The 110518-nt window shown below is 37.6% G+C and overlaps 2 protein-coding genes across 3 annotated transcripts; both read right to left on the reverse strand.

Annotated features, from left to right (window-relative positions):
- Positions 1–1354: 1354 nt before the first annotated feature.
- npc1 (Niemann-Pick disease, type C1) lies at positions 1355–27950 on the reverse strand. The gene is made up of 25 exons (XM_079876015.1): positions 27785–27950; positions 22731–22859; positions 20403–20509; positions 20022–20185; positions 18477–18644; positions 18023–18272; positions 17123–17208; positions 16312–16679; positions 14287–14513; positions 13562–13662; positions 12757–12859; positions 12433–12622; positions 10630–10812; positions 10305–10419; positions 10069–10196; positions 8263–8397; positions 7979–8068; positions 7704–7894; positions 7018–7133; positions 5890–6019; positions 5229–5429; positions 3508–3739; positions 2990–3103; positions 2735–2897; positions 1355–1881 (listed from the first exon to the last, which is right to left on the reverse strand). The coding sequence occupies exons 1-25, from the start codon at positions 27890–27892 to the stop codon at positions 1802–1804; spliced, it is 3879 nt and encodes a 1292-aa protein (XP_079732141.1). The 5' UTR covers positions 27893–27950; the 3' UTR covers positions 1355–1801.
- Positions 27951–30434: 2484 nt separating this feature from the next.
- On the reverse strand, positions 30435–97182 carry egfra (epidermal growth factor receptor a (erythroblastic leukemia viral (v-erb-b) oncogene homolog, avian)). Of its 2 annotated transcripts, none has more exons than XM_079876017.1 (28): positions 96883–97182; positions 63402–63553; positions 63012–63198; positions 62620–62754; positions 62443–62511; positions 59861–59979; positions 58754–58895; positions 58261–58377; positions 57199–57325; positions 55909–55982; positions 55714–55804; positions 53493–53692; positions 51171–51303; positions 49762–49852; positions 49385–49542; positions 49200–49241; positions 46698–46839; positions 46216–46338; positions 45050–45148; positions 41908–42093; positions 40332–40487; positions 38459–38534; positions 37989–38135; positions 37795–37892; positions 37553–37717; positions 35507–35545; positions 34798–34891; positions 30435–31002 (listed from the first exon to the last, which is right to left on the reverse strand). In XM_079876017.1, the coding sequence occupies exons 1-28, from the start codon at positions 96959–96961 to the stop codon at positions 30647–30649; spliced, it is 3597 nt and encodes a 1198-aa protein (XP_079732143.1). In that variant the 5' UTR covers positions 96962–97182; the 3' UTR covers positions 30435–30646. The 2 variants fall into 2 exon arrangements, with proteins under 2 accessions (XP_079732143.1, XP_079732142.1); XM_079876016.1 differs by having other exon boundaries at positions 34789–34891.
- Positions 97183–110518: the final 13336 nt, after the last annotated feature.

Raw genomic sequence — 110518 nt, forward strand, 5'->3', positions numbered from 1 at the left:
TGATTGTGACATTGAAGTCGAGCCAACCTTTAGCTTTTTACTTCTGGCGACTGCATTATGCTTCAAAATTCATAGAAGTTGTGTTCATCTGTGAAAAATATATTGATGGACATAACGTGTAAGTATCAAAAACTTTTGTTGATCACAGAGCTTGTTTTTTGCGATAAAAAAAAATCCTATTGGGTTTTTCTCGACTCGGGACTGAACGGGTCACAGGAAGTTGGCCGTTGCTTAGTTAACTAAACGGAGGCAGATCCCCAAGACACACGTCATGATGAGATGTCATTCGGAGGGGGAGGTTAATGTTTTTGATTAAAGATTATGAGTACACATGTAAATAAATAAATAAATAAAAAAGCACAAATAAATCCTTGAAAATAAACTGCATCTTTCTGTAAAAAAATAAAATAAAAATGGTCCATTTTTATTTCATGGTGACTTTATTAGCATTTAATTTAATATAAATTTAAACTTTAAGTGCCATTTACAATTAAATGAAAAAAGTATTATTTGTGTCATTTTCATAAGCATGTCTTTTAAAAAGTATGCTAAAGCAAACTTTTTTCACAAGGGTGGACACGAGCACAAATGAAACGATCTCCATTTATTACAAATTAGTATACTTTATTTCAAAAATTCTTCATAATCAAGGACTGTTCCCCCATAAAACACACACTTTAGACTGTTACATTCACACATAATCTTTTTTTTTTCTTTTTTTTTTTTTTAACTATGAGACTAAGTTTTCATAAATGCTGTCAACTCCTGCCAGTGGAAATGTTTCTTGGAACATCACATCATACCCACAGTCCACATCAATCCCAACTTATCTTCATAAAAAAATAACCATTTATTAGTACGCCAACACATTTGTGCCTCAGATATACTTTGATTCAATAGTGTTCTCCCAACCACATGTATGAGGTACCAAACCTGTTTAGCAGCTTTTCTGAAGCTACATCGTGTTAGTAACAGAATTAAGCAGGCAAATCCTGAGGAACGTGAGTTTAAACCAAACTGCGATGCCAAAGTGTACACTTGTGCTTTGGTTAAATAAACCTCAGTTTAGCCTAATGGCTCATGTCACTACATTAATGCTAGCACTCCCTTTCTTAGCATGTCAATGCTAACAGTGCAGAACTTTGTAAGTAAACATTAAAAAAAAAACAAGTAATGTCTATTATGGTACCACTGCAACCCATTTTCCCAACTTAGTTAATTAGCTAAGACTTAAGTTGTTTTACTGCCTGAAAACCACAGTTCTGGTAGCGCTAGCAGAGAACTGCTAGCCGCTTGTGTAACATGTTCTTGTCATAGCATCACAATACATCAAGAGATTGTCCATCGTGGCTCATTGTCGACAGTTCTTTCATTATTTGTGAATTTGACAGTAATTAAATGAAATATGCTAACAAAAAATGAAAAAGAATTCACACAAATAAATAAAAATGATTAGTTATACACATTTATACAAACAAAAACGTTGCCCTCTTGATACTTTCGTCTCCTTTGTTGTCTAGGTTGGTTTACCACAATGACTGCAGCGTTACATGTGGTTACAGCTTGTTTTGGATGTTTACACACATTTAAGGAAATGACTGGTGTCTCTCCCACATGCCGACTCTCCTTACTGTATCATTTCAATACTGAAAGTCTGTCCTTCAGAGTTTAGGTTTCTTTGGTGGATGTTGAAAGGGAAAGCTTCTGAACACCCAGAGGAGAGTCCTGAGTTCAGTCTGCCGAAGTGTTTTGCTATGCGTGTAACATGGAAATGTAAAGCTGTGGTTCAGCGTCCCAGGCGTTAGTAGATGAGCCGCTCTCTCTCTGAACCCACTACCCTGTTGCGAGCAGCCATTGCTTTTGCTTTATTTACAGATGGGCCTGTGAGAAGAACGAACCTTTTTAGAACTTCTTGCGTCAAAACAAATATATTTTTCATCATGTTCATTCCTTTATTCACATAAGCTTATCATTTGGTTCAGAAGGCTTCAGAAATCTAGGGCCCTATGAAATTATTAAAATACATTTTTCTAACATTTTATTTGTTCTGGATTCAGCTATTTTTCATTTTAAGTTTTCTCCATTCAGATTAAATGGTTAAATTAAAAATTTTAATAAAAAAAAAAAAACTTAAAATCATGGAACTTCTACAATTTAACTAATTATTAAAAGACAGTTTTAAAATCCTTTTTCCCACCTAAATTTGTCACAAACACACACTTTAAAATGTAATACTTAAAGCATGTATAAATCAACTGAATTCATAAAACTAACACAATATTTTTACAATAATATAGCACTAAGAAATGTTTTATTTCAGAAATGAAATAGTTTGTTTTAATTGTTCTGCATTTATGATTTAATACCAATGTATTCTCAAAAACTGTGGTAATCAAATCAAGGCATAAAACATTACATTTTAAAAAACGAATCAAATTGCCACAAAATAAAAGGGATTGCAAAATTTTCATTTGATTAAACACACAAAGTGCTGCACAACGGAAGTTGTGTAAAACTCCTTAAAGCTTTAATAATTGTATTATCATAATTATTAATATTATTACTTGTAGAAGTACATTCCTCTGTACAATAGTAACAATATTAATAGTCACAATTTCTTCAAGTTAAACCGAACTTTTATTTTGACGGGTTGTCTTTGAGTTTCTGTAAGTTTCAATATTGGGTGAACGACTCCTTTGCGACAAATTGTGAATGTTAAAACGTCGTGATTTACCTGCATAACTGAGTAACACCGGCAGGAAGATGAGGCCGTGAGTGGCTCCTAGCAGGACTATTGCAAGGTACATGCGGAAGTAGAAAATCTGGAAGATCTGGGATTTGGACAGGGCGAGAATCAGGATCCCACCAAATTTAGTGAGGGTGATGCCGCTAAACACCTGCGGATCCAGATCAGCATGTTAGAAGGTGCTTCATTGCACTCATTATGTAGTTTGTGTATGTTTGTGTAGCAGTAGGTCACATGACTCACAGAGCTGCCCATGTGTGCCAGCGCCTCCTCCGCCCGCTCCACCCTCGAGCTCCTCGTACTGACAGAGAAAGCCCTCACTATATGACTGCAGAACTCCACGGATATGCCAACACTCTGCAAAAAACAACAATAGGCCACACATTTCTCCATAAATAATTACGTGTGCAGAGTTTTAATGGTATTTGTTGAAAATCAAAACAAGCATTCCTAAAGTGCTTTAAAAATTGGGTTACACTTTATTTTAAGGTGTTAGTACTTAAATGTGCAATTACATTGTAACTGAGTAATATTAATTAACTACATGTACTTACTATAGGGTTAGGGTAGGATTAGGTTGAGGGTTAGTTGCATGCAATTATGCATACTTTACTGTTATTACTATGGTAAGTACATGTAACATATGTAACAAGGACACTGTAAAATAAAGTGTTACCAAATATTGTATATCATAGTGGGTTCCAGTCACAAAACTTCAACAGATGTGTATCCCACAAAACACTCTTCCTTTGTTCACTCACCATGACAAGGTTGACCAATGAGACGGCGTTGAGGCTGATGCTCCACAGCCACATGACTCCGAACATGTTGACCAGGATCATGGCAATGGTGAAGGACACCAGCACTGCCGACCACAGCTCGAAGCCCAAGAGCACCGTCGACACCACAAAGATGGCCAACAGTGACATACCAAGGTTAAAGGCAGTGTCGTAGACGATAGTGAGGTACTGTTCATAGAAGACGTAGAATATACTGTCCATGGGGGAAAAAAAGGAATGTACAAATGAGGCAGGGGCTATGATGATCGAGTTAATTACTTATGCTAATTTGCCCTGTTTAGTAAATCTGGCCCTGAGAGCACAATCCCAAAAAGTGCTGATGGGCTGGCGACGCACAAACTGAAGAACACAGACGCAGCCGGATCATTTCCATAATGGCCAACACAATCTATTAAGAGCAGAGTAAATTAGCGTCTGGTTTAAGACATGCTTTTTTTGGCTGTTAAATAATGGCACAAATACCAGTAAATTGACTAGCGCAAACCTTTAAAGTTCATTTAAAGTCCCCCTGTAGTCAATTATTGTATCCCTTAAAACTCATCTTTGATCACCAAAATGACATTTAAAAAATGTTTCCTTTAAAAAAAAATATTCATGCCTTAAAACAGCTTGAATGTAACTCTACACCCTTGCCTCATTTAGTATACGCGGTTCTATGAATATGCAAACTAGCCCCGCCTCCACTCACTCACACCAGTTCAGAGATCCACTCGTTGATGATCACTCGTTGACCTGATTGGTTATAGGGTGTAACAATACATTGATATGGATCGATGAAACGTCTAACGATACGATGAATCGATGCCACACGACCATCTACGCATTTCAAAAGCACGCATTTTCGTTTACACACCATACTGTCTGCCGGTGTGTCTTTAGAACGTTAATCTCCTCATCTGAAATAGACGGCTGACAAGATTGACTGAACCCTAAACACGTTGTGTCACAAAAGCCGGTATTGTCCACTGTCAAGGCATCGCGAGTTCATGTTTTACAGCAGAAACCGACAAGACACCAACACCACACAGACATATAAACAACATTAAAAACTTGATTTTCAGCCCAGGGGGACTTTAAATGCTCTCCTCCCATACATTTAGCATCTGAAAGGGAAACTCCTATAAATGCATACGCACCACGTCCTGTCCACGCTTTTCAGCACTAATTTTTCACAGCGTGTCTTTAGTAAATCCTGACAGTAGTTTAACGCCAAAAGAGGGTTTGCGTTGGCGCAAGCTGTTAGTGAATCTGGCTCTAAATGTGATAGACAACTGACAATCCTAGTATTATTACATAACAAATGGTGAGGCCTAAAAAAAAGGGCAGCCCTACATAACTGACCCTCATGAGGAGGACACACCAGTTTGCATTCATAGAGTTTTAGATTTATGATACATTTGCACAATTTCACCACGCTTTATGGGTCACTAAGGATGATCTTTGCTTTCCTGAACGGTCCATGTGACTTTGACTCTGCTGCTCTTTTTAAGCATTTGTTTTGATACTTAAAGTGAATGGATCCTTATTTCAGAACAGCACGGATCTCTTTTCAAGTTTGTCTGAAGCCAGGGCTCAACAGTAAGGATGGTTTAGCCTAGTGACACACCTGCACAAATGCAATGCATCTTGGGTAGACTTAAATGACAGAGCAAGACATCATCTCATGCTCAAGGTGTGTTTACCTGTAAGGGAAGACACGGTAACTCTTGTCATGCGGTGTGATGGCCTGCGTGATGTTGTCCGTAAGCTCTCGCACCATCTTCAAGGCGTCGATGTAGTCAGCTGATGTTTTTAAGATGGTGTGATAGCTCATGAAGTATGTGGCGCCTACGTCAGTGTCGTTCTCTTTCAGATCCACAGCAGTGCTGTACGCAGCATGACCGCTGCGCAGGAAAGAAAAGGAGTTATTACTCACAACAGGGTTCCCAAAGCTTTTTTCTTCAAGAGAATCATTTAAAATAATGCAAGTCTTTCACAAAAAAAAGAATGAAAGACCATTTCGTTTTGGTAATTAAAAACTGAAATGTTTTCACAGTGAAGAATCAAATAATGCAGATGCAGAAGTCTCAGTGGACAAAAACACCTGAATGTTTAAAAAGTTTACCAGTTTCCTGCTATACAAAACACTTAAATTATTTGCTAATTGTGCAAAACGTTTTTACTCTGCTTACTGGTAAAACCCAATGCACCCAAAACCTGAAAATCGCATACAATCAGCCAATCACGGCTTGCGATTTCAGCAAAAATGTAAGTTGTTGTGTACAATATACATCAGATGGTCGCTAAACGGATGGTGGACATGTACTGGATGGCAAATCTGCTCATAGAAAAATGTAAACTTACCCTTTTCCACACTTGATATTCGGGTTGTCCGAGAGAAACATGGGGAGGAAGTGCATGAATTCGGTACCATTAGGCCTCTGTTTCCCACTAGAGGTCATAGGTCTGCAGTGAACGCAGCTCTTATCCACCACTGATGAAAAAAAAAACCCATCATGATCAAGATACAGTGAAAAAGCAAAAGTTTTAAAAAAAGAAAGAATAAAAATTCTGTCAACACCTTTTGTGCTCCACAGAAGTCATACAAGTTTGGAACAACATGAAGGCGAGTAAGGCTGAGTTCACATCTGATCAACTGACCTGGTGCCATCAAACAAGCGGATCGAGACCTCTGAAAAGATGAGTCTCTGGCCACTTACAAATTAACTCTGGTGCGGTTCGAATGAAATATGAACACAACACGGACCAAAGACATGTAAACCAACCAAAGTAGGACGTGATGTCACAAGATGTGACCCTAAAAAGGACAGAATGCTCAAGCAAACTATTTTTTTCTCGTCATAGACTCGATGTTGCCCATCACAGTTTGGTACAGGCATCTGAACCATGTCTCCATGATCCACTAGGGATTCGACTACTTTACACATTTGATAAACTCTTCACGAGTTCTCAGCTGGTCAAAATACCATCATAAAACGCACATAAAAGGAGTGAGTTAAACCCAGCAAAGCATTGTTTTAGATGTTCGGTACTTTCCTTCGCAAAATATACATCATAAAAGTCTTTTTTTTTTGTTTTGTATCATTAGGTTCGGTGTTAAAAAGGACAGTGAGAACGCTAAACGAATTAAGGACTAAATGTATCATTATCTTTTTTTGTTTTTTGATCCAGACCAAAAGAACCAAGAGAACCAAACAAGTGTGAACATACCCTAAATGACAAAATACATTTTTTTTGGGTGAACTATCCATTAAAAAAAAACCCACAATTTGATACTAAAAATGCTTTGATTGTAAGGATATATGCACATATATCATGACAAACAATTCCCATCGAAATCTATTTGCAAAGAGTGAGTTCAAAGACCCAAGAACAGTGTGATCTGTACAGTGGAATCTGATGTCAAAAGCATAAAGGTCCTCTGGTGCAGTGGAGGTCAAGGCTCTGTTGATTCGCTGGATAATGGTTTACCTGAAGCGTTGCAGAAAGCTCCTGTTGCGTTATAATATCTGCAGCAGGACGACTGCGGCTTCACCCAGTCAAAGTAGTCATCCAGCCAGGACGATGGGACGTTGCTGATCTTAGTGCTGAAATTGCGACACAGGATATTACCATATTGATCTGACAGAGGTGATTCATAAACTGAAAGCAGTTAGTAAATTCGGAAACTTTCTGGGAATTTCCTACACTAAAAGGGACTAAAAAAATAAAGTAAAAAACTGTTTATTGTAGTTAACTGAAACATCACAATTTTTGGTAACACTTTATTTTACAGTGTCCTTGTAACATATGTTACATGTACTTACCATAATATTAATGGTAAATTATGCATAATTACATGCAACTAACCCTCAACCAAACCCTAATCCTACCCTAGCCCTATAGTAAGTACATGTAGTTAATTAATATTACTCAGTTCTTAAATATATAATTACACTGTAACAATGACACCTTAAAATAAAGTGTAACCCAATTATTTTTTTAAACTTGAAATAAAATAAATATTAACTGAATATATGCATACATTTTATTTCAGCTTGTTGCCAAGGCATTTAGGTTAACTTGATGTACTAAAATATGAATAAAATGATAATAAATCAACACTGGTGTACTGAAACTTCTTCCTCACTGAAAAGGAGTCAAAAAGTGTCACTCACTAGTTATGCAAGAGAGAAGCGGCATAAATTTGCTGGACTAGAGAGTCGTTGTTGCAGCCGACTCCGCCACACACCGCGTTCTGGCCCTCCGATGTTTTGTAGTCATGTCCATCCTCTACCACAAAGTAAACGGGCGGCCCGGTGTGCAGGTACTCACTCAGATTCCTAAAGTAATCCAGCATATAGGAGTCCTGCGACAGGGAGATTTATGTTCAATCTGTCTCTTTAGAATGCAATTGTCTGTCAACAATGTGAAGAATGGTATATATACGTACATCAGGCATGGACAACGTCTGCTCAAGTCCAATCTCCACTTTATTGACAACGGCTATACTAAATGACAGCATTCCCACAAACACAGCAACCTGTAGATGAGAATCAGAAACCTGAACTGGAGGATGAACTCTATTTGTACATTATTGCCATGTTTAGCTAAACTGGTAGACCAATGTCATGGGTTCAATTCCCATAAAACGCATACAGATAAAATGTATACCTTGAACCAAAAGTATGATAATACATTATAATATATAACAATATCAAGTTGCTTTACACCTACCACCAGCGGGCGCACCCAATCCTTTAAGATGAAAGGAGCGTATATCTTCTTAAAGAAACGGAACAGACAACCTTCGGATTTCTCTTGCGGTCCATCAGGCAACTTTACACAGCACAATATATCCGTCCGATTCGCCTGGGGGAAAAACAAAAACATAAGCCGAATATCTTAAAGCATCTCAAATCATTATCAGACCATTCATACTCGCATATCAATACAAAAAAAAAATGCTGCTTAAAAATACAATGGTATAAAAGCTAATCATGCTACTTTCAAAAAAAGTTTGTTACTTGACAAATGAAATCGGTAGCTGTGAATAAGCATTTTATTTTCAAATCCACTTCATTATTTTACATTATGTTTCTAGTAACCAAGGATGATAATTACTAAAAACTGCTCTAAATATAAAAAAACTGCAGAGTTCACACCACAACTATAATGATAACAGCCAAGAGAAACAATATCAGCTCATGAGCGGTAAAAACATTGACAGCCAATCAGAATCTATCCCACTTTAAGAGCTCCAGCATTTAAAGAGACAGGCGCAAAACTGCAGTGCGCGAGTAGAATAAACAGAACGATATTGTCTGATGGCGTGGACGCTAATATAGTTATCTTTATCGTTATCTTCATAGTTATCATTCTTAAGGTGAACAGGCCTTAAAGGAGAACTCCGGTCAATTTTAACATTGAGCTAATTTTTTTGTACATTTGGAGTGCTGTCAGTACAGAGAACAACGACAAAAATCGGTGTTGCCTACACCGTGTTATCCTCTTTTTAAAATTTGCACCCTTTTGACTTCAATGGGGCAAGTTTTAAACCTGCTTTTAGCCTCTTAACATCCTTGATGGGTCATTACAAGTGCACCAGCCATGTGAGTGATTCCTTCAGAGTGAACACGGGTCAATCTGACTGCAGTAGATGTGAAAGATATTAATACAAATGATGTTATTTCAGCCAGCGCTCATACCTGTATTTACATCCTGTTTTCGGTCAAAGTCCATAGTAATCGATTGTCGAGTTCACGCGCATTGGTTTAGTACCTATGATCATGCGCGTGAACTCGACAATCGATTACTATGGACTTCAACCGAAAACAGGATGTAAATACAGGTATGTGCGCTGGCTGAAATAACATCACTTTTATTCATATCTTTCACATCTACTGCAGTCAGATTGACCCGCGTTCACTCCGAAGGAATCACTCACATGGCTGTGCACTTGTAATGACACATCAAGGATGTTAAGAGGCTAAAAGCAGGTTTAAAACTTGCCCCATTGAAGTCAACAGGGTGCAAATTTTAAAAAGAGGATAACACGGTGTAGGCAACACCGATTTTTGTCGTTGTTCTCTGTATTGACAGCACTCCAAATTTACAAAAAAATGAGCTCAATGTTAAAATTGACCGGAGTTCTCCTTTAAAGAAATAGTTCACACAAATATGTACATTTTCTAATTATTTAAATCCCCCCAAGGGCATCCAAGATGTATACGACGTGTGACGTATACACATTGGGAAAGTCACGCGTAATGTAGGCAAGTGTGGATAAGAAGCTCTGACCAAAACAAATGGTTGTTTCTGTATGTGTTTCAGTTTATTGTATAAAATTTTTTTTTAAAAAAAGCCTTTTATCTGGGATGTAAGCTCCTCTTGTAAACAATGGGGCAGTTTTTGCCGCCTATGTCACGTGTGACATTTCCAACGTCACTTGAGAGGTCATGAACTGAACCGTCTTGGGGTGAACTATTCCTTTAATTCTCTATTCTCCCACAGCTAGAAGTGGTGTGACCTTTGACCTCTCACCTCTTGTCTCTGGATGTCCAGGCCCAGCAGAGACACAAAGCAGCTGATCTGCAGGAGGAAGTCAATGAAGACGGCCAGACCAGCGAACAGAGAGAACGTCCTCACCGCAGGCATGGTGGACAGAGCACCTGTGGACATGGAAACAGAAACTATCGGCATCTGGAAAGGGAAATGAGAATCAAACGATCCAACGATCATTCGTAAGTAATAAAGGAGTCAATTGCAGGTCGACATACCTAAAAAGAAAGCAACTGTCTCGGAGAACGAAGAGAGGAACATGCTGGGAGCCACCTCTCCGAGGATACGGCCAATCTGCTGATGAAGCTCTTCCTCCGCCATCCGCTCATCTCTCTGAAGAAAACAAAAATCTATTACGAAGGCAAACAATCTCAACCTTCAACAACTTTACGAATGATGAAGTGGAACCAAACTTTTTAGGAACTAAAAATGCTCGCCCGAGTTATTTTAAGTGCAAGAAGTCAACTGACATCAACAAAACAACCACAGGACTTCTCAGAATGTCACGTTTGAGCTAACATCTGTAAAGACATCACCACACACCTGGTAGGTTTGCACAATGATGAAGATGTTGTCCACACCCACGGCCAGCACGAGGAAGGGAATGACTTCGATGACGATGAGCGTGAGGGGGATGCCGATGTAGCTGAAGATACCCAGAGAACACGCCACTGAACTCAACACGATCAGGATACCAGCGATACCCAGAGAGATCTTGGAGTCCACCTGTACACCACACATTCAAATGCAGTATTTCAAATAAAATGATGAGAACATGCAAGGTCTGTCTAATGACAGCACTCACATGAGCGAAAGAACAGCCAAAGAAAAGAGAAAATATAGATCTGTACTTCAATAAGGGTTTTCAAAATTGAAATGGTCAACCGTGGGTCATTTTAAACCCAGGGTAAAATTGCTTTACATTGCTCAGAATTAACCCAGGGTTAACAATTAATCCTGGGTATTTATAAACTGATGTTTCACACTGTAAATTCCTAAACCCTTCTTATTTTGTGGTGTCAGTGTCATTGAATGGATCACTTGACCGGTTTATAAAACCCCAAGTAAAAAACTGTGCTAACCCCGCTTTAAAAATTACAAAGTGTGAAACGTTTCTCTACCCGGGGTTAAAAGCAAAGTTGTGTTTACAAAGCGAATGTGCAAAGACCAAGTCAAACGCCCTTTACAATTTAAAAAAAAAATAATAATAAAAGGAATAACAACGTTGGACGATTTTGAAGTTTTTCGCCCTATCCTACGTTTTCCACCTACATCAGTTTACCACCTGACCTTTCCAACGTGATTACGTAATGCGTGAAGTCGTGGACGTGCAAGACGAGCATTTGTGGTGAAACAGTATAGATATTTGTATTTTTTTAGAAAATGGCCGATAAGATAAGTTCCTTGGCTGGGATCGTGTACAGCCCTTTGAGGCTGCACTGAAACTGCAATTTGGACCCTGGTTGTACCCCACTGAAGTCCACTATATGGAGAAAAATCCTGGAATGTTTTCCTCAAAAACGTGAAAGAAAGACATGAACATCTTGGATGAAGTGGGGGTGAGTAAATTATCAGGAAATTTTAATTCTGAATTGAACAGAATTCTGAACTGCAATATGAAAAACCTGTGTTAATATTAATAATACATATAAAAATGTGCTATGTGGCAAAGTATTAGCTAAGGGAAATTTATACATTTTCATATTAAAGTGTCACTGTCTGAAGATTAAACAGTAAAAGTTTTGTGGTATATTCAGAATTGTATGAAGAAATACAAAGTTTTAAAGCCCTGATATACTTCAAGAAAAGAACAAACTGGTGTGAGATCGCTTCGAAAGAAAAGTTAATTTAGAATTTGTTTAGGCAGTTCGAAACAGCTTGCCAATATGAACTTCCCGTTGAAACACACTGGAGAGCTGCTTTATAGGAGAAAATGAAGTTGTAATTCTAATTGAAAGCGACATTGATTTTAAGTTTAATACTGTAAAGCTGCTCGCGTTCAAGCAGAAGTCTGTTGTACAAAGTGCTGTATAAATCAAAATAGCGTGACCTGATTGAAGAGCTGAATTGCAGAGCTGGTGCAAACATTTCCACACCACTATGATCAGATTGTTTTTTTCACTAATGTCATTGTTATTGTACGTTTATTTTGTTATCGAGGGGAAAGTGTGCGGCACTTATTTCTATATTCATCTAAACGCCGTTATCGGCAGTGTGGGGGGTGTCGGGATGTTTGCTAACAGTTCATCTCTGCAAAATGATTTCAAATTCTTTATACCTCTAAGAGTATATCGGGGCCTTTAGACTTAAAGCCACACGCAGAATGGAGAGTCATGAGGGTCTTACCAGCAGGCTCCGGCAGCTATTAATGTGTCCCAGAGCCAGCGAGATGTAGACGAACATGATGACGTAGCTGATCACGATGGTGGTGACATCACTGTTGCTCTCGCGGTCGATCTCATCCTCGATGCTGCGCTCCGAGCTGAACGAGATGATCAGGTTGGGGTTGCTATAGTTCTTCACAAAGTCGATAAACCTGTGGAGGTATGAATAAAGTTACTCCTAAATGCTTGTTATATCTTTTGTAAGCAGTAGTTGTCATTCTAGATCAGATCATTTATTTCATAAATAATCACCTATTCATAAGATTTACTAACTTAACACACTTACACTCTCTCCCACGCCAAAGCTTTGCCTAATTTTTCAGTGTCGTTCAGGTAGTTGTTGACTGGAAAGGTGATCACTAGAGCTGTGGCATTGTTGTAGGCGTTGTCTTTATATGAAAAAGGACAAAACAGAAACAAAAATTATCGACTGTAGATGCAGGTGTCGTTGCGTCACTCGGCTGTACACGCTGCAAAGTTTCGTTAGTGACAACCGCATTAAAACGAGGGACTGAATCTGAAATTGCAATGTTTGATATAGTGATTACCACAGCAATGGACGGGACAAAGAAATCTGGTATGTCAAAATAGATCTGTGCATTATGTCTTGAAGAGTATGTGCAATGGACCTGCCAGACCTTTGTTTTTCATTTCATTACCAACTTATTTGATATTTTTAATGCAATTTTTACTTAATGTAACAATATTTGAAGGCTACATGCTTGGTTTAATGTTTTACTCAATTAAAAGCATTAATAATGAACTAATTTCATTTATTTAATATTGTTTTCAAACAGTAAAATAAAAACAATAGTTACAACAGCTGTTGCTATGGTACCGAAAACCATTCAATTTTACCAGTATTTTGAGACTGTCTTTGCAAAGTTCAATGCAGTTTTGAGGAGAAAATACTCAATGGTGTTGACTTGTGAATTTGCACATGGTTTGTCTTAAAAACACCACATAGACATATAATTTCCCACATAAATATATAACAACATTAAAAGCTGGATTTTCACCACATGGGGGACTTTAAGATCACAAATATGTCTTTGTTCTTTTGTCTTTGTGTTCAGTCCTGTCAAACTCACCCTCAAATCCACCAAGAACAAGCCAGGGGAAAACTGGACCTCCATATGTACCCATGCAGGGGTCATGAAAGTGGCCCGTGTCATCCAGGGCCGTGGGAGAACTAGGACCGAAAGCAAAAGGTAAGAAAGCCTGAGTAAAACTCTAAATTCTAAAGGTGGGAGTTTAGTGTATTGGGAGTTTATTCAAAGTTCAAAGTTTAATGGAAACAAATGCATTATAATTCATAATAGAGTGTTGCAGGGATGGTGTAATTTCGTAGGGCAAATCCCAGAAACAAGTTAGCATTATAGCACTTTATATAATGTGTTTATAATCGCACTCTTGCAAACTATTCCAACTCAACCTCTCTGGGAAAATGTTAAGGACTGAAAGAGTTGTCTGACGCTTAATAATGGCGACGCTGAAGTTGTGTGACCGCAGTGTATTTCGTTTATAGCCTACGTTTAGCTTTTTACTTCTTCCGATTGCATTTACGCTTCAAAATTCATTAAAGTTGTGTTCATTTGTGAAGATAATCATAATGAACAAAACATTAAGAATAATCAACTTTTGTTGGTCACAGAGCTTATTTTCTGCAATAATCCAAAAGCCTATCGTTTTCGTCGAGGGAAACAGGGTGATGCTATTCAGAGTTGACCTACAAAAGTACATCATCACTGCAGCGCTCCATCAATCAAACCCCCCCCCCCCCCCCAAAAAAAAAAAAACAAACAGAAAAGCTCACCTGACACAATACAGAAAATGAGTGTGGTAGTCAAAGTAGACTTGGAACTCGTCAGCAAGCAAATGATCCAGGACTTCATGGCTGTTCTGGTAGTAGTTTAACACACTCAGGATGGTACAGTTGTCATTGTACGGAGCCAGTGGAGAAACACAGATGTCTTGAAGAGTCACCGTCTCTCCTTTATATTCAGCTTTTAGATTTGTTATTTCTGTCTGGAGATCCAACACCTACATGGAAACAGAGGAGAGGAGAACACAGAAAAAACAGTGAGTATGGTAGATCGAAAACACTAAAAATATTAACAAAACATCAAATCGCTCAAATTTCACTCACGTAACTTAAAAAAAAAAACCCTACTGTTTTAAAACACTTAAGCCACACTTAAAAAGGCTTAAAAAGTCACTGTGAAAGGCTCCTACAATAGATTTTAACATCATCAAATCTACTTAAGTGGCTTTCAAGTTATACTTGATATATCAGATATTGTCAGATATTTTCCTAACATTCACCATCATCAATGGGACTGTATGGTTTACCTTACACACTAGAGCCGCACAATTCTGGATAAATTGAGAATCACAAATTTGTATTTAAAATAGAGATCACCGTTCTGAATAGACGACTAAAAATAACATGTAATTCAGTAGAGGTTCTGGCAAAATATGAATTGCTGCAATCCATTTAAAAATATTTAAATTATTTGAATTATTATTTAAAAAAAAATCTGTTTGATTGAACGATTCAATGACTCACTCAAAGTTTTCACTTGTTTCATTACTGGATTTTTTTTTAAAGAATCTCTTGAATGAATGATTCAATGGCAAATACATTTTTAACAGTCACTTGTCGCCACCTACTGGTGCAACGATGAAATTCACACAATCTTTATGTCAAGTTACTTTCAAAAGGTGATTTTCTCTATTCTGATCGCTTTCGTAGACATCAGTGTTTATATCTGAACTACACATTTTTCCCCCAGTACTTCTGTGATCATTTAAATTATTGTAAGACAGAAATTATGATACTGTATGATTTCCGCAAAGCCGTTTCATACCTAAACATGACAACTGCTCTCTCCGGCTCAGCGGAAGTGCAGACGCTAATCTGAATGTTCGCTGTGATCGTACTTGTCAAAGGTTTAATAGACAGAGTTGACGAATCGTCACTGAGGAATAAGATGGCGTGAGTGTTTGAATCGAGATCGCATTGCTATTGTTTGAGGGCGCACTCACACTTAAAATGCTCCCCTGTAGAAACGGGCCTGGCAGCTCGCGCAAGGTCTAGACACGGTGAAAGTTTCCTGATTGTGACGGATGGCCGAATTTACATGACACATTATAAATTAGCATTAGCCTAAGTTACCTATTCTGCTATATACAGTGTGAAAAAGAAGAGAAGAGGATAAAGGTGGATAAAGACAGAGGTAAAGTGATTGTAATGAATGAACAGTTTATCTAATTGCATAGTAGTAAGATACTGTAATTTAATGGCAGTTATTTTTACCTTAAACTTTATGCTAGCAGTTGTTCTGAGTTCTCCAGAGGCCCCAGACATTGTGATTTTGTAACAATCATGTCAATTTTTAGATGCATTTTTATCACTTTTTTTTTAAATTAATGTTTTACTCTACAGTTGTGCAGTTTTGGGGGGTTATATGGCTTTTTTTTTTTTTTTGCCAAAATTAGTAATGATATTTCTATACAGGTTTATTAAAAATAGTGCAATATGTATTATTTCTTCCTTTATTTTACAGTTAAATTATTATTTTTGTATACAGGGATATTTTTTTTTTTAAAATGTCACAGAAGCACTTTGTTCCTACATGAACCGCCTACCTATTTGCACGTCAATAAAAAAAGACTTTGTGGTATTTGGCATATTTGTTTTTGCAGTAGTTTTTGGGGGGTTATTTTTCCTGTAAAGATATCGAGATATATATCGTATATCGAGATATAGCAAAATATATCGAGATATATTTTTTGCTCCATATCGCCCAGCCCTACACAGTACTACTTGTTGACTTGCCTGATGGAGGAGTGATATGTTCAGCATGGGGGAAAAGTAGATGACTGGTCCAGACTGGGGTGAAAAGAAGCCCGGATTATCCCACGTGGTGGTGATGATGAGCTGCTCAGTGCGGAAAAATGGCCCAAAGTGCTGGTCGAAATAGTCCTTCTCCTGCCTGGCCCTGCTGCTGGGAGACGACCAGAGCTCCACCGGGTTGGTGGTGATGCGCATGTAGGACAGTCCTGCTGAGCAGATGGACACCAGCACCACGCTGGTCAGGATCACAGTTAAGGGCTGTCGGACACACAGTGAGCCCCACCTGCTGAAGATAACACGCAGCAGGTTCTCGAAACGCTCGCCCAACGTCTCGCTGCAAGTAGCTTCATCTGAGGAATAAGGACCACATTCAGTGAGGACTGAGGACTGGAGGAAACGTGCTAGTTTGTGGAGAAGTGATCATTTTGTTGGATGTTAAAGGTGATGTGTGCACCACTTGTACACACAAAATTCAATTGCAATAATAATAGGCTGTGACAAAACAATACAAAGCCGACTAATGGCTTAAATATATGGGCTCATGTACCTCTCTCATTCGACACGAATCCAAATATTTCCATGGTTGTGATGTAACATTTAATTGCTAACCTATTAATTCTTCTGCAAACAACGCTTTGTGCTTCACTAGTGTCGTATTATTCACGTAAAACAACATAACACCACGGTGGGGCAGTTGTCAAGTTGACTTTAATAATCAAGTTTAAAGAATAAATAAAATACTTTATAATTATTTAAATAATTTATTTAAATAATACAATAATAATTTGCATACCCACAAAATCTGTGCCATTAGAGTTCACGGAGTAGGGCTGGTTGCTGTCAAGAATAGGGCCATATTCAGATGTGACCATCCTCCGTCTGTAATTAGATAAACAAAAAATAAATACAAAATGAACCAATAAATAAATGAAACCAATGAACAAACAAATCTGGACTGATAGGTGTGCAGTTACTTTTTATGGAAAGTCATGCGTTTCATTACCGATAACATCACGTTTTTCTCAAGAGCGGAGATTTTAATAAATATACATACATATATATATATATATATATATATATATTAACATGCCTAAGACTTTTGCACAGACTTTTGTTAACATGCCTAAGACTTTTGCACAGTACTGTATGTATATATATATATATATATATATATATAAATTAACTAAATTAATAACTTTTTTTTTACAACAAAAATGAACCATCACTGAACTTACCCAAGCTTGACTATGACGCTATTTTCTTCTAGAAACAAACTTCTTTGTGTTTATACAATCTGCAAAATGCATTACTTTACTAGTTACTTGAAAAAGTAATCCGATTATGTAACTCGGGTTACTCATAATGCGTTACTGACACTGTTAGTGACTAATAATTACCAGGAATGGGAATCAGCAGACACCTGGCAACACTATATCATACTGATATGTCTGGGTTATGAATATATTGTGATTTTTTTATGTTCAGTTTGCAGCATCCAAAATATGCTGTGATATATTGACTTTTTACTCGCTGGTTTCCCTTTTGTCAGCATTGGACTTTGGTGCTTTAAGCAATTGAGTTTTGGTTAAAACAACATCACTGGGTGTGTTGTTTTGTGCTTTATCATGCAAATAAACCCTTCTGCAATGTCAGATTGTTTTGAGGAACTGTCCCTCACAAATCTTTAACTTGCCTGTAACACCATGCTCCCAGCACGGCTCCAAAGAAGATGAAGAGGAAGGCTATATAAGAGCACCACATGATGAGGGTCATGGCGTCCAGGCCGAGGATGGTCCAGGGGGGAAGGAGCGGAGGAGGCACGGGTGTGGGACCACACGCTTTACTGCAGTCCTGACAGGAGCAGGGCCCTGAGCCGTCATCCAGAGACTGTGTGCAGTTAAACGTCCTGTTGCTCATGGGAGTCATGCTCATGACGGGTGCATCTGGGGACACCAAACATTTTCAACACCGAAATCAATCTCGAGAATATAAGCGTCATGGATGCAAAACAGATTTTGAGTAACAATATATGAGTTTGAAAGCAATAAAATGAGTGGATTACTTCAAGTAACAATGTTGAAGCTTATAAAGACGTTTTATGAGTTGAAACTCGTTAGGAAATCTTGTGATTCTGAAAGTGCTTGTACCTGAGAAAACCGGGTCGATAGCAAAGGGGGCTTGGCCATTGTTGATGTCGAACATGTACTCTATCCAGTTTTGGGGAGTGCACTCGCTGGCGTCTCGCCCGCACAGCAGACTGAGGGCTTTGACGTTGGTGGAGGGAGCCTGGACGTCACTGCAGGCGTTATACATGGCTGTAGAGAGACGTCAAATAAATTACTATCATATTGGTTACCTACCAGATTTTATACAACAGTTAGTTACAGTACTCTAATTTGATTGGCCGAGTAATTTTATATATCAGTACTGGGACATTTGTTTCACTTCACTAGCGTTCATGGCGTCCCAGAACAGAGTACTGAGTGATGCAGAGTGCAAAGTCAGAGCGTTGGTGTTTTATCTCGCTCCAGGTCAGGATCGAGCGAGGCATCTTTCACCAGCGAGCAGAAATACACATCCAGAGTGACCACAGAATGCTTTGAAATGTAAATGAACTGGAATAAACAAGTCCTGATATGATCTGATTTTAAGACTGGACAAATCAGAACACCACATATACATGTGTGCCAATTTATTCTGGATGCCTATTTATTATATAAGAATAATAAGAAGAATCATCAGCTTATCCACAATTAAGTATTTTGTTATTATTAATTATTTTGCTATTATTAATATTAAATCAAATAATATTATAATAAATAGTATATATATATTATTAGTAGTAGTAGTATCAGTAGTATGGAAAAATACTAATTATAAACTAATATATAAATACTAATTTTATCCACAATTATTATTATTAATGTGTAATAATAATAATAATAATAATAATATCAACAATGATAAGTATTTGACATGATTAATATTAACATATAATTATAAATAATTATAATTATTATTAGTAGTAGTAGTAGTTGTATGTAAATACTACTACTTATAATAATTTTATCCACAGTTAATTATTATTATTATTATTATTAATAACAAATAATAATATTTTCCACAATAAGTATTATTGTTGAAATACTACTACCACAATTAATTATTATTATTATAACTATAAGTAGTAGTATTAGTAGTATGGAAATAATACTAATGATTCGAATACATAAATACAAATTGTATCCACAATTATTATTATATTTATTAATTTATAATAATAATTATCTGTTAATATTAATAACATCAAAAAATACTTATTCATTGTTGATAAGATTATCATTATTCTTAGTAGTATGTAAATAATACTAATACTAATGTATTAACAAATAATAATGCTAATCTTTTCCACAATAAGTATTATTGAGATACTACTACTAATAATACAAAAAATGCCCAAAATGAATTCTTATTATTATTATTAATAATAATAACCAATATATTGCACAACCTTAACACTAAGAAATACTTAGTAGATGGTTTTCTAATGTGTGTTTTAAAAGCAGTTTAGGACCCATTGTCAGAGATGAGGACTAAGTGTTGATCAGGACTGTTGACCATTTCTGAATCAAGGGCTTTACTGAAGTCAGTCCCGTTCTGATGTTATGAATCAAGCATCTTCTGTTCCTCACCATTGGCAAAGGTCTGGCTGATGTAATAGGACACCTTAACCACATTGGTTTTGTCTTGCTCCGGGTCTGGAGAGAACTCTGTGGCATTGACGAACTGGCTCTGTCTGGGACTGCAGGTGAGCTCGCAGAACAGGGTCATGAAGTTGAAGAAACATGCTGGACACCTGGCACACAAAAACAGGGACAAGTTCAAGCTGCACATTATATTACTGCCATAAACTGGGCAACTCTCCCAATGTAAACTGTGTCAAGCAAGTACATGTTTGGTTTCAACTGAAAAAGTGACTTGGATTAATCAATAACCTGCTGGTGACTCAATAATGGGCCGATTTACAAACTGCCTACTGTCTCTGTATCGTCATAGAGGCATTTCAGCCATACCTGGACAGGTACTGAAGGGGGATCTGGATGTTGCTCTTCAGAGTCGTGAGCTGTTGGGTGTCGCAGCAAACCCTGTTGTCCCCATAGACCAGCCCAGGACAGAGCTCCTGAAAAAATGATATAAAGATTAGTTCAAACAAATGTAGGACTTTAAACTAAACTTGCTGTATGCTTAAAAGACCCTTATTTTTATCTAATAAACTTTTCCAAAACATAAATAAAATATACTTTTTTATAAGATCTTTAACAGTAAAAGCAAAAAAACACAAACCATGAGAACAAAAATAATGAAATTTGTCTACTAAAATAAAAGCAATGCAAAAAAAAAAAAAAAGCACAGCAAAAGTAAAACATGCTGATGCATCACGAGAATGAGAATACCAGCAAAAAGTTATATACTAAATAGAATACTAAAATTATTTTTTTATTATTTTTCATTTTGGGGTCAAATGTGACCTGGACATATTTTTGTGATATTTACCATGAATCATTGCTTTTGATGACAATTCCATTCAATTTTTTATTTGATTCTTTGCTAACCGTTTGCCTGGGAAACGGAAGACAGAAGTGTTTACGATGGTCTAAAAAACAGTCAGTCACTCTCTTTAGCAATTTGCTTAATGCTGATGTTGTTGTAGAAATGAAACTTCTCATAGTTCATGCAAAAGGAAGCTAATAAGTCCAGTGAAGCGTTGCCTACTGTAGTCTACAGGGCTTTAGGGGTTCCTACGCTTTAAAGTACAGGAAATGCCAAGCGTGACTGTCTCCCATGTCTGAACAGTGACTGATCAAATAACATCGATTCAAACCTTGGTCTTCATTCACACACTGCCTACAGCATGTGTCACTGTGTGGTTTGACATGTGAGATAATAGGAAGAAGCCCTTTTGAAATGTCAAACTAAAGCCATGTTAAAAGAAAAAAAAAAAAAAAAAAAAAGAGTCTCTGTTAGATGTGTCACGATTGTGAATTTTGTTCTGACAATAAATCAAATAAATAATTGCAATGAAGTATTAAATTGTCTGTTTTGCTCCTGTCACTTACAGTGCAAGCATAATACATTGCATATATATATAAATAAAATTAAATAAGCTCATATGATTTTCTTTAATGCTGTGAAAATAATATTTTAAGTTAAAATGTATCTCTTTTGGTTCAACTTGTATGTAGCCTAGTATATATTATGAAGTCAGACAGAGGTGGGGGTTTTATATTTCTTCTTCCTGTCTCCACAGAAATAAAATAAGTGACTGTTCACCTTGTCCATGTCATTAACTGTGAGTGAAAGTCTAAGAACCAAGAATATTTGGCATGAAGCAAATGTTGGAGTAAAATTTGATGACAAACTTTGATGTTACTTTTTGAAAGTTTGAAATTACTTTGAAAAGCTTGAAGTTTGAAGGTCAGAGAAGTCAATAAAATGTTGCTAGCATGTTTTAACACATTGCTAGCATGTTTTAACATGATGCTAACATGTTGTACATGTTTCTAAAACATTTCTAGGATGTTTTCCCAAGCTGCTAACAGGTTTTAACCAGACTGTAAAAAAAGATGGACGACGCCCCTTCGCTCTCTTCCATTGATGAGAACTGAAGCCGCCAGTGTCCCGATATGGCGCTGACATATTGGAACTTGAGTCTGCGCAGTAGCGATCTCGGGACCAGACCTGCGCAGTCGTGAGCAGGAAGTAAAGCCGCGAAGTCAACGCTCCGCCCTCACTCTCGTCGGGAGAGTGCATTCTGCACACCTTTTTGAAAATTGATTGCAGTACGACAAGAGGCTTGTTAAAATAAAGTAAATTCAATCTCCTCAGTCCTCCGAAGATCCCGAAAAAAAATGTCCGTGGTGCTTCAGTGACTACTTCGCTCAGAGAACCTGTCAATCATGACGTTACACCACCGCATCATGTAACTAACGAAAAACCAACTTATTTTTGAAACAGACACTTGAACTTACATCAGCGTGATAAAAACGACAGCAAATGAAAGAATCCACCTTTGGAAAAAAGATATTTGAAGTGTAATTTAATTGTTTAGTTGGTATCACGTCCCGTTGACTAACACGGGGAGGCGGGGCTTATGACCTATACTAGGACCAGTCACCAGGGGGCGATCGAGACGTTTTGGCTTCACTTTTCAGGGCTTGTGCGGCACGCTTGGTTTTAACACACCGCTAACATGTTTTAGCATGTTGCTAATCCGTTTTAACATGTTGCTAGGATGTTTCTAATTAAGGTGAGTAAATGACGACAGCTTTGTCATTCCTTCTAAACACTACGACACATCATGAAGAGCAGACTACCGGTCGTGAAGGTGAAGGTCCTCTTACCTGTAGCAGTTCCAGTCCTTCATCAGGTAAAGGTTTAGGAGGGCCTGTGTAATTGCAGTTTAACTTCTTCTCCTCTACTACAGTGGAGTTTCCACATTCTCCATACCAGATACAGTGCTGGCCATGCACCTGGGCGGACATTGGGAACAATAGTTTAGGAATAACAATATATAAACACAGTATTTCTTAATCTTTCAGATCATCATCTGCTCTGAGCATCTGTTCGGCATGACACGCAACCACTGATGTTTAAAATGAAATGTTCCTCAAAATCAGGGTTCTTCCCCTTTTCAGTTTTATTTGTGGGGTTACTTTCAAGATAACAAGATATTTCACTTTATTTGGTGCAGGAAAAAAAATCCCTCCAATAAACCCGCCAAGACTGCAACCACGTCACTCATCGTGAACGAGTCTCACTGAAACCAGAGAGGGTGTGCATTCCTCAGCTATTTCGTCAGTTTTGCAGTCATGTGACTAGAATTCAGCAGAACCGCGTCTCCACCCAGTCTGAACTTCTGACTGATGCATAATCAAAATGACATACTGGCATTTAGACTGAGGAACTGTCGAGCTTTTGTTGTGCTGAGGCTGAATCTGGAAACAAAAGAGCGTGACTTGACCGTGCATGTGACTGAGGGCTGGACCATCCCTTACGCAGGAAACCTTGGGACAGCCGAGTCATCATATCTTTTTCCCCGTTTGCTCTGTTGTGCTGGACGATACAAGGACAACCTTATGACTCACTTATTGACATGAAACTATGAGTAGGCTGGGCCGAAGAAATTCAGATCATTCACATGTGAAATCCCCTACAAAACAAAGATCTCCCAAAAAGCCTAACCTAGTCTGTTTTTTCTTCAAAACTGGTCCAAAATTTTGAAAGCCAGTTAAATAAAAAAGATAGATCATTCTCTGATCACCTCTTGTCTAACTGTTAGTTGGTCGAACTAGTTCTTAAGACACGGTCTTAACATAGCGGCTAAGTTTATGCAGCTGATCACACTATCAGTGACTGATAAGAAACAGACTGAACTGAATCTTCCCTCGCTGTTCTTCTTAGTCATACGACTGAGATAAAAAGGCATCATATCAGCCAAGCCCAAGTATTCTATTGTTCACAAATCTAATCCAGGTCACTAATAAACTTAATTTAGAAGAGTGCATAAATAAACCCTTAGTTGACTAACAAGTGGTAATGGACCAATATATCTCAGGCTGATTAGTCACATGATAATTAGCCATTTTGAAATGAATGGTATTGGAAAAACAAAATAAGTTTGGCAAAATTTGAAGTGCTCTGAAATCTAACAAGTGCTTTTGTCAGTAACAATAGGTTCTATTTTCAAATATGTTAGTGAATACTGTTGATATAATGTGAAATAAATGCACATTTGTGCTATTATTACATTATATTTGTACTTTTAATGTGGCTGAAATTGATTAAAAATATAATAATGTCAACAAATGTCAATTCCAAAACACAAATAGTAGAGAAAAAAAAAAGTATATATATATACACAGGTGCTGGTCATATAATTAGAATATCATCAAAAAGTTGATTTATTTCAGTAATTCCTTTAAAAAAGTGAAACTTGTATATTATATAGACTCATTACATGCAAAGTGAGATATCTCAAGCCTTTATTTGTTATAATTTTGATGATTATGGCTTACAGCTTGTGAAAACCACAAAATCAAAATCTCAGAAAATTAGAATATTACATGAAATCACACAGTAATTACACAGTGATACCATGGTCATTGAACCAGGTTTTGGTTCTTTTGGCAGTGTGGGCAGGTGCAAATCCTGCTGGAAAATGAAGGAAGCATCTCCATAAAGCTTGTCTGCTGAAGGAATCATGAAGTGCTCTGGAAATGTCCTGGTAGACGGCTGTGTTGAGTGGACAGCACAGTGGACCAACACCAGCCGATGACATGGCTCCCCAAACCAACACAGACTGTGGAAACTTCACACTGGACTTCAAGCATCTTGGATTGGGTGCCTCTCCATTCTTCCTCCAGACTCTGGGACTTTGGTTTCCAAATGAGATGCAAAATTTGCTCTCATCAGAAAAGAGGACTTTGGTCCACTGTGCTTTATTAAATCCAGAGTCAACGCAGCCGTCTACCAGCACATGTTCAGAGCACTTCATGCTTCCTTCATTCTCCAGCAGGATTTGCACCTGCCCACACTGCCAAAAGAACCAAAACCTGCTTTAATGACCATGGTATCACTGTGTAATTACTGTGTGATTTCATGTAATATTCTAATTTTCTGAGATTTTGATTTTGTGGGTTTCATAAGCTGTAAGCCATAATCATCAAAATTATAACAAATAAAGGCTTGAGATATCTCACCTTGCATGTACCGAGTCTATATAATATACAAGTTTCACTTTTTTAACGGAATTACTGAAATAAATCAACTTTTTGATGATATTCTAATTTTATGACCAGCACCTGTATATATATATATATATATATATATATATATATATGCAAATATGGATATAATGGGAGGACAGCTCTAATTTTGAAAACATTTGTATTTAAAAAATTAGAGTATAATACAAATCTGCACTGCCATTATTCATCAAATAATGTGCCTGTAGTATTGTATGACAGAGCATCGGACTCTCTCTCTCTCTCTCTCTCACACACACACACATATTATTTTTGGTCATCTTGAACAGAACCAGCGCGGAAAATGACGAAAGCCTGCGGGCGCGTTACAATATTGAGGTCTGATTGGTTATTCACTGATATTTATAACTCATTAATTATCAGTAGATAATTTCAATATTTAATTTGCATAAGTTTTGCATATACACAGCACTGTTCATCTAACAGGGATGGTAAGGAGGATGCTGGATTTACAGGGGATGCTTCTTGTCTTTTTTTTTCCAACAAGGCGGATGCAGAGACAATATTTGTATGGTCTTGTCACGGACTCAGACTCGAGTAAGCTGGTCTCGACTGCAACACTGAAAATATGAGCGGAAAATCAATTTGAAACTATGCTGTACTATCCAATCTTTCATTAATTCAAACTAGATAATCTGTGCAACGTGTACTACTTACATTTTCAAAATGTCAAATACAATGTAATATTTATTAATACAAAATGATTCCTTGATAGCCTAACTTGCATTTTTTTGAATTCTCAGTGTTTTGTACAGTAAACGTGTTTCTGTCCAAGGTTGTGTGTGTGTGTGTGTGTGTGTGTGTGTGTGTGTGTGTGTGTGTGTGTGTGTGTTGGTCCAGTGCTTATTTTAGCGCAGGTCTTTCAGCATTATTTTGACAGACCACGGGTATTTTTAGATAAGAAGTGAAAGTGTCAGAATGAAGAAGTTACAAAGTAACTGTAGGCTTTGAAGCTTTACAAACTGAGAAACAACTAGAAAGTAGATGTTATTATTTGATATTTAGACAGAAGGAAACAAGGACGTCACTAGGCCCTTTTAAGGGGGGGGGGGGGGGGGGTTTGTTAACGCAAATACAGCGCTTCAGTTCACACACATGAAGGACATACTTTAGAAAATGTCATTTTAATTTAAAACGGATTATTGTGGATGATGTAGCATTAGATTAACCTGCAGTCGTGTAGAGAAATGATAAAAATATACTGTAAAAATGATTTGTTGGTTTTACATAAAAATGCAAGTAGCCTTAACCTGGTTGCCTTAAAAAAATATGCGTTCTTCAAAACTAAAAAATTTGAGTTAATACAAAGAAAGAGATTAGTTTAATCAACAGAAAAGGTATGCTAACAAATCATGAAAATTACAGCCTGGGTTTTAATTTCACTTTGAATTTTAGAAGAGGCATATTGATGGATTAATGTGCGGTTATTATTAACAATAGCAATATTGTTTAATACAGGGCAGATTGAACATATTGCCAATCTAGACAATTAAACTAAATATGAGATTTGTGTATTCTACATGAATATTAATGAATATGATCAGTTTAGTAAAAATTATTTGAAACAAAATCGATACTCAGAGCCCGCCTTGATATGTAGTGATGAAAGTGGTACCACTGAAATCCTAAAATTAGAATTAGGAAATGGGACAAATGAGCTCAACTAGGATCACTTGGTTACCAAACACTCGTGATGTTTGTCTCAGGTTGCTAAAGGAGAAATTATTTTCTGACTCACTGTCAAATGATCCGATATAAGAAAAAAAAACCGTCTTGAAAGTTGATTTGAATGTTTCATATTTGGTGTCAAACAAACAGTGGCTGCACATGCTAGAGTATGCCACCTTTGAACCAACATGAGATTAGACAGTTGATTTGGACTACATCCCAACAAACACACAAGCAGGGAGCTCGAAATGAAAATAAATGCCCATGTTTCTTTGAAGGAAATGCTAAATGAAAGCAAGAGCACTTGAACTTGGGACTTAGACAGGTAATCCCCTTCCTGCATCTATTTCTAGTCGACGTGAAAGAGTGGTTGTCTCTCAAAACCTAGTGAGCTACCCATCTAGACAGCATTTTCGTGCATCACAGGATATAGTAAATCCGAAGGCCAAAAAATGCTGCCTACACAGGTGGCTCTCTAGGCTTTGGGACACATCCATCATCATCCAGTGTGTCGTAACGCAAACTCAAGCCATCAATCAGCTTAACAGCTCTCTTCCCTTCCTTTAAAAACAGCATAACCGCGCTTCTAGTCAACTAAACGCTGATCTTGCAGGTTAGATCATCATGTGCTCTTGTGTAAATCTGAAAGGACTGACAGATGATTCTTATGATATAGACAAATCATATTTCCTCTGTCCATAAGCTTCGAGTGGAGTTTAACGAACAGATGAAAACAGCCCGTTTCGTTCTTCCAACGACAAAAAGACATCTCCTAGTAAAATCAGGGCTTTTGACTTCAACAATACGCATCATTTCTTTCTGGGATTTGACCAGTCCAGACGTGATCTGCCAACTCTTGGAAACTGTCTGGCTATTTGAAGTTTGTGCTAGCCTAGGCTACAAATTACGTACACAAGTTACAGCCACAATAACATAAACAAACTGCGCGTCGTCACACTTACCCACTGTGATAATAAAATGATGGCCCATAAAAGACAGAAAATCTGTTTTCCCCCCGGCAGAGGCATTGCTCCTCTGACTCCAGAGCTCTTCTCTAGAGTAACTCTCATCTGTTGGACTGAAGCTCAAGCTTTCTTATTTCCTTCCTGTTATCAAACGCCTTCCTCTGAGTGTGTGTGCGCGCGCGGGGTTTAGTGTTGCTGCCCCCTGCCGGACGAGAGTGTGTAACACAGCACAAAGGCTGGGCGTGTTCATGTTGTGACGACGACGTGGCTCATGAATATTCATTAGTTACGTGACGCTCGTTAAGTTGATTGGCTGAAAGGTAAACGTGACGACTGAACGCGTGAGCTTGACTATATTAATATTCATGAGCCGGCGACAAATAGAAGTTGAGTGTGTATCCACCATAGGGTATCCACCCTTAAAATTAAAATTTAATAACTGAAGTAAATTGCTAGCTGACTTTACATAATTTTTTCTTGTTCTTTTAGGTATCATAATAAATTGTGCTTTGCTTTCTGAGGTTACTTTTACTTTTTATTTCTTTCTTTCTCTTTTTCACAATGGCAGTCAAACGGTCACATGATGAACTTGCTTATTTCAACGATTTCAACTCAGCCACAAAAAAAATGTATTCTCTTAAAGGGACACTTCACCCAAAAATGAAAATTCTGTCATTGTGCTCATAACCTGTATGTATTTATTTCTTCTGTTGAACACAAAACAATATATTTTGAACAGTTGATGGGCCTTATTTAGCCTACTTCCATAGTATTTTTCCCCCATACTATGGAAATCAATTGCTACCGTCAACTGTTTGGTCACTGACATACTTCAAAATATCTTCTTTTGTGTTCAGCAGAAGAAAAAAATCATACATGTTTGGAACAACTTGAGGGTGAGTAAATGATGACAGAATTTCTTTTCTTTTTTTTGGTGAACTAAAACCATTTAACTTTAACATTGTGATCATAAAAGCAGGTGATTTGCATACTCTCTCTGTTTAGTTCAAGCATTACCTTATAAATGATTAGAATTAATGATTAAAACAGCTTTGATTGAATTAGCCCTGATTAGATGGCAAGTAAAACACACCTGATTGCATCATGTACACATCACCTATTATAAAAAGAAGTCTTTATTGAATTTACTTCTTATATAACAAAAGCCAAGAGGAAAAAGGAAAAAGGACCTTGTCACCATATTTTGAGAGCAAACGCGAATGTTTTCAAAAGAATGATCAAAAGCTAAAACAGTGACTTTAAGATATTCAACCACTTTTCTTTGATTTGTGCAACATCATAAAGCTCATGATATGTTCTGACTGTGAGATATGTGATTCAATTAGTTAATATTACTAAAGCCAAGCGGGGTACAGGAGGGGTGAAAACACATGGACGAACAAACAGAAATGGAATATATGAGTGACCGCATATGAGTGTGTTTTTTTATGACAATGGATAAAATACTCTATTAGATACAATAATGCAAATGTCAGCCTTATATTACAGTTCTGTACATGTACCAGTCATATTTTGGGCCTTCGGACGAGGCTAATTCTGTCCATACACAGATCATCGTCGTAGCCCTGTCCACACAGCCAACGTTTCCAGCAAAACATAACAGTTAAATGTAGAATTTAACTCTATTTTGACTTTCATTCACAGCAGAGAGGCATTAAACCGCCTCTGAGTTCAGCTTACACACAGTGTCCAACAGAAAGTATCTGCACACTTGAGTCACTATTAAAAAATGATGCATTAGCCTATACAGCATAATATCAAAACAAGGGACATTTAAATAAATATATCGCAAATACAGCTTTTTCAAATATAAAGGTGTAGGTTTGGAGCTGGTAAGATTTTTTAAATGTTTTTAACAGAAGTCTGCATTTATTTGATCAAAATACAGTAAAAACATCAATATTGTGAAATAGTCTTACAATTTAAAATTTACTGTTTTCTATTTGTAAATATTTTAGACTAGTTTATTCATGTGGTAAAAGCTGAATCTTCAGCATCAGTCTTCAGTGTCACATGATCCTTCAGAAATCATTCTAATATGATGATTTGCTGCACAAGAAACATTTCTTATTATATATATATATATATATATATATATATTCTGCATTCTTTTCCGGTTTCTGATGAGTAGAAAGTTCAAAAGAACAGCATTTATCTGAAACAAATGTTTAGTAACAATGTAAGATTATCATCATAGAAAAATGGATTTGTTTAATAAAAAATCTTACTGACCCCAAACCTTTGAACAATAGTGTGTGTATGTCACACACAAAAAGACACAGACAAAAAGTATTGGATACTTTCTGGTGGTCAAACTTAGCTCACGTTCAGTTTTTGTTTGCTTTGGTTTGGTATTTTCTATCTATAATGCAATGAAATTCAGACATGTGACTTCAGTGTCCAAACACTTTCTGGGGCCACTGCCAAGTTTTATGATTACAGACACTATTGAGCCCGGTAATTTGTTTGCTCATTAAAAACATTATCGACTAGCCTGAAACCAGATGACTTAAAAGCAGTCTTAGCATGTGTGTCGACAAGCTTGTTCCATGATATGCCATTTCAGCACACCAGCATGTTTCTACTGGCATCCACAGATTCAAGTCCTGTTGTCGTTCATAGTCTCTTGTGAGATTTGGAGAGAGCCACAGTCGATCAAGTCCAGCTCAGAACGAAACAAGCACATTTGAAAGGTAGCTTTTCAAGGTTATGAAAAGCTTGTTCTGTCCTTGACTCAGAGATATGTTTTGCCTGTGTATCCACTATAAATAGATGTCCTTCCATCTTTTACCTACTGAAAAGTGGCTCATTTTAACAGTTGCTCTTCTCCAGAATGTGCTAGTGCACTTCCAGCCCCATGTATTCTGCGTTTTCCGCAGCCGGCAAGTGGCCGTTGGTGTGTGTTTTGAGCTCCAGCGGGCAGAAGTCCTGCTGGTAGTCTGGGTTGTTAATGCTGTTCTGGGGGTTGAAGCCCCGCATGCTGAAGAAGGGCTGGCTTGAGAGGAGCTGCGTGTGGGACGTGTTCAGATACTCCGGTGGGGCGGCAGCAGCAGGGCTTTTAAAGCAGTTGAGGTACTCTTCCTCAGTTTCGTCCAGCGCCGATGAAGTGTGCGGAAGCGTGCGGGGGGGTCCTGGGTGTTGGTAAATTGGGTTGTTCATGTTGGACTTCAGTGAGTTGTTCTGGTTCATATATTCTGGGAAAGAGGACAACATGGGTTAAATAAACATTTTATTCTGTCAATTATTTAAATTTAAATTATTCTCTCAGTTTATTAAGATGTAAATCTGCATCTACATACAAAATACCTTAAGGGTATTAGCATCTATTAAAGCATGATGTTCCAAACCTATGGAGCCCATTTAGGGACATGGTGATGGGAAAGAATATGAGATGGGGGGAAAAATTGTTTTCCTAGGCTTTTGCATTTTCTCTTGCAAAATGTTTACGTAACTTTTGAGAATTTAACTCATAGTTTCTCAGGGGAACGCAAAACTTTTGAGAATTTGACTCAAAGTTTCTCAGGGGAAAGCAAAACTTTTGAGATTTTGACTCAAAGTTTCTCAGGGGAAAGCAAAACTTTTGAGATTTTGACTCAAAGTTTCTCAGGGGAACGCAAAACATTTGAGAATTTGACAAAGTTTCTCAGGGGAACGCAAAACATTTGAGAATTTGACTCAAAGTTTCTCAGGGGAACGCAAAACTTTTGAGATTTTGACTCAAAGTTTCTCAGGGGAACGCAAAACATTTGAGAATTTGACTAAGTTTCTCAGGGGAACGCAAAACATTTGATAATTTGACTCAAAGTTTCTCAGGGGAACGCAAAACATTTGAGAATTTGACTCAAAGTTTCTCAGGGGAACGCAAAACATTTGAGAATTTGATTCAAAGTTTCTCAGGGGAACGCAAAACTTTTGAGATTTTGACTCAAAGTTTCTCAGGGGAACGCAAAACATTTGAGAATTTGACTAAGTTTCTCAGGGGAACGCAAAACATTTGATAATTTGACTCAAAGTTTCTCAGGGGAACGCAAAACATTTGAGAATTTGACTCAAAGTTTCTCAGGGGAACGCAAAACATTTGAGAATTTGACAAAGTTTCTCAGGGGAACGCAAAACACTTGAGAATTTGACTCAAAGTTTCTCAGGGGAACGCAAAACATTTGAGAATTTGACTCAAAGTTTCTCAGGGGAACGCAAAACATTTGAGATTTTGACTCAAAGTTTCTCAGGGGAACGCAAAACTTTTGCAAATGAACGCAAAGTTTCTCGGGGAAACGCAAAACATTTGAGAATTTGACTCAAAGTTTCTCAGGGGAACGCAAAACATTTGAGAATTTGACTCAAAGTTTCTCAGGGGAACGCAAAACATTTGAGAATTTGACAAAGTTTCTCAGGGGAACGCAAAACATTTGAGAATTTGATTCAAAGTTTCTCAGGGGAACGCAAAACTTTTGAGATTTTGACTCAAAGTTTCTCAGGGGAACGCAAAACATTTGAGAATTTGACTAAGTTTCTCAGGGGAACGCAAAACATTTGATAATTTGACTCAAAGTTTCTCAGGGGAACGCAAAACATTTGAGAATTTGACTCAAAGTTTCTCAGGGGAACGCAAAACATTTGAGAATTTGACAAAGTTTCTCAGGGGAACGCAAAACACTTGAGAATTTGACTCAAAGTTTCTCAGGGGAACGCAAAACATTTGAGAATTTGACTCAAAGTTTCTCAGGGGAACGCAAAACATTTGAGATTTTGACTCAAAGTTTCTCAGGGGAACGCAAAACTTTTGCAAATGAACGCAAAGTTTCTCGGGGAAACGCAAAACATTTGAGAATTTGACTCAAAGTTTCTCAGGGGAACGCAAAACATTTGAGAATTTGACTCAAAGTTTCTCAGGGGAACGCAAAACATTTGAGAATTTGACAAAGTTTCTCAGGGGAACGCAAAACACTTGAGAATTTGACTCAGTTTCTCAGGGGAACGCAAAACATTTGAGATTTTGACTCAAAGTTTCTCAGGGGAACGCAAAACTTTTGCAAATGAACGCAAAGTTTCTCGGGGAAACGCAAAACATTTGAGAATTTGACTCAAAGTTTCTCAGGGAATGCAAAACTTTTGAGATTTTGACTCAAAGTTTCTCAGGTGAACGCAAAACATTTGAGAATTTGACTCAAAGTTTCTCAGGGGAACGCAAAACATTTGAGAATTTGATTAAGTTTCTCAGGGGAACGCAAAACATTTGAGATTTTGACTCAAAGTTTCTCAGGGGAACGCAAAACTTTTGCAAATTAATGCAAAGTTTCTCAGGGGAACGCAAAACACTTGAGAATTTGACTCAAAGTTTCTCAGGGAATGCAAAACATTTGAGATTTTGACTCAAAGTTTCTCAGGTGAACGCAAAACATTTGAGAATTTGACTCAAAGTTTCTCAGGGGAACGCAAAACATTTGAGAATTTGACAAAGTTTCTCAGGGGAACGCAAAACTTTTGCAAATTAATGCAAAGTTTCTCAGGTGAACGCAAAACATTTGAGAATTTGACTCAAAGTTTCTCAGGGGAACGCAAAACTTTTGCAAATTAATGCAAAGTTTCTCAGGGGAACGCAAAACATTTGAGAATTTGACTCAAAGTTTCTCAGGGGAACGCAAAACTTTTGAGATTTTGACTCAAAGTTTCTCGGGGGAACACAAAACATTTGAGAATTTGACTAAGTTTCTCAGGGGAACGCAAAACATTTGAGAATTTGACAAAGTTTCTCAGGGGAACGCAAAACATTTGAGAATTTGACTCAAAGTTTCTCAGGGGAACGCAAAACTTTTGAGATTTTGACTCAAAGTTTCTCAGGGGAACGCAAAACTTTTGAGATTTTGACTAAAAGTTTCTCAGGGGAATGCAAAACATTTGAGAATTTGACAAAGTTTCTCAGGGGAACGCAAAACTTTTGCAAATGAACGCAAAGTTTCTCGGGGGAAACGCAAAACATTTGAGAATTTGACTCAAAGTTTCTCAGGGGAATGCAAAACTTTTGCAAATGAATGCAAAGTTTCTCAGGGGAATGCAAAACTTTTGCAAATGAACGCAAAGTTTCTCGGGGGAACGCGAAACATTTGAGAATTTGACTCAGTTTCTCGAGGGAATGCAAAACTTTTGCAAATGAACGCAAAGTTTCTCGGGGGAACGCAAAACATTTGAGAATTTGACTCATAGTTTCTCAGGGGAATGCAAAACTTTTGCAAATGAACAAACTTTCTTGGGGGAACGCAAAACTTTTGAGAACGAACACAAAGTTTCTCCAGGAACACAAAACTTTTGAGAATGAACACAAAGTTTTTTGGGCAAGCGTAAAACTTTTACGAATGAATGCGGATTTTCTCGGGGGAACACAAAACTTTTAGGAACAAATGCAAAGTTTCCTAACGGATGAATTTAAAACAATAAAATCCCATCTCATATTTTTTCCATCACCATGTCACTGTAGAGGCTCCATATAAACCTGTATGACTTCCTTTCTTCCATGAAAAAAAGGAGATATTTTGAAAAATGTTTGCTACGTAACTGTTTACAATGGAGCAATTTGAATACGCTGAGATCTGAAAGCTATACTGGAGGCCATTTTATTGAAAAGAGACTTAAATTTCAGGCTGTTCCTAAAGCACAGACTTGGAATACAGCCCACAAGTGGTGTGACCTACTATGTGAATTTCATTCAATAGGAAAAAAGCAGTGTGAATATTCTTCAAAATATATCCTTTTGTGCTCCATTAAAAAAAAAAAAATACAGCCTTAGAACTACATGAGGGTGAATAAATTATAGAATTTTCATTTTTGGGTGAACTGTTCCTTTAAGAGTACAACATCATAGTATACCACAATAATGTAAGACCAAGACTGACCAACAGAGGTGCTCATTTCACCATAAACTAAAAAGTGTCTTTTTTATATCTTTTTGGTCCTCATTCAGCATTTAATTTTAAGAGACTGACCATTCCAACCTGGGGCGGGCTGGAAGTCTCCCTCGTGGAACCGTTCTGTCGGGTCTGGGATGTAACGCAGAACCATGCTGTTCTCCCTTGCCGGCAAACCATTCTGAGAGAAAGTAAACGTGTATTAGTGTCATTATGGTTAAATCGGTTTCATTTCCTGTAATTAACAATAGGTGACTGCTTGTAGAAGACTGCAAAAGCACAGCTGTGGACAGTTGTGTAATAAGTGGACCTTTTGTCCTGGATTTCATTTTTATTTTGCAGGTGTTTCTTGCAAACTTTTATGTTCCATGGGTTGATTTTTTATTAAAAATTCCATTGTTTTTCAATCCCAGATATGAAAATAAATCATAAACACACTAAGTTTTAAAACTATTATAATTTAAACATACCATGAAAATATTTATTTATAGACATTTTTGCACAAATTACTGCCCTCAGTGTTGGCATCATTTCTAAACAAATCTAATTTCCAGGACATCTCAAATGATCTATTGTGAACATTCTCTGGTTGAAATATATGTTCCAAAAGTCCAGATGGGCAAAAGTGTCAGGACGGTTTATTAAAATTCAAATTGAAATGCACATGTTATAATCACTGTGAACTGCTACTGCAATCTTGAAATCTATTAAATACATTCTCTATTTATATTTTTCTTTTGATGGTGCAAGCAAGCAATACGACACAGTGTCTTGATGTCTGACATGAGTAACTTACCCCATTTCTGTGACAGTTCCCAATACTGCTGTTGAGACTCTGAAACAAAATAAAAGCAGTCATGTGTTTAGTATCAACCCCTAAAAAGCAAGTATATATTTGTAACAAACCAAATAGTCTTATCAAACAAAATGTCTTAGCTAGTTTTTTAATAAAAAGTGAAATTGAGTATTGGAAACCTGATTGAATTGTACTGGTGATTCTAACAATTCAGTGTTTTTACTTTTTTTATTATTTCTATTTGATTGTTGTACAATGGTTAATCCATTCAACTGACATGTAAAGAAGATGACTGAGGACTGCATTAATCTTTGTATTCACCACCAATCACCGTGAACAAACCAGGCCTATGAATTAAGGCTCCATAACAAACCCCAGTCAGCAGTTCACGCAAGCATGTCGCATGTTTTCTTTTGCAAAACATGTTCATAAAACACAAGGAACGTCGAAAAGAAACATAAGCTAAATAAGCTACCATCTGCCAGAGAAACTACAGCCTTAAATGGCTATGCCTCAGCGCCTGCGTTATGTAAGACTCCGTCTGAGCTCAAGGCCTTCGTTCTGCCAAAAAAAATTTAACAAGTGTTGCCCGAGAAAGCAATCAGACTTGAAACGCTGAAGGAGCTTTGCACACACTTAGAGCGAGGTATAGGCGCGCGGCCAGGACACGCTCTGAACGCTGAGGCCTGGCGAGTCCTCACGCTGAGGAACGGTCATTAATCAGGAGGAAGCGAGGGAGAAGAGGAGGAGGACAGAGGAACGGGAAGTGGGTGAAGGAGGCCAGGCCAGAAGACCAGCAGAATCAGGCCAGGTACATACGCCTCTGCATCGTGAACTCTGTGTCCTTCTCAGCGCAAAGCACACAACACTGTCATCAGATCTGATACTGGGACCGCAGAGAGCGTTCAGCTGGCCTACATGTGCAATTAGTAGTTGAGTCAATTGTTTTATTTGTGATAACGCAGTGAAACAGTCCAAACATGGACATCATTTTTGGCCAGGCTGTCATAACACACATGAAAAAAAAAAAGAAGAGAGAACCAACTAAATATTAATAACTGATTTCGCTGTAGTCAATGTATGCTTTTTCCTGTGAGCTTCTTTTTTTTTTTTTTTGCAAATTAAAATAAAACATGTAGCTGTAGTTTACCTTTTTTTACCAAATAATTTTGCCAGATAAATACCTTAACCAAGTTTAGTGTTTTGTTCTTTCCTCATAATTAATCAAATATAAAATATTTTGATGGTTTAATCTAACTTATAGGGTCATTAAAAACAAATACCACTCCAATATATAAATAATATATAATATAAATAATATAGTAATTACTACTAGTAATTTAATTACAAAATACAATGTTGTATAATAGTGTATTATTGGCCAGTGTTGGATATTTAATTGTGCATGCTCTTAAATGTAAAATGTTATGTAAAAATGTTAAATGTAATTTTCAAACTGTATTTAATGAAGTTGTGATGCCTAAATGAACTAAATTTCTAACTTTGGACACACACACACGTTTTTATGTTTTATGGGGACTTTCCATAGACATAATGATTTTTATACTGTATAAATAAAAATATACACGGATATATATATATATATACCCGTGTATATTTTTTGTATATATATATATATACAAAAAATAATAATAAAAAAAAAAAAAAAAAAAAAAAAAATTATATATATATATATATATATATATATATATATTTTTTTTTTTTTTTGGAAACCATGATGCATTTTTACAGGATTCTTTGTTGACTAGAGAAAAAAAAAAAAACAAATAAATAAATAAATAAAATATATATATATTTGTAACAATGTAAAAATCTTTACGGTCACGTTTGATTATGTCATGTTTTTAAGTAGTTCTTTTTAATTGAGAAAATATATATTTTATATATATATTTTTATAATAAGATCGAACCTGTACATTATAAATGAGCTGGTGTCTGAAATGACCACCCGGATGTTAGGCAGGGGTCTCATGTGCTGTATATGCAGCCAGTGGCAGCAGTAATGTGAGTTTGTGTGTGCATTACCACAGAGTGCAGCAGCTGCGTACGGGACGTGCTGGGGCTGCTGAAGAAGCCCTGATTGGGCACTAAATACTCGTCGGCATCCACGGCTTCATCCAGCTCTCCGCTCATCAGACTGCGGTAGAACTTGGAGTCGGAAGGACTGGGTAAATGCATCCGATCATCACCCTGGAACACAGTGACAGTGATCAGATGTGAGCAATGCTCCAGTGAGCCTTCACAAATCAGAGTTGTGCTTCTCTCACCTGAATGACCAGATAGCGTGGCGGGTCACGTGCCATTTTGGTGAACTCAGCGATGAGCTCCCTGAAGCGAGGTCTGCTCTCCGAATCGATCATCCAACCTTAATATGAAAACGTAAGGATAAAAGGCGATGATGACAAAGACTTCAAGTTTCAGAACTTGTCCACTTCATAATACAGCAATGACTCAAACTTACATTTGACCATTATCATGTACACATCAATGGTGCAGATAGGAGGCTGAGGAAGTCTTTCTCCTTTCTCGAGAACTTCTGCGATTTCTCTAGCAGGAATACCATCGTATGGCTTTGTTCCAAATGTCATCAGCTCCCAGACTGTCACACCTAGAGAAGTGCATCATTCATTGAAAAACAGCCAATTTCATGAAATACTGAGAGATCCTCAGCTTTGAAAGAGATCTTATAAAGTCAACATAAACCCTATTCATTTTCTACATTCACATTCCTGGTCATGTTCATTGGGGCATGTTTTTCCAAAGAAAACTTTTCCAGATCCAAGCAATTCCCTATGGATAAATCCTGCTATAATTTTCTTGCTGAATTTTCGTTTTCACTCTGAAGTCCATGGAAGTAAAACTGACTTCAAAAGTTTAATTTCTGAAATAAGCAATACCGTTTACTTCTGTCATTAGTGAACTGTTACTGACCATAACTCCAGACGTCACTCTGGTGGGTGTATGTCCTGTGGAGGATGGATTCGAGCGCCATCCATTTTATGGGCACCTGTTGAAGGATATAGATGGACAAGGCAACATAAAATCTCTATTTTAAATGCCAAAATGGGAAGTGAACACATTTGACGCATTCTAAAGGTGAACTTCTGATTGCTAGTAATATTAGTCTTGTATAGTTAGGACACTTATAAGCAGTCTTGGGGAAAGTTACAACATTGAGTTACTCCTAAGAAGTAACCAATTGTGTTCCTTAGTTACTTTACATGGATGATAAAGCATTACATTACTTTTGTGTTACCTTTTCTCATCCTGCCTGGGCTTGCTTGTTTTTTGTTTTTTGTTTTTTTAAGTTCTATTTTTTTGTCAAATGTAAAGGCCCTTTTACACCAAAAGTTAAATGAATAAGCCTCAGGTTGAAGGAAATGCAAATTCAAGCCTGTACAGTAGAGGGGAAAAGTACATACTTTTGAGTGTGTAGCAGAACAGTAGGCAGGCTTTGGGACATAGGCCTACTACTCCATAATTCATGAAATCATAATTGCGTCTTTAACGGACAGCTCTGTCACTTATTTATGCATCCTGTCACTGTTTAAACTGCCCTGTCAATCATCTTTTCACAGTAGAAATCATCAACATTCAATTCCATTTAATTTCCTAGCGTTTCGGAGAGAAATGTAGTAGCATGTTGATCTGCCAGTCGTGGGTCTTTCATTCGGAGAACTCTCCTCGTGTGTTTGCAATTTGCATAATGATGCATTTAAAAGTTAATGACCAAACGTATTGCAAAAGTTCACAATGCTGTTGCAGATGAAATATAATGTGGATAAATTTGAATAAATATATTTTCATCAGGTTAGAAACTGATTATTAATCACTCAAACCCCTTTATCTAAACCTCTTTATCTAAACCTTTGCGTTCTGGAGCGACCATCAGAATGCATGAAATGTTTTCTGTTTTCGTGTAAGTGTTAATAACTTTATTCTAGAGCTGCTGTAAAGCCAAAACAATCTCTGTTCCATTAATTTCATATTATCACTGTAAAGCTGCTTTGAAACAATCTATATTGTTAAAAGTGCTATATAAATGAAGGTGACTTGACTTGATTCTGTACTTCACCGTAGGACTCGCACATCTGCCATGTTTGTAGTTTTTTAACAAATTGTATTTGCGTTTGTAGTTCTAATCAAATCCCCAGTGTGTGCACGGATCTGCACTTCAGATTCTAACCTGAAAAAGTAGACCATCCATCTGGGTATCTTTGGAATAAAAGATACTATGATTTGGGACAAAACAATTCTAATTTTGAACACTATTTAGGACAGAGTATGCAAATTCGGATACAGCAAATGTCTAAAGTCATTTTTGCATATTAGTATGGTTGAATTGGATCATCAAAGGTCAGTAGCAAAGACATTGGTTAATAAAGTGAGCTTAAATACATAAAGTATATTTGTGTAATTTAACATGTAATTATAACAGGTTTGTGTAATATTCTGAGTTTGCATTTCACTGTTTTTATTCATTTTGAGGAATACTGACAGGAGAGGTGTCAGTTAATAAATGGGAAAACAAATTATTTAGCGTTACTTATTTGAAAAAAGTAACTAAAATATTTAGCTGTAAAAGTAATGCGTTACTTTACTAGTTACTTAAAGTACTAGTTACTTAAAGTAATCTGATTACGTAACTCGCATTACTTATAATGCGTTACCTGCTAATAAGGCCACATTAATCACTTCACTCGTTTTTAGGGCAGTTTAGGAACAGTTATTCATCTAGTAAAATCAAAAACTGCTAAAACTCTGTCAACAACATCCACTTCCTCACAAAAAAGAAATAACAGACCTTTCCGCCATCTGCGTGATACTCCTTCTCGTCTGCGTTTAACAGCTTGGCCAGGCCAAAATCGGTGATCTTCACATGTTGAGGGGTTTTCACCAGCACATTACGAGCAGCCAAGTCTCTGTGCACAAGATGGCGCTCTTCCAGGTAATTCATTCCCTAATAAAGCCAGAGAGAGAGTGATGCAAAAGATTTTAGTCCACTTGATTGAATTAATATAATGTCCTCATTCAAGCTGGAACGAAAATTCTGTGTTGAAAGAAAATTCATTAATATGCCGTCCTCATTATACTGAGGTAATATGCCATCAAAACTTTTCTGAATAGTCTTTTTCAGAGACACATGTGGTCTGTCACTGTTCTTTTCATATGAGAACAAGAAGACGACAGAACTAGACTACAGTAAGGACGACAGAGAAAGACAACATAAATATACACATCAACATAATTTATTAAGTATTAAGTAGGTAATAACTGTAGACCAGGACAAAAGCACAAAGTCAACTTATTTTTGGCAAAAATGGAACCTCATAAATATTGGCTTCATGTCTATATCATCTGAAAAGCATCTGAAAATGTAATGATAGAGGATTTTTTTTACACATATTAAAGTTTTAGTAATGCGATCATAAAAAGACTAAGTGTAAAGTGTTTACGAGCCACCTACGGACACTTTAACATCCAAACAGAACTACGTCAGCATACAGAGTCATGGATGAGAGACACAGATGGAAAAAAGTGCACAGATAAGGGGAAAATACTGTGTAGATCATTAGGGAATAATAGGAAACACAACCGATATGGAAAGAATGACTGTGAGAACTGATGATATTCAAACAAAAAGAAAGTCAGGATTCAAGAAGATGAAAACATATTTGTTCAAGCTTTTCTCAGAATGTTCAGTCATCATATCACTACATTTTCAAGTCATATTCTGATCAAAGTTTCTCTCAAAAAAGAAATGTTCTTCCCTCAGCAGCGAGGATCAAAAAAAGTCCTGTCTGCTTAAAAAAAATCCTCACAGTAACTGATTTGCACTTCAGAAAAGAGACATGACTTCACATTTTGAATATTTTCGAGTGGTACAGATCTGTGAGTGGTATTACCTATTCTTGGTTTAATATCACCAGAGGGAAGCCTGAATGGGCATATCAATTTATTCCAGATCTAAAAATGTCTCCTTACACCTTCTAGTTCCGCTTTAAACACAATGTATTAAACAAATCCCATTTTCCTTTTATTATATAGGACAGTTGGGAAATGAAAATGAAATGAAGAGAGGTGGAACATGACTGGGACATGTTAATAATTAAACTAGGGTGCCCCATCACTTAATAATTAATCACAAATAAAATGAATTGCAAATAATTATACTGATTAATAATTGTATCTTAAATAAATAAATAAATTATTGCAATTAAAATAATAAAAATACATTTAAATCATTCTTTTGAATAGTTAATTGTACTGAACACAAAGAACTGACATCCCAAACCATCTGTTCATCATCAAATTAAATGACTCATTGCTTATCACAATGGAAGTGATTCCAAAAACAATGAAAGACACAATCCATTCACCTTAGCAATCTGCACACACCAGTTGAGCAGGTGTTGTGAGCCGATGTTGTCCTTGTTTTCCCTGACGTAGTCCAGCAAACAGCCGTAGGGCATCAACTGGGTGATCAATTGGACGGTGGAGGTCAGGCAGATGCCGAGCAGACGACACACGTGAGGATGCTCCACGCTGGCCATCACATAGGCCTCCTATAGATGCAAACAAATGAGCTCAGAACCCATGCAACACACTGTATATGGTATACAGCAACACTGACAAATCCTGCGGCTGTTTACAGTCCCTAAAGCCGTAGAACTAACAAATGAGGTGCCTTGGGCGCATTCGAAAATATTTGTAGGAACTGAGGCCTGGAGTTCAGAAGGAAAGTGCTTCAGGAAAATAAAAACCTAGGAACATAACAAATCAAACCCTGGGCAATACACAGGGCTTTCCCTAGGTGATTCAAAGCTGCCAATACCAACAACCTTTTCCTTTCAGATAATGAGGGAGTGACTGATATCAATTTCATTTTTTTTTTCTTTTTATTTCTAACATTAAAACTACTGCAGATCTGTTAGGATTCGGTTTCTGCAGACGTTCAAAAGGTTATACTGTGTGTTTCCATAGATGAGTTATCTTTAAAGTGTCCTTGAGAAGTGGTCTGTTCAGCCACATCCTCACAAACCAAAGAGAATCCTGGAGGAAATTACATTCTTTCGGTTCGCAACAGAAAAACAAGACCGTTTCTGAGTCTGGGTGCATGCAAAAAGCAGGAATTCCTCCATTGCTACACTCCTCCTGGTCGAAGTTTTCTGTTATGTATCAACCCTCAAGGTTATGTTATATACAGTAGATTTCAGCTGCGCTTGTCACTGGAGACTGAGGCCTTTTCTGCACAATCATTATCTTAACTGGAATGACAAAACAGATTTCACTGTCTGTGTTTACTGAGATAATTAACTGGATCGCACAGACACAGTGCAGATGCATGAATTATCACTGTATAAGCAGAGTGTGTAAAGAAAAGGGTTTGATTTTTGTGAAATACATAGCCAACTTTCAAATGTTAAAAAAGTAAAAAAAAAAAAAAAAAAAAAGTACAGAATGTTTTCATTCACTAACTAAAGCAGGCTTGAGTAGTTAGCACATACAACAATATACAATAAAACATTTCCCAACATTTTTTGCATGAAGTCAGTTCATTGCTGGTAGACTGTAACATTTGACAATCACAAAGTGATTAAAAATCATTCTAATATTTATATTGTTTTATTAAAAAATTAACAAACAACTTTTCTGAAAGGTTTTTTCATGAAAGTTTTTTTTTTAAATACTATTTGGTTATTAATTAGTATTTGATCTAATACTTTGACATTTAAAGAGGCAGAATTAAATTTCTGGTATCTATCCACTTTAAACTGTTCACTAGTTCACAAACAACAAATTCCTGCAGATGTTGTGTTTTGTTGGGTCAGTGTGACAAAGATTTGTTTCTGAACACTAAATCAAACAGTCAGCTTTTTCATTTGTTGCGCAATTTCAGCCAGCCTTAAAGTCACCATAAAAATCAAAACGAATAATTCTTGATTTAAATGGAATATTGCAATATTAAATTATTTATCTGCCCTAGTGAAAAACAAATATACCAAAATGTATTTGAAATGCATTTATTTTATGTTAAGTATACTACAAACACATTTACATATTTATGTACTTAATAAAACATACCCTGCAATTGTACTTTTAGTATACTAAATTAGTATACTTAGTCTGTTAAATTGTAAAAACTAAATTTGTACTTAATGTACTTTAGTTATCCAGAAATAGTGCGGAGGTCCAACTAAACATATACTTAAATATATTTGATGGCACTAAAGTGGAACTATCGCAATTATACTTTAGGTACACTTTAAATATCTTGTGTTTAAACACTGATTTTATACAGAGATCATAATAGAGATATTAAACACATGTTAGGCTTAATATTAAGAAATGTGCATCGTGCAATAAAGTAGTACTCCAAATAAAGTTTAATTATAAGATTTATTTCAGTAAGTCTCAAGTGTAAAAGTCAGTAAATATGTTAATGGTTTTGTAGTATACTTAGTATGAAATAAATGTATTTTAATTAAATACATTTTGGTAAAGGGTGTGCACATCATTATTTTTTTTTAATTCATGTTCTCTCGTAATCTTGAATCAAAATAACTCCCTCCCTCTTGCAGCTCATCTCTTCTCTTCTCTGATGACGTGTTTACTAGCGTGAGGGCGGGGCAACCTGTCAATCCCATGAGATTGACCAATAGCAAACCACGACCATCCAATCAATTCCCAATGGACAAAATCAAGTCCAGCCCTAAATGTTTTCTTATTCGAGAAGCCGTTTTACTCGGATAGGAAAGAAAAGACTATCGCAACTTCCGTTTCATGCTGACATTAAAGGGATAGTTCACTTTGAAATTAAATTTTGGTATGTTTTAGCTTACATCCAAGATGTAGGTGTCTTTTTTTCCACTGTAGTTTCAATTTTTATATTTTTAGGTCAAACCGTTCTTGTCTGTCAGTCCTATAATGCAGGTCTATGGTCACTGTCTCAAAGAGAATGCACAGAGCGACGTCTAGTGTATATATATATCTATGCAGCAGTCTGCGCACACGTCACACACCAGGATGCGCGCGCGCCCTCAGATCACTTGGACGTGGTTGTGTACAAGAGCTAAAAAACGATATAAATACTGTTCGTTTTCTCACACAAACCGCTCGTTTCGTGTCTTAGGCCATCAATGTGTACTTAGGATGAGGAATTGTTTAATTTGGACGATGGGGAATTGTTTTAATTTGGACGATGGGGAATTGTTTTAATTTGGACTCTGTGCATGCTCTTTGAGAAAGTGACCACAGACCTGCATTATATGACTGACAGACAAGAATGGTTTGACCTAAAAATATCAAAATTGAAACTACTGCGGAAAAAAAGACACCTACATCTTGGATGCCCTTGAGGTAAGCTAAAACATCCCAAAATTTTATTTCAAAGTGAACTATCCCTTTAAGATATTTGGCTTTAATTATCAATGCAGTATTGACAGCAGTAAACTGACAATGAGTCACAGTGAAAAAAAACAGATATGACATAAACACCTCAATTCACACTCTAATACTCACGTCCAAGATCTCCTTGTTTGCTTTGGGAGACGTGGCTTCTCGTAAGACCTTAATGGCGACGGGGATCTTCACACTCTCTCCCTCTGGAACCCACAAACCCTGCAGCAACATATATTTGTCTTAATATTTTATGAGTAACACCCAGTGTTTTGTAACCAAGTTTTCAAAGCTGAAATCATCCTGAGATAAAGTTATAATGTTTACGTCTACAAATCAACAACAAATAGACCTAGATGCCGGTTTCAGACTACATAATATTTTTGTCTTCTACGATAGTCAGTGTTTTAGGTTATGCGATTTTTCACTCCTAAATTGTTGTTGCGGACAAGAAAGTCAGACTACACATCGCATCTTTAACAACAAGCGTGATGTCATCGAGAAGGCGGAACAAGCGACACTAAGAGGCGGGATTAGCTGAGGTGACATGACGGCTAACAGACGGCAGACAAACGGCATCAGTAGTGACATCAGCGACAATCCACCTGTCACTCAAGTGGCCACGCCCTTAATTATGCAGAATTTTAAGGCATAATATAATTTAAACGGATGAGTTATAAAAAAAAATTCCCCCAAAATATTTCTGCAGTAAAGTTGGGCATTTTAGCTTGGGGGACTGACTCTCTTTTGGAGCCTGTCTCTAGCGGCCAGTCGATGAATTGCAGTTTAAGTCACTTCCGTGTTGGAATCAAGAGAGACCGGAAGGTTGCCGCTTGATCCCAACGCAAGAATTGACGTTTACGAATCACCACCACTACACCTTAAGTCAAACGGATTGTGCAAAAATCGTCTGATATCGTGCAGTCATGGACCCGGCTTTAGCCAGGTTAGACACCATATTGAATTTAACACATGAAAACGAGACTGTGAGGGATAGACTTACATGTAGATTCTTTACAATGGCAAGCACTGTATAAAAGTCCTAGATTATGTCATTTTCACAACTCACAACTTTCAAGTTTTTTCGAAAGACGTTTTATCAGCTGAACAATCGATATGTTAAACAACAGTGCTATACATTGAATGCACTGTACTTCTTTCACTCACAGCCTTGTTTTCATTCCTGTCAAGAATTAAATTTTGTACAGAAAATTGAGAAGGCATTAGAAGAGGAAACACAAAAAAAATATTTACATACACATATGCAACCCTAAAGAGAGGTCAGTCACCTTATACACAGTGCCGAAAGCTCCGGACCCAAGCACTTTGATCTTCTTGAACTCCGTCTCTTTGAGGATTCGCAGCAAGGCCTGGTTGGGGGCTTCGCCGCTGGGGGTCAGAGGCTCCACTAGCTGTAGAGACAAACAGAGTCAGGAAACCTCCCCTCCACACTCAAACACACATCCTGTCCTCCAACGAGCACGGGGTGACACGGATCTGCCTGTATTCACGAACACTATTGCCTCAATGACTGATTTCCCTCAGCTTTCGTACTAGACTGTTGACATTACAGCTGCAAACCGGCAGCTGTAATCTCACATTCTTTCAGCTTGTCTGAAGTTACTATATCTGACTCTATTCTGAAGCTATAAATCATTCAGCTCTTTCCCGCAGACATCAAACTCTGCCAACTCTCTTCTTTCTGTGAGTGTTTGGATGTTTAACAGTAGATATTCAGAATATTTATATCCTGGTTGTCTTGTGGTCTGACCTCTCTTTCTTGCAGGAGTCGTCGCAGGGTTCTCTTCCTTCTGATGTGGCGTCTGCGGAAAAGAACAGCCACTCCTAGAGCCAGGATTACAAACGCCAGCAGACCTCCAACCACACCAGCGGCAATCATGGGCAAACCCGAACTACAGACCAAAGGAACATTATTAAGTAACAAACCTTTTGCATGTAGTTGAAGATGGTCCCCTCATTCCCCATGGTCCCCAGTTTCTCTCTTGACCAAAGATACTAAATCTTAACACATTTCTTGAGTGGTTATGCTCTTATTAATGATGAACTTTCTTTAGAACATCAGCATTTGTGAGATTTATTCCATTTGAACAGTTTTGAGTTTAAAATATAATTTTTTTTTGTCATTGGATAAAAATTATTTACTTTATGTCAGACATTAAAACATTTATGTCTATTTTAAGAGTAAATTAATTCATTTAGATGTGAAGGGTAAAACAGTTTTTTTATTTGAAATAATGAATTATATGTTAGACCCTTAGCATAAAATTTGTTTTCAGTTTAACACGTTAATTTTTTTTAACGTAATTAATGCAGAATCCCTTTTTACTGTATCTTTAAAAAAAAAAAAATTTTCTAATTCACAGCCTCATTATTTTACAACAGAAACTATTTCGATGGTGCACATAAGACATTCTACTCACTATTAGTAACTTTGCAACTACATGTCAAATAACTCTCATTAGATTATTAGTAGACTGTAATAAACTGTTAGTAGATTGGGTTAAGGTTGGGTTTTAAATTTCGGGTTAGTAGAATAAGTTGACGTAGTTGCAAAGTTACGTATAGTCAGTAAAATGTCTAAAGTGGACTATTAAAATAAAGTGTTAGCAGATATTACTAATGCTTTATTAACTGGTAGTTGACATGGTAGTTGACATGTAGTTGCAAATTAATGAGAGTTAGTTGACAAGTAGTTACAAAGTTACTTATAGTAAGTAGAATGTCTGTTGGGGAAGATATTAAGCAGTCTACTCTACAAACTTTAAGTAACTTTGCAACTATACATGTCAATTAAAGCTGGTTACACACAGAACGATATTTGGAGTGATTTTGGGCCCAATTCTCCCTTTCCGACAATCCTAGGTAAAGTCCCGATAATCTTGACGGTTCTACAGATTATCTTATAGATTTTCCTGTGGTGTGAGATGTGTTAAGGGTGACTGAATCTGCTCGGAAGAACGCCGGAGCTGTACCAATCTCAAATCGTAAATATCCATCCAACGTGTTGAACATTAGCATTCAGAAACAAACAAACGCGCACGCAATCTGTAGATTGTCACGTGAAACGAAACGATACCCAATCAGAAAGCGAGCTCACCTCTAGCTCGCGCTGTAACATATAAAGTCCATGTTAACGCCATCTCCACGACTTCATCCAAACCTTTTTCTTTTTTTTCTTTCATTTTCTGTAAAAAACAGTCCAAACACTATTATCGCCATTTCTTCTTGCCCATTGTCTGCCATGTTTGCTTACTTTAAGTCACGTTTGGTCGCGAGAATTTTTGCCAGATTTCCTGTGTTCACAGTCGGGACTCTGGTTGTTTGTGAATGTAATCTGTTGAGGTGCGATATGATGTTTTAGTCACATCGTGGCACTCCACACACTAGGGGCCCTATTTTAACGATCTAAGAGCATGGTCTAAAGCGCAGGGCGCAAGTGCACTTAGGTTGTGTCCGAATCCACTTTTGCTAGTTTAACGACGCGGTGCATGGTCCAAAAGGGTTGTCCCTATTCTCTTAATGAGTAATGGGTGTGTTTTGGACGTAACGTGCAATAAACCAATCAGAGTTTCATCTCCCATTCCCTTTAAAAGCCAGTTGCGCTCGCGCCATGGCGGATTCGCTATTTGCATGGCGCAATTTGCAAGCGAAAAAACTGAACGCTTCTCCAGAGAGGAAACGGATCTGCTCTTGCGCGAGGTTAAAGAGCAGACTATCTACGGGACAAAGTGTACGTGCGTTGTGCACCCGCCTATAGTCGCACATTACTAACGCGCTCTTTAAATAACAAAAAAAAGTCTATTTCAGTTGTCTCAAAATAGCAACGCGCCAGCAATGCGCTTGAACACACCTCGTTTTCAGACCAGTACGCCCAAGGGCGCAAATGCATTTGCTATTTAAACAACGTGGCACAGGATGTGAAAATGAAAACTGCGTCGGGCTGAAACTAGCCAAAAACACTTGCGTCGCGCCTGGCGCTGCATTGCGACGAGTGTATAATAGAGTGCTACAGGAACAAAGCTGTTAAATCAGATTTTTTTATTGTCTTGCACATTTTGAAAATCTGGTAAGAGTTTAAACATCTTTTAGTGTGGGCCAGCCTTAAGTTAGTTGACATTTAGTTGCAAAGTTACTTATAGTTAGTAGAATGTCTAAAGTGGACCACCAAATAATGTGTTACCGGATGAACGCTGTTGTATACATCACATTTCTGGAAAATCCCAAAGCATTATAGGACGGATTTACATCTTACCTTTTGAAATCTTTGCAGTCTTTCAGATCAGGCCCAGTACATCTGCAATGCAAAACATAAAATCCAACAAATCACAACTAGTACATGCTGCAGTGCAGTCCCTAATGAACCTGGTTGAATCACACAAATGATCGTTTCATGTCATTACATTCAAATGAAAGCATCGTATATGAAGCCTCTCTCACCCCTGGGTGCAGTTCTCATGACAGGACTGGCACACGCGATTCTCGTCAGCATATTTCCAAATGAGTATGTCTTTCTCTCCAGGTACGCCTTGCGGGCAGCGTGGGACACAGTGCGGCCCATCTTTGTAGTTAGCACAGAATGTACATTTGTCGGGTCCCTGGACAAAAGTTGGAAATTAGATGGAAACAAGCAACTTTTCCACAGTCTTCTAGTGATGTGAATTTAATGATGTGTCTCCAGGACACTACTGGGACAGAAAACACTGGTTTGAGAGACTGGTGTGCTGCCATCAGCAATTTCAAATATAAGAATAAACACTGTTTACTGGCATCTAGCAGAACATCTAGCAGAGCTGTAGGTTTGGTTTGATACTTACAGGGCCGGTGCAGGTCAGAGTTTCATTCTTGACCAGACATTCAGGATCACAATCCACACACGTTTTGTTGACCTCATATTCACGAGGATCACTATATTGACAAAGTTTAAATCATCATATATCCAAATAATCACTTGACACCAAAAGTTCAAATACACAAAATAGTTTTTCAGATACTCTCCCAACATTTCCTGTCCTATTTCTACATTCCTCTCAATAAATATAATATCCTCTCAATAATAGACCAAAAAAAAGAAAGCTGGCCACAATCGATCTTCCATCCATCCATCCATCCATCCATCAATCCTGATTTGAGTTGAGTTGATAATTTTATAGAGATTTTTATATTATCTGTCCGTCCACACAAATCACAACACTTTTATGCTGCCTTAATGTTATTTTTGGACCTTCAAATTTTCAGTCACTCTTCACTTGCATTGTGACAGTGGAAATATTTCTCTCAAAATCTTTCTTTGTGTTCTGCAGAAGAAGGAAAGTAATACACATCTGGAATGTCAGATGATGAGAGAATTTTAATTAGGTGTTTGTATTAAAGTCCCCCTGTGGTGAAAATCACGTTTTTAATGTTGTTTATTTGTCTATGTCAGGGTTCACCAATCTCGGTCCTGGAGGGCCGCTGTCCTGCAGAGTTTAGCTCCAACCCCAATTAAACACACCTGAACCAGCTAATCAAGGTCTCACTAGGCATACTAGAAACTTTCAAACAGGGGTGTTGGAGCTGGTTGGAGCTAAACTCTGCAGGACAGCGGCCCTCCAGGACCGAGATTGGTGAACCCTGGTCTATGTGGTGTTTTTAATATGCTTTAAGACAAACCATGTGCAAATACATAAGTCAACACCATTGCTGAGTATTTTCTCCTTAAAACTGCAGTGAACCAAACAGTCTCAAAAACGCGGTTTGAAATCTCTGGTGTTTCTGACTTCACAAACTACCTTGTAACCAATCACGTCAACGTGTGATCGTCAACAAGTGGATCTCTGAGCTGGTGTGAGTGAGTGGAGGCGGGGCTAATTTGCATATTCACAGAACCGCATATACTAAATGAGGCAAGGGTGTAGAGTTACGGTCTTTGGTGTTTTATGCCCCCAACGTCGCCTTCCAGGCAGCGAGGGGATGGGTAGGTTTAAGGTTGAGGGTAGGGTTAGCTGCCTCTAAGGAGCCATTGGGGGCATAAAACACCATCGAGCTAGAGTTACAGTCAAGCTATTTTAAGGCCTGAATAAAAAATAAAAAACTCAAGGAACAAGCATTTAAATATGTAATTTTGTTGATCAAAGATGAGTTTTAAGGGATAAATTATTGACTACAGGGGGACTTTAAGAGACTTGGTCACTTGTTGTTTCGAGTTTGAACGTATCAACTGAGAAGGCATAATAGTCTCACTCACCCAGCCAGGAGGTTACAGGAAGCCACACAGTGTTTTCTACGGCTGTAATGCTTACAGATGAAGCACATAGTGGGACCAGGACCCCAGCAGCCATCAGTCGTGCACATCTCATCACATGTGCTGCTCTGACTCGCTGTAACACACACATTCAAATAAGATATAAAATGTACCTTAATTTGACATTATTACAAAGTGCACTTTTTAAAATTGTATTTAAGTGTGTTAAGAACCAGTAATGAAATTGTACTCAATTAGGTGACCTTTTATTTAATTACTATTGTATTATTTGCAAGTACTTTTTAATATATATGTTTATCTGTAACATAGATTTTTAAGGCCAGACAAGTAATTTGTTGAGGTCAAGTTGTAAAGAAAGACTACACGCCAGCGCACATATATATTTAAACGCACATACCTATAGACTGAATGCGTAATATGTATGTGCACGCCGTCAGCGTTTTCACAGGTTTGCGTTTTTAAATCTTGACCAGAGATATATACAGACCCTTTCCAAAAAATTAGAATATCATGGAAAAGTTTATTTATTTCCATAATTCCATTCAAAACGTTAAACTTCCTTAGATTATAGATTCAGGGCCCACAACTTAAACGATTTCAAGTATTTAGTTGTTTATTTGTACATAATTTGGGCTTCCAGCTCATAAAACCCACGAAAACAGGATTTCAAAAAATTAGAATATTACATGAAATCACACAGTAATTACACAGTGATACCATGGTCATTGAACCAATTTTTGGTTCTTTTGGCAGTGTGGGCAGGTGCAAATCCTGCTGGAAAATGAAGTCAGCATCTCCATAAAGCTTGTCTGCTGAAGGAAGCATGAAGTGCTCTGGAAATGTCCTGGTAGACGGCTGCGTTGAGTGGACAGCACAGTGGACCAACACCAGCCGATGACATGGCTCCCCAAACCAACACAGACTGTGGAAACTTCACACTGGACTTCAAGCATCTTGGATTGTGTGCCTCTCCATTCTTCCTCCAGACTCTGGGACCTTGGTTTCCAAATGAGATGCAAAATTTGCTCTCATCAGAAAAGAGGACTTTGGTCCACTGTGCTTTATTAAATCCAGAGTCAACGCAGCCGTCTTCCAGGACATTTTCAGAGCACTTCATGCTTCCTTCATTTTCCAGCTGGATTTGCACCTGCCCACACTGCCAAAAGAACCAAAACCTGGTTCAGTGACCATGGTATCACTGTGTAATTACTGTGTGATTTCATGTAATATTCTAATTTTTTGAAATCCTGTTTTCGTGGGTTTTATGAGCTGGAAGCCCAAATTATGTACAAATAAACAACTAAATACTTGAAATCGTTTAAGTTGTGGGCCCTGAATCTATAATCTATGGAAGTTTAACGTTTTGAATGGAATTATGGAAATAAATAAACTTTTCCATGATATTCTAATTTTTTGGAAAGGGTCTGTATATTTTTTTTTTCAGGGCTTGCACCTTGGAACCTATTTCAAGGTTTGCGTTCTCGAGCCGCCAGGCACTGTTGTTGTGCGGATGGGCGGCTGGAGCGCATTAAGGGTTTTCTGTTAGAACGGTGTCGTGTTAGCGGCCCCTAAGTTAATAACTTATGATCTTTGCAACGGAAGTGAATCAATCAAAGCTAACTTTAGCTGGACAATAACTTTATTCTAGAGCTGCTGTAAAGACAAAACAATCTCTGTTACTTTAATGTCCTAGTATCACTGTAAAGCAGCTTTGAAACAATCTATATTGTTAAAAGCACTATATAAATGAAGGTGTTGACTTGACTATTATGGATTCTAGCAAATACCAACAGATAAAAAAAACAAAACCTGACGGCCTCTGCTAGAAATCTTATAATGGGCCGTGGTTGGATCTTCCATCAGGACAATGGTCCAAAACAAACATCAAAATCAACACAAAAATGGGTAACTGAGCACAAAATGAAGCTTCTGCCATGACCGTCCCAGTCCCCTAAACTGAACCCTATAGAAAATGAGTGGGGTGAACTGAAGAGAAGAAGCGCCATGAACTTGTGAATCTGAAGGATCTGGAGAGATTCTGTATGGAGGAATGGTCTCTGATCTCCTGTCAGATGTTCTCCAAACTCATCAGGCATTATAGAAGAAAACTCAGAGCTGTTATCTTGGCAAAAGGAGGTTGCAAAAGGAGCCAATAATTATGGCCAGCATGTTTTGGAGAAAAGCATAATGTGATTTACCCCCCACTTTCAATTAAGGGTGAGTAAACTTTCAACAGAATTGTAATTTTTTGGGGTGAGCTAAACTGAAATTCTTTGACAGGTGTTATTGTGATAATTAATTTACCGCAGATGTCAGCATCAGCATTTCCTGATATTTTGGCAGTCTGTTCTTCAGATTTGAAGAGGCGTTTCCACTGGTCAGGGTTGGTGTAGCAGAGATTCTTATTCGTAGAAAAATACACGTCACCATCACTGATCTCCCTCAGAGACCGCAGGCCGATATGTGTGATTTTAGTCTGGGTGACAGCCAAGCTGAATGTACCTCTGTGGGAGCAGGAGAGAAAGATGGAGGTTCTGTATATGCAAAACAGACTAAAAAAAGTGATTAATTTAGGAGCAGCTGGCTAATATGTAAGTTGTCGTAATCCGTCAAAATTATCTGAGACTGCCAACATATTTAAGCTTTCGGCTTTCGCACCGGAGGAACCTTTTCGTAGTTCTTAGAACTAATGGCGGAAGTAACTGCTTTTTGGCATGTTCGCACCACAGGAACTGGGAATGATTTTAGTTCTAGGAACGCCTTATTAGGGGGAACAAAATTAGCTCCTACTAGTGGGTCAAACCCAGCACTATAGGAACTACCAGTGACGTTAGTGTACGTTGTTTTCAACCATATATCTTCCTTTCTTACACAGAACAACCTCCTGGACAACAACCAGTCTGGTTTCAAAAGCAGACACTCAACTGAGACTGCCCTGCTCTCGGTAACTGAAGCTCTGAGACTGGGAAGAGCAGCTTCCAAATCCTCAGTTCTCATCCTGCTGGATCTGTCTGCTGCCTTTGACACACAGTTAACCACCAGATCCTCCTGTCAATCCTAAAGACAAAGGGCATCTCGGGAACCGCACTCCAGTGGTTCAAGTCTTACCTCTCAGGTAGGTCCTTTAGGGTGTGGTGGAGGGTTGAGGTGTCTAAGACCCAACATCTAGCTACTGGAGTGCCTCAGGGCTCAGTGCTTGGACCACTTCTCTTCTCCATCTACATGTAAACACTAGGATCTGTGATTCAGAAACATGGCTTTTCCTATCACTGCTACTCTGATGACACTCTACCTCTCATTCCAGCCTGATGATCCGACGGTTGCTGCTCGCATCTCAGCCTGCCTGACAGACATTTCTGGCTGGATGAAGGACCACCACCTTCAACTAAACCTTGCGAAGACAGAACTGCTTGTGGTCCTGGCCAACCCAACACTACACCACAACTTCTCCATTCAGCTGGGTTCGTTAACCATAACTCCATCAAGGTCAGCCAGGAATCTTGGAGTTGTGATTGTTGATCATTTGAACTTTACAGACCACACTGCTAGAACTGCCCGGTCCTGCAGATTTGCCTTATACAACATTAGGAGGATCTATCAGAGCATGCTACACAACTCCTTGTCCAAGCGCTTGTTCTATCCAGACTGGACTATTGTAATGCTCTCCTGGCTGGTCTTCCAGCTTGCACTGTCAAACCCCTGCAACTGATCCAGAATGCTGCAGCTAGAATGGTCTTTAACGAGCCGAAGAGAGCACACGTCACTCCTCTCCGCACAAAACTGCACTGGTTGCCAGTTGCTGCTCGTATCAAATTCAAGTCACTGATGTTTGCCTACAGAACAACCACTGGCTCTGCTCCCTTTTACCTAAACTCATTACTCCAGACTTACGTGCCATCCAGAAACATACGCTCTGCAAGTGCGTGAACGCCCTGTCCCAAATGGCGCACTTCATGCAGACTTTCGGTCTCGTGGACTTGAATTGCGCGTGCTCGCTGAGTCTACGAGTCCGTAGGCCGTCCCATTCAGCATTTTACCGCTCTGAAGTGTGCTCAGCAGCGCCCCCTTTGTACCCTTGAAGCGGTCTTCCATGAAGCCCGCATAGAAGCAGGCTCCATGCACTTTAACTACCCAGGAATCCTTGCGAAAGGCCAATCAGACAACAGATGGGAGGTGATTTCACTCACGGATAATTGTTGACATGGCTGAGAAGAAAATATTACGTTTTTTATGACCTAAATGTACATTTTACCAGTTGTTACCTACAGTTTATACAAACATTATGGTCATCGACCAGTGGTTAATGTCTCAAACATAATAATAGCGCGTTTAATAATACGATCGCGTTATGATTCATTAAATATGGGCGTTCCTACTGGCGTTGCGAATGCAACCAGGAAAATGGCCCTAGCGGAACCATTAGTTCTCGGGGAACCACCCTGGTGGCTAGTTCATATAACTAAGTACCTGGAACTACCTGGTGCGAAAGCCCCTTTTGAGACCACAGTATTTCTTATTGACTTACTGCTGCTTTGTCCGTCCACGGATGACCTCAAGGTTTTCAAAGGCGCTGAGGGATGACATGTTTTCCGGCCACTGCTGAATCACCAGGTAGCCTTTAAGTTGGGTGAAGAGGAAGTTTATGAACACTCAAGGTCCCCTACATGATACACCATTTTAACCATCATAAATGTCCAATATTAAACCACTGCATTCTCACCAGTGATTTCTTTTACAGTTCTGAACACGCTGAGCTTGGCTGGGTCCAGTCCTGGAGTTTTAGTATGCTGGTCACTGCAATAATAAAAAAATTAAAAAATCATAAAATTACTTTATTTCTGGTAATCAAAACCAAAATGATTGTCAAATCCTAACGTCACCATAAGCAGATTGATATCAAAGAGTTTGTGGAAAATTTGCCTCAATCACACAATCGAAATGCTAAGCAAATGGCAAAAAAATATGGTAACATTATTTCGATTTCCACTTTAGACGTTCTACTAAATAAAACTTTGCAACTACATGTCAACTAACTCTCATTAGAATATTAGTAGACTGTCTGATGGTCCTCAACAAACATTTTACTGACTATAAGTAGGGTTGGATATCGAGAACCGATACCAAGTTTCCAAGAACCGGGGATTCAATAAGACACGCATTTCGATTCCGCTTATCGATTCCTGTGTGCAAATTTTAATGTGATTTCAAACCATTCAAGCACTAGAAGACGCATAAGAAACTCAATTCAGCACTTGTGCGCTGTTACACATCCAAAGCGCAAGCACCCGCCTCTCATACAGTGCGCGAATACTGAATTGAGTTCTATTTCCCATCTTCTTTCGCTTGAACAGACAAATACACTCAAAATGATGTTAAAATATCTTGGTCGGTTTTGTCTTTTGTGAACATAAACAGTTGAGAAAGAAAACAGTATATTGTATAATATCAGCATTCGTGCAGCTCTTAAAGTGACAGCAGCCTAATATTCCTGCCGCTGTCTGTGCCATTAATTTTAATCAAAGAACAAAAGAAAAAGAAAATCATAAACTGATCTTGACTGAGTAATTTTGTAATTTCAATCGAAATGAGAATCAATAAGAATCGGAATCAGTGGCCAGAATCGCTAATATTCAAATGATACCCAACTCTAAATATAATAACTTTGCAACTACCTGTCAAATATCTGTCATTAGTATTAGTAGACTGTCTGCTTAATATCTGCTGACACTAGATGCTCCCTTACAGATATTCTACTGACTATAAATAACTTTGCAACTGCATGTCAACTTATTCTACTAGCTCAATCCCCAAACTAACAGTCTAATACTCTAATGAGATTTAGTTGACATGCAGTTGCAAAGTTACTAATAGTTAGAGGAATGTCTAAAGTGGACTATCGAAATAAATGTAACCAAAAATATTTGTAGGATGTCTTTAAGCAACATACAATGGCACTCAGCATTGTGCAGTCCATTCTTTGTTATCAGAGAGTTTAAAATATCATTCTCACCCTTTGAATGTTGTGGTGAGGATTGCAACACCTCCGCTGATTTTTGTGCAGTTCTCAAAGGAGTCGATGTTGCTGGCATTGATTGACAGGACATGGGACAAAGGCCCCATTCCAAGCCCATTGCAAACTAAAGGGTTGTTAGCACACACATTAAAAATTAACTGCAACTCCTTTCTTAGGTGAATAACTAACCCTAAAGGCAAAACTAAATTCAGTACTTATGCTACCAGTAAAAACTTGACTGAATTTATGCTTTGAATTATCTTAAAAATCTAATTATGACGAGTTTAAATAGTTTGGGGTAACATTTTATTTAAAGAAATTAAATCATTAAATATGTTGAGCTCAAGGCCATATTAAATTGATTAAAATTGACATTTATAAAATTACAAAATATTACTATTTTAAATAAATGCTGTTCTCATAAACTTTCATGAACTTTCTATTCATCAAATAATCCTGAACAAAATGCACCGTTTCCACAAAAACATTACGCAGTGCAACTGATAAATGATAAAACTGATAAATGTTTCGTGCGACATCATGTGACACTGAAGACTGGAATAGTGCTGCAAATTTAACTTTGACATCATAGGAATAAATTATTTACAAGTTAAATAAGTTTTACCTTGTAATAATATTTTTGATTAAAACAAAATGCAGCCTTCATTAAAAGAACCCCAAACCTTTGAACAATAGTGTACACACACACACACACACACACACACGTGTGTGTTTTTTATTTTATTTTATTGAAATACAACATATCATGACTATATGTTGACTGTATTGTTGGAAAAGCTTAGTTACAATAGTTGACGTGCAATACTATGGAAGGACAGATCACTAACAGACACTGCAATGGATTGTCGTTTTTATGCCTTCTACATAGTTTTAATTATATCTTTTAAATTATATTAGAATACAGTTGTAAATGCAACTAAAACAAGACTAATGTGTTCAAACTAGAAAAAAAAGAGAGAAAACAAACAGACAAACAATCTTTCCACTTAAAAAAAAACCCATCTTGTTGCCAAACCTGACCGGCAGTCTCAACTGTACCTTTTGGACACAGGCCATCACACTTCTTGCATTTCCGAACTCCACCCTCATCCACCTCATAGGTGCCAGGGCTGCATGTTCTCACACATGCCCCATGGTCTGTCACGACATAGTTATCTGAGAAAAACATCAAACCATCAGTCATTCCAGAGTCGTTAACCACAACCAACCAGCAACACAATCCTAATGCGTCAAATCATTCTGTCATAGTTATCCTGCTTTCTGAGATGTTATTCAGAAACCAGAGTTTGAGTTGCAGGCTCACGATCCACACCAGAGTGATTCTCTTTACCTGGATTGTGTTGTTTATATTTTAACCCTGAACACCTAAAACATTAATCTCCAGAATGCAAGAATTCAAGACCTAACAGCTTTGAATTTGCATGAAAGATATAATTAGAATCTGGTTGTGTGTTTCAAGTGAAAAAAATAAAATAAATAAATAACAGGCTTCGAAGATTCGTGTCTCATTCTGACTTCAGCCTGGCCTTACGTGGGCATTTCTTGATACAAGTTGCCCCAAAACTGTACTTCCCGTCGGGGTTGAGAGCGAGCTGGTGGGTGTTGGGGTCGTAGAGCATGAGCCGTGGACATGCGTCCTTGCATTTCCCTTCATCCTGGAAGTCCTTACAGGCCTGCAGAAAACAAACAGCATTTCCCATGAGGCAACTAGTCCGAAATCATCTTCATTGCCCTTGAGGTTACATTTACTGCAGCTGTGCACTTCACTGGTAATGAATGTTTCACTGTAACAAATGTTTCCAGCCGCTAGATAACTTCTAAAAGGTTTCTTGTCAAACCTTTTTTTCAAAGGCTTATATACTATATAGTACACTATAGTTCAAAAGTTTTTAACAAAAAAAAAATAGAATATTTCGCTTATTCAGCAAGGATGCTTTAAATTGATCAAAAGTGACAGTAACAAGATTTAAAATGTTACAAAAGATTTGGTTACACTATATTTTACAGTACGTGTATAGTGTACTTCCCCAAGAAAGTACTAGTAATTTAAGGTAACTACATGGGTTAAGGTTAGGTTTAGGGGAAGGTTCTCCTATAGTTAAACCCAGTTATAGTTATTGCTATAATAAGTACATGTACATGCGAAACAGGACTGTACCAAAGATTTCTAAAGATTTTTATTTAAAAAAAAATATATCCATTCATCAAAAGTATCACAGTTTCTACAAAAAAATATAGCAGCACAACTGTTTTCAACATTGATAATTACAAGAAATGTTTCTTGTCAGCAAATCATCATATTTGAATGATTTCTGAAGGATCATGTGACACTGAAGACTGGAGCAATGATGCCGAAAAGTCAGCTTTGATCACAGGAATAAAATGCATTTTAATATATATTCAAATAGAAAACAGTTATTTTAGTTTTTATTAACACATTCAAGTGGCTGTGTATTTCTCACATGTTGAGTCATACTGCTATTATTATTCACACTAGTTCAGTTCATAAATACCTAACCTAATTAACTAACTGTATTTACGCTCACATATAGCATACAGGATGTGGTAAATGATAAATGAGGAAACAATGAATGGTTGGGAAATGAATCTAACGCATCTGCACACGTGTGTTTCTCACCAGGCAGTCGGTTGGTTTGGGTCCAGTGCAGCCAGCAGCACAATGTTCATTGCAGCAGTCCATAGGTTTGAATCCCTTACACCTGCCCGAGCACTGCTCCGCACAGATCACCTTAGTCACTAGATTCATAGAGAGAAGAAACTTCAGAGATGCTAACAGACAAGTAGGGGTCAAGTAGTGTACTTTGGTTGGCAGTCGTGAAATATAAGTCAAGGATCAACTAAACAAACTAAAGAAAAATACTCAAAAAGCAGAAATCCTTACAGAAATCCAAAAACTGTCAATTCTCTGCATTTTGCAGTGGTATTGTGCATCACTAACCAGTACAGCATGAAACAAGATAACCCAGGTTTAAGATAACCAAGGGTTAAATGTTGTGCTGGGTTAACAATTTAAAGTCTAAGAAACACAAAGTGTTTCTAGTTGCCTAAATAACTTCTAAAAGTTTCCTGTTTTTGATTTTGTTGTATTTTTTTAAATGTTTCTATATAGTGCACTACCATGCAACATTTTGGGTGAATGTGTAATATGAGTTTTTATACTTCCTGCTTTTTTCACTTACTTGTCCAATCTCGTTTACGTAAATGTTGAAGCTATGCATTTGTGGATTTATCATTAAAGTCTGTTCTCTGTTCTAATCTCCTTTGTCGTATGTGTTCCAGCAAAAGAGTCGTCAGCAATTCCTGTCTCACTTCCTGTTACAGTTACATAACAATGTAGCAAATTTGTATAATGCCAGTCAATGGTCTTCATTGGATGCCCGTGAACAACGTCTACTCGATGTATTTCATGTTGTCAAAAAGTTTTCTGCTTTCTGCACTGCAAAATCAAATCCAAAAAAGGATGATACGGAAAAACGGATTCCATTGTTCCTGTTCACATTACTGTTTATCAAGCGTTTAGGAAGCCTCCGGAGCTGAAATTCAGATATGATAATAAGGAAAAAAAAATTGTTTTTTTTTTTTTTAAATCCAGGTCCAGGCACTCAGTAGGATGCAAAAGTTAAAAAGCCTTTATTGTTTTAGAGGGCTAAAGCATTAAAACACCAACGCGTATCCGCCCACTGGCGTTCATCAGGGTGTTGGTAACAAACAGACAGAATCAAGCCATACTTATAGTTGCACTGATTTCAGGTGTGCCACTCTGGCACTTGCAACACAATTTCTTTGCCACTAGAGGCAATAGTTCAGGTCATGGCTAATGCCAGAGATTAAACCATACAAGACCAAATGAGACATCTCCAAGTGGAAGAACAGGAGAGACACTACTGCAAACATCCAGTGTACTCCACACAATATGCACCAATAGTCAATAAACCAGTTGCACATCATAATTCTTAATTCATAGTCAAGATGGTTCTAAAACAACATGAATAGTGTACAAAAATGGCAATTGGGTCTATTGCATTCAAAAACTAGTCATCATTTACGAACAGCAATATACTGTCCCTATAGAGACACAATAATTACAAAAAGGGTGAAAGGTCAAAATCTTCATTGAGACCTGGATGACTAGTGGCCCTCAAGGAATAGATCCAATATGTCTCCCTCTGTTTACGGCGTTTTATTATATCCCCACCCCTGGCATCAAGGCGAATAGCCTCAATGCCCACTACTCGTACGGTCGAATCCCTTCCATGTTTTGCGTCTGTATAATGTTTGGCCATTGAATAATTCATATTACCAGTCCGGATGGCATACTTACTGTATGCTCAGCTACCCTGTCTCTTAGTCTTCTTTTTATGTGAGGCCTACGTAAAAGCAGCCACAAGTACACTCTAATCGATAGACAACATGGGTAGTATTGCAATTTATAAAACTATTAACAGTGTAAGTCTTATTACTGAAAACATCCATAAATGTATCAGTTTTAGCCATATTCTCACAATAATTACAATTACCACAAAAAAAAATAAAAAATAAAAATTGTTTCTGACATGAGCTGTTAGTGACTAATCACAACAGACTGGGTCATCTGACCAATCAGAGCAGAGTAGACCAATCACAACAGACTGAGTCAACTGACCAGTGAGAGCAGAGTAGACCAATCACAACAGACTGGGCCATCTGACCAATCAGAGCAGAGTAGACCAATCACAACAGACTGGGCCATCTGACCAATCAGAGCAGAGTAGACCAATCACAACACACTAAGCTATCTGACCAATCAGAGCAGAGTAGACCAATCACAACAGACTGAGTCAACTGACCAATGAGAGCAGAGTAGACCAATCACAACAGAATGGGCCATCTGACCAATCAGAGCAGAGTAGACCAATCACAACAGACTGAGTCAACTGACCAATCAGAGCAGAGTAGGCTATCAGAAAGGCAGTGTTTATAGAGACTGAATCTTCAAATAAACTGTTTTCAGAACCAAACTTTTGAATAGTAGTGTAAAGTATCTGTGTTCCCAGTCGCTAGCTTTTAAAAGGTTTCTGTGTTTTTTTTTGTTTTTTTTTGTTGTTGTTGTGTTTTTTTTTTAAACACTTCTACATATAATGTTTTCACTAATTTACTAAAAAGCCTGAAAGTAGGAAAAACATCCAGATTCAGTTACTCGAGTAGTTTAGGACCACTTACTTGTTTGGCAGTTTTGAGGGCCGGGGCCCCAACAGGAACCATTGTGACAGCGCGGGTCACACATCTTACCTGCGGGAGGTAGAGTAGTACATTCTTAATCAACGTGCAAAATGAATTAGGACCATTTAATATGTGTGTGTATATAAAAAAAAAAAATAATAATCTTGAGGGACTTACAGTATCTAGCCGAGTTTGGTGCCGGCTGTATGATTGTAGGCTGGGTCTTCATGTTCAGAATATCAGTCCACTGGATGGTCTCCACATTACATAAATAACTGTTCTTGTTAAATTTTATTCCACCCTTCAGTATTTCTAGGAGGGAAAATGACAGTGTTTGAACAATGCATTTATGCACTGTATGACAAACTTCACTAAGAGTGACAGTTGAAATTTAGGTCTATTATTGTTTTCCAAATATAACTTTCAGCACTAGGCATGGAGATTAATGAATGTTATTCCCTCTACAAAACAAATGTGCAAAAGACACACAGGTCAGTTAGAAGCATGTGTTATTCTCAATTGGAAGAAAAGAAAACTAGGCCAAAGAACACTTTTATATAACCACATACCAGTTAAGCTAGTCAGTGGTAACTGGTTCACGCCTTGTCCGATGCTGATGTTGCAGTTTAGTAGGACGGCCAAGGCAAATTTGTCGTCATAAAGGGAGTGGCCACGAATGATGCGCAGATTCTCAAGGGGAATGCTGGGAGCTGTGTTGATCCCAATAAGAACATACCCACCAACTTCTTGGATGCTCTAAAAATCAGAAACATTAAACAAAGCTCACTAACATCCAACACTAATACTATATGAAGAGTTGTTATACTGCATAATTTAAATATTGTTGAGGCATCTGTCATGAAATACAAAATATAATAAAACATTGGTATAACCAAACAGTAAGATAACAGTAAAATAGTACTGAACGTAGTGTTTGTAAACAGATATATATATCATACCCTGAGAAAAGACAAGTCGTGTTTTTCTGTCATATATGTGATTTCCAGGTTTTCCAGAACCACGGTGCAGTTGCTGTACATTTTTACCAGGATCTGATAATGGTCATCCACTGTTCCCAGAAGGGCCAGTTTGTTGTTCGCTCCCTGACACACTTAAACACACACAGAGAGAGAGAAAGACAGAACAATTCAATCCACTGAGGGCTTCAAGGAAAAAAGCATAATAAAACTCAAATTCCAATAGAAGCAAAAATGCTTTTGGTTTCTTTTTGCAATTTGTTTATCCATTAAACCTCCCAACCAAATTATTTTTGAACATACTTTCAAACACATTGGAATCAGTTTTATTCAGTCAATAATACAGTAAGACATGGGGTCAGTAAGATATTTTAAATTAAATTAAAATATTTTTACTGAGCAAAGATGCATTAAATTGATCAAAAGTGACTTTTATTAGGCTATGTTACAAAATATTTCTATTTCCAAATAAATGCTGTTTTTTAACTTTCTATTTATCAAAGAATTCTTTACACAAATCTATCACAGTTTCCTCAAATATATCAAAGTTTTTAATGTTGTTTATATGTCTGTGACGTTTTTAATATGATTTAAGACAAATCACGAGCAAATTCATAAGTCAACACCATTGCTGAGTATTTTCTCCTTAAAACTGCAGTGAACCAAAGACTGGTTTGAAATCTCCAGTGTTTCTTATGTCGCAAACTACCTTGTAACCAATCACATCAACGTACAGGGCGAGCTTTAGCATTAACTATGACCGCTCTGAAGCAGAGGAGTCTCAAGAGAAGCCATACTGGTATATTTGTCTGTTTATATGAAAAAGCAGGTACATTTAGCAATATAACGGGTGAATTATGTATATGATATTCTGATATTCTTGAGCACCAAATTGGCATCAGCTTTGCCATCAAAGGAATTAAGTATATATACTGTAGGCTATATATATATATATATATATATATATATATAATTTCACAATATTACTGTTTTTCCTGTATTTTTTATCAAATACATGCAGTCTTGGTGAGCATAAAAAGCTTTATACACAGTCCTTTAACAACAATCACAGTCTTGAGCCTTCTTGTTTATTTCACATTTGTGGAATTTTAGCCCATTTTGCAATGCAAATTTGTTCCAATTACACAAATTAGATGGAGTGTGTCTGTAGACTGCAATTTGCAGGTCAAACCACAGGTTTTCACTTGGATTTAGGTCTAGGCTCTGGCCAAGCCATTTCCAAATCTTTATTAAATACAAATAAAAGACTAAAATGATTGTAATAAATCATCTGTGAATGCAAATGCTAGAGCCAGAGCCAATCTGAGGCATGTAGGTGTCTTTTGCAGCTAATGAACCAATCAGAATTCAGTGTAGGTGGGCGTTTGTTTTAAGTGCTCTGAGCGGCAAAGGAAAGACTCTGCGGTGGGCCAAGATAAATAGTGCTTGTGGCAAAGAGAGAGCTCGTATGAATGCTACGAGAACTTACTCTTTCTCACACACTCATCTGGGAAAAAATGACTACTACATTTACTCATTCTGGTCTATATTGCTGCAGACACCATTATGAAAAAAGCAGCAATCAAAACAGATAAAACTGTGAGGCGTCAATGATTAGTGACAAAATATGTATCAACAACCCCTATTTTGCACCACAAGATATCCCCTATGAGACCAACATCTTGGCAGTTTCCGCTAATAGATGCATCAGACTGTAAAATTGTGAATAATTGCATTACTGCATAAGTAATAATTAAGTTATTGTGCAACAGAAGACAGATCCAGTCATTTCAGAAGTGACTTCCTAAGACATCACTTGATTAGCTGGAAAGGGTGATGGGAATTCCCACTCATTTGATATAAATTAGCATTCAAAACGTTAGATAAGACAAATATGACAGAAAAAAGTAACCTCAATACAAATACAAAACAATGAATCAACAGTGATGTGTTCATGGCTTCAGGTCTATTCTGCTACAGTCCTTTCTCTTCTTCCTCCTTAATTCTTTCATTACTTTATCCTCAATATTTAGATTACTATACAATACTAAATTGCAGTGGTCTTCAACTGTGGTGGTGGGGACGTAAAAATGGGTCGCGAGACTAGTTCACCAAAAAGAATTCTGTCATCATTTTGGAAATAAAAGAAGATCTATTGAGGTTGAAATGAAATTTAAATGAAATTTTCTGTTTAACAATGAAAATTCTGTAATACTCACCCTCAATTATGAATTTCTTTCTTCTGCTGAACACAAAAGAAGATATTTTGAAGAATGTCGCTAACTAGACAGTTGATGTACCCCATTGACTTCCATAGTATGGAAATAAAATACTATGGGGCCCGTCAACTGTCTGGTTACCGACATTCTTCAAAATATCTTCTTTTGTGTTGAGCAGAAGAAAGAAATTCATAATTGAGGGTGAGTAAATGACTTTCAGAATGACTTTCTGGGTGAACTATCCCTTTAAGGTAGCAAACTGCAGGGTAAAACAATGTTAAACAATTGTGCAAAGCAAAATAAACTGTATTAATACAAAATAAACAGCAAACTGTATGGTATTTTAGTGCAAACTCATCTATTATTTGGTAGCTTAGACCATGGCTTCGTGATTTGATGGAGAAAAAGAAAAACACATTAAAATTGTGATTCAAAATGTGATTAAAACATATTATTATTCACATTATAATGTGAAGTTCATGGTGATTTTAATACTTTCAATGTGGATTTTAAAGACCTTTTGGTGCTGTGCTGGGTCACCACATGATGTTCAAGGTCAAATCTGGGTCCTGAACCAAAACCAGTTGAGAACCACTGCATTAGTTAGGCATATATGGTGCAATGTCAGTGGTAGAAAGGGTTGTTGTGTGGGTGGCAATTCAGTTCTTTAATAGGCTTAGATAACAGAGAGGCCAAACAACTCAACTAGCCTCAGGTCAAAGTTGTTTCTAGTTTTAGGATAAGCTAGACTCCACTTTCAAGATAAATGTATGTTGAGACAATTTATAGGAGCCAGCTTGAGACAAGGAGACCAGGAGCTGAATAATGGAGCTTTATAGAAAAAGATTAAAATAAAAAAAGCCTCTCTCTATAAACACTGAATGGATGACCTGCACAACACATTCACAGAAACCCCTCCTCCAAGTCCTCTTAGCAAAACTAGTATTGTACCGTGAGATGAGGTGTTGACGTAGCAGGTGAGATTTATCACGGAGGATACTCGCTATTGTTGGGTTGTTGGGTCGCATTCTTTAACGTGTCTGTTCTTGAAGGAAAGGCTAAAGCTTGTAAACAACTGAACGACAAAAGTCTCACATTTCATCTTGCTTAAAAAGGATTTAAAAGTGAAAGTTCACCCAAGCATAAAAATTCTGTTGTAATTTACTCAACCTCATGTCATTCTTTCTTCTGCACAACACAGACAGAAGAAATGTTTTTAAAAGAATGTTTGACCCTACAATGAAAGTAAGTGGGGTCCAAAACAACATTGGAACCCTTTGACTTTCATGGTATGGACAAAAAAAAATTCTAAGGGTGCTCCAAAGAGAATTTTTGGAGCCACTAACGATCACAGGAAGCAGAATCGACTGATACCGATATGAAGCAGAATCGACTGATACCGATAAAAAGCAGAATCGAATGATACCAATCACAAGAAGCAGAATCGACTGATACCGATAAGAAGCAGAATCGACTGATACCGATAAGAAGCAGAATCGACTGATACCGATAAGAAGCAGAATCGACTGATACCGATAAGAAGCAGAATCGACTGATACCGATAAAAAGCAGAATCGACTGATACGATCACAAGAAGCAGAATCGACTGATACCGATATGAAGCAGAATCGACTGATACCGATAAAAAGCAGAATCGGCTGATACCGATAAGAAGCAGAATCGACTGATACCGATATGAAGCAGTATCGGCTGATACCGATATGAAGCAGTATCGGCTGATACCGATATGAAGCAGAATCGACTGATACCGATAAGAAGCAGTATCGGCTGATACCGATAAGAACCAGTATCATGTAGCATTATTTATAGGGATGCTCCGATCAAGATTTTACAAGCATTAATTAATTAATACAGACAGCAAGGATGCTGACAGTAAATGCTTTTTTAATGTTACAAAAGGGCGAAAGGCAAGTAGTTCTGAAGAACAGAAGAGGGCTTCTGTTATAAGAAACAGTTCAGTTGGAAAAACTGAGGGTGAGACAACAGGTTCCCTGTACTCTGTTATACTCTCATTGCAATGAGTGCAACAGTGCGTTTCATAGCGCAGAGTGAAGCCATCAACCCATCGCCTACACACCGGACAAGATAAATTCATAAACAGTGTCTTTAACAGTGTTATCTAGGATGGCCGATATGGAGTTACTCATTTCCTGCGTCAGTCCCAGGCAGAATGAAGGCCTTCTAGAGCAGATGACTTTGGTTGGTTTCACTGGATGTTGCATAAAACACATGACTCTATGAGACAGTAGGATGTTTTCCATTAACATAGATGATACTTTATCATGTGATGAAGAAATTATGACCAGAGGTAACGTCACTTGTTTTGTTGTTAAAGATTGAGTTAGCTCACTTCCTTCTCGCAATCCTTCTGGCCCAGTGCCATATTAAGGTGAGGCTTTACCTAGGCTGGCTAGACTTCAGTAGGTATACTGTTCCTCTCTGCATCTGACGTAACTGTTTGAGTGTTACTTTTTGCCCCTGGCTGTAGGTGTGCTGGACGTCCTTCATTATGTGTGTTAAGTGTTCCCATGCATCCATACTACAGGGTTAACACCAAGAAGAACATTAGTCATGTACATTTTGTTGCAATATACGGAAGAAAATGTAATTTACCGTCTACTCACGCAATATAAACGATCTTTCTTGAAGAGGGTGTGAGCGTGTTTTGTTTTTTTAGCATGTTACTACAAAATTCTTCAGAAAAGGCTTGTTTGGGTGGATAGTATGAGACAATTCCTGCTTAAAAATGTCAGCTGTCATCTGAGATTCTATCCCCCTTCCTCAATGGCTGATTAAAAACAGAGAAATCGCATAGGTACTACATTTGGTTAGTATGAATGAAACTTGAACGTACTACTGTATATCCACCATGTTGTTACTGTCATGTGACCTACTAATAGTGACCTAGAATAGTAAAGTGTCAATCAGATGTACACTTCAGAATCTCGCTGGAAGTAGGTGGCATGAAATAAAAGCTGCGATAGTCTTTTCTTTCCTGTTGTGAGGTATATCGGAGTAAAACGGCTTCTTGAACAAGAAAAAATGTTGGGCGGGACTTGATTTTGTCCATGGGAAATTGACTGGATGGTTGTGGTTTGCTATTGGTCGATCTTATGTGAGTGACAGGTTGCCCCGCCCTCATGCCAGTAAACACATCATCAAAGAAGAGAAGAGATGAGCTACAAGAGGGAGGGGAAGTTATTTTGATTCAAGATTACGAGATAACATGATTTTCTTTTTTTGACGTGTATGGATAAATCCATACTGCAATATTCCATAAAAAACAAGAATTGTCAATTGTGACATTATGGTGGCTTTAAATTTGCACCAAACTACTGAATGCATCTTTAAGACAAAATAGACAGACAATAATAATTTGTACTAAAATCATTTCTAAGACAACATAAAATAGACTAAATGGAACAGATAATTTTCCGTTAATGCAGTGTCATTACCTGGAATGACATTAGCTTTTCAAATCATGTAATTGAGTTACATGAAAATAAATCCACTGTTATGAGGAAACAGCAATGATAGATTAATTCTAATGTAATTATATAAGTCATTATTTATTCTTTGGAGGCACCTGTAACATTAAATTAAAACGGTGTCTTTTATTCAGAGAACACACTGGCCTTTTTTAGTGTGGCATTCAACTGAACATACATACAGTCGGTATAAGTCGTTTTTTTTAGTTTTTTTTATTTACATGATATGCCAATTTATTGATAAAACTAATTACAATTAAATCACATGAAGGTGAGAAAACAAAAAATAAATGATAATTGTTTTATAATAAAATGTATAATAATTTTTTTTTAAATACATTTTTATTGTTTTTTTTGTTTTTTTAAATAAACATTTACACCAAAAATAACAGGTTAAATAAGGAACTCCCTGTATAAAATAACATATTAAGATAGCATTCATTTAGATGATTATTTCCCCCAATTTCATTACATGTGACCCCAAGTTTATCCCCACTTTGGTTGAAAGTTTCATTTGTCCATCTGGAAGATGGATTGCACAAAAATGAACACATGTGTAATTTTTTTTTTTCTTGCAAGAATAAAGGCAGATGTTTTTGTAAAGTAATTTTGAAGTCTCTGAATCATCCTTCTTGGATCTAGAGCTCAAGGCTTTAGGTTTCAAGAGCAGTTTAAACCTCTCAGGACCACTTCCAGTTTTAACGAGGAAAATAAAGCATTTCCTCAGGTCTTCCTGTGCATTAAGCCCACACTTCCCTCTCCTGCTAGGACAGAATTGTTTGAGGCTGAGGAGAGGAGGTGTATTCCGCTACATATGGCGCAATGTAAACAAAGATAGCATCAAAACACAATGAAAGATTCTCAGGGTGTAGATGACAATAATATATTCTGTGTCTTTGAAGCTAAATTCTGGATTCCATCTGGGAGTGGATCCAATGAGTGGGATATAGACTCAAAACTGTGGAGATGTGGGGGTGTTCCAGATCAGGGACTTGAAGAACACACAGGAAGAAGATGGAACAAACAGAGACACACTCACACACTCAAAAAACCAACACCACTACCATTTGAAAAAAGTGGATGGCAATAAAGCAGAGAAACCAAAAAAAATGGCCCTTCTGACATTTCAGGAAGTTCCTTGTATGGGGTCGGTCATTGCGTTACTCCAAACCCAGATGCTATAGTGGCCTCTGGGGAGGGCTGAGGGAGCAAGAAAGAGGGATGGAAAGGGCGGAATTGAGAGAACTGGGAAGAAAGACACGTGTTTGAACCGAGCCAGATGCAAAACACCCACAGAAGAGCCATGTATTTTATTTCACAGAGTGTACTTTAAATGCATTATTGGCTTTATTACAAGAAAGTGATACTGTGTTGATTTCATTTCACTCGCTGTAAAGCTTCTTCCTCTGTTGCACACGAGTACGTCGTAGGCTTCAGTGTTGGGAGTAACAAACGTAACAATGCTACACTGTAAAATCTAGTTAGACTTACTTAAAAGCATGCAAACCAATTGTAAATTGACATAAAAAACAAAGAAAAGTGAAATAGGAATGGTATTTTGTACTGACAAATGTGTAGCTACTTACGTACTTCTAGTAACTAAAAAAGTACTGTAGAGAGTACTTGATCATTTACTTTAGATTTAGTATAGCTACCATTGTTGTGTTTGGCATGCTGAGTGTTAAAGTCTGTTTGTGACTCAAGCATGGTCAATTGCAAGATCATTATTTGACAGGAAAAATAGACTAGTTATTGATTATTGATTATCAGCTTTTAAAAGCAACCTATTTATTACTTTCCTTCTTTTAAAACCAAATAACTGTGATTTCTTGTTGCATCGCTGCATCAATAGGAGGAAAATTACAATAATATAATTGAAGTTCCAAGTGCCCAACCACAGGGAACAGTCATCACCATAATGGTGAGTTCAAACAAAAACATTTTAGCAAAATGTCTCCATTGGAAAATAACATTTTGCCCAGTCTTTGTCATCTACACAGGAGATATACATTTAATCTGACGGACACTGTGTTCGTAGATATTGGTTTTGGATTTTTTTTTTTTTTAAGAACTGTATGGATAATCAATTTAAGGTCATTCATCTCGCAAAGCATCACACTTTTTTCCTATGAAAACTCCTGAGAGAGACAAATAAGGACCTAAACTGAGGCAAATGTTTATCTCTCTTGGAAAGCGCTCCCTAACAACTCGGTGTACATCTCCAGTTACACTTTGCAAATCTTTGACTTTGTTTATCCTGAGGCCCAGGGCTGGAATGCTGGAGAAAGGGACTTTTGAGCACCTAGTTGTAACATTAGCGAAACATTAGCATGCTAGCATTTCACATTTTCCTTGTGGACTTGTGATCAAGTTGCGGTGAGATCACGTCTGCAGGATTTTGTGCAACTATAGGTCATTCCTAACTTGGTGGCTTTTGGGCTTAATCAGTAGAACATTATAACTTGTAGCTATTAGGAACCTAAATGGCACCAAATTGTCAGAATGACCCAAATCTATTGGAAAGCTACAAAACTGGAGAACATTCATCTTACGTTGACCGTGTGAACAAAACGTGCCCATTCATGATACTCAGATCCGTTACCCATTGAGTTGCTAATGGGATCACTGGTGCTTACACAGTCGTGGGCTTTATTCATCATTTTGGAAGAACCAGAGGGAGCCAAGAGCTGATTCATTGGTTGTCTTCTTTCTGTCCACAGATTTGATTTGTGTCTCTTTCTTCTCAAGAAGTAAACACTGCATCTGTGTTTTTATAGTAACAAAGATGCACTGTTCTCATCAGCGTCAAGTTAAGATCACTTACTGACTTACAACATTATGTACAACCTCTTTTGTTGCTGTGTATGGCTGGATATGAGTTGAAACAATGTTCCATCCCAAATCCAGCCAGTTCATTCCCAATGGTGTATGAAACCCAACATTAGTGTCCGCAGGGCTGTAATTATGCCATCAAGTCTGTCATAACCCTAGAACATCAGATGACTAGGCAAAGTTGAGAAGGACATTATATTTTAATACAGCAACCAGGGAGCCAGTTAGGTCAGTAGGGTTTTGAAAACTTCAAAGTGAACTTCCAGAAAATGTGTCATGTCAAGTAAGTGAAGAAAACTGTTTTATGAGTCAAAATCCCTGGCTACCTTTTGTCCTTATTTGAGTGTGAGGCAATGTTGGCTAATGAATGTGCTAAAACTTAAGCTTACAAGTTTACTTATTATTCCAACTCACTCTGTGCAAGTGAAAAGAAGAGCACAGTCCTGTTGAGTTCTTAAGTTATAGTTGTATTATTGGACCTTCAATTGTCTGTGCCATTAAGCAAAATGTGCTATTATTCCAGTAGCTAACTATAAACAGAGCAACATTTTCAAACATTTGCTCTGGTTCTACAGTAATTAATCTAAAAAAATAAAATAAAATAAAAAAACCTGACCACAGAAGGAGACTTTTGTTTATATTAATGTTTGCTGCAGCACCCCTTGTGGAAACACTCAGTGCATATTGAACATTTTCCAAATGCAACAATATGTGAAATCGAGCGGAGAAGCATTTACATTTGCATTCACATTGTTGCGTAGAATGTTTTTGTGTCCTAATGACCTTAAATGTGCAGTAAGAGATTTCGGAGAAACGCTGTTGATATTTGAAATCACCAAAGCAAACACGCCCCTACCCAAAAGGATCACACCCCTATCTTGATAGCTCCGCCACCAAACACGCTATGCAACACAGGCACCTCCCTCCTAATGAGTGTGTCCGCCCCTTACTGCTGATTGGCTACAAGTTTGTTTTGGTGCTCGGTCCGATCCCCTTTCAACGTTTTTCAGAAATCGCTTACTGTACCTTTAACATTAAGTCATAAGGGTCTACATGGGTCCACTATATATATATATATATATGTGTGTGTGTGTGTGTGTGTAAGCTGCGTAACACAAGTTCGTTCATTCAGTAGTATTCATGCGGTAAAAGTGAAAGTGATGTCGAAGTGTGGCGAAAAAAGAGGCGAGGGTCTCAACGAAATCATTGAAACGATCTTTAATCTTCATTGATAATACAAGGTGTAATGGTAATGTGTTTTGGCTGGCCACTTGTGATCGGATAATCGAAAACGCGTCATAATACAATAGTAAAATCCTACTAAAATCATAAAAATTACGTATCATAATATGTCATAATAAAAATGTGTAAACAGGGCGTATTGTATATAACTTGCGGGAGTCAGGGATCCGCTATCAATATGCAGTAGACTACCGATCTCTTCCGGGAGAGGTGGAATATCTGCTATTACATCAGCTCTAAGCCCTCAGCAATTTTCACACACATACCTTTTACACTACAATACATTTTATCATTACAGGAAAGAAGGTTACGAGAGCTGAGAGAAAACGAGTGGGCAACATGGGCAAAATTGTGGTCACTTTCCCATTTTCCCCTAGCCCTACTCTGCAATAAAAGAGTCTACTACACCATTTGCTGGATAACCCACACATTTCACACATCATTCCAACCGGAAAGAGGCAGCTGCATTTCGGGAATCCCCTGTTGCCCTGAACCTTTTCCACAAACTACAGAGCAGCACACAATGAATCTGAGAGGTGACAGCTAACCACACACTACAGATGTATTCTTAGGACAAAAACACGAAACAATGCCCTTATCAGGCATATTTATGAACATCAATATGTATTTGTATGAATATGTTTATTCAGCTGCCCTAACAACCTAGATTTTTGTATCATTATAACAGATGTTCAGGCATGTAGAACAAGATGTGATGTTTTTGATTAGGAGTGTGTGAGTGACCGAGGGGACGGAGCTCTGATTTAAAGAGTGAGAGTGCTTTGGAGAGAACAGGGATGAGCTTCCTGTGTGCTGCTCCCAACCGTTACTCATCATTTACTCATTGTAGCATTCTGCATTTCACATTATGGCACACGTGGTTTTGTTCATGCAGATTAAGAATGACTCTCTTCAAGAGAATGACGCAGAAGATGGACTACTCGCGCTAATCGTAAAGATTCCCGAGGTACACATCATGTTTCGCAATAGCAAAAAGGGTCTTAGTGTATTTCTGGCAAGCCTCTGAAACTGTGACCAATCAGTTTTTTCGCTCCGAAATCCAAAGAGGTTTGGATGACACATTAAGGAGTCATGTTTAAAATGCAGATTATGTGCCAAAAACTGTGATCGACAGGAGTTAATCTAAGGAAATTATTCTGAGGAAATGAGTAAGACTCAAAGTTGAAATGCCATATATTTCACATATTGCAGTTTCAGTGTTGAATCTCATCTGGAGTTCACCAATGTCTTTGCAATAGTCATCTTTTCCATTGAAAACAAGGCACTGGCCAAAGCAGAGCTCTCAAAACAATGGCACTATTTGTTTAAAACTACAATCACATCCTCAAGTCAGTTGTTTTAAGCCCACCCCCTCACTCGAAACTCGAAAGGGTCGAGCGGCCTGCCCTGTATCACTCAACTGGGCATAGAATTTGGCTCGAAATAAACTTTTTTCAAGATAAATTCTACTTTGAAATGGCCAGACTTCCACTGGTCCAATGAAACATGAGATGATGTGTTGGGAGATGCAGCCAATACTGTGACAGCCTGAGACTGAAGAGCATTCACATTGCCAAAAGCTTTGTGGTTTGAAGAACGTTCTGTGATCAAATCTAAGATCACGCACCAATGTCTGATGACGAATATGACTAAAAGATATAAATTTGTGAGTTTGTTAAAGGAATGTTCTGGGTTCAATACAAGATATTCAGCATCTGTAGAATGTAGAATCTGTAGAACATTTATAAAAACAACTGCATGTGAAAAATGCGTATATTTTTGTACATGAATGTGTCAGGAATTGTACATATAAGCTTTTAAACTAGAACAAAAATTTTCTTAGGACAAGTATTTATTATATTTATGACTAAGTGTCCAATAACCAATAATAACTGATTTGTATAGTTTTTTTTTTTTTTTTTTACTTACCGGTACTAATTCATGCCTGTACAGTAGAGGGCACAGCACAAAAAAAAACTGTTCAGTTGTTCTGCCATTCTGAATTGCAGAAGAATAGGGAAGGGGGGAATGAATGAAACACAAATAGGGTGTTTATTTAAAGTGATTTATGCTTATTGGTATGGATTATTTGAATGATCGAGAGTCAGCAGTAAAGACAATGGTTAATAAAGTGAGATTAAATACATAAAGTGTATTTGTGTAATTTAACATATTTAATTATTGCAGGTTTGCGTAATATTCTGTTTGCAATTCATTCCTTTCATTCATTTTGAGGAATACTGAATCTGTTTTTGTGCAAGTGAGATGAGTAAATGCCTCACATTAAGTCTAGAACTACAATAAAATGCTGATTTTTAAATATTTATATATGTCAAACCTTTTTGTAGCACATCTCACTTTTGGTTTAATTTGGCTTAATTGTTACTCGCAATGCCAGTGTTGGGTGCTATTATTTAGAGACCCTCCAAATGGAATTTCACCAATAACAGATGAGGTAAAAACATATATTTAAATTAAAAAAAAAAATCTATATATAAAAGTCTATATATATTATTTTAATTTTTATTTATTTTTTTATTTTTATTGAAAGGAGTAAAGCAACATACAGTAAAACCATGAAAGTTACATTCTTTAAGTCTATATATTAAGTCTTAAACCAATTATCGGTCAATTTTTAAACCCTTCAGAATGACTTGCCCCATGAACTTTCATTGGAAGCACATAAATGCACACATGATTCTCTTGTTTGTTTTTGCAAACTGAGGGATGAGTTCACTTTCTGCTATAATCAATAGCATTCCACAGATGTGTCATTCAATTCAGAGCATTCCTCTTCTGGTTCCTTTAAAAAGTCTCCAAAATATCATTTAGACTAGAAAGAGAAAACAAAATGTTTATTATTAGTTACAAAATGTTTTTATTATTTATATAAATATAATTAATCTCTAATTGAATGTCTAAGTCTGTAGTCACGACTAGAATTGAGTTGAATAATTTTCCTTGTTTATTTATATGGATGGTTTTCAGCAGCATAAGTGAAGAATGCTCACGTGCTGTAACTGGATTACATCAGTCAGAACAGATGTTCGCCCGGCTGCAGATGTGCTGATGCTTCCTGGGAAGAATGCTGCATGTTGCACCAGCATGGACCATGTAACTTGGCTGGATGATATGTTTTCAGATGTGCTTGAGGTTAGCAAATAGTCAGGTGTGAAACAGCACCTTGCGGGTTTTAAATCAAAGAACATTACCATTTGTTTTATGCTTCGCATTTTTCAGCTGTTGGACACTGACAAAACTTTGCATAACAAGAAATTGCACTCATGACTAAACATAATTTGCACCTTGAAAATTATTCAAGCCTTTCTTCTGAACAAAGGATCTTTTATGGAAGTTGTAACTGTTAAGTTTGTATACAAAATGCAGGGGGAAATTAAAGGGAAAAGGGGAAAGTTCACGAGGGTCTTAACCTTGCATAAATGTCATAAACAACTAAAAAAATATTCATTGTACATTATGGGTCAATGCAGTGGTGTCCAAAAGTCTGAGACCACATTTTGTGATTTAAAATTTAGAAGTTGTAGAATTTCCGAAATGTTTAAATCAACAAAAGTTATGACAAAAAAAATCAAGCTAAAATATTTAAAATAGCAATTATCTATATCTGATCTATGGCAGAACTATAGATAATATGTCAATTAAATAAATATGTGATATTGAGCTTGTGTTTCATTCTCAAACCATGCAGGATAACAAATGTGTGGATTCATGCAGCATGTGAATAGAATAGAATAGAATAGAATAGAATAGAATAGAATAGAATAGAATAGAATAGAATAGAACACTTAGTCCACTTCAGACATTCTACTAACTATAAGTAACTTTGCAACTACATGTTAACTAACTCTCATTAGAGTATTAGTAGACTGTCTGCTTAATATCTGCTAACTCTTTATTTTGATGGTTCCCAAACAGACATTCTACTGACTATAAGTAACTTGGCAACTACATGTCAACTTATATTACTAACTCTAACCCTAAACTAACAACCTACTACAGTCTACTAATACTCCAAAGAGAGTTAGTTGACATGTAGTTGCAACGTTACTTATAGTTAGTATATAATGTCTAAAGTGGACTATCGAAATAAAGTGGAACTGAATAGAATAGAATAGAATAGAATAGAATAGAATAGAATAGAATAGAATAGAATAGAATAGAATAGAATAGAATAGAATAGAATAGAATAGAATAGAATAGAACAATGGGTAATAACAAATATTACATTAAAAAAAAATGCAAAATAGAAGCATTATCTCTATGGTGTCAGACCTAAATGCATTTTGGTAAACTGGCTTTAAAATCCTGATGCAGCTCAGCATTCGGCTGGCATTGTAAGAGTGGAAAACAGTGGAATACGCTCATCGGCTGCCTCAAATTCCTCTCATAGCTTTGGCTAGCCACTACGAAAACAGCCTCTCGCATTCATGCCCCCGTGACCCTTTAACCATTATGAATCCTCTAATCGGAAGAGTTATGAGCACACGGTTAGATTAGATTAGATTAGGCAGTGGATAAATATGGTTGTAAAACCAAAACAAGTTTTTTAAATTAAAAAATTCAGGGATTCCTTTTCAGAATCAGTCTGATTATAGAAATTAAATACAGAAAATAATGTCCCTTGACCAGTCAGGGAGTTAATCTGCGCCTGGACCCATTCCAAGCTTATCTCTATAGGGAGATGTTATCAGTGTCCCGAAGAGACTCTACACCTATCACTAGAAATGACACAGATGAATTGCTTTGCTCTGACGCATGAAACATCCTTCTGAGCTGTTTTAATGTCTGCAACTATCTCTTTTGAAAGCAGTTAGACAAATGCGGTAGACGTTAAATGTTGATGTTCAATCCACTATTGTTTTATTTAGAATTGTTCTATAGTCAACGCAGTAACTGTAATTAAATTACAGAAAAATTAAGAGTAATCCATTACTTTTTCCAAGGAAAAGTAATTAAATTACAGTTACACTACAATTACTTAGTAATAAAACAAACCCAACACTGACAGTAGAGGACAATTTCAGAAAAAAAATCGTTGGTATATCGTTGTTAGCTTAGCAACATGCTAACAATAAAAATGATTGCAATCAATTTTGAGTCATATCTTCTGTACGCTTCACATGAGGAGAGTTTGTGTGCCATTGGTACCTTTAAAGATGTCTCCAAATCAGCCAGTTACGGGTCTCTATTTCAGTTAAGATACTGCCTTAGAAGGCAGCTGCCTATGTAGGGAACAGACAGCAAGACAGTTTGAAACAGAGCTCAAGTGTGAGCGATACTGTTCTTATTTGCTGCTCATGGGTTTCCTGCATTCTTTCACAGCATACTTGAAACATGACTTAGGAGGAAACGTAGTAAAATTCCTCACCAACAGCATGTCACCTGACGGTTTTGTACAATATACAGCATACAGTACAATATAGTGTTCTTATGCCCTCGTCTCAACTCTCAGCAACAGAAATACCTCTTTCTTTTTTGTGAAATTTCACAAAATGTGACTTCCATTACTATTGCTTTAGTTTGGACGTCAACTGTCAAGAAAAAGTCTGTTAACAGGTCCTGTCTTGTTTAGCTTGGCTAACACACCTGAAGTCTAAATACTATAAAGGCTAGTTTATTGTCAGAAAGGAAATACACAAGGAGGCCTGGACATTCGCACATAAATACAGGGTCCATTTTACTTCTGAAAGGCGAACCGGATCTTTTTCTTGGCAGCTTGCCACTATTCAATTGTTAACCTGCATTTTTCTGAACACACAAGTCTTTGATTCACTGTGAGCCACCTTACTTTTCTAAAGCCAAAGCATAAAATACTAAGTAATAGCAGCCAAAAACACTTCCACAGCAAAAGTGGAAAAAATTCTGGGAAAATGTTTTTTTTTAACTAAAGACTGAAAGGTTGAAAGTTTATAGGAAGCTTGGTGATGCTGTAGTTTGTTTATAGCCCGTCTAGCTTTTTTCTTCAGCCAATTAAAAATTCATCAAAGTTTATCATAAACTTTGATGATCACAGAGCTTATTTTCTGCAATTATCTAAAAGCCAATGGAAAAATACTATTGGGTTTTTGTCGTGGGAACCAGGGTGATAGAAAAATATCAAGTCAATCACAATAAGTTATCGGAAGAAGATCATTTTATGACCACAGATGTGTCCGTTATCAACATACACTGCCAGTGTAAAATGAAATTAAATCAGTTAATTCAACTAATGATGAAGAATTGCACAAACTCAAATCTTTTCATTACTAGAGCTTCTGAGCAGGACCTGTGCTATCATAATCACTCTGTGCGTCTCTGTAAAAGACAGAAAATCCACAGGATGATTCAACTTCCTGCTGGAGGAGATCTCATCAACACGGCATTAGGTGACTTATTCTGACTCTCAGCATGACTCTTATTGCTTAACGCTAAGGTTTGTTCATTTTGTGGATTACTTAGTTTCAAAGGGGTTAGTAAGATAGGATAATAATCTTCCTTTTTACCGCAGTCTTTGCTGTAAAAGGGAATAATATTGTAAGCGAAGTCATGTGTATACAAAGCATTATGCTGCCAACAATGGCGGTAAATCCTGTTTCAAAGTCGGTGCTAAATCATCGAATAAAGGATCTTTTGTGTTACATGCACATGTCCCCATGGAAACGTCAATGTACTCAGACTTGTTCCTGGCCTCAGTCGTGAGGGCAAATGTTTCTCTTTCTGTTTCCACTATCTGTCACTTCCTATTTGTCTCATATTCTGAATTTGCAGACGCCATAATTATGTGTTGAGGTTACAGGGCAAGTCTTGGTATTAGTGCTAATTTAATTTAGTACATTTTGTGTTTGTCTTGGTACTGTCAAATGTATTTTTTAGTTTTAATCAGCTTTACTCGATCATTCATTCTTTTTTTAGTCGAGTTATTCTAGTTTTAGTCATTCAAAATAGAATTAAAAAAGCATAATGGTTAAACTGATGATCACAATTAATTTAGCTCAAAATCTTGATTATTGAGCATGATGGTTGTCAAATTATTGCACTATTACCTATAAGCGCAAAACCATATTCTCTCCATTATGAAAACTGGTAAAACTCAAAAGTTTATCTCCAAAGCTAAAAACTTTCCAAATTCCTAATAGTAATACCAAACATTCATGTTTTTATATTAAAAGATATAAAAGAGGTTGGCATTTATTCCACAATCACAATCGCAAACAATATGATCGATATCTATGCTTGGATTTATTACAGTTTATCACTGAGAAGTAGAGCTGTACAATTAACCATTCAAATAAAATCACGATCTCAATTCAAACACCCATGCAATATTATTCGTAAATGACAGCGATTCGGCTATTAAACCTTTTCCAAGTACAATTGCAGCGAAAATTCATATATGTGTGTGCGCTGCAGTTGAGCCAGAGAGCAGTTGTCATGTATAGGTATTGAAAAAGCTTCACAAACAGTCTTTTCAATCACACAGAATCATCATTTCTCTGTTACAAAATATGCATATTATCTACAGTACAGATCAAAGTAGAGGAAATCACCTTTTGAAAGTAATCTCAAAGCGCTTCAAATAACGATTGCATCAATTACATCGTTACACCAGTAGGTGGCGACAAGTGACTATTAGAACATGTATTTGTCATTGAATCATTTGTTAAAGAGAATCGTTCAAAAATGCTGAATAAGTGTTTACGAGTGAGTCATTGAATCATTCATTCAAACCGATTTTTAAAAAAATAATTAATTTAGATTAAATATATTGAATAGACTGCAGCAATTAACATTTTGTCAGAGCCTTTAGTAAATGACATGTTATTTTGTTTAGTTATCTGCCCAAATTCATGAGAGAATTGTGATCTCTGTTTGAAACAAAAACAAAAAGAGTCGTGCAGCTCTTCTGGGAATGTTTGATGGCCGATTTAGTCGCAGCAAACAGCACAAATGACTTGTGAACGACCACAGACTGGCTGTGTATAACACTTTATTTTGAGCAGAATATCTGAATGAATAGAGATTGCTAAACTCCAACACATCAATAAACACATGGCAGAAAAGGCTTTGATTAGGGGATTTAAACTCTTGATATCTGGCAACCCCAGTCTATAATATTTGATCTGCTCTTCTTTGTTGAAGAAAATATAGAAAGATTTTGGTAAAGTATTTCTTTTTTTTCTGCAACAATATTGCATGTTGATAAAGTTAGTCAAGTGATGTCGTTGTAGTCTCATCGTTTTGTTTTAGTCATGGAAAAAAAAGGTAATCAACGAACATTTTTCATCATATTTTTTCATTAATGAAATTAACACTAAGGAAATGTGTTGTTTTGCCACTAAAAAGACTTTTAACACAAAAGTTTCACATTTTTCAGCCCTGAAGTGGTACTTCACAAGAATCTCATCTCATGTAATGGTTCTATGATTACATTTGCAGGCACTAATGTTTCCCCAAACACTATGGCATGCATTGCCTCATTCATTAAGAGGAGTTGCTGTTCTGCTTGGAGGATATTGGTCAAATTAACCGAAGAATTATCTAAAGGATAGTGGGACGTCTGGGATTAGATCCACTTTGCAAATCAACACTTGCTGCGAGACCTTGCAGGCGAGACATGCAGTCTCGCTTTTGGGACTACCATAACGCACCTCTAGACCAAACAAACACAGTCTGACTAAATCAACTAAATCAAGAGATACGGTTTGCAGAAACCAAGGCTAAATCATCAGGCTATCATAACATGAGTCAAAAACGTCTAAGAGTAGAGCAGGATGGATATGAAGCAAGACAACAGATCCCAGTAAACTCCAAATGAGCCATACACTTGCTTTTATTGCAATCACACCTGAATTTCTTCAGTTTCAAAAGCATTCATGTGAAAACATGCCTGTGGAGGTTTCCATGTCAGTTTTGTCAGAGCATCTAATATCCCTAATGCACATTTGAAGAGGTTTAGCCAAAAATGCCTTCGGCAAAGAGAGTAAATAACACAGCGATCGCAGATATGAATATGTCAACATGAGGATGTTCTGCACAGTGATGAATTGGTTCCGTTGCACTGAACAGTAGAAGACTTCTGTGAATTAAAAGAGAGTAGGAAAGAATGAAAGAGAGGAAAAAGTTGAGCTGTTCTCACAAGTCTCAGCGGCAGAGAGCCTAGGGCTGGGAAAACCACATCCAGCAGGGCCTGCATCCGAGATGCATATCACTGAAGTAGAAGTTTACTGAGATAGGATGCATTTGACTCAAGAAGATTTTCTAATTCTTGATGTTTGCCAAGATAAATGACACTTAATTATGATTGAGATGCAAAATCCATTATTAGCATAGACATTTTTACCATTGTTAGTTGGAAATGCATCGATTATAAAACCGGAATTGTCCATGTTAAATACAAGTCAACATTATAAATACAAACACTGTCACGCTGAGGCAAGGATGAAGCAGAGAGAGAATCCATATGCAAGCATACATTTAATAAAACAAACAGGTAATCCAGGCAGAACACAGAACTCAGGACAAGAACAGGTAACAGCTACATAAAACAACGACCGACACCCAACAACTGAAGCACAGAGGTTTAAATACACAGGCAAACAAGCTAAACAAGATAACAAGGGGGTGTGGTTAATCAGAAACACCTGGGAGACTAAAAAACAAGAAAAACTACAAAGGACTACAAAACATGACACAGAACAGGAAATAACTAAAGTCCACACAAGACGAGGGAAACACAAGACAGGAAACATTACATAGCCCCCCACTTAAGGAGTGGATTCCAGACACTCCTCAGAAAAGAAAAGTCCAGGAGGGTGGTGGGTCGGAGGCGGATCCGGGGGCGGGATGGAGGGCCAGGCCCATGGAACGGAAGAGGGCCTGGAGACTGTGACAGGACGAGAGGCCAGGGTGGAGCAGGCTGTGCAGGCAACCTTCAGGCGGCCACAGCGGAGACGACCCTTCGGGCGGCCACGGCGGAGACGACCCTTCGGGCGGCCAGGGCGGAGACGACCCTTCGGGCGGCCAGGGCGGAGACGACCCTTCGGGCGGCCAGGGCGGAGACGACCCTTCGGGCGGCCACGGCGGAAACGACCCTTCGGGCGGCCACGGCGGAGACGATGGACCCTCGGACATCCAGGGCGGAACCGGAGACCACCCCTCTGGCGGTCCTGGCGGGTCGGGCTGGTCCGGAGGTGTATTGCCCCCCCCCAAAATTTTCTTGGGGAGGCTCCCCGGTAAAGAGTCCTGGACCAGCGATGAAGAGGGTCTTGAGCTGGGCAGGACCAGCGGCGAAGAGGGCTTTGAGCTGGGCAGGACCAGAAGCAAAGATGGCTTTGAGCTGGGCAGAACCAGCGGTAAAGAAGGCTTTGAGCTGGGCAGCGATGAGAGCTCTGTGCTGGGCAGCGATGAAGGCTCTGAGCTGGATGGGACCAGCGGCGAAGGAGACTCTGAGCTGGGCGGGACCAGCGGTGAAGGAGACTCTGAGCTGGATGGGACCAGCGGTGAAGGAGACTCTGAGCTGGACGGGACCAGCGGTGAAGGAGACTCTGAGCTGGGCGGGACCAGCGGTGAAGGAGACTCTGAGCTGGGCGGGACCAGCGGTGAAGGAGACTCTGAGCTGGGCGGGACCAGCGGTGAAGGAGACTCTAAACTGGGCGGGACCAGCGGTGAAGGAGACTCTGAGCTGGACGGGACCAGCGGTGAAGGAGACTCTGAGCTGGGCGGGACCAGCGGTGAAGGAGACTCTGAGCTGGGCGGGACCAGCGGTGAAGGAGACTCTGAGCTGGCGTGAATTGCAGGCTCGGCTGGACTGGCTTGAAGCTCTGGATCAGCAGAAGTGACGTGAACAGTCACTGGATCAGCAGAAGTGACGTGAACAGTCTCTGGATCAGCAGAAGCGACGTGAACAGTCTCTGGATCAGCAGAAGTGACGTGAACAGTCTCTGGATCAGCAGAAGCGACGTGAACAGTCTCTGGATCAGCAGAAGTGACGTGAACAGTCACTGGATCAGCAGAAGTGACGTGAACAGTCTCTGGATCAGCAGAAGCGACGTGAACAGTCTCTGGATCAGCAGAAGTGACGTGAACAGTCTCTGGATCAGCAGAAGCGACGTGAACAGTCTCTGTGGCGGCCATCTTGTCCGAAAACACAGGCCCGGCAGACGTGATGGATCGCTGGGGTGACTCAGGCAGTGCGAGCAGCTCGGGCGGGGCCGGCAGAGCAGGACGCCTTGGCGGCGCGGGCAGAGCAAGACGCCTGGGCGGTGCGGGCAGAGCAAGACGCCTGGGCGGCGCGGGCAGAGCAAGACGCCTGGGCGGCGCGGGCAGAGCAAGACGCCTGGGCGGCACGTCAGGGACGGCAGTTACCTCCGGGATGGTCTCCGTGTTAGGAGCCACCGGACTCGGGATCACCGGACTCGGGACCACCGGACTTGGGACCACCGGAACTGGGACCACCGGAACTGGGACCACCGGAACTGTCATGGAGGAAGTCTTCCTTCTCCTCCTCCGTTTCGGGGCCACCGGAACAGGCTCTGAACTGGATGGAACCAGCGGTGAAGAGGGTTCTGAACTGGACAGGACCAGCGATGAAGAGGGCTTTGAGCTGGGCGGAACCAGCAGTGAAGGTTCGGCAGAACTGGACGGGACGTGAAGATCAGGTGTTGACCTTGCGTGCCACGGGAGGAAGCTCTCTAGACATCTGGAGAGTGCCTCTCTCCAATCCAGATCGGGGAGCTCCCTCGGGTCAACCTCCCTAGCCCCTCGCCGGTAACACACCTTAATTGCCTCGTCACCCAGAGAGCAAGAGGCAGCGAGAGGAACAAATCCCCAGGTGTACTGGAACAGATCGAGGCTATCCAGGGCCAAGGCCGCGATCTGTCCAGCAAACTCCCGGGTCAGGCTGTGAAAATCAGGCATGACGCGAAGAGACTCAGGCTTTGCAGGCATGACGCGAAGAGACTCAGGCTTTGCAGGCATGACGTGAAGAGACTCAGGCTTTGCAGGCATGACGTGAAGAGACTCAGGCTTTGCAGGCATGACGCGAAGAGACTCAGGCTTTGCAGGCATGACGCGAAGAGACTCAGGCTTTGCAGGCATGACGTGAAGAGACTCAGGCTTTGCAGGCATGACGTGAAGAGACTCAGGCTTTGCAGGCATGACGTGAAGAGACTCAGGCTTTGCAGGCATGACGCGAAGAGACTCAGGCTTTGCAGGCATGACGTGAAGAGACTCAGGCTTTGCAGGCATGACGCGAAGAGACTCAGGCTTTGCAGGCATGACGCGAAGAGACTCAGGCTTTGCAGGCATGACGTGAAGAGACTCAGGCTTTGCAGGCATGACGCGAAGAGACTCAGGCTTTGCAGGCATGACGTGAAGAGACTCAGGCTTTGCAGGCATGACGTGAAGAGACTCAGGCTTTGCTGCTGGATTCATCGTTTGGTCGGTCGTTCTGTCACGCTGAGGCAAGGATGAAGCAGAGAGAGAATCCATATGCAAGCATACATTTAATAAAACAAACAGGTAATCCAGGCAGAACACAGAACTCAGGACAAGAACAGGTAACAGCTACATAAAACAACGACCGACACCCAACAACTGAAGCACAGAGGTTTAAATACACAGGCAAACAAGCTAAACAAGATAACAAGGGGGTGTGGTTAATCAGAAACACCTGGGAGACTAATAAACAAGAAAAACTACAAAGGACTACAAAACATGACACAGAACAGGAAATAACTAAAGTCCACACAAGACGAGGGAAACACAAGACAGGAAACATTACAAACACATTCGTGGAATACTATCGATTACCGCAGAAAATTATTTTGACCAATTTTGAAACAATTTTAACATTGTAACTCCCACTATTAGTGCACATTTGTTTTTTGTTTGTTTTTACAAAGTGAATCTAAATCATTTTCTATAGTAATTAAAATGTCTGCAAATGTTATCAGTAAAGCTTAAAATGTTTGGTAACTCTTTATTGGAAAACGTTAATAAATTATGCATAGTTACAAGTAGCTTAACACTAAACCAAACCCTAAACCTATAGTAAAGTCTGAATATTACATTGCAATGAAAACATAAATATATCATTTTAAAGAAGAAGAAAAAAAGTACTTTAAGGGTGTGTTCACACAGAGACTCATCTTTTCAGAGGTCACGATGCGCTGAAATCCCACCAGGGTTCGTTTTAATCGAACCAAACCTGCCAATTGTAAACACACCCTAAAAGACCTAAAAATAGACTTAAACTCTCAAACACAGTTTGTATCGCAGTGGGATCCTGAGTTCAACTTTATGTCCTGACCCCATTGCCTCTCTCTTCCTCCACTTTCCTGTCAGTTTTCCACTGTCCTATAAAATAAAGGCAAAATGCCAATAAATAAAATAAAGCAAAGTTTTTGTGTCCGAAGGTGTTTGTATTCTGCCTCGGTGGCCATTCACCTGAGAGCAACAATACACTAAACAAAGCAGGTAAACAAAGAGATCCATTACAATTAACTTCGTACACGTCTACTATATTTTCACACCATGTCCTATACTGTGTTCTCACAATAGAAGTGTGTAGAGGGAGTGTCACTGATAGCTATATCACCTATCCCAGGGCATCTGCGGCCTGTTTGGATCAAGTGTTATTTTGAAACCTGATCATCCATGAAGACACAGGAGGTTATTGAGAGCTGAATGTTTCACTTTGGCTGAGGGAGATTTCCTTACAAGCTCTGCCTCAAATGAAATTTTTTATGAACATAAGTTATAAATTATGGTTTGAAAGACCGGTCAGATGTGGTCAAGTTTGGGAAGAGGTGAATCAAAATGGTTGCCTTTGCTTAAAAAAAAAAAAAAGAAGCAAAAACATCTTTCTTGACATCTTTGTTTAGTCAGCAATTCACTGACTATACAGACAGTACAGCTGACATGCTGAGATTTCAATTGGCTAAAAGACTGTTCCAGACTTCAAAATGGGCCACTGTCAACCACGAATATGTTACAGGCTCAATAAACAGCATTTTTTTTTTCCTGCGCTTTCTTGCATTAGTGTGCATTTCAGCGTATGTGTGTCAGGAGCTGCTGGCCTGAAACTGTCATCCTGTTTCTCAATGTTTTCCTTTACCGTTTTCTCTTTTTTTTCCCCCTTTAAGGTTTGCTAAATATACACCTCATGGAATAATAAATGGAAACGGCACTTTTCATTTCAAAGGGTCTGAGAACAAGCACCTGAACGTCTAAGAATAATTCTAAAAACAACAACTGTTCTGCATCCTCCCAGATTGTCCGTCTAATACACATACACGAGACACTAGATATCAGAAGCGAGGGGTTCATAAGCAGTGTTATATTGCTATAGGACAACTGGCACTGTTTGATCAAATAGTCAAATATTTGAGTAAATGTTTGACGCTTTACACAGTACAGGCTCTGTTTGCTGTGTTATTGCTTCTGTCAAAATCCTGGACAATGTGTTCCCTCCAATATCACACCTCAGTGATTTCCAATAGTGAATGAAATATAACCGCCAATGAATGGCAGTGTGCAAACCACACAGTCAATGCCGTGATGCTGTAATTTAAATAACAGTGGCATGAATACACCTATTATAAGCACTGTTGAGTGATTATGAGTGATAATTGTTTATGAGTGATATATTTATTTATTTATTTTGGATATAAGGACATTTGTCCATATTGATCAAAATGGAATATCGAAATTGATATCAAAATGATCAAAAATAATTCCCAAAAATTTTGGCCATTAATTGTATCACTCATAATTTTTTATCATTTTCGATATTTCATTTTGATCAATATGGACAAATGTCCTTATATCCAAAATAAATAAATAAATATATATAATAAAATATATAAATAATAAAATGCTATAAAATAAATAAACTCTTTATAATGGTGTTTTTGAAATTGAAAACCTTAAGTAGCCTAATATTTGTTTTCTTAATTTTAGTTAAAATACTATTAATATTTCAAAAATTCGTCTCTTAAAAAAAGTTGTCTCTTAAAATATCAGACAAGTTTACCTTTTTAGGATAGTTAAATGTTGTGGGTTTTTTTTTTTTTCATTAATTAAGAAACAATTAATCGTTTGTTTGTAATAAATAAATCCTATACAGGTGAAACTCGAAAAATTTGAATATCGTACAAAAGTTATTTCCGTAATTCAAATTAAAAGGTGAAACTAATATATTTAGTATATATAACTATATATATATGCATGATTATACTTTTAAGAGGGCCGACATTTCTGTATTTAAAATCCTTTATTTTTAATTGATTTCAGGTAATATTCGAATTTTCTGAGATTTTGAATTTGGGGTTTTCATAAGCTGTAAGCCATAATCACTTTAATTTTTTTTAATAATTTTTTGAGTTTCACCTGTGTGTGTGTGTGTGTGTGTGTACACACACACATATACCATTTCTAAGAACTTGGCAATTAGTTTTAAACTAGATTCTGTTCCCTTTCCCTACCTTGGAATAAATAAAAGGAATTACATAGTGGTCTTTTCTATTGGTCAATTAAACGTGATGAGGAATGATGTGGGATTTGCAGAAACGGCAGCTTCTCACGTGAAGCCACACCCTACTGAGATGTCAAGAACGACAAGGAACGTTTATTTTTTTCCAGCCTGGATTCCAAGGTCTCTTTCCACCACAGTGGCTCACTCAATAATGGAAATACTATAAACTCCATGACGTGCAGGTTCAATGTTTCCAAACATAGACTTCCCGTGAGCTGGCAAACGTCACAGAATTAGCTTGAGAATTAGCATGTGTGATAACATGCAGAGACGATAAGAGTCCATGTATGTGTGGTAAGAAAGAAAGAAAGAAAGAAAGAAAGAAAGAAAGAAAGAAAGAAAGAAAGAAAGAAAGAAAGAAAGAAAGAAAGAAAGAAAGAAAGAAAGAAAGAAAGAAAGAAAGAAAGAAAGAAAGACTGTCACAGGTAATCACAGCGTTTATCTCTAAATAGATTCTGGCCATTTCAAGCTCAGTCGCTGTCATCGCAATCATCGCACAATCAAACTGTCAGAGCCGCCACACGACTGTGAACGACAAAGGAACTCAAAAACATGACACTTCTGTCACACAGCTCTTTCCTTTATAGCGGCCGTATGGAGAAACATTCAAAAACTGCTTGAAGAAAACTCTCATTGTTCTCTGCCAAAGAGAGAGAGTCACTCCAGCAAAATGAGGCACTGACTTCTTCGCCAGTTTTAGGAAACTGCTCAACAGTTTATCAAAGCAGGAGGTCTGCTTTTTTCCCGACAAACTCGTTTGACTTTCTCCGCAGCTCTTGAAACTCCAACCGCTTCAGCAGATGTGATTCTCGGAAAGGCCAATCACCGGGGAGAGGCATCAAGACCCAGAAACAACCAGCCTTCACATGCCGAAGGCCCCTTAGTAACGGGCAGTTTTTTACAATCGCCCTCCCGGGAACTCAATATGGAGCCGTGAGTGGGCTCTGGTAACTCTTGAAAGAGCGTTCAGGACGGATGATGAAAACTTAGCAGAGGTGGAGGGGGAAGTATGCAGATATTAAAGACAGGAAATTGACGCTGGGCATTAGGTTCTGCTGAGAGAAATCACAGCCGGCCGTCTGCAAAACCAATCACTGGGTCATGCAAAGCGTGTGCAAACAGTGTGGGAGCTCGGTGACAGATGAGGACAATCGGACAGCAAATCAGGATGGTGAAGAGATTGTGAGGTTTCAAGGCATTTTGCAACTCATTTTATAGTCTAAACAATAATGCGGAAATAGAATAAACATTATTGAGACAAAAAGTCATGGTGTCAGGCTCATGGAGTGAGTGGCCTATCAGTAGGTGGAGACTTGCAAAAATAAGCATTTGTAGGCAGCAAGCAAAGCTCTTGCAACTGAATCGAGAAATCAGATTGTCGCTGAGAAAAAAAAAACTGTAATTTCCTTTTGACACTATATTTATGTAGAGATGTATAATCATTTAAAAAGTAAAAATTATCCCATGGAATCTGTTTTTTTTGGTGATTTAAAAACCTTAAAGGGATAGTTCCCCCAAAACTGAAAATTGTCATCATTTACTCACTCTCATGTCGTTCCAAACTTGACTTTCGTCAATCTTCAGAACACAAATTAAGATATTTTTTAATGAAATCTGAGAGAATCCTGTCCCTCCATTGACTTGCTATCACTCTGACACTTCAAAAAGTTCATAAAGAGATCATCAAACTAATCCATATGAAAAAGTGCTGTTGTCTAGCCGTCTGAGATTGTTAGACAACGGGACTAATTGTTGCTGAGTGCTCATGATGATGAAAACTGTAAAATGAAAAGTTTAAACGTTTTCTCTTGTTCTTTTCTCAAAATTCTGGAAAGCATTTTGAGAATTCGCCAAAACTCCAGTTAACTCAACCTTTGGTGTCCCTAGCGCCACCAACCTGTTGAACTACAGAAAGGCTGCAGGCTCAAAGCATTCCTTTGCAATGATTTTTTATTTGCTGAGAAATTGTTAGAGTCAGAGCTGTTAAAGTCGCATGAGACCAGCAGTGCCAAACACTGTTCCCATGATGTCAATTAACGGGACCAAGATGTTCCAGCATGACAACGCGATGAAATGATGCCTGACGGGCGGTTTAACGCAACGGTCCTCCATCTTGGAACGTCCTGAGGCGGGGGAGGAGGGTAATGGGAAAGAAGAGCAGTATCACATCTCAAATTCATCTCACAATTAGGGGAAAATACAGGGTTGATGTATTTCCCAAGATCACTGGCTAAACAATTCATGATCCCAACGGAGAACACTGATGGTCTCCAGCCATTAGTGGAAGAACTGAAAATGATGGCTTTTCAAGAAGGATATGTGACTGCGATAGAGGACAATCGGATTATCATGCATTTTTTATCGGCTACATGACAAATCAAAAAGACCATTTATCATAATAAGCTGAATTGGCAGACCTGAGGAACATGGAGTTATGTGCAATCTGTGTTTTGAACATTAGGCGAGTCTATAATTATGCAAATGGTCTTTTTCTTTGTTAAATTTTATAAGATCTCAGCACTGGCATGGATTTCAGGGTGTTTTCCAGAGAAATCTGAATGGTTTGATGCCTGGGGCTGAGGAAAAACTGCCACAAGAGTGCTAAACAAATCCAGGTTTGACCTTCATCGTTAACAGTTCAAGGAGAAAAATCAGAATTTTCAGTAAATGAGATGAACAAATGGAGAGTTAAACCTAGATAAACGTAAAAAAAGTGATGAAAGAATTTACTCTACCTCGTCATTCAAAACAGACTTCCTTCAGGTTTTTCGTGATGACAAAATGAATCTTTGCCCCGCCAAAGTCTTATTTGGGCCTTCTCCACACTAACACGTTTTGGTTTGAAAACACATCTTTATCTCTCCGTTTTGAACTTTCATCTACGTTGTTTTTGTCCACGAAGACGGAGCTCTCCCACGTGGATGCATTTACAAACGACGTTTCCGCGTTGCAGTGTTGACTGTGAAAACGGAGGTATTTGAAAACGATGACGTATATCGTATATACGGTTATACCGGCATTGTAGTGCCTGCTATATACTTTCATAGTGTTGCTAAAGAGAAATGCCCATTGTACAGTCTTCATATTGCATTCCTGCAAAGATGACTGAATATTTACTCACAATTGCTGCCCTTCTGGCAAAACATGATGACAATTGTGTTTTAGACCATGTGATTTTAGGTGCAACCGTGGACGTAACAGTGAGGGGTGGGATATTTTGCTAAAGTGATTGTGCCAGAAGAATAATGGGTAACACTTTACAATAAGTTTCATTTGTTAACATTAGTTAATGTATAAACATGAACTAACCATGAGCAATAGATTTGATACTGTATTTGTTAATCTTTTTTAATGTTAGTTAATGTCTAGCCCAGATATATACGTAGAGGCTACATTTGTAGAAGTAGGCCTATACTAAATGTCTGGTCTGAATAGAACACTTGAATATGAGTATAACTATATGATTTTAAACGATGCAATAGACAAAAGGCATAAATGTATCAATACAAGAATAATGTTTGAAAGGATTAATCATAGAAATAACCTTAAAGAATAATCATACGCATATTTTTTTTTCTTATACACCATGTTTAACAAGATTTCATTTTTAATATGAATGAGTATGAATGAATAATTTCTACTTGTTTAGTTGCATTTGTATGGTTCTTTGTTCATCCTCAAACAATTGTTTTATTTTTAATATTAAGAGGTTTTCACAAGAGCTAACTGTAAACTGCAAATATTAAACTTTGCTGAAATTAAATGTCTTTAACTGGAAGTGTTCTGTTAACTCTGCTAAACTAATCACTAAAGCCAAAACGAAATATATAAAAACTAAATAGAAATGTGTTCACGAAATAAAAACTAAACTAAAACTAACAAAACCATTAATGAAACTAACTAAAACTAAACTGAAATTTATAGGAAATTTGAAAATGATGTCAAAATAATTTCTTATTATTATTTAGCTCTTATTTTCTGATATTTTATGGCACTTTTGCATCTTGTTTGAATTTCGAAAACTCCTCATTCATTATGAGTGAATGGAAAGAACGACCTCCTGTTGACGTCTACAAAAGAAAGAAAGTCATACAGGTTTGGAATGGCGTGAGGATGAGTAGATGATGGTAGACGTTTCATCTTTGAGTGAACTATCCCTTTAATGGACACTCTTGACGATCATGCTCTTATTCACTGATACTCTGGAAAGTTCCTGAGCACGCCTTACACAACATGCCAGCGACTTCATAAGGAAGGGTACAGCACACGAGGACTGTTTTGTTTAGCTGTTTTGAAATATTTAGGAGATCTGTCTTTTGGCTCACAAACACAAGCAAGTTGCAAATGATTGCAATTGGACCGTCTACATATAATCCGACACATTAAAAGTGTCAATCAAAAGATGCATTGCATGTTTTTGTGATTATATAAAACATTTATCCTGCAGACTTTTTAAATTCTGAATGTTTTTACAAGGAACTGAAAAAAGGACAGATCACACGAAAAAGAAATGAAAATGAAGTCACTTTTATATAGCGTTTTATTCAAAGCACCTTCATATTTTTTTCACATTTTCAAAGCTTCACAGCTTCATATTAATAAACAGGAAAATGTTTTTCAAGTTGTTCAAGATAAAGCAGCGGAAGACAATTGTGTCATTGTTCTGCTTAATATAGTTCAGTGTCGTTTCAATACAGTTCAATAACTGTCAATGTTGCAAAGTTCATCAATTATGAAATTAGTTCAATTCAGCAATAATAGTGTCATTATTCAGCTCAACTCTGTTCAGAGTTGATTCAAATCGATTCAATAACAGTGCTGTGTTAAGTTCAGACTTCAGGAATCAGATTTTTTCTCAAATCAGATCTTTTCAGGCAGACTGTCCGCACTATAATTTGCAAGTGATCAAATAAGATTTACGTGTCCAGATATAACCAATCTATCTGCATGGGTTGCTTTGGTAATGGCGTAGACATACACACATGTGGCGAGGCTTTCAAAAAGAAGACAGGAAAAATGGAAATGCATCATCTCGCTCCTCAAATCCTGTTGAGTCGTGGTGCAAAACTAAGTCTAAGACTGAAGTATACTCTGATGTAGCCACGGACGAGATCTTTGGACATACTGTTTGAATACCGTGTATGAATACTTTCGGCATTTCCTCACCAGTTTTGACGATATCATTGTGTGTATGTTAAGAGTGATGCAAAAACTATTTAAAATCAGATTTGAGCAGCCAGAGCATTCAGACTCAGACGCATCTGTAAAAATTGCATTGGAATCACATTTCAAACCACCTGAACAAACTAAAAATTGTTTTCATGCGTTTTTTTGTTGTTGTTTTTTTGCTGTCCGGACCTTCAAAAACCCATCTGGATCTGGATTTTTGCTGGCAGTCTGAACATAGCCTAAGCAATTTTGAAGAATGTTTCAACTGTTTTTGTCCGAACAATGAAAATCATTGGGGTCCAATGTTGTTTTGGACCCCATTGACTTTCACTGTATGGAATAAAACACATGTTTCACAATATCTTGCTTTGTGTTCCACAGAAGAAAGAAAATCATGCAGGTTTGGAACAACATAAGGGTGAATATGGTTTTCTGCAGCAGTTCTGCAGAATTAAAATGCTTTAAGAAACTATATTATGGTGCAAAGAGGGTCAAATACTAATGTAACTTGTACTGTTAAACAGAGAAGGATCACAAGAGATTTTATCTTAACTTCGTGAGAAGAGCAGCATTTTACTAAAAAGTATAATAAGACTGACTTTTCCAGACATACTGTACAGTATAAACATGCAGACAAACCTCATTCCTACACCTTTACTACTAAAAAGCCCCAGACCCAGCAAACACAACTAAAGCTCATCTCACACGTATTTGTATGCTTTAACTCTGAGTCATCTCTGAGCCGTCCGGATGAGAGTTTCAAGTGTCTGATGAAGACCTGTGAGAGCAACTCTCTCAGATGGACTAGATTAAATCTCAGTGCCTGTAGACAAAACCAATTAAAACATACAATGAGGGCAAGTTATTAGGGACTTTCTCATTTTGGAATAAATTGGGTCTAACGAAACTGGAATAAAACCCAAGAAACTTGAGTTTAAAGAATATGAGCTTATCCACTTTGATGTGACCAGCTTAGCTTTATAGCCCATCCCTTTTTCAGAAGAAATTAGGAGTTTTGTCTGTACTATTGGGGATGTATGCTTCAAAGCTAATTTTATTTAGGTGGCAAAGTACAATAAAAAAAAAAAAAAATCCAGCAATTGTACCCACATATGGCTGCACTGCATTGAGGTGACCACCTGAGAGACATTGTTCTAGGTCACAATGAGGCTGGACGGTATCCAGAGGTCAATGCCAAACTAAATGAAAGAGAAACTTGAAAGTCTATGTTGCATGTGGCTGGACTGATGACCAAATGTGGGACATTTTACTGAAAAATATAGCTCAACACGGTGCACCTTGGGATCAGGGCCAGTAAACGCATTTTTATCTGGTTTTCAGATGGATAGTCTATGAAGACTAAACAGCTGTTTCGCTCTTAAATATAACAGATAGCTGCAGCATTTCTCTGACCTTGAGTGAGGCACAACAGGGAGCCCGAAGACATTATGGGACGTCACGACTGTCCTCATTGACACTATAATACCTGTCCTCTAAACCATATGGGGTCTGGAAAACTGGCAATCAGTGCATTTCACAATGATAATGAGTGACCATGTAAACTTGTTCAATAGACTCCCACTATATAAATTGCAAATTAAGTAGAAATCAAAAGGTACCCAATTCAAACAAATCAAAATCTGCATGAAAAGGTAACGTCACTGATGACTGTCAAAACAGAACTTGTATTAAAGGAAAGAGATTCCTCTCTTGGCACCGTGACTGTAAACCTGAATGAGTCCTAATGAGGAAGCAGACTGTAATAAAGTGATTTGAGTCCCATCTGTCAGTATTGGCAGAGCCATGTGTTTACACACAGGACACCCCTGAGACCGTCTAAATAATATGCAGAGTGACATATAAACACACTTTAAACAAATCTAATAAATGTGACAAACTCTAACACTAACATCATAGATTAAATAAATGGCTTTAGTTAATTGGACTCACATCAAAGAAAATGTGGTGGACCAGCACATTAGCACACATTTTAGATAACCTAATGAAGCTTCATGTAATATGAAGTCAAATATAATGTTTAATATGACTGAACTTACCTGACTATATTTTGTTAAACCGACAAAAGTCATTTTCAGGGTTGGATCAGGTAGAAATCCTTCAGGTAACAACTACTGGCATTCAGTTTAAAAAAGAAAAAGTCAACACACTAAAATTAAAAACTAAATTCAAAATTCATAACCTGCTGCTGTTCACTGGAGTTTTTCAACCACTTTGAATTTAATTAAAAAAAAATCTAATTGAAACTTAAAAGATGGAAAAGAAATGATGTAGTAAATGCTGAGATCAACATTAACTAATATTAATAAATTAGTCAACTAATGTAGTTAACCAATGTTAACAAACGAAACCTTATTGTAAAGCGTCACCATATGTCATAACCGTCACCTTGTGTATGTTACGTTTTTTTATAAAAGTAATATTTTGACTTGAATAAAACCTGTCAATTTGCCACATGAAGCACATTTTAGATTATTATTAGATGTTTTAGGCTATAGTGAAGAAGTAGTTCAAGGCAATATCCTCTTCTCTTCGCCTCAACTATATAAATCACGCCAGTTCACTAATGAACGCAAAGAAATCACAACCTTATTAAAAGTATGGGGTGGGGTTATAGAGCCTTAAAATTTGGGCTGATCCCTGTGTGAACTATAGACTCAACCTCAGGTTGCTCCAGAAGGAGTATTATTATCTGTAAGTGTCACGTTCAATAAAAACGTAATTTAAAAGACTAATCGAGTCCAAGAGTAAGTTCTCTGTGGGACAGTGAACACAACTTCCACTGTTCCCACGCTGACTGACTGACGGAGTTTCCTCTAAGCGCACGCACATCTCTGAAGGTATGTGCGACGATCCCATCTAGATCTACCGGAGAGCATTCAAAGATGAAGGTTTAATCTTACACAACAAGCCGTTTCATAATACTGAGTGTCTCCTACCTTTCTTTTCCGGCGTCGCACAGAGGCTCCCTGAGAGCAGAAAGGTAAAAATCAATCCGAGCTCAGTTGGTCCTGCCATTTCTTATGTTTCAAACCTCTCAGACTTCACTCCATAGTTTGAAGAGCTCTTCTTTCAGGGGGTTCTAAATGTCCAGAGATCTTGCCTTCTCGTCTTCTCGAGAAAACTCGCTCGACTTGGCTGTAAACTTTGACAGCTCCTCCTCCGCGCTCGCGAGCCTCGGCAGTGATATGAGTCGCGCGCTGCTGGACAGAGCCGCGCTCGCGCCCGGTGACGTCAGCAGCGGGAAGGATCGTGCGCGTGCAGTTCAGACGGTGTGCTTCAGGTAGAGAGGCTACAGTTGGCTACTTATTGATCTGGGAGTTTGTGACATCAGCATTCATATTCCGAATAAAAAATCTTTAACCCGTTGTTAATTAACCAGGAGGTCACGAATGAACATGGGAACACAATCTGTTTATGTAGCCTACCTGTGTGTGTTGTATCACTAAATGCCAAGTGCTGTTGAGCTCACTGCACTGAATTACTTATAAAAGTGCTGGGCAATGATTAATCGCGTTATTATAGCATCCAAAATAAAAGTTTGTGTTACATAATATTTGTGTGTGTACTGTGTATAATTATTTTGTATATACACTGAACAAAATTATAAACGCAACACTTTTGGTTTTGCTCCCATTGAGCTGAACTCAAAGATCTATGACTTTTTCTATGTACACAAAAGGCCATATTGTTCACAAATCTGTCTAAATCTGTGTTAGTGAGCACTTCTCCTTTGCCGAGATAATCCATCCACCTCACAGGTGTGGCATATCAAGATGCTGATTAGACAGCATGATTATTGCACAGGTGTGCCTTAGGCTGGCCACAATAAAAGGCCACTCTAAAATGTGCAGTTTTATCACACAGCACAATGCCACAGATGTCGCAAGTTTTGAGGGAGCATGCAATTGCCATGCTGACTGCAGGAATGTCCACCAGAGCTGTTGCCCGTGAATTGAATGTTCATTTCTCTACCATAAGCAATCTCCAAAGGCGTTTCAGAGAATTTGGCAGTACATCCAACCGGCCTCACAACCGCAGACCACGTGTAACCACACCAGCCCAGGACCTCCACATGCATGTCTAATCAGCATCTTGATATGCCACACCTGTGAGGTGGATGGATTATCTTGGCAAAGGAGAAGTGCTCACTAACACAGATTTAGACAGATTTGTGAACAATATTTGAGAGAAAAAGGCATTTTGTGTACATAGAAAAAGTCTTAGATCTTTGAGTTCAGCTCATAAAAAATGGGGGCAAAAACAAAGGTGTTGCATTTATAATTTTGTTCAGTGTATAAATACACACATATGCATGTATATATTTGTGAAATATTTGCATGTATATGGTAGCTATATATATTTATACACAATTTAAATAATATATAAATATAAATATTTTATATAGGCTATTAATAACACTTTTTAAAAATATATGCATGCATGTGTGTGTATTTATATATACAAAATAACTATACACAGTACACACACATATATTATGTAAACACAAACTTTTTATTTTGGATGTGATTAATCGTGATTAATTGTTGCCCAGCACTAAAAATTATATAAATTTACTGTGGTAATCAGATTTACTTGTTCAAAATATATAAATATATAATTATAGTTTAGTTTACTAATATGGTTTAGTTAAAGGGATAGTACACCCAAAAATGAAAAGGATCCCATAATTTACTCACCCTCAAGCCATACTATGTGTTACTCACCCTCAAGCCATACATGACCTGCTGTAGTTTAAGCTAACACCTGGTATTACAATAACTTTTGCAATTTCTAGTCACCTCAGGATGGTATAGTGATCATGTATGATATTGATTTCACCCCTGTTTATTGATTACCACATTTTGAAACACTCTCAGCCCCCCCACCCCCATCTCAATTGTTTCTCAATTGTTTCTCAATGATAAAATAAAATAAAAATACTCCAGTATGTCTATGTGTCCCAGTTTCGAAAGGATTTCAACAAATTCCCAGATTTGCCAAGATACTGTAATCAAGTCTGATTTGCCAAGTTTGTAATCAAAGGTTAGGGATTTAATAGGAACTCCAACATTTCTTGTCCAGGACCAAATTATCTGAACTGTTCTATCCATATTAATTGTATTGTTCTATAGTCTTACTCTGTATGTTAACACTTTCTTATTTATTTATATTCTAAAGGAATATTGTAGACACATCAGAGTTGATTTGTAAATTTACAAAAATAAATAATAACTAAGAATTTTCCTAATCGATGAAAAAGTATCATATGTTTCTTTGTAAATAAGCACACTTTTACAACATTCATTCAAGACTATTTACACAAAAGGATGACAGAAAACAGGAATTTGAAAGTAATGATAAACAGGTTGTAGCAGAGATGGTGTAATCTTCAAATTGTCCTTTGACATGATTGCTCAGGCCTCTTTATCTGTCCGGAAACCTCCCTTTTCTGTTCTGAATCGTCTATTGAATCCTTTGAGAAATGAGCGTATAGACATGGCTGCATTCATTTGGGTTGCCACAGTATCCAGACAGTGGTTGGAGATGGAAAGCATCCAGGAAGTTTGTGTTGCCAAAGGTCACCAAAGATCAACTGACCACAAAGAATCTTGTGTTTCCCACTCAAACTACAGTCTTTCTTGAGTAAACTGACCTTTTACATCTATTTATTTAATTATGTCTAAAGTTATTTTAAAAATTCCACCCGCTTAGTTTTAAAGTCTTCTCATTTGTAAAATAAAATTAAATATTAATCCTTACAAACAAATCAATTTCAGATTTAATTGTGCACATTGGGGGCCTGTTCACTTCATTCGTTTCTACTGATTGGATATCTATCTGGGCCCGGTTCCCCAAAACGTTCTTATCGCTAAGTAGTTCTTAACCTATTCCTTAACCTATCTCTCAACGTTATGGCACGATTCCCGACACGTTCGTACGCTAAGTATATCTTCTGTAAGTCACACTTTCGTAAGGTTGGTCTGGACCACTCTTAGCTTTACCTTATCACTGTTGCAGGTCTATACGAATATAATTCTGAAGTTTTAATACACCCAGACAGTATTCAATTAGGCTAATTCAAGTGTTTTCATCCAAAGAATAAAATTGTCATTACACTGATTGTTGTTAGATTTTTAATTATATTATTATACAATATTATTAATTTAATTAAAATACGCTTTTAAAGGCCAGTGAAAGCATAGGCTACTGTCAGTTAAGTCCTATTCGGAAGCTAATATTGTTTCTCTTGGGCTTGTATGGTATTTTAAACATGTATAGGGGTGAGTCGGTGATTTTAATGCCGTCCGAATCCATAATATCAGTGTTTTTTCTCACCCAACCTGCGTAAAAATCCCTGGCCAAATTAGTACCTACTGTTTTTTGACAAACAGGTTGTGTGGTAATTTAATTGCCGTCTGAATCCACATCTCTGAGTTTACAAGAAGAGATTCAAAATCCACTGTTTAAACCCTTTTTGATCACTGCCGAGCACCGTACTTAAGATGTACACTTTTATTACTGAAATGCTGGAAAGTATTTCCAAGAACAATATTTCATCGCAGCTCCACATCAGCGAACAAAAATGGGAAAGAGAAGAAAGCACGTACAAATTTGAAATGGTTATTGTGGCAGCAATATATGATACAATTTAAAAATATGTAGGCTAGGCTATTATAGGCTATTATAGTTTGGATTATTTTTTATAATATCCCATGAGTCCTAATAAATGCAATTTCAACTATTTCTGAAGTGCTTCTTTTATAAAGAACACAGCTTTCTCACATAAACAGCCCCTGCACGAGAGAATAATTGATTCTCGAGCCATCGATATCAAACAATTCAGCACCATCGCCACAGACAGCACCCGGTAACGTCGCACGTAAGAAGGTATAGCCTATCTTAAGCAGCTTCCTAAGGTATGGTTCGGGGAACACACTTAGGAACATAAACAACTTTGGTAAGATATATCTTTCGAGCTTTCTTAGCGCGCTAAGAGTGAGCGTTATCGGGACACCGGGCCCTGATATGCACTGTAATTTATTAATCATCAGCTAATTTCAAGATCAAAGACCGCAAAAGGAGAGGATTACAATTTACATATGTGGTTTCAACAACCAGATGCATTTACAACTCCAGTTTTGTCTGGAATGTGTGTCCCAGACCACTTCAATAGGCCTGGATAAAGCTGTAAATTGTTTGCTTTACTTCCTTTCAATGGGATAGTGATTGACGATACTCACTAGTCACATCATGCGTTTTCTCTCAGATATCTATGAAACGTTTTTGAGACAGACTTAAATCCGATCAATCAAACCACTTCAGGAGATGGTCTGGGACGCATTCCAAACAAAACTGGACAAGTGTTAATATATCTGGATGTTGAAACCACATTATGTAAATTTTACTCCTCCCAAAATGTAAAAAAATAAACGTGTGAAAGCGTGTTATAGGCTATATAGTCTCAGCCTCAGACGTCACGCTAACGGACCGTTGGCTGAACGTCTGATGCATAAGTCATACTTAACTGGAAACACTTTAGGATTTTTGAAGTCGTCATCTGGTTGGTTGAATTATACAGGATGTCCGGGATACGTGTGTTTCGCGTTCTTTATCGGTCCGCCTGGAAACAAATGGCGTGACGCCAAACTCCCTCATGGAAGAAGAAAGCCATCATGTTTACAACTGTGACAATGAGCGCTTTCCAGGATTAACCAAACGCTGGATTTTCAAGTTCACGGCACCATTGTTGCAGTAAACTTGCACAACGTTCTTGAATTCTTGCTGAGTCTTCAGCAAGCCAACGCGCAAACTGCCGCAAATGAAACTGAAAGTCACACCCGCTCAAAACTCAATCATCTTCATTATAGACTAAATGATCTTACTGGTGCTGATGCCGCTCTCTCTCCTATTGTGGTTTTTGATCTTGAAATTAGCTGATGATAAGCTTTTGTTGACGTGGACATAGTAAATTTGCATATAGCGTGGGAATTGAAGTTTGAAGTTATATCCGTTTTGGAAACGTTTTAACAAAACAGATAGATATCCGATCAGTATAAACGAATGAAGTTAAAACAACAAGTGGAAAGAAAAAAACCTGCAAGCTCTTGCGTTATTTCAACGCTATCTCACGGCCAGTTCGTACATATTTTACGAGTTGGCTAATTCGTACGACCTCACTTGTACGAATTCGTACGATTTGTCTAAACCACAGTGACGGGTAGGTTTAGGGGCGGGGTCAGGGGCAAGTCATTTGTATGAATTCATACGAATTGGGCAACTTGTAAAATACGATTGAGCAAAAATCTTACAAATTCGTACGATTTTTACTCAATCTTATGTATTTTACATATCTCGTAAAATGCGTATGAATTGCTGTGAGATCGGGTTGGTTATTTAAATGCTAAACTTCTCTTTTAGAACACCATGTCATGTGTGAGACATGCTACAAAAGATGCGAGCGCAACGGTCAAACACGTCCACCTAGCACGTATTTACCTATAAAAACAATGAAAAAGTAGCGCAGTAGAGTGACAAAAAAAAAACAACCTTTAACGTATTGTAATTCAGCTGTATGAAGTATGAATCTTACATTTTAAATAGAGCATAAAACATCAATGCATCTGTATAGATTTTAAGAGCTGTGTTTATACTGAATTTGGTTTGTTCTGTTCACGTCACATATTTTGCATAAACAACTCTACCTGGGAAACAACCATGGCTGACATTTATTCATAAGAGTTTCAAAGTGGTCATTTCAGCAAATTGAGAAGGCCACAAATCTTAATAATGTCCCTATAGCTAGACTGAATGGGGACAGATGTGAAAGACCTCATATGTCTCCGGTCATTTTTATGAGCTAATATTGCATTATAGTAAGCTAATGCCTCGTTAAGTGGTTTTCACGCCGGATATGAGGGGTGTGGTTGAGTTTTGACTGATTATGGATGACAACGACAGGTCATTAAAATAAAAAAGAGCCCCATTATTACCAACAGGTGGGTTGGGGATGGATCGAGGTCTATATTCTGAGTTAGTGTAATGATAGCCACCAACCTGTCGCTGGAAAGTTCCAGTGTTTCTGTCAGCCAAGTCAATGGGAAAACTGTAAACATCACAAGAAGATAGGGTTAAGAATCAAGACAAGAACAGTCTGTCCTCAATGGAAAGTTGCATGAGTGCTATCTAGTGTCTAGAGATTACAAAGTCTCATTCTAATGTGTAATATGTAAAGTTTAAAAAGAATGATGGCTAGATTTGACTAGAAAAGGATAATCAAAACCACTCCAATACAAACAATGAAAATGCCTAGAGATGTGAAAAATCAGTTCTCTTGAAATGCTGCTTGTCCAAAAACGTTATACTGGAGTGGACAGGACCTTACTGTTATATAATGCAGCAGTGCAGTATCTACAAAACAATCAAATAGACCATATACTCATCGTATATAGAGGTGAACCAGATTGTTTGGAGAAGAGCAACTTCAAAGTCCCCCTGTAGTGAATCAGGTTTAATGTTGTTTATATGTCTATGTGGTGTTTTTAATATGCTTTAAGACAAACCATGTGTAAATTCATAAGTCAACACCATTGCTGTATATGTTCTCCTTAAAACTGCAGTGAACCAAAGAGTCTTAAAAACGCAGTTTGAAATCGCTGGTGATTCTGACGTCACAAACTACCTTGTAACCAATCAGGTCAACATGTGATCGTCAACAAGTGGATCTCTGAGCTGGTGTGAGTGAGTGGAGGCGGGTCTAATTTGCATATTCATAGAACCGTGTATACTAAATGAGGCAAGGGTGTAGAGCAGGGTTTCTCAAACTCGGTCCTGGAGGGCCGCTGTCCTGCAGAGTTTAGCTCCAACCCTGATCAAACACACCTGAGCAAGCTAATCAATGTCTTCAGGATCACTAGAAACTCACAGCTAAGTGTATTTGATCAGGGTTGGAGCTAAACTGTGCAGGACAGTGACCCTCCAGGACCGAGTTTGAGGAACCCTGGTGTAGAGTTACATTCACGCCATTTAAAGGCATTACGATTTTTTTTGTCAAGGAAAAAACATTTAAATATGTCATTTTGGTGATCAAATATGAGTTTTAAGGGATGAAATTATTGACTACAGGGGGATTTTAACATTTTGAGTACATATGGGTGCATATATAAGACAGAATTTTTAGTTTGCAGCAAATGTTCTGCAGAAGAGACAACTTGATTGAATTGGAGATTTCTGCTAGAGCGTTTAAACATCTTTGACATTCTGTTGTGCAACTTCAATGATGAAACTTACAAATGAGTGACATTTTCTGATTCTCATCCAAAATAGCACATGAGCTTAAATGAAAACAATCGTCACAAATTACAGTGCGATATGATGTCTGCTATATGCTGCTGCCAATAACTGGAAGAACAACAGACTGAACTGTTAGAGAATTTGTTTTTGCCTAATAATTAATGCTCAAATAAAGTCAAATATTTATAGTTCTCTGTAATCACATCATCAGAGGACTGTGTTTCATTATAGAGAGTCAAACAGATATTGGAAAAGCAAATTTAATCAGAGACATATGTGCATTCCTCTCGAACTGAAAAGATTAAAATAGTAAAAGCTTATTTTAATCCCTCATGTACAGAATGATTAACTCCAGAAGAGACCCTCCTCCATGATACACCACATGACCTTTGTATACACTCCAAAAAAATATGCCTAAATATAAGATTTATGTATTTGAATTGCATTTAAAATTTCCAAGAAATAGACAAGAACTCACTGCGCCTTAAAAACTTTCCGCAGTGTGTAGACAAAAAAAACTCCAAGGGAAATTATAAAAAAAAGTTTGCACACTCTATCAATGAGGAAGAAAAAAAATGTATCTAAAATTTCCAATAAAATAAAAGTTTAAATTTAAAGTTTCAAATTTCCATCCACTTGGATTACACAGTTTTGACATAAACAAATCAATAAACTTAATGTAATGCATATTTGTCAGTCATAAATGAAATTTCTGTAATAATACTATAATAACACTGTAATAGTACTAATAAACCAAATGTGTTTTAGGGGCAGTTTACACAAGCAGTTTGACGTATAACTTTTTATGTTTTGACTGTGCAAACTGCGTTTTGGGCGCCTGAAAACGCAAATAAACAAGTTTCAAGTTTTTGAAAACGATACTGTTATAGTCTCTGTGAAAACTACAGAAAAACGGGTTTGTGAAAACGGTGACGTCATGCGCATGTGTATTACGTGTTCAGTCTATAGGTGCGTAGTGTATCTTTACAATGTGATATCGCCAACTACTGGCCTGGGTGCAGAATACAGCGTTTTTAATTGTTATCGCTGATCCGAGTGAACGGGATCATTTAGAAAACGTTGACGCTTGTACGCGAAAAACGCAAATGAAAAATGTTGATCATTGTCATGTAAACATACCCTTAAATACTCAATAGCACTCAATTTTTATCATCAATAAATCCAGTTTGTTTCAATCTCATATATTTGAACTAACTGAATACGGCTTGTTCCACAGCTAGCCAGATTTCAACCGTCAATTACCATTCAACCATGATTATTTAAATCAAATCAGATAGATGCAAATAATATACTAATAAACTGTCATGATTTTTTGAGTATTGATATGCATCAAATTAAGATTATTAGTTTATGTTAAAACCGTGTAATCCAAATGAATACATTTTTTATTTGCAATTTAAATACATAAATCATTTAAACTTCCTCACTGCTATGCACACACATCACAATTGCCTGTAGCACCTACATCTATTTTTAAAATTGTATTATATAATGTGAATCTGTCTATGTCATATTGTTATACTATACGTAGTAATGTCCTTATGCCCTTAATGTCCTCTTGCACTGTTTCCGTTTGCACGGTTTGCCCTGAATGTTTATATGTTTAATGAGTATATGTTTAAATGTTTAGTAAGATTGCCTCTTTTTAGATAGGCTGTGTGTATTTATATATGTATATGTAACAGTATTCTTGTGAGGTAAAACAATAAAACTTACTTGACTTGAATGGAGGGGAAGATGGACTGGCACTTATACAAAATGTTGGACATAAGGTGATTTACATACATTTGCACAGCACAATGCACTTATGTACCCCAATTCACACACACATGCGCGCTTCTTTTCCCGCTTTGATCTCGGATGAGGACATGCAGCTGGATGGTGAAGGAGCTTTTCAAATCACTGAGGAAAAAGGCTTGGACAGGCAGATGAACAATAGACAACACTGTAATGAGGTCAGCTAGAGGGTTGTTTAAGGATCTGATTCTTTTCTTTTAATCGTGCTCATGATGGCATTTATTGTAGGCTGCTACACTACACATGGGCGGCTGCAAAAGACTAATAAAATTGAATAAAAAATACTCAATAAAACAATTGTTTTTCACTTAAATATGAATGAACGTTCATTGCACTCACTAGAAATTCATTGCATTAAGCAGAGCATTATGATTTTATTTGCATACTGTATGATTAATATTGTTCAGTGTTCTGTTATGTTGAGATTAAAGCATCAGCTTTATCCCGTTTTTGTTCTATGTCCGCGGTATCATGTAGTGCTGATCTAAAGTGTGTACATTTTCACTTTGTTTTAATGTTTGCTTGTTTTTTTGCCCCAGGACAGGTTTGACAATGAATCCATGTAGCACCTGCCATGACAAATGCTTAACACATCAGTCACAACCACGTACAATAACTCAAACACGATACATTCAACCGTTATTTCAACAATCCGATCCCACTAACAACTCAAACGCTGTTTAGCGGTTCGCTCTAATGGTTAATGCGCTCGGTTGAGAAGGCTGGAATCTTGCGCTGCTGATTTGACTGAGCGCTGAAACTGCTCCAGGCACTAACAACACAGAAGAGAAATAATTAGACTTAATTAAGGAGGGGAGTATTTCTGTAACATTCCATAGCAGCTGTTCTCCTTAAGGCTGTCTACACCCCACCTGCCAATCACACAGATGAGGATATGTGTGACTTTATCACTTTTAAAGTCAACATGAAGGCAAATGACCCCATTTAAGTTCTTAATTCTCCAGGTCTCATGGGGAACAGTTAATCAGCTCAAGTTATTCCAAAGAAAGCAATTGTTTGTGGTCATAACGTATAATTAACATGTAACAACTTGTTCTTCCATCCTTTGTGAATAAGAAGAAAACTTTAGAGTACTTTTAAAAAGAGACAATGGGGATAAACGTAGGCTTTTCACTACTTCCATAGTGTATGATTGTAGAAACACACACAAAAAAGGCTCTTTTTTAAAATATTTACACATTTAATTAATAGTAAAATTCCATCAAATTGAACTGAATAATCCTTATGTAATTTAATTGTGTAAATCTTAAAAAAAGGTTTACCTTCTTTTTTGAGTGATATGTTTTTATTGAACATTGATGGAGCAACATATTTTGTGTGAAAATAAATCATAAAAGTGATTTGTTTGTTTAAAAATCTTATGTACAGTATGAGGTGAAGATAAAGATAAAGATGAATCCACACACCGGAGTAAAGGCACAGATACAAATACTTTAGCTAAAATAATGTTTTTAATAATGTCTAAATCAGTATTTGTTCAAAACAATCACTTTAGCAAAGTTTGTACTATTATATAGATAAATAAAATAATTCATTTTTGTTTAATAAATGTACTGTCATTAAAATATGTTATATGCTTTTCAAAGTTGTACTTAAGTTTACTAAAGAAACAGTCATGAAAGTATACTCTTTTTAAGTACAATTAAGTGGCCTTTTATTATTTTATCCACAAATACCGTTTTATTTCATTAGTATTATTTGATCTGCAATTACAGTTTTTTATATAATTTTTTAATAATAATTAGCTGGGCAATGATTAATCGCGGTTAATCGCATCCAAAATAAAAGTTTGTGTTTACATAATATGTGTGTGTACTGTGTATAATTATTTTTATACATAAATACACACATATGCATGTATATATTTATATGGATACCTATAGTTATACATTATTTATATTATATATAAATCTAAATATTTTACATATACATAAAAAAAAATTCTTAAATATATACATGCATGTGTGTGTATATACAAAATACTTATACACAGTACACACACATATATTATGTAAACACAAACTTTTATTTTGGATGCGATTAAGCGTTGACCGGCACTAAAATATTTGAAATAAAGTACACTACGAGTGCATTTCAATTGCACACACTGAAGACAGGGCGATGAAGACAGTTCAAACACAATATTTAATAAGAGTTGCTGCAAATGCATGTAACGTAATAAGACTGGACACTGAACTGAAAAGGAGGAACTTATACATCCAAACAAGTCTAATTAATTAAACACAGCTGAACCAAAGAACTCATGATGAAAGTGACCATGAAAACAAAAGAAGGAGTGGGAAAATGAACAAAGGAAGACAGAAAACTAATGAATACAAACTAAAAGTCAATGAATACGAAAACAAACTGAACATAACTGACATCAGTACACTTAAGCACACTTTTTTTTTCTTTGAATAATGTTAATTAATAACAAAATAGTAAACTTGCATTTGATACTTTCAGATTCAAACCAATCCCGGTTGGGTCAAACATCATATATACTTAATGCTATACTGTAATGTGATATACTATACTACAAATATTATGGGTACAGTACATTATATTGTAAGTAAAATGAGCAATGAAGAAGTCTAGAAGAGAGAATAATGGAAATAATGGTAGAAAGGTCAGATACATTTTCTCAAGTATCTGCAAGTGGATTGTGGATGCACATATCGCTCTTACAGCTACACATATCAAGTTTACCGTGGGGAAATGATAAATGAATTTAAGGCTTATTTTCTCACTCAACACAGGCATTCTTTCTTCAGTTTGCTCTCTGTTGAGAATAGTGTGTTGTGCAAGGGCACATCAGACCGTTGCCAAGGCACACTTGTCATAGCATGCATGTCACCATGGCTCCTCTCCTGGATAAACAATAAATATCTTTAAGTCATGTAACTGAGTAAAGCCTTTTAAATACAAGATGGATTGGCTTCACAAGGTCTCATGTGGTCTGAATTCAGAAACAAGGGTTTCTGAATTCTGATCTGTGTCAAAAAAATTATTAATTTTCTGTGTAGTTATCCAACTGTTGCCATTACAATGTAATACTGTGAACTTTAATGAACGTAAAATGAAATGAATTATATGACAGGTTAAATAATGCATGTTTTAATGGAAGAATTAATGCAATTAAAAAAATAAAATTGGCATTTCTGCTTTTAACTTCTCCAAAGAATTGTCCCCCAAACTCTCAGAAAAAAAGGTAACAAATCTGTCACTAGGGTGATACCTACAGACAGTACACCTTCCTTTATTTATCCCTAAATGGTGCATAATAGTACTTAAAGTCATATAGGCACTGCTGGAAAGGGTCCAAATATATAAAAGATGCTGTATGATGTATGAAGTGTAGATTTTACTACCTAAACTCCCCGATAGTACCTTTTGAACGGACACCTCCCCAGTAACAGTTTTTTTTAGGCTAATCAACATTATGCCATCAAAAATGTTGTTACTATTGAACCTGGAATATTTTTCAAAGCATCGGTTTTTCAGTTTAATATCCTTTTTATAAAGACTGTACTCTACATACAGATAACAGATGCTAAGTTGCAAGTTGCCGTATGCAAGTTAAGTTCAAGTCAAAATCTGTTGCTCCATCAATGCTCATTACAAACATTTCTATTTTTTCTGCAATCATACACTATGGGAGTATGTGAAAAGCACATTTTTCTTAGGGTGTGACGTTGCAACTCTATAACCCCGATTGTGTTTGGCTGAAAGAAGAAAGTGATATACACCTAGTATGGCTTGAGGGTGAGTAAATTATGGGATCATTTTTATTTTTTGGGTGAACTAATCCTTTAAACAGACAAAGTAAACCAATCAAAGAAACCTGTGACCACTTAATCAAACCGTTTGTAACCTAGGAGACTAACTGAAACACAGAGAAACAAGAGAAAACCAAGGCACAAAACTGAAACAATACATAACCCATCCAAATATGACAAACTCAGATTATCCCTATCAGGTACACACACAACAACCACTGTATATGCATTTAGAGTCTGGACTTTTGGAATTATTGTCATTCAGTTCACAGCACATTTCAGCCCAGCATCGAGAAGTATCATACATAATTGCTTTGTTTTTTGGATCAGCTGATCAAACTAAATTGCAGTGTGCATCACCGGCTCCTCCCCAGCACAACCTCTCTGTGAAAATTAAAACCTTGAGCTTATTTTTAATTGAGCGCTATTAATACCCAGGAAAGCAGAGGCCACTGCAGATACCTCTTTATCTTCACTCTTTAATGTGTGAAGCAGATGAATTCATTTTCCCATGACTGAGCTTTCAAACACCGACCTGCCGTGATTGGTCTGAGCTCTGCTGCATAGGCATAATTTGTCTTGCTGTGAGACTGTGTTAAATACACAACATTTCCAATTATGTCTTGACATCACCATGAAATCAAAATAGAAAATCCTTATTTTT

This window comes from Squalius cephalus (assembly GCF_949319135.1).
Source record: "Squalius cephalus genome assembly, chromosome: 7".
NCBI classification, from domain to species: Eukaryota; Metazoa; Chordata; class Actinopteri; order Cypriniformes; family Leuciscidae; genus Squalius; species Squalius cephalus.

Bases quoted from the DNA above. Each gene is read 5' to 3' on its own strand.
- npc1 (XM_079876015.1), bottom strand. From the start codon at position 27,892: ATGAGAGTTACTCTAGAGAAGAGCTCTGGAGTCAGAGGAGCAATGCCT. The intron at 12,860-13,561 runs GTGAGTTTGACA...TTTCATATAAAG, and splicing joins TGTTCTTGGTGGATTTGAGG to ACAACGCCTACAACAATGCC. The intron at 6,020-7,017 runs GTAAACCATTAT...TTTTTTCATCAG, and splicing joins AGCTTTCTGCAACGCTTCAG to TGGTGGATAAGAGCTGCGTT.
- egfra (XM_079876016.1), bottom strand. From the start codon at position 96,961: ATGGCAGGACCAACTGAGCTCGGATTGATTTTTACCTTTCTGCTCTCA. The intron at 51,304-53,492 runs GTAAATTAATTA...TGTGTGTTACAG, and splicing joins TGCTGATGCTGACATCTGCG to CGAGTCAGAGCAGCACATGT. The intron at 46,840-49,199 runs GTAAGATGTAAA...TTTGGTCTGTAG, and splicing joins GACTGCAAAGATTTCAAAAG to TTCGGGTTTGCCCATGATTG.